General features: G+C 41.8%; 13 protein-coding genes and 1 long non-coding RNA gene across 24 annotated transcripts in view; 5 read left to right on the top strand and 9 right to left on the bottom strand.

Annotated features, from left to right (window-relative positions):
* The window catches only part of LOC115017414 (von Willebrand factor A domain-containing protein 5A-like), a 9,101-nt gene extending 5,990 nt beyond the window's left edge, over nucleotides 1–3,111 (bottom strand). The window contains exons 1-8 of the mRNA XM_029445824.1: nucleotides 2,997–3,111; nucleotides 2,291–2,338; nucleotides 1,586–1,788; nucleotides 1,281–1,503; nucleotides 912–1,078; nucleotides 715–829; nucleotides 455–603; nucleotides 267–355 (exon numbers count right to left, since the gene is read on the bottom strand). Of these exons, the coding sequence (XP_029301684.1) occupies nucleotides 267–355; nucleotides 455–603; nucleotides 715–829; nucleotides 912–1,078; nucleotides 1,281–1,503; nucleotides 1,586–1,788; nucleotides 2,291–2,336 (992 nt within the window). The 5' untranslated portion in view covers nucleotides 2,337–2,338; nucleotides 2,997–3,111. The remainder of the gene's footprint in view (nucleotides 1–266; nucleotides 356–454; nucleotides 604–714; nucleotides 830–911; nucleotides 1,079–1,280; nucleotides 1,504–1,585; nucleotides 1,789–2,290; nucleotides 2,339–2,996) is intronic.
* Nucleotides 3,112–5,976: 2,865 nt separating this feature from the next.
* LOC115017411 (von Willebrand factor A domain-containing protein 5A-like) lies at nucleotides 5,977–18,040 on the bottom strand. The gene is made up of 22 exons (XM_029445820.1): nucleotides 17,914–18,040; nucleotides 17,208–17,255; nucleotides 16,503–16,705; nucleotides 16,198–16,420; nucleotides 15,811–15,977; nucleotides 15,614–15,728; nucleotides 15,354–15,502; nucleotides 15,166–15,254; nucleotides 14,932–15,076; nucleotides 14,687–14,766; nucleotides 14,379–14,493; nucleotides 14,114–14,272; nucleotides 13,892–13,995; nucleotides 13,235–13,458; nucleotides 12,870–12,908; nucleotides 12,474–12,512; nucleotides 12,224–12,256; nucleotides 10,982–11,011; nucleotides 10,107–10,247; nucleotides 6,549–6,709; nucleotides 6,304–6,427; nucleotides 5,977–6,193 (listed from the first exon to the last, which is right to left on the bottom strand). Exons 2-22 carry the CDS (start codon nucleotides 17,251–17,253, stop codon nucleotides 6,114–6,116), a joined length of 2,466 nt encoding a protein of 821 aa, XP_029301680.1. The 5' UTR covers nucleotides 17,254–17,255; nucleotides 17,914–18,040; the 3' UTR covers nucleotides 5,977–6,113.
* A 2,984-nt stretch (nucleotides 18,041–21,024) lies between these two features.
* Nucleotides 21,025–31,504, bottom strand: LOC115017412 (von Willebrand factor A domain-containing protein 5A-like). 2 transcript variants are annotated; one of them, XM_029445821.1, is made up of 21 exons: nucleotides 31,362–31,503; nucleotides 30,786–30,868; nucleotides 30,342–30,544; nucleotides 30,037–30,259; nucleotides 29,652–29,818; nucleotides 29,455–29,569; nucleotides 29,195–29,343; nucleotides 29,007–29,095; nucleotides 28,773–28,917; nucleotides 28,525–28,604; nucleotides 28,217–28,331; nucleotides 27,959–28,117; nucleotides 27,737–27,840; nucleotides 27,080–27,303; nucleotides 26,943–26,981; nucleotides 26,487–26,516; nucleotides 26,030–26,059; nucleotides 25,155–25,295; nucleotides 21,597–21,757; nucleotides 21,352–21,475; nucleotides 21,025–21,241 (listed from the first exon to the last, which is right to left on the bottom strand). In XM_029445821.1, the coding sequence occupies exons 2-21, from the start codon at nucleotides 30,829–30,831 to the stop codon at nucleotides 21,162–21,164; spliced, it is 2,424 nt and encodes an 807-aa protein (XP_029301681.1). In that variant the 5' UTR covers nucleotides 30,832–30,868; nucleotides 31,362–31,503; the 3' UTR covers nucleotides 21,025–21,161. The 2 variants fall into 2 exon arrangements, with proteins under 2 accessions (XP_029301681.1, XP_029301682.1); XM_029445822.1 differs by lacking the exon at nucleotides 26,030–26,059 and having other exon boundaries at nucleotides 31,362–31,504.
* A 1,359-nt stretch (nucleotides 31,505–32,863) lies between these two features.
* vwa7 (von Willebrand factor A domain containing 7) lies at nucleotides 32,864–42,242 on the top strand. Its single transcript, XM_029445937.1, has 17 exons — nucleotides 32,864–32,941; nucleotides 33,786–34,068; nucleotides 34,221–34,454; nucleotides 34,789–34,885; nucleotides 36,239–36,373; nucleotides 36,474–36,669; nucleotides 36,821–36,990; nucleotides 37,784–37,896; nucleotides 38,014–38,130; nucleotides 38,497–38,709; nucleotides 39,387–39,513; nucleotides 39,714–39,866; nucleotides 39,965–40,057; nucleotides 40,184–40,464; nucleotides 40,960–41,096; nucleotides 41,215–41,374; nucleotides 41,469–42,242. The coding sequence occupies exons 2-17, from the start codon at nucleotides 33,820–33,822 to the stop codon at nucleotides 42,012–42,014; spliced, it is 3,021 nt and encodes a 1,006-aa protein (XP_029301797.1). The 5' UTR covers nucleotides 32,864–32,941; nucleotides 33,786–33,819; the 3' UTR covers nucleotides 42,015–42,242.
* Nucleotides 42,243–43,449: 1,207 nt separating this feature from the next.
* LOC115017760 (sodium- and chloride-dependent GABA transporter 2-like) lies at nucleotides 43,450–49,312 on the top strand. Its single transcript, XM_029446449.1, has 14 exons — nucleotides 43,450–43,576; nucleotides 43,655–43,789; nucleotides 44,703–44,843; nucleotides 45,354–45,441; nucleotides 45,523–45,655; nucleotides 45,739–45,873; nucleotides 45,949–46,052; nucleotides 46,157–46,281; nucleotides 47,648–47,760; nucleotides 47,844–47,981; nucleotides 48,201–48,303; nucleotides 48,429–48,529; nucleotides 48,767–48,937; nucleotides 49,196–49,312. The coding sequence occupies exons 3-14, from the start codon at nucleotides 44,744–44,746 to the stop codon at nucleotides 49,310–49,312; spliced, it is 1,428 nt and encodes a 475-aa protein (XP_029302309.1). The 5' UTR covers nucleotides 43,450–43,576; nucleotides 43,655–43,789; nucleotides 44,703–44,743.
* A 401-nt stretch (nucleotides 49,313–49,713) lies between these two features.
* Nucleotides 49,714–54,878, bottom strand: LOC115017328 (CLOCK-interacting pacemaker). 4 transcript variants are annotated; one of them, XM_029445650.1, is made up of 5 exons: nucleotides 54,840–54,878; nucleotides 54,604–54,694; nucleotides 52,528–52,710; nucleotides 52,099–52,316; nucleotides 49,714–51,816 (listed from the first exon to the last, which is right to left on the bottom strand). In XM_029445650.1, the coding sequence occupies exons 3-5, from the start codon at nucleotides 52,700–52,702 to the stop codon at nucleotides 50,833–50,835; spliced, it is 1,377 nt and encodes a 458-aa protein (XP_029301510.1). In that variant the 5' UTR covers nucleotides 52,703–52,710; nucleotides 54,604–54,694; nucleotides 54,840–54,878; the 3' UTR covers nucleotides 49,714–50,832. The 4 variants fall into 4 exon arrangements, with proteins under 4 accessions (XP_029301510.1, XP_029301513.1, XP_029301509.1 ...); XM_029445653.1 differs by lacking the exon at nucleotides 54,840–54,878 and having other exon boundaries at nucleotides 49,714–49,933; nucleotides 50,886–51,816; nucleotides 54,604–54,798; XM_029445649.1 differs by lacking the exon at nucleotides 54,840–54,878 and having other exon boundaries at nucleotides 54,604–54,798.
* A 594-nt stretch (nucleotides 54,879–55,472) lies between these two features.
* ccnp (cyclin P) lies at nucleotides 55,473–59,811 on the bottom strand. Of its 2 annotated transcripts, none has more exons than XM_029446656.1 (9): nucleotides 59,611–59,811; nucleotides 58,989–59,114; nucleotides 58,639–58,714; nucleotides 58,263–58,435; nucleotides 57,949–58,047; nucleotides 56,829–56,984; nucleotides 56,423–56,581; nucleotides 56,146–56,324; nucleotides 55,473–55,967 (listed from the first exon to the last, which is right to left on the bottom strand). In XM_029446656.1, the coding sequence occupies exons 1-9, from the start codon at nucleotides 59,662–59,664 to the stop codon at nucleotides 55,799–55,801; spliced, it is 1,191 nt and encodes a 396-aa protein (XP_029302516.1). In that variant the 5' UTR covers nucleotides 59,665–59,811; the 3' UTR covers nucleotides 55,473–55,798. The 2 variants fall into 2 exon arrangements, with proteins under 2 accessions (XP_029302516.1, XP_029302517.1); XM_029446657.1 differs by having other exon boundaries at nucleotides 58,263–58,432.
* A 360-nt stretch (nucleotides 59,812–60,171) lies between these two features.
* Nucleotides 60,172–71,978, bottom strand: akt2 (v-akt murine thymoma viral oncogene homolog 2). Of its 2 annotated transcripts, XM_029446051.1 has the most exons (15): nucleotides 71,511–71,978; nucleotides 69,249–69,416; nucleotides 68,872–69,003; nucleotides 68,642–68,753; nucleotides 67,405–67,558; nucleotides 66,626–66,757; nucleotides 66,439–66,504; nucleotides 66,278–66,346; nucleotides 65,723–65,845; nucleotides 65,429–65,557; nucleotides 65,122–65,336; nucleotides 64,350–64,437; nucleotides 64,157–64,259; nucleotides 63,938–64,041; nucleotides 60,172–61,426 (listed from the first exon to the last, which is right to left on the bottom strand). In XM_029446051.1, exons 2-14 carry the CDS (start codon nucleotides 69,292–69,294, stop codon nucleotides 63,962–63,964), a joined length of 1,449 nt encoding a protein of 482 aa, XP_029301911.1. In that variant the 5' UTR covers nucleotides 69,295–69,416; nucleotides 71,511–71,978; the 3' UTR covers nucleotides 60,172–61,426; nucleotides 63,938–63,961. The 2 variants fall into 2 exon arrangements, with proteins under 2 accessions (XP_029301911.1, XP_029301910.1); XM_029446050.1 differs by lacking the exon at nucleotides 60,172–61,426 and having other exon boundaries at nucleotides 61,985–64,041; nucleotides 71,511–71,977.
* Nucleotides 71,979–72,393: 415 nt separating this feature from the next.
* Nucleotides 72,394–78,229, bottom strand: dhx40 (DEAH (Asp-Glu-Ala-His) box polypeptide 40). The gene is made up of 17 exons (XM_029446279.1): nucleotides 77,883–78,229; nucleotides 77,227–77,372; nucleotides 77,019–77,138; nucleotides 76,315–76,551; nucleotides 76,087–76,153; nucleotides 75,871–76,002; nucleotides 75,672–75,771; nucleotides 75,440–75,526; nucleotides 75,113–75,295; nucleotides 74,933–75,013; nucleotides 74,672–74,829; nucleotides 74,275–74,389; nucleotides 73,994–74,102; nucleotides 73,618–73,712; nucleotides 73,438–73,507; nucleotides 73,098–73,326; nucleotides 72,394–72,875 (listed from the first exon to the last, which is right to left on the bottom strand). The coding sequence occupies exons 1-17, from the start codon at nucleotides 78,052–78,054 to the stop codon at nucleotides 72,754–72,756; spliced, it is 2,223 nt and encodes a 740-aa protein (XP_029302139.1). The 5' UTR covers nucleotides 78,055–78,229; the 3' UTR covers nucleotides 72,394–72,753.
* Nucleotides 78,230–78,794: 565 nt separating this feature from the next.
* Nucleotides 78,795–81,365, bottom strand: LOC115018043 (zona pellucida sperm-binding protein 4-like). 2 transcript variants are annotated; one of them, XM_029446847.1, is made up of 10 exons: nucleotides 81,095–81,365; nucleotides 80,866–80,999; nucleotides 80,686–80,788; nucleotides 80,388–80,602; nucleotides 80,216–80,304; nucleotides 80,004–80,137; nucleotides 79,588–79,777; nucleotides 79,325–79,463; nucleotides 79,143–79,200; nucleotides 78,795–79,016 (listed from the first exon to the last, which is right to left on the bottom strand). In XM_029446847.1, the coding sequence occupies exons 1-10, from the start codon at nucleotides 81,306–81,308 to the stop codon at nucleotides 78,925–78,927; spliced, it is 1,368 nt and encodes a 455-aa protein (XP_029302707.1). In that variant the 5' UTR covers nucleotides 81,309–81,365; the 3' UTR covers nucleotides 78,795–78,924. The 2 variants fall into 2 exon arrangements, with proteins under 2 accessions (XP_029302707.1, XP_029302708.1); XM_029446848.1 differs by having other exon boundaries at nucleotides 80,878–80,999.
* Nucleotides 81,366–81,560: 195 nt separating this feature from the next.
* On the bottom strand, nucleotides 81,561–84,770 carry LOC115017999 (uncharacterized). Of its 4 annotated transcripts, none has more exons than XM_029446787.1 (10): nucleotides 84,648–84,770; nucleotides 83,759–84,106; nucleotides 83,525–83,617; nucleotides 83,331–83,390; nucleotides 82,874–82,924; nucleotides 82,691–82,717; nucleotides 82,383–82,568; nucleotides 82,243–82,290; nucleotides 82,104–82,166; nucleotides 81,561–82,003 (listed from the first exon to the last, which is right to left on the bottom strand). In XM_029446787.1, exons 1-10 carry the CDS (start codon nucleotides 84,715–84,717, stop codon nucleotides 81,966–81,968), a joined length of 984 nt encoding a protein of 327 aa, XP_029302647.1. In that variant the 5' UTR covers nucleotides 84,718–84,770; the 3' UTR covers nucleotides 81,561–81,965. The 4 variants fall into 4 exon arrangements, 3 of the variants coding, with proteins under 3 accessions (XP_029302647.1, XP_029302648.1, XP_029302649.1); XM_029446788.1 differs by having other exon boundaries at nucleotides 83,759–84,103; nucleotides 84,648–84,712; XR_003833307.1 differs by having other exon boundaries at nucleotides 81,952–82,003; nucleotides 82,272–82,290.
* Nucleotides 84,771–87,666: 2,896 nt separating this feature from the next.
* On the top strand, nucleotides 87,667–96,172 carry LOC115017759 (P2X purinoceptor 5-like). Its single transcript, XM_029446447.1, is given in 12 exon segments — nucleotides 87,667–87,803; nucleotides 88,371–88,521; nucleotides 88,948–89,019; nucleotides 90,705–90,780; nucleotides 91,015–91,111; nucleotides 91,289–91,369; nucleotides 91,473–91,614; nucleotides 93,104–93,240; nucleotides 93,375–93,468; nucleotides 93,580–93,645; nucleotides 93,722–93,833; nucleotides 96,060–96,172. Coding segments are annotated over 12 exon segments (1,278 nt in total).
* A 4,853-nt stretch (nucleotides 96,173–101,025) lies between these two features.
* LOC115018283 (uncharacterized) lies at nucleotides 101,026–101,711 on the top strand. Its single transcript, XR_003833345.1, has 3 exons — nucleotides 101,026–101,074; nucleotides 101,346–101,444; nucleotides 101,596–101,711. It is a non-coding gene; the product is annotated as an uncharacterized LOC115018283 (long non-coding RNA).
* Nucleotides 101,712–106,917: 5,206 nt separating this feature from the next.
* Nucleotides 106,918–107,900, top strand: LOC115018139 (lymphocyte antigen 6D-like). Its single transcript, XM_029446975.1, has 3 exons — nucleotides 106,918–107,168; nucleotides 107,429–107,527; nucleotides 107,679–107,900. The coding sequence occupies exons 1-3, from the start codon at nucleotides 107,120–107,122 to the stop codon at nucleotides 107,780–107,782; spliced, it is 252 nt and encodes an 83-aa protein (XP_029302835.1). The 5' UTR covers nucleotides 106,918–107,119; the 3' UTR covers nucleotides 107,783–107,900.
* Nucleotides 107,901–117,860: the final 9,960 nt, after the last annotated feature.

Raw genomic sequence — 117,860 nt, 5'->3', positions numbered from 1 at the left:
AACACACACATGGAGGAGGATAGGTGTTGGATGGTCGTGTGGCACTAACAACTTCTACACCGCATTTCGGGAATTCACATCCAGCCTCAGGCCAACTTTGTAAAAGTAAAACCACAACCTTTCCATGGAATAAAGCATGTCTTCACTGACAATATCAATGATCTGTCTGCTGATAGAGCCAACATGAATCGCACATGAACAGAAATAGTGATATCAAAGAATGAAGCACATTTTTGTGACCTGAGTCACATGAAGGAGTGCCTTACGGGAAGATGTGTTCATGGCTGGACCCAAAACTGTAGATGTTGAAATAGCAGCCCATTGGTAAACTCTTCAACAGGAGCAGCAGAGTATCCTGAAGAGAGGAGAGAGAAGATAGTGAAGGCCACTGTGTGAGAGGGAGACTGAAGGATGTTATGATAGAAATAAAACATAATGAATAATGAATAGATACCCTGGCACTCTTTATACGTGGCCCATCCATACTGCCAGATCGATCCAATAAGAACACAAACTCTCCACATGAGGCGAGTGAAGACATGACAGCCTGAGGGAACTCAGGGTACAGGCTCAGCATCACTACTGGATCCCCCATCAGAGAGCCTGAAACACAGAGAGAGAAGAAAAGACCACAAATATGTGTTTTACCCTTCATTCAAACATAAGTATCAGTTGGAAGATGAAGGTAACTATCTTTCACTAAGTTACACTCACCAGGCTTGGCAGAGGCCTGTCCTGCCTCCACCACAGCAGTGGGCTGGTGGGCATCTTTGTAATAAATCAGCAGCTCAACATCTCTGTCAAACTTGTGTCCTGCAGCCAACTTGACCTGCAGTTCACAAAATCCACTCAGAAACACAAATGAAGAGATATATCTTTCAAAATCACACACACATCAGCACTCTACCTACCGTGGCCTGGCTCTGCTCTGTGTTGAGGTACTGGAGAGGGTCCAGGGGACAGTTGGACTCTACTTTAGAGACTGGACGAGGAGAGGACACTCGGGCGGAGAAAGACAGACTGTAGGGCACCAGAGAGGCTGGAACAGAGGTCACCTGGACACTGCCACCTTCACTACCTGTAAACATTTTGAGAGGAAGGAAACAAGTTAGGAATCTCCATCTCCAGGTTCCATCCATTAAATGTACATCAGACTTTTTGTCTTTTAAAACAGCTCTCTCAAGGTCAAGGTGTGTGACTGTTGCAATAAAACACTCTGTATGGACAGGTGTAGTGTACACTTTAAGTCTTGGATGAAGGTGTGTGCAGGTTATTATTACCCTGTGGTTGGTAGCGAGGGTTGAGCACAGCAGGCAGAATAAACCTCAGCCCTTCATCGGCCTGCACAGCCAGCTCAGTGACGTACTCCAGCCTGATGGAGGCGCTCTCTCCTGGAGGCAGACTGCCCACACTCAGAGAGAATATATCTGGACTCTGCTCACTCTCCTCCAACAGGAAGGCCTGCTGACCGGAGCTCAGAGCATCATCGTACTCCTCACGAGCCTGGAGTACAGAGGACACATGTCAGCAACATTCACTGTGTTTTTAAGCTCCTTTGTAATGAGCAAGTCTTCCTCCAGCTCACCTTCTGTTTCTCCTTCACCTCAGCTACAATCTGCGTCTGTCCAATCTTGGCACTGAAGTGACAGACAGCAGCATCTCCAGGCAGAGGGAAGACAAAAACAGCCTCTAGTGGTTTGTCCTCCTTGTTCTCATAGTTCAGAGTGGACACCACTGTAGCCACATGGTCCCTCACCTCCAGCTCCACCTCCACGCTCTTCAGAGGAACTGACCGGCAAACAGAAGGAAACAATGAGTAAAACATTTTTTTAAACAATATTGAGGCTTCTGTTTAAAAAGGGGAACAACACCTAAAATAAGAATGTATTCTATTATAGTGTTTGTTGAAGTAGTATTTATCCAGCGAGTACTTCGTATCAAACATATAAGATGAAAGTGTGTAAAATTACAATGATGTATGATAGTCAATATACGCAGTCTGGTTTATGAAACATCTACAAATGCAAATTTGCATAGTGAGGAGGAGCAGAGATGACGTCATAGATCAGTGAAAGTTCAGATGTTTGGAAAAAGGCGGAGGCAGCGGACAGAGAAGGTACGGCCCCGGGGAAAAAACACCGTTTTGATTTATGTCTGTGTCATCTATAACATCTTTCCTAATTCATTGACACATGACACCACAGCTAACATAAATCCTTTGCATTTGTAGTTTATATGAGTACAAAAAGGTTATGGAAAGAATTTGTGTTTAAAAAAAAAAACTGTGTACCTGGTTCCTTCTGGGAGGTGAGCAGACCACAGCAGTTCACCATCATACCTGTACACGATCAACATGGACATTTGAGGACTTTCTGCTACAGTAACCCAGACAGTTACTTTACATTGTATACATTTGTATAATAACTAATGGATTTATATTGTTGTCTTTTGTTCATCTACATGGATGGCACATTACTGGTTATAATTATACAAATCCTAACAATACATTTGATAAATTGCACAAAGGACCAATGCTCCAAACTAAATAAGCCATAATATTACACATGTTAATATAAGTATGTTATGTCAGGTGACTTTGACTCCCATCTCTCTTCACAGATTTACTGTAAAATACTGTATCAATACAAACTTAAATTAGTATGATTAGTATGATCTTCAACATGTCTTTGGTTTTGGAGAGATTTAGACAGCTGCATGCTGAATGGCTCTTGAAGAGATTAAAAATAGAATCTAAAGATGACTCACTCTGACGGTATATTATAGATTAAAAATAGAATCTAAAGATGACTCACTCTGACGGTATATTATAGATTAAAAATAGAAGCTGATGTCTGTAAAGTAAAGTTTATGGAAGTTCAACCCAATGTGACAACAACAGTAACCAGCAGTTATTACTACGGCTGTTCAGTGCGTTGCATCGTCAGTAGTTTCTTCTAACCACACTATTTCAATAAACATCAGATAAGAATGCCTACCTCTGAGGACAGATGCGTGATGTCCGGGACAGATTTACTGCAGCTTCCTCTTGTAAATATATGGAGACAACGCAGATGTTAACAACAAACGTAGAAGTGAAAGTAATGCTTTCCGGGTACGCTCGATTTTATTACATGAGAGCACCGGGTGGGTGGAGCTGGAATTTGCAATATGAGAGCTGTTACAAAAGCTTTACGTTAGAAAAACAAATGTCTGACTTCTGAGTTATTGACAGCAGTTCTCACTATGTTCTTCCTCTCTCCGTCTTTGCAAATAACTTTGTTTGTGTTGGACTATGTCCAAGAGAGATTTTTTAAAAACTTCAGCGCGAGGGAAAGTTGTCAACTGAAGTGTAAGATTAATTTTGAGGCAAAAACATCCCCTAGACCGCCAGTAATTTGGGATTTACATTCCCTAAACTTTACAATTAGTTAAAAAAAAGAACCACATTTTATTTATTAGTAACCAAGGGTAAATTAAGATTCTTGTGGCCAGAAATGTATTTTGAACGCTCAAGGTTGTTGAGTCTCGTCACCTATGTTAAATGTATCCATGTTTAGGGTTTAGATCAGGCTTTTGTTTAATTTCATATTAGTCTGTGGTTGTCATGTGCTTTTTGTGTAGTTAGATTCACTCGTGTCTTGTCGTACACTTCCTGTTGTTTTGAAATGTTCTCTTCCGCTTGTGTCATGTCTTGTTTTACTTCCTTCCTTTGTATGATTGTCTACCCCGCCCCTGATTGTTTCCACCTGTGCCCTCTCACCTCATATTTAAATAGTCCTGTCCCCTCTCACCTCTTGTTTAAATAGTCCTGTCCCCCCTTGTCTTGTGCCAGTTTGTACTTGTTCATGTGTTGTGAAATCTCAAGGACTGCCTTCTTTCATCTACGTAACATTGCAAAAATAAGACACATCCTGTCTCAAAATGATGCAAAAAAACTAGTCCATGCATTTGTTACTTCAAGGCTGGATTACTGCAACTCATTGTTATCAGGTTGTCCCAAAAAGTCGCTTAAGACTCTTCAGTTGATCCAAAATGCAGCGGCACGTGTATTGACAAGAACAAGGAAACGGGATCATATTACTCCTGTATTAGCTGCTCTGCACTGGCTCCCGATAAAATACAGAATTGAATTCAAAATCCTTCCCCTGACTTACAAAGCAATTAATGGTCAGGCTCCAGCATATCTTAAAGATCTCATAGTATCTTATAAACCAACTAGAGCATTGCGCTCCCAGACTGCAGGGTTACTTGTGGTTCCTAAAGTCTCTAAGAGTACAATGGGAGTAAAGGGTTGGGACAAAGCTGAAGAACTCGGAGCTTAAATGTCGAATCAAAACAGCAATCCTCTAGTTCAATCGATATATTTATTTAACGTGATAAGTCAAACATAGAAAATATTCTCAGCTGAGGACACATTTTGCGTCGCCGTTTCCATAGACCGCATGGCTCAAAGAGCCCCATCGTTGCGGTCTCACGGCTCCGCTCCAGTGTGTCCCCAAACATTTGAAATCATTGCATCTAATACATGGAGTAGGCGTTGACCTTCTCCTCATTGGTCCCAGTTTGGCGCCAACACGTTCCTCCGTCAGCAGTCAGGAAGTAATGGTTTGTTGACCCGTTTTATTAAAGGGGAAGTGCCCCTATTATGTTTGTAATACACTCAGTGCAGAAAATACATAATTGCAGAGAAACATATTCGTAGTGTAGATATATATATATATATATATATTGATTGATTGAGGTAAACAAATACATACGATAGTCTTTCCAATATGGATTAATTTACCTGACAGGAGCCAGAGCCTTCAGCTATCAAGCTCCTTTCCAGTGGAACCAGCTTCCAGTTTGTGTTCAGGAGGCAGACACCCTCTCCACATTTAAGAGTAGGCTAAAGACTTTCCTTTTTGATAAAGCTTATAGTTAGGGCTGGCTCAGGTTTGCCCTGGATCAGCCCCTAGTTATGCTGCTATAGGCTTAGACTGCCAGGGGACACCTCCCTGCTCTCTTCCTTTCTCCTCCCCTCCCTCTCTCTTCTTCTCCCTCTCTATCTGTATGCATTTATGTAAATGTAGGTCACTACCTCATCATCCGGGGCATCATCCCCGGAGTTTCTGTCTCTCATGTGGCAGGTTGCCGCTGATAAAGTTTACGTCAGGATCAGGAATCGTGGCTGCGCCTGCTGCCCTGGTCCTGCTGGACACCGGGAAGCCTTTTTGACATTTTCCTGGATTCATCCAAACTTTCTCTTTTTCAACACATCGCTTCTGTCAAATGTTGTATTTGTACTATGTTGTTTATCCTGTACACACAACATCTATTGCACGTCTGTCCATCCTGGGAGAGGGATCCCTCCTCAGTTGCTCTCTCTGAGGTTTCTTTTAGGAAGTTTTTCCTTGTGCGATGCGAGGGTCTAAGGACAGAGGGTGTCGTAACCTGTACAGTCTGTAAAGCACACTGAGACAAATGTATAATTTGTGATATTGGGCTATACAAATACATTTGATTTGAGTATCGTTCTAGTGATCAGGTCAGTTTAGCTTTTTTTTGTGAGCGTTTTGTATTTGGATGGTTGATATCCTCTGAGAGAGGGATCTTTTGTTTGGTACTTTGTGTTATTCATTGTTCTCCTCCTTATGAGTGAGTCTTTATAGTGATACTTTGTTTGTATTCCTCCTTGTGAGCGCTATTGTTTTGTACTTTGTTTGCAGTAAAGCATTTTATTTTGTTACTTTACATCCGTCTCGGAGTCGTGCATTTGAGTTCACCATTCTTGTGTCTGAGTTCCTTTTAATAAAGGTTTGATTTGCATTCCTGTGCACTGTTTTTACTGCACAATGAATTAATGCTCATTTTGTTCAAAGCTCCAAGTTTAATTTTCATTTGATTTAGACACAAATAAGACAATTATAAGACATCATTTACTTTAACAATGATAAAACCAAATTATGTAGACTACACATTCAAAAGACCAATAAATGAGGGGAAAACAAAGATTTATTAAATCATTTAATAGGTAGATAGTATGGAGCGACGTTGATAAAGTAAAGGTTGTAGGATGGTGCAAATCTGCTTCTGCGCACCAAACTTAAAGAGAAGCCACTTTAATGAAAACCTCAGAGTCCCAGGACATCTTTCTGCACCTTACAACCCAGCAGAGAGTTTCCAGCGTCCACACACTCGGTCACACACGGTGCTGAAAACAAAACACATAACACAACATCAGCAGAGGGAACTGAATTGCTCATCTTTACCAGCACACACTCTTAAAAACAACAGCTCATCTCTTATTATTCCAGTTATTACCATTCTGAGCACGGAGCCATGACGCAGCCTTCATAGCCAGAAGCTCCCACTCTTCCTGAGCGTCCATCTTGAAACCATGAAGCCAGATCAGAGCCAGAATGGTGGCCCACACTTCTTTATTGACCTAATTCACAAATCAAAGAATAAAACACGGAACAGTTAGACAGGGGAAACAAAATCAAAGAGAACAAAGAAGAAGTAGCACAAATTCTTTCACATGAAAAATAGGCCCATTACTAATATACCGATGCAGGTTTGGGCTTTTCCACCTCCTCGCTGGTCTTTCCCAGTGCAGCAGCCAGAGCTGGATCCAGCACCCAGCAGCCAGACGCCTTCTGGAGGAAGACCAGCTGCAGCAGAGGGTCTCTGGGTGGCTGCTGGGGAGAGCTATTTGCTGAGGAAGATGCTAAAATAAAATATGTATAGATTAGTATACTTGTAGGCCTATGATTTAGGAAATGTTTACTACATCTTGGCTATATAAATATAAAATATAACTTTATATTGACTTTGATTACCGTGTTTTACAATATTCACTCTCAGTCACAATAAACACAATTCTGGAACAAATCTAGTCCATCCATCCATCGTCTACCGCTTATCCGGGATCGGGTCGCGGGCGCAGCAGCTCCAGTAAGGAACCCCAATCTTCCCTTCTCCGGGCCACATCCTCCAGCTCCGACTGGGGGATCCTGAGGCGTTCCCAGGCCAGTGAGGAGATATAATCTCTCCACCGAGTCCTGGGTCTTCCCCGGGGTCTCCTCCCAGCTGGACGTGCCTGGAACACCTCCCTAGGGAGGCGCCCAGGTGGCATCCTTACTAGATGCCCGAACCACCTCAACTGGCTCCTTTCAACGTAAAGGAGCAGCGGCTCTACTCCGAGTCTCTCACGGATGGCTGAGCTTCTCACCCTATCTCTAAGGGAGACGCCAGCCACCCGTCTGAGAAAACCCATTTCGGCCGCTTGTACCCGTGATCTCGTTCTTTCGGTCATGACCCAGCCTTCATGACCATAGGTGAGGGTAGGTGCGAAGATCGACCGGTATATTGAGAGCTTTGCCTTCTGGCTCAGCTCTCTTTTCGTCACAACGGTGCGGTAAAGTGACTGTAATACCGCCCCCGCTGCTCCGATTCTCCGGCCAATCTCTCGCTCCATTGTCCCCTCACTCGCGAACAAGACCCCGAGGTACTTGAACTCCTTCACTTGGGGTAATGGCTCATTCCCTACCCGGAGTAGGCAATCCACCGGTTTCCTGCTGAGAGCCATGTCCTCAGATTTGGAGGTGCTGATCCTCATCCCAACCGCTGCACACTCGGCTGCGAACCGATCCAGTGACTGTTGAAGGTCACAGCCCGATGATGCCATAAGGACCACATCATCTGCAAAGAGCAGCGATGAGATCCTCAGGTCACCAAACTGCAACCCCTCTCCTCCACGACTACGCCTCGATATCCTATCCATGAAAATCACGAACAGGATTGGTGATAAAGCGCAGCCCTGGCGGAGGCCAACATTCACGGGAAACGAGTCCGACTTACTGCCGAGTATCCGGACACAACTCTCGCTTTGGGCGTACAGGGATTGGATGGCCCTCAAAAGTGACCCCCTCACCCCATACTCCCGCAGCACCTCCCACAGTATCACCCGGGGGACCCGGTCATACGCCTTCTCCAGATCCACAAAACACATGTAGACCGGATGGGCGTACTCCCAGGCCCCCTCCAGGATCCTTGCAAGAGTAAAGAGTTGGTCTGTTGTTCCACGACCAGGACGGAATCCGCATTGTTCCTCTTCAATCAGAGGTTCGACTACCGGCCGAACCCTCCTTTCCAGTACCTTGGAGTAGACTTTACCAGGGAGGCTGAGAAGTGTGATACCCCTGTAGTTGGCACACACTCTCTGGTCCCCCTTTTTAAATAGGGGAACCACCACCCCGGTCTGCCAACCCCTAGGCACTGTCCCAGACTTCCACGCAATGTTGACGAGGCGTGTCAACCAAGACAGCCCCTCAACACCCAAAGCCTTCAGCATTTCTGGACGGATCTCATCAACCCCTGCGGCTTTGCCACTGTGGAGTTGTTTGACTACCTCAGTGACTTCCATCAGGGTAATTGACGATGATCCCCCATCAGCTTCCAGCTCTGCCTCAACCATAGAGGGCGTGTTAGTCGGATTCAGGAGTTCCTCAAAGTGCTCCTTCCACCGGCCAATAACCTTCTCAGTTGAAGTCAGCAGGGTCCCACCCTTGCTGTACACAGCTTGGATGGTTCCTCGCTTCCCCCTCCTGAGGTGCCGGATGGTTTTCCAGAAGCACCGTGGTGCCGACCGAAAGTCCTTCTCCATAGCTTCTCCGAACTTCTCCCACACCCGCTGCTTTGCCTCTGACACGGCAGAAGCTGCCGCCCTTCTAGTCCTTCGATACCCTGCAACTGTTTCCGGAGTCCTCCCGGATAACATAACCCGGAAGGACTCCTTCTTCAGTCGGACGGCTTCCCTGACCACCGGGGTCCACCACGGTGTTCGAGGGTTACCGCCCCTTGAGGCACCTAAGACCTTGAGACCACAGCTCATCACCGCAGCTTCAGCAATAGAGGTTTTGAACATCGCCCACTCAGGTTCAATGCCCCCAACCTCCACAGGGATGGCTGAAAAGCTCCGCCGGAGGTGTGAGTTAAAGATCCCCAGGACAGGGGCTTCCTCCAGACATTCCCAGTTCACCCGCACTACCCGTTTGGGTTTACCAGGTCTGTCCAGAGTCTTCACCCACCCCTTGATCCAACTCACCACTAGATGGTGATCAGTCGACAGCTCCGCCCCTCTCTTCACCCGAGTGTCCAAAACATGCGGCCTCAGATCAGATGATACGATTACGAAATCGATCATTGACCTTTGGCCTAGGGTGCTCTGGTACCACGTGCACTTATGAGCATCCTTATGTTCGAACATGGTGTTTGTTATGGCCATTCCATGACTAGCACAGAAGTCCAACAACAAACGATCGTTCGGGTTTAGATCAGGGAGGCCCTTCCTCCCAATCACGCCTCTCCAGGTGTCTCCATCGTTTCCCACGTGTGCGTTGAAGTCTCCCAGCAAGACTACGGAGTCCCCTACTGGAGCCCCCTGCAGGGCTCCATTCAGGGTCTCTAAGAAGGCCGAATACTCAGAACTGCGGTTTGGGGCATAGGCACAAACAACAGTCAGAGTTTTCCCCCCCATAACCCGAAGGCGTAGGGAGGCGACCCTCTCGTCCACCGGGATAAACTCCAACGTAGCGGCGCTCAGCCGGGGGCTAGTGAGTATCCCCACCCCGGCCCGACGCCTCACACCTTGGGCAACTCCGGAGAAGAATAGAGTCCAACCCCTATCCAGGAGTACGGTTCCAGAGCCAAGACTGTGCGTGGAGGTAAGCCCCACCAGATCCAACTGGTAGCGATCCACCTCCCGCACTAGTTCCGGCTCCTTCCCCCACAGAGAGGTGACGTTCCACGTCCCCAGAGCCAGCCTCTGCTGCCCGGGTCTGGTCCGTCGAGGTCCCTGACCATCACTGCCACCCGTGTGACAGCGCACCCGACCCCAGCGGTTTTTCCCATGAGTGGTGGGCCCACAGGATGGCGGAACAAATCTAGTGCTTTAGAAATATTTCATGTTCTGATACCAGCTGTGATTTGGGAAAGACAGGCATCTCTTTGTTGCACAACAGTCCATGGTCACAACTATAAAAAGACTAAACGATGAATGTAATATCTGCCCTAACGTGCTGTAAATAGTGGGAAGTGTCAGCTGTGTGCATGAGTCTACTTACAAGCATCATTAACGTGCTGACCATCTGACTGTGGAGACAGATGGTCAGCCTCAGACTGGGCTCGCTTGAAGACAACTCGCTTCTTCTTCATATTAGAGAGAAACCCTGGGCTGCTGGGAGCCTTAGCTTTTCTCGCACATGCTGTTGAGAGCAGAGTAAACACATTGTGATACAGCATTTAGAACATTGATATAGAACATTTATTAAAACAATTTAGTGAATTATTCCTGTATTATAAAGAACACCCCCAGTGTAGTTAGTTCCTCTCAGCAGTCTGTCCAGCACAGAGCTACTCTCTGGATTTGTTTCACAATAAATCCACTGCCCGAGAACATTCCTGTGAAGAGATGTCTCCCAATGCAACGGTACGTCTCTTTAATGTGGGAAAATTACAATTTAAGAAAACTCTTAAAACAAGGCAACGTTAAAGGCTCCGCTATTCCAGAGAGCTCTCAAATAAATCCGAGCAGCGTAACCCAGGGCTGCCAGAACTCCTACATACAGTAGTTCATGTCATGTGCTCAGTGTTTTTCATGTACTGTATTTGAAGTACATACAACTTTAAGATTAAACAGAAAAAGAGCATTAGGTCAGCACGTTACCTGAGAATGAGTAAAGATAAATATAAATCACAAACAACTGGTTTCTAAGATTATTAACATGATTCACAAGTTGGTCACTAAGCACTTTACATGTTGCTTAATATGATGATTACTACCAAAGGACACTAGAGCCAAAACAACTCCTGCTGGACATGCAGACAAAGCTGCAAAAAGATAAAGAGCAATTCCATTACAGAAATGTCTTCTATTGTTTACATTCATTTACAGAGATACTCTGATGATTGTTCCACTCTCATTCAGCTTTTTACTTACTAATTTCTGGCATATCACAGGACATTTCGTCTATGAGATAAAAAAAACAAAAAAAATAGAATACGAGATCAAGATATGAGACATACAACAAAAAATATCCACTAAATTAAACATTTCTGAGCTTATTAGAATAACTCACAAGTTGAAAGTTAAAATATATATTAAGGGCACACACATCCCTCCATACCCACATATGTGCAAACACACATGTGCACACTAGCTCATGCACATATGACAGCTCACCCTTCAGCACTTGCTGCACTAAACACTTTGCATGTTGTCTAATATGATGATTACTACCAAAGGACATTAGAGCCAAAACAACTCCTGCTGGACATGCAGACAAAGCTGCAAAAAGATAAAGAGCAATTCTACTACAGAAATGTCTTCTATTATTTACATTCATTTACAGAGATACTCTGATGATTGTTCCACTCTCATTCAGCTTTTTACTTACACATCCTTGGAAGATCTAACATACCACAGGCCATTAAAACTTTGAGATAAAAAATCAAATAAAAATAAATAAAGAGTAGTAATCCCTGCCAGATTGCCAAACTCTCCAGCGTTTTGCCTGCATTATTGATTGGTTTTGACTCTGCCTGTTTTTGGACCTTGGATTACCTGCCTGCTCCTTGTTGGATTTGTTTGCCTGTATGACTGATCTCCCGCTTTTGACCTTGCCTGTTTATTTGACCAAGTAAACTGTTCTCATCCAGCAACTTGTCCGTATCCGTGTCGTGCTTTTGGGTTCCACCTATTTGTATCAGAGATCTTTACAGTAGATCATTACAGATACACATACATTATGGGCATCTATGGTAGGGTGTGTGCCTGTATATGGATAAAACTTTCGAAGCTTATAGTAGGGCTGGCTCAGGCTTGCTTTGAACCAATCAATTGCATGTTGCCTAATATGATCATTATTACCAAAGGACGGCTGATTATTATTATACTCTGATGATTGTTCCACTCTCATTCAGCTTTTTACTTATACTTCGACATATCTGGCAAATCACAGGACATTGTGTCTATGAGATAAAAAAACAAAAAAAATAGAATATGAGATCAAGATATGAGACATGCAACAAAAAATATCCACTAAATTAAACATGTATACGAAATACAGTATTTCACATTAAAGCTGCAACGTCTACAGAAATTTCTTGATTTGTTTACATCCATTAACTAATTATAGAGATACACTGATGATCGTTCCACTTCATTCAGATTTTTAGTTACCAGACGGGCTCGCCATACTACGGGACATCGCACCTTTGAGATAAAAAAGAAAGAAAAAGAAAAGAGAATGAGATCAAGACACGAGACATACAATAAGAAATATCCACAACATTACACATGTAGACGACATGAAGTATTTCACAATAAAGCTGCAAAAAAAAAGAGCAATTCTGCTACAGAAATGTCTTGTTTACATCCATTTACAGAGATACTCTGAGGATTGTTCCACTTCATTCAGCTTTTTACTTACAATGGAAAGCAGGACCTGGCATCCTACTCATCTTCATCACTTTGAGATAATAAAAAAAAAGAAAAGAGTATGAGGTCAAGACATAAGACATACAACAGAAAAATATGTTAGGTGCACACACATCCCTCCATACCCACATATGTGCAAACACACATGTGCACACTAGCTCATGCACATATGACAGCTCACCCTTCATCACTTGCTGCACTAAACACTTTGCATGTTGCCTAATATGATGATTACTACCAAAGGACATTAGAGCCAAAACAACTCCTGCTGGACATGCAGTATTTCATAAAAAAAGAGCAATTCTGCTACAGAAATGTCTTGTTTTGTTTACATTCATTTACAGAGATACTCTGAGGATTGTTCCACTTCATTCAGCTTTTTACTTACTCATCACAGGAGGACCTGACATCATACAGTACCCCATCACTTTGAGATAAAAAAAAAAAGGTCAAGACATGAGACATGCAACTAAACATATCCACTAAATGACACATTTATGAGCTTATTAGAATGACTCACAAAAGCCGTTAAAAATACTACTTAAAATACCCAGGTCTTTAAAACTTAAAAACTGTCTCAAATGTGAAAGTTTTTACAAACAAACTCATAGGCATGGGAATATAGATGTGCACGTATAAACACGCTGTGATCAAAGTACATCATCATGCTTCTCTTAACGATCATCAATGGTCAGCTGTAGTATCTCTTAAGAAGGTGGGACTTTGTTTTTTCTTCTTCTTGGAAACACTCACTGGGTGTTGGAACATTTCTGCGCACCAGAGGTCCTTGAATGGTCTCGCCGTTGCCTTTGTTGACAGCAATGAAGGAAGTGAAGGCACTGCTCACTCCTGATTGGACACTGAGCTCCACCACCTTCTTCTTCTTCACTCCTTCATCTTGCTCTCCTCTGCGCTCTGTCTCCTCCATCTCCAGGGAGCGAATCAGAGTCCGAGCAGCCAACCTGTGGACTGTTAGTCTGCAGACAGGAGATCACAGGTGGATTTTACCTTTCATTAGTATGAATGCAAAAATAGTGATCTACTGTAAGAGTATCAGGACATTAGAGGTCAATTAAACTCTTAATGCTACAACAAGACTAAGAGTACTACACAGAGGCTCCCGTCAGTATTCTAACATGCTAATGATAAGGTTTCCCATACTCACTAGCTTAGTTTAGTGTATTAGCATGCGAACATTTGCTATTTAGCACAGTATTTGGTCTCAAACATTATTGCCATTTTAAATCTTTATTTTTTATATTGTTTTACTTTTCCCTGTCTCCTTTAGTGTATTTTGTAAACAGCATATATCGTTGTAAAGTCCATGTAGGGACAAATGTAGACGATTGCAAACATCTGTAAAATAAACTCTTTATTGTACTTCTGCTGACCAACCAAAACATGTTTTACCCAGTGTCCTCTGCAGGTTGGAGACTGAAGTGCAGCTGGTTCTGAGAGGGATGGCCTGCCAGGCTGTACTTCACCGTCACACAGCCCTCTGCTGCCTCTGAACTCTGAGAAAGCATTACAGCATTGTGATCATATAAGATAAGTTATTCATATTATTATTATTTTTACACCTGACAAGTCAAACCAGAGACTTATTTCACACTGAGGTGGGGCTGCTCCTACCTGTCCAGTGAGCTGGCCATAAATCAGTGACCTTTGACCCTGGAAAAGTGCTGTGATTGGTGGAGACAGAGCAGTGACAGAGACTCCCTTTGGTAAATCCCACGTGACTGAGATGTCCACCACAGCTGGTTGCAGAGCAAAACGCAGCGACTGCATCACCTGAGGATACAAAAAGTTGTGAGAGGCTCTGAGTGTGTGTAATTAAATTGGTAATCATGTCTTTGCATGATTCATTAAAATGTATATAATGACTTTGATGTCTTACTTTAGGTTGCATCCTGTCAGTCCCTGTGATGAACTGAGCGTGACCTCCTCCTTCCTTGGCCAACCCATTGATAAGAGCAGAACTGGCCCCTTCCCCAATCCCAAAAGAGAAGCACCTGGAATACACAAAGCATTAGAACATGAGACATATTCAAGTTCTGCATTATCATATGCACAACAACTACAGAGGAGGAGTCAGTTGCAGTTGGCTAATTAGATATGTATAAAAGAGAAAATAAGGTAAGTAAAAACAAAATGAGAATCTAAGAAGAAATACTGCAAGATAGAATAATTATAATGAAGTGTCACCTGTGGGAACCTGAATTCTTCTTCACCAGATTTATGACTTCTTTGGTGTTCCCCACCTCACCGTCAGTAAAGACAAATAGCTGAGGAGGAAAGTTTACATGCGTGTTAGATTTCTGTTTTAGTAACAAACGTTGTTTTAGTGGGAAAGTGTAAAGAACAAGGTGTAGTAAGACGAACCTGCAAAAAATAGAACAGTAGAAATATATGTGTGTGTGAGGTGTGTGGTGTGTGTGTGTGTGTGTTACTTGTCTGGGTTGATTGGGAATGCAGGGCTGGCTGTAAATATCTTTTAGGGGCTTCAGGATCTCTGTTCCTCCCAGATTAGCATTCATCTCTTCAACTTTCTTCAGAGCCTCTTCCATGGTCTCCTGGCTGTACTCCACACTCTTACTGCCACCAATACAAACATTCATGTACAACCATAAACACCAAAAACAGGAACAATTTCTTGGACTGAGTAATAATAGCAAGTGCCTTACGGGAAGATGTGTTCATGGCTGGACCCAAAACTGTAGATGTTGAAATAGCAGCCCATTGGTAAACTCTTCAACAGGAGCAGCAGAGTATCCTGAAGAGAGGAGAGAGAAGATAGTGAAGGCCACTGTGTGAGAGGGACACTGAAGGATGTTATGATAGAAATAAAACATAATGAATAATGAATAGATACCCTGGCACTCTTTATACGTGGCCCATCCATACTGCCAGATCGATCCAATAAGAACACAAACTCTCCACATGAGGCGAGTGAAGACATGACAGCCTGAGGGAACTCAGGGTACAGGCTCAGCATCACTACTGGATCCCCCATCAGAGAGCCTGAAACACAGAGAGAGAAGAAAAGACCACAAATATGTTTTTTACCCTTCATTCAAACATAAGTATCAGTTGGAAGATGAAGGTAACTATCTTTCACTAAGTTACACTCACCAGGCTTGGCAGAGGCCTGTCCTGCCTCCACCACAGCAGTGGGCTGGTGGGCATCTTTGTAATAAATCAGCAGCTCAACATCTCTGTCAAACTTGTGTCCTGCAGCCAACTTGACCTGCAGTTCACAAAATCCACTCAGAAACATAAATGAAGAGATATATCTTTCAAAATCACACACACATCAGCACTCTACCTACCGTGGCCTGGCTCTGCTCTGTGTTGAGGTACTGGAGAGGGTCCAGGGGACAGTTGGACTCTACTTTAGAGACTGGACGAGGAGAGGACACTCGGGCGGAGAAAGACAGACTGTAGGGCACCAGAGAGGCTGGAACAGAGGTCACCTGGACACTGCCACCTTCACTACCTGTAAACATTATGAGAGGAAGGAAACAAGTTAGGAATCTCCATCTCCAGGTTCCATCTCAGAATCAACAGAAATGCATTAAATGTGCGTCAGACTTTTTGTCTTTTAAAACAGCTCTCTCAAGGTCAAGGTGTGTGACTGTTGCAATAAAACACTCTGTATGGACAGGTGTAGTGTACACTTTAAGTCTTGGATGAAGGTGTGTGCAGGTTATTATTACCCTGTGGTTGGTAGCGAGGGTTGAGCACAGCAGGCAGAATAAACCTCAGCCCTTCATCGGCCTGCACAGCCAGCTCAGTGACGTACTCCAGCCTGATGGAGGCGCTCTCTCCTGGAGGCAGACTGCCCACACTCAGAGAGAATATATCTGGACTCTGCTCACTCTCCTCCAACAGGAAGGCCTGCTGACCGGAGCTCAGAGCATCATCGTACTCCTCACGAGCCTGGAGTACAGAGGACACATGTCAGCAACATTCACTGTGTTTTTAAGCTCCTTTGTAATGAGCAAGTCTTCCTCCAGCTCACCTTCTGTTTCTCCTTCACCTCAGCTACAATCTGTATCTGTCCAATCTTGGCACTGAAGTGACAGACAGCAGCATCTCCAGGCAGAGGGAAGACAAAAACAGCCTCTAGTGGTTTGTCCTCCTTGTTCTCATAGTTCAGAGTGGACACCACTGCAGCCACATGGTCCCTCACCTCCAGCTCCACCTCCACGCTCTTCAGAGGAACTGACCGGCAAACAGAAGGAAACAATGAGTAAAACATTTTTTTAAACAATATTGAGGCTTCTGTTTAAAAAGGGGAACAACACCTAAAATAAGAATGTATTCTATTATAGTGTTTGTTGAAGTAGTATTTATCCAGCGAGTACTTCGTATCAAACATATAAGATGAAAGTGTGTAAAATTACAATGATGTATGATAGTCAATATACGCAGTCTGGTTTATGAAACATCTACAAATGCAAATTTGCATAGTGAGGAGGAGCAGAGATGACGTCATAGTTCAGTGAAAGTTCAGATGTTTGGAAAAAGGCGGAGGCAGCGGACAGAGAAGGTACGGCCCCGGGGAAAAAACACCGTTTTGATTTATGTCTGTGTCATCTATAACATCTTTCCTAATTCATTGACACATGACACCACAGCTAACATAAATCCTTTGCATTTGTAGTTTATATGAGTACAAAAAGGTTATGGAAAGAATTTGTGTTTAAAAAAAAAAACTGTGTACCTGGTTCCTTCTGGGAGGTGAGCAGACCACAGCAGTTCACCATCATACCTGTACACGATCAACATGGACATTTGAGGACTTTCTGCTACAGTAACCCAGACAGTTACTTTACATTGTATACATTTGTATAATAACTAATGGATTTATATTGTTGTCTTTTGTTCATCTACATGGATGGCACATTACTGGTTATAATTATACAAATCCTAACAATACATTTGATAAATTGCACAAAGGACCAATGCTCCAAACTAAATAAGCCATAATATTACACATGTTAATATAAGTATGTTATGTCAGGTGACTTTGACTCCCATCTCTCTTCACAGATTTACTGTAAAATACTGTATCAATACAAACTTAAATTAGTATGATTAGTATGATCTTCAACATGTCTTTGGTTTTGGAGAGATTTAGACAGCTGCATGCTGAATGGCTCTTGAAGAGATTAAAAATAGAATCTAAAGATGACTCACTCTGACGGTATATTATAGATTAAAAATAGAATCTAAAGATGACTCACTCTGACGGTATATTATAGATTAAAAATAGAAGCTGATGTCTGTAAAGTAAAGTTTATGGAAGTTCAACCCAATGTGACAACAACAGTAACCAGCAGTTATTACTACGGCTGTTCAGTGCGTTGCATCGTCAGTAGTTTCTTCTAACCAGACTATTTCAATAAACATCAGATAAGAATGCCTACCTCTGAGGACAGATGCGTGATGTCCGGGACAGATTTACTGCAGCTTCCTCTTGTAAATATATGGAGACAACGCAGATGTTAACAACAAACGTAGAAGTGAAAGTAATGCTTTCCGGGTACGCTCGATTTTATTACATGAGAGCACCGGGTGGGTGGAGCTGGAATTTGCAATATGAGAGCTGTTACAAAAGCTTTACGTTAGAAAAACAAATGTCTGACTTCTGAGTTATTGACAGCAGTTCTCACTATGTTCTTCCTCTCTCCGTCTTTGCAAATAACTTTGTTTGTGTTGGACTATGTCCAAGAGAGATTTTTTAAAAACTTCAGCGCGAGGGAAAGTTGTCAACTGAAGTGTAAGATTAATTTTGAGGCAAAAACATCCCCTAGACCGCCAGTAATTTGGGATTTACATTCCCTAAACTTTACAATTAGTTAAAAAAAAGAACCACATTTTATTTATTAGTAACCAAGGGTAAATTAATATTCTTGTGGCCAGAAATGTATTTTGAACGCTCAAGGTTGTTGAGTCTCGTCACCTATGTTAAATGTATCCATGTTTAGGGTTTAGATCAGGCTTTTGTTTAATTTCATATTAGTCTGTGGTTGTCATGTGCTTTTTGTGTAGTTAGATTCACTCGTGTCTTGTCGTACACTTCCTGTTGTTTTGAAATGTTCTCTTCCGCTTGTGTCATGTCTTGTTTTACTTCCTTCCTTTGTATGATTGTCTACCCCGCCCCTGATTGTTTCCACCTGTGCCCTCTCACCTCATATTTAAATAGTCCTGTCCCCTCTCACCTCTTGTTTAAATAGTCCTGTCCCCCCTTGTCTTGTGCCAGTTTGTACTTGTTCATGTGTTGTGAAATCTCAAGGACTGCCTTCTTTCATCTACGTAACATTGCAAAAATAAGACACATCCTGTCTCAAAATGATGCAAAAAAACTAGTCCATGCATTTGTTACTTCAAGGCTGGATTACTGCAACTCATTGTTATCAGGTTGTCCCAAAAAGTCGCTTAAGACTCTTCAGTTGATCCAAAATGCAGCGGCACGTGTATTGACAAGAACAAGGAAACGGGATCATATTACTCCTGTATTAGCTGCTCTGCACTGGCTCCCGATAAAATACAGAATTGAATTCAAAATCCTTCCCCTGACTTACAAAGCAATTAATGGTCAGGCTCCAGCATATCTTAAAGATCTCATAGTATCTTATAAACCAACTAGAGCATTGCGCTCCCAGACTGCAGGGTTACTTGTGGTTCCTAAAGTCTCTAAGAGTACAATGGGAGTAAAGGGTTGGGACAAAGCTGAAGAACTCGGAGCTTAAATGTCGAATCAAAACAGCAATCCTCTAGTTCAATCGATATATTTATTTAACGTGATAAGTCAAACATAGAAAATATTCTCAGCTGAGGACACATTTTGCGTCGCCGTTTCCATAGACCGCATGGCTCAAAGAGCCCCATCGTTGCGGTCTCACGGCTCCGCTCCAGTGTGTCCCCAAACATTTGAAATCATTGCATCTAATACATGGAGTAGGCGTTGACCTTCTCCTCATTGGTCCCAGTTTGGCGCCAACACGTTCCTCCGTCAGCAGTCAGGAAGTAATGGTTTGTTGACCCGTTTTATTAAAGGGGAAGTGCCCCTATTATGTTTGTAATACACTCAGTGCAGAAAATACATAATTGCAGAGAAACATATTCGTAGTGTAGATATATATATATATATATATATATATATATATATATATATATATATATATATATATATATATATATATATATATATATATATATATATATATATATATATATATATATATATATATATATATATATTGATTGAGGTAAACAAATACATACGATAGTCTTTCCAATATGGATTAATTTACCTGACAGGAGCCAGAGCCTTCAGCTATCAAGCTCCTTTCCAGTGGAACCAGCTTCCAGTTTGTGTTCAGGAGGCAGACACCCTCTCCACATTTAAGAGTAGGCTAAAGACTTTCCTTTTTGATAAAGCTTATAGTTAGGGCTGGCTCAGGTTTGCCCTGGATCAGCCCCTAGTTATGCTGCTATAGGCTTAGACTGCCAGGGGACACCTCCCTGCTCTCTTCCTTTCTCCTCCCCTCCCTCTCTCTTCTTCTCCCTCTCTATCTGTATGCATTTATGTAAATGTAGGTCACTACCTCATCATCCGGGGCATCATCCCCGGAGTTTCTGTCTCTCATGTGGCAGGTTGCCGCTGATAAAGTTTACGTCAGGATCAGGAATCGTGGCTGCGCCTGCTGCCCTGGTCCTGCTGGACACCGGGAAGCCTTTTTGACATTTTCCTGGATTCATCCAAACTTTCTCTTTTTCAACACATCGCTTCTGTCAAATGTTGTATTTGTACTATGTTGTTTATCCTGTACACACAACATCTATTGCACGTCTGTCCATCCTGGGAGAGGGATCCCTCCTCAGTTGCTCTCTCTGAGGTTTCTTTTAGGAAGTTTTTCCTTGTGCGATGCGAGGGTCTAAGGACAGAGGGTGTCGTAACCTGTACAGTCTGTAAAGCACACTGAGACAAATGTATAATTTGTGATATTGGGCTATACAAATACATTTGATTTGAGTATCGTTCTAGTGATCAGGTCAGTTTAGCTTTTTTTTGTGAGCGTTTTGTATTTGGATGGTTGATATCCTCTGAGAGAGGGATCTTTTGTTTGGTACTTTGTGTTATTCATTATTCTCCTCCTTATGAGTGAGTCTTTATAGTGATACTTTGTTTGTATTCCTCCTTGTGAGCGCTATTGTTTTGTACTTTGTTTGCAGTAAAGCATTTTATTTTGTTACTTTACATCCGTCTCGGAGTCGTGCATTTGAGTTCACCATTCTTGTGTCTGAGTTCCTTTTAATAAAGGTTTGATTTGCATTCCTGTGCACTGTTTTTACTGCACAATGAATAAAACAGGTGTGAGGTCTGAAATCAATCCATTAATGCTCATTTTGTTCAAAGCTCCAAGTTTAATTTTCATTTGATTTAGACACAAATAAGACAATTATAAGACATCATTTACTTTAACAATGATAAAACCAAATTATGTAGACTACACATTCAAAAGACCAATAAATGAGGGGAAAACAAAGATTTATTAAATCATTTAATAGGTAGATAGTATGGAGCGACGTTGATAAAGTAAAGGTTGTAGGATGGTGCAAATCTGCTTCTGCGCACCAAACTTAAAGAGAAGCCACTTTAATGAAAACCTCAGAGTCCCAGGACATCTTTCTGCACCTTACAACCCAGCAGAGAGTTTCCAGCGTCCACACACTCGGTCACACACGGTGCTGAAAACAAAACACATAACACAACATCAGCAGAGGGAACTGAATTGCTCATCTTTACCAGCACACACTCTTAAAAACAACAGCTCATCTCTTATTATTCCAGTTATTACCATTCTGAGCACGGAGCCATGACGCAGCCTTCATAGCCAGAAGCTCCCACTCTTCCTGAGCGTCCATCTTGAAACCATGAAGCCAGATCAGAGCCAGAATGGTGGCCCACACTTCTTTATTGACCTAATTCACAAATCAAAGAATAAAACACGGAACAGTTAGACAGGGGAAACAAAATCAAAGAGAACAAAGAAGAAGTAGCACAAATTCTTTCACATGAAAAATAGGCCCATTACTAATATACCGATGCAGGTTTGGGCTTTTCCACCTCCTCGCTGGTCTTTCCCAGTGCAGCAGCCAGAGCTGGATCCAGCACCCAGCAGCCAGACGCCTTCTGGAGGAAGACCAGCTGCAGCAGAGGGTCTCTGGGTGGCTGCTGGGGAGAGCTATTTGCTGAGGAAGATGCTAAAATAAAATATGTATAGATTAGTATACTTGTAGGCCTATGATTTAGGAAATGTTTACTACATCTTGGCTATATAAATATAAAATATAACTTTATATTGACTTTGGTTACCGTGTTTTACAATATTCACTCTCAGTCACAATAAACACAATTCTGGAACAAATCTAGTCCATCCATCCATCGTCTACCGCTTATCCGGGATCGGGTCGCGGGCGCAGCAGCTCCAGTAAGGAACCCCAATCTTCCCTTCTCCGGGCCACATCCTCCAGCTCCGACTGGGGGATCCTGAGGCGTTCCCAGGCCAGTGAGGAGATATAATCTCTCCACCGAGTCCTGGGTCTTCCCCGGGGTCTCCTCCCAGCTGGACGTGCCTGGAACACCTCCCTAGGGAGGCGCCCAGGTGGCATCCTTACTAGATGCCCGAACCACCTCAACTGGCTCCTTTCAACGTAAAGGAGCAGCGGCTCTACTCCGAGTCTCTCACGGATGGCTGAGCTTCTCACCCTATCTCTAAGGGAGACGCCAGCCACCCGTCTGAGAAAACCCATTTCGGCCGCTTGTACCCGTGATCTCGTTCTTTCGGTCATGACCCAGCCTTCATGACCATAGGTGAGGGTAGGTGCGAAGATCGACCGGTATATTGAGAGCTTTGCCTTCTGGCTCAGCTCTCTTTTCGTCACAACGGTGCGGTAAAGTGACTGTAATACCGCCCCCGCTGCTCCGATTCTCCGGCCAATCTCTCGCTCCATTGTCCCCTCACTCGCGAACAAGACCCCGAGGTACTTGAACTCCTTCACTTGGGGTAATGGCTCATTCCCTACCCGGAGTAGGCAATCCACCGGTTTCCTGCTGAGAGCCATGTCCTCAGATTTGGAGGTGCTGATCCTCATCCCAACCGCTGCACACTCGGCTGCGAACCGATCCAGTGACTGTTGAAGGTCACAGCCCGATGATGCCATAAGGACCACATCATCTGCAAAGAGCAGCGATGAGATCCTCAGGTCACCAAACTGCAACCCCTCTCCTCCACGACTACGCCTCGATATCCTATCCATGAAAATCACGAACAGGATTGGTGATAAAGCGCAGCCCTGGCGGAGGCCAACATTCACGGGAAACGAGTCCGACTTACTGCCGAGTATCCGGACACAACTCTCGCTTTGGGCGTACAGGGATTGGATGGCCCTCAAAAGTGACCCCCTCACCCCATACTCCCGCAGCACCTCCCACAGTATCACCCGGGGGACCCGGTCATACGCCTTCTCCAGATCCACAAAACACATGTAGACCGGATGGGCGTACTCCCAGGCCCCCTCCAGGATCCTTGCAAGAGTAAAGAGTTGGTCTGTTGTTCCACGACCAGGACGGAATCCGCATTGTTCCTCTTCAATCAGAGGTTCGACTACCGGCCGAACCCTCCTTTCCAGTACCTTGGAGTAGACTTTACCAGGGAGGCTGAGAAGTGTGATACCCCTGTAGTTGGCACACACTCTCTGGTCCCCCTTTTTAAATAGGGGAACCACCACCCCGGTCTGCCAACCCCTAGGCACTGTCCCAGACTTCCACGCAATGTTGACGAGGCGTGTCAACCAAGACAGCCCCTCAACACCCAAAGCCTTCAGCATTTCTGGACGGATCTCATCAACCCCTGCGGCTTTGCCACTGTGGAGTTGTTTGACTACCTCAGTGACTTCCATCAGGGTAATTGACGATGATCCCCCATCAGCTTCCAGCTCTGCCTCAACCATAGAGGGCGTGTTAGTCGGATTCAGGAGTTCCTCAAAGTGCTCCTTCCACCGGCCAATAACCTTCTCAGTTGAAGTCAGCAGGGTCCCACCCTTGCTGTACACAGCTTGGATGGTTCCTCGCTTCCCCCTCCTGAGGTGCCGGATGGTTTTCCAGAAGCACCGTGGTGCCGACCGAAAGTCCTTCTCCATAGCTTCTCCGAACTTCTCCCACACCCGCTGCTTTGCCTCTGACACGGCAGAAGCTGCCGCCCTTCTAGTCCTTCGATACCCTGCAACTGTTTCCGGAGTCCTCCCGGATAACATAACCCGGAAGGACTCCTTCTTCAGTCGGACGGCTTCCCTGACCACCGGGGTCCACCACGGTGTTCGAGGGTTACCGCCCCTTGAGGCACCTAAGACCTTGAGACCACAGCTCATCACCGCAGCTTCAGCAATAGAGGTTTTGAACATCGCCCACTCAGGTTCAATGCCCCCAACCTCCACAGGGATGGCTGAAAAGCTCCGCCGGAGGTGTGAGTTAAAGATCCCCAGGACAGGGGCTTCCTCCAGACATTCCCAGTTCACCCGCACTACCCGTTTGGGTTTACCAGGTCTGTCCAGAGTCTTCACCCACCCCTTGATCCAACTCACCACTAGATGGTGATCAGTCGACAGCTCCGCCCCTCTCTTCACCCGAGTGTCCAAAACATGCGGCCTCAGATCAGATGATACGATTACGAAATCGATCATTGACCTTTGGCCTAGGGTGCTCTGGTACCACGTGCACTTATGAGCATCCTTATGTTCGAACATGGTGTTTGTTATGGCCATTCCATGACTAGCACAGAAGTCCAACAACAAACGATCGTTCGGGTTTAGATCAGGGAGGCCCTTCCTCCCAATCACGCCTCTCCAGGTGTCTCCATCGTTTCCCACGTGTGCGTTGAAGTCTCCCAGCAAGACTACGGAGTCCCCTACTGGAGCCCCCTGCAGGGCTCCATTCAGGGTCTCTAAGAAGGCCGAATACTCAGAACTGCGGTTTGGGGCATAGGCACAAACAACAGTCAGAGTTTTCCCCCCCATAACCCGAAGGCGTAGGGAGGCGACCCTCTCGTCCACCGGGATAAACTCCAACGTAGCGGCGCTCAGCCGGGGGCTAGTGAGTATCCCCACCCCGGCCCGACGCCTCACACCTTGGGCAACTCCGGAGAAGAATAGAGTCCAACCCCTATCCAGGAGTACGGTTCCAGAGCCAAGACTGTGCGTGGAGGTAAGCCCCACCAGATCCAACTGGTAGCGATCCACCTCCCGCACTAGTTCCGGCTCCTTCCCCCACAGAGAGGTGACGTTCCACGTCCCCAGAGCCAGCCTCTGCTGCCCGGGTCTGGTCCGTCGAGGTCCCTGACCATCACTGCCACCCGTGTGACAGCGCACCCGACCCCAGCGGTTTTTCCCATGAGTGGTGGGCCCACAGGATGGCGGAACAAATCTAGTGCTTTAGAAATATTTCATGTTCTGATACCAGCTGTGATTTGGGAAAGACAGGCATCTCTTTGTTGCACAACAGTCCATGGTCACAACTATAAAAAGACTAAACGATGAATGTAATATCTGCCCTAACGTGCTGTAAATAGTGGGAAGTGTCAGCTGTGTGCATGAGTCTACTTACAAGCATCATTAACGTGCTGACCATCTGACTGTGGAGACAGATGGTCAGCCTCAGACTGGGCTCGCTTGAAGACAACTCGCTTCTTCTTCATATTAGAGAGAAACCCTGGGCTGCTGGGAGCCTTAGCTTTTCTCGCACATGCTGTTGAGAGCAGAGTAAACACATTGTGATACAGCATTTAGAACATTGATATAGAACATTTATTAAAACAATTTAGTGAATTATTCCTGTATTATAAAGAACACCCCCAGTGTAGTTAGTTCCTCTCAGCAGTCTGTCCAGCACAGAGCTACTCTCTGGATTTGTTTCACAATAAATCCACTGCCCGAGAACATTCCTGTGAAGAGATGTCTCCCAATGCAACGGTACGTCTCTTTAATGTGGGAAAATTACAATTTAAGAAAACTCTTAAAACAAGGCAACGTTAAAGGCTCCGCTATTCCAGAGAGCTCTCAAATAAATCCGAGCAGCGTAACCCAGGGCTGCCAGAACTCCTACATACAGTAGTTCATGTCATGTGCTCAGTGTTTTTCATGTACTGTATTTGAAGTACATACAACTTTAAGATTAAACAGAAAAAGAGCATTAGGTCAGCACGTTACCTGAGAATGAGTAAAGATAAATATAAATCACAAACAACTGGTTTCTAAGATTATTAACATGATTCACAAGTTGGTCACTAAGCACTTTACATGTTGCTTAATATGATGATTACTACCAAAGGACACTAGAGCCAAAACAACTCCTGCTGGACATGCAGACAAAGCTGCAAAAAGATAAAGAGCAATTCCATTACAGAAATGTCTTCTATTGTTTACATTCATTTACAGAGATACTCTGATGATTGTTCCACTCTCATTCAGCTTTTTACTTACTCATTTCTGGCATATCACAGGACATTTCGTCTATGAGATAAAAAAAACAAAAAAAATAGAATACGAGATCAAGATATGAGACATACAACAAAAAATATCCACTAAATTAAACATTTCTGAGCTTATTAGAATAACTCACAAGTTGAAAGTTAAAATATATATTAAGGGCACACACATCCCTCCATACCCACATATGTGCAAACACTAATGTGCACACTAGCTCATGCACATATGACAGCTCACCCTTCAGCACTTGCTGCACTAAACACTTTGCATGTTGTCTAATATGATGATTACTACCAAAGGACACTAGAGCCAAAACAACTCCTGCTGGACATGCAGACAAAGCTGCAAAAAGATAAAGAGCAATTCCATTACAGAAATGTCTTCTATTGTTTACATTCATTTACAGAGATACTCTGATGATTGTTCCACTCTCATTCAGCTTTTTACTTACTCATTTCTGGCATATCACAGGACATTTCGTCTATGAGATAAAAAAAACAAAAAAAATAGAATACGAGATCAAGATATGAGACATACAACAAAAAATATCCACTAAATTAAACATTTCTGAGCTTATTAGAATAACTCACAAGTTGAAAGTTAAAATATATATTAAGGGCACACACATCCCTCCATACCCACATATGTGCAAACACTAATGTGCACACTAGCTCATGCACATATGACAGCTCACCCTTCAGCACTTGCTGCACTAAACACTTTGCATGTTGTCTAATATGATGATTACTACCAAAGGACACTAGAGCCAAAACAACTCCTGCTGGACATGCAGACAAAGCTGCAAAAAGATAAAGAGCAATTCCATTACAGAAATGTCTTCTATTGTTTACATTCATTTACAGAGATACTCTGATGATTGTTCCACTTCATTCAGCTTTTTACTTACACATCAGTGGAAGACCTGACACCATATAGCACTGCATCACTTTGAGATAAAAAAAAGAGTATTTAGTCAAGACATGAGACATGCAACTAAACATATCCACTAAATGACACATTTATGAGCTTATTAGAATGACTCACAAAGTGTTGGATCATTTCTGCGCACCAGAGGTCCTTGAATGGTCTCGCCGTTGCCTTTGTTGACAGCAATGAAGGAAGTGAAGGCACTGCTCACTCCTGATTGGACACTGAGCTCCACCACCTTCTTCTTCTTCACTCCTTCATCTTGCTCTCCTCTGCGCTCTGTCTCCTCCATCTCCAGGGAGCGAATCAGAGTCCGAGCAGCCAACCTGTGGACTGTTAGTCTGCAGACAGGAGATCACAGGTGGATTTTACCTTTCATTAGTATGAATGCAAAAATAGTGATCTACTGTAAGAGTATCAGGACATTAGAGGTCAATTAAACTCTTAATGCTACAACAAGACTAAGAGTACTACACAGAGGCTCCCGTCAGTATTCTAACATGCTAATGATAAGGTTTCCCATACTCACTAGCTTAGTTTAGTGTATTAGCATGCTAAATTTTGCTATTTAGCACAGTATTTGGTCTCAAACATTATTGCCATTTTAAATCTTTATTTTTTATATTGTTTTATTTTTCCCTGTCTCCTTTAGTGTATGTTGTAAACAGCATATATCGTTGTAAAGTCCATGTAGGGACAAATGTAGGCGATTGCAAACATCTGTAAAATAAACTCTTTATTGTACTTCTGCTGACCAACCAAAACATGTTTTACCCAGTGTCCTCTGCAGGTTGGAGACTGAAGTGCAGCTGGTTCTGAGAGGGATGGCCTGCCAGGCTGTACTTCACCGTCACACAGCCCTCTGCTGCCTCTGAACTCTGAGAAAGCATTACAGCATTGTGATCATATAAGATAAGTTATTCATATTATTATTATTTTTACACCTGACAAGTCAAACCAGAGACTTATTTCACACTGAGGTGGTGCTGCTCCTACCTGTCCAGTGAGCTGGCCATAAATCAGTGACCTTTGACCCTGGAAAAGTGCTGTGATTGGTGGAGACAGAGCAGTGACAGAGACTCCCTTTGGTAAATCCCACGTGACTGAGATGTCCACCACGGCTGGTTGCAGAGCAAAACGCAGCGACTGCATCACCTGATGAGTAAAAACACTGCGTTTTAAATAACTGGAAAGATGATTTGATGATGCATTGTTTCATTTGACAGCTTCATTGTGTTTTCATGTCTTTATTACTTTAGGTTGCATCCTGTCAGTCCCTGTGATGAACTGAGCGTGACCTCCTCCTTCCTTGGCCAACCCATTGATAAGAGCAGAACTGGCCCCTTCCCCAATCCCAAAAGAGAAGCACCTGGAATACACAAAGCATTAGAACATGAGACATATTCAAGTTCTGCATTATCATATGCACAACAACTACAGAGGAGGAGTCGGTTGCAGTTGGCTAATTAGATATGTATAAAAGAGAAAATAAGGTAAGTAAAAACAAAATGAGAATCTAAGAAGAAATACTGCAAGATAGAATAATTATAATGAAGTGTCACCTGTGGGAACCTGAATTCTTCTTCACCAGATTTATGACTTCTTTGGTGTTCCCCACCTCTCCGTCAGTAAAGACAAATAGCTGAGGAGGAAAGTTTACATGCGTGTTAGATTTCTGTTTTAGTAACAAACGTTGTTTTAGTGGGAAAGTGTAAAGAACAAGGTGTAGTAAGATGAACCTGCTAAACAATAGAACAGTAGAAATATATATGTGTGTGTGGTGTGTGGTGTGTGTGTGTGTGTGTGTTACTTGTCTGGGTTGATTGGGAATGCAGGGCTGGCTGTAAATATCTTTTAGGGGCTTCAGGATCTCTGTTCCTCCCAGATTAGCATTCATCTCTTCAACTTTCTTCAGAGCCTCTTCCATGGTCTCCTGGCTGTACTCCACACTCTTACTGCCACCAATACAAACATTCATGTACAACCATAAACACCAAAAACAGGAACAATTTCTTGGACTGAGTAATAATAGCAAGTGCCTTACGGGAAGATGTGTTCATGGCTGGACCCGAAACTGTAGATGTTGAAATAGCAGCCCATTGGTAAACTCTTCAACAGGAGCAGCAGAGTATCCTGAAGAGAGGAGAGAGAAGATAGTGAAGGCCACTGTGTGAGAGGGACACTGAAGGATGTTATGATAGAAATAAAACATAATGAATAATGAATAGATACCCTGGCACTCTTTATACGTGCCCCCGACATACTGCCAGATCGATCCAATAAGAACACAAACTCTCCACATGAGGCGAGTGAAGACATGACAGCCTGAGGGAACTCAGGGTACAGGCTCAGCATCACTACTGGATCCCCCATCAGAGAGCCTGAAACACAGAGAGAGAAGAAAAGACCACAAATATGTGTTTTACCCTTCATTCAAACATAAGTATCAGTTGGAAGATGAAGGTAACTATCTTTCACTAAGTTGCACTCACCAGGCTTGGCAGAGGCCTGTCCTGCCTCCACCACAGCAGTGGGCTGGTGGGCATCTTTGTAATAAATCAGCAGCTCAACATCTCTGTCAAACTTGTGTCCTGCAGCCAACTTGACCTGCAGTTCACAAAATCCACTCAGAAACATAAATGAAGAGATATATATTTCAAAATCACACACACATCAGCACTCTACCTACCGTGGCCTGGCTCTGCTCTGTGTTGAGGTACTGGAGAGGGTCCAGGGGACAGTTGGACTCTACTTTAGAGACTGGACGAGGAGAGGACACTCGGGCAGAGAAAGACAGACTGTAGGGCACCAGAGAGGCTGGAACAGAGGTCACCTGGACACTGCCACCTTCACTACCTGTAAACATTATGAGAGGAAGGAAACAAGTTAGGAATCTCCATCTCCAGGTTCCATCCATTAAATGTGCGTCAGACTCTTTTTCTTTTAAAACAGCTCTTGCAGAATAAGTGCTTTGTAGTCTCAAGGTGTGTGACTGTTGCAATAAAACACTCTGTATGGACAGGTGTAGTGTACACTTTGAGTCTTGGATGAAGGTGTGTGCAGGTTATTATTACCCTGTGGTTGGTAGCGAGGGTTGAGCACAGCAGGCAGAATAAACCTCAGCCCTTCATCGGCCTGCACAGCCAGCTCAGTGACGTACTCCAGCCTGATGGAGGCGCTCTCTCCTGGAGGCAGACTGCCCACACTCAGAGAGAATATATCTGGACTCTGCTCACTCTCCTCCAACAGGAAGGCCTGCTGACCGGAGCTCAGAGCATCATCGTACTCCTCACGAGCCTGGAGTACAGAGGACACATGTCAGCAACATTCACTGTGTTTTTAAGCTCCTTCGTAATGAGCAAGTCTTCCTCCAGCTCACCTTCTGTTTCTCCTTCACCTCAGCTACAATCTGTGTCTGTCCAATCTTGGCACTGAAGTGACAGACAGCGGCATCTCCAGGCAGAGGGAAGACAAAAACAGCCTCTAGTGGTTTGTCCTCCTTGTTCTCATAGTTCAGAGTGGACACCACTGTAGCCACATGGTCCCTCACCTCCAGCTCCACCTCCACGCTCTTCAGAGGAACTGACCGGCAAACAGAAGGAAACTCGATGAACAGTGTGTGGATATTCTTTGTGCGTTTACATTTTAAAGATGTTTGGAAAAGCCCCTTCCTGCCACCGTTAATCCCAAACACACACTTAAGCATGATATGATTAAGATATTAAAATATCAGCACACACACAATCCAAAATATTCACACTCACAATCATTATTGCACATATTGCAAAATTGTATAGGCCTTTGTTTTCTAACAGCTATGTACCTGGTTCCTTATTAGCATTGAGCAGACCACAGAGGTTTACCATCATGCCTGTTCAACAAGTTACACTGTTCAGGAAGTTATTGCTGTAAAACAGGAAATAAACTCAGTTCTGCTCACAAAAACACAGCAAAGGAATCAATTCACGTTAGGAAATTATGTGTATTTTAATTTCCTGGACAATTCGTTCACATAAGTCGTATTAGCTACATTTGAGTAAAAACTGATTGTTCATATGATGGAGTCATGCTTTATAAATTAGCCGTTGAAATTAATCACAGTAAGGTATGTGTGAGCTCAGTCAAATATTAACCTACTGAACTCTACATTACATTTGTCTTTTGTTATAAGCCTGTAGGTTTGCATGTTCAATCTCTAGCCATACATTATGTAATATTACTGTAAATGGACAGTCTGCAAGAAACTTGTTAGAATTAAATGTTGGACGACAGGAAAAAGTTTAGTTTGAACACCGCATAAACATCCTGCCATTTACACTACTGCGGGCTATACAGTCAGCAAAACCCCTTTTATTTTAAATTTATATTCCGATCATGAAAACAATATATCTGGGCCTACCTCTGCGATGAAAGTCCACTCTGCCACAAGCAAGAGTCCGGGAGCTTCTGGTTTTCAGTCAAACCCAAGCCACGCCCACAGGTTGCGCACCTGACAGGTGGAGTTTACCTGTTACTAACCTGCCTCTGTGACGCTGCTCGGCATTAGAGTCACCCTCTCAGCTGTGGGTTAGTTACGTATGTTTTCGTCTTGAAATGGGTAATGCAATTAACAAGAATCTTAATTTTGTTTTCTACAGTTTATCTGCTGGGCGAACGCCTAGTCTGATCTGCAGCATACAGATACAAAGAAAAGGCTTGTGAATCATATTTTAAAATGAAAACGAAAGTAAATTTAAAAATGAATTTAGAGTTTGTTTGTTTTTTTGTGGTAAAGATAAGAGATTTTAACCGCATAACACCAAAAAGTCAGGGTATGATGGAATTTTTTTTTAGGCTGTGTGCCATGCATGTAACTCAATTAGTGAAGTCCTAGAGGCTACTATTGTACTAAACCTCCAGATTTACTGGAAGCCAGCTGCAGGTGAGGTTAGAGCATGTTTCCTGTTCCATCTTGTGGGTAACAACGCTTTCTCAGACTAGCTTTGCAGCAGACATTACATCGTCATGACCCAGTTTCATCACAACAACCATGTACACATGATAAGCGGTTAAGCCTCCCACTGACTTCTCATGCTCATCAGACGAATACAAAAACCTGACAGACTTCTTGTGGTTTGCAAACGTGTTGCAAACATACCATGGTCACAACCCTTTCTGCATCACATCTTTTGTCTTTGTCCCATTCACGCCATAACTAAAATAGGATCAAATATAATATGCGTTATTTAATTATGAGAAACATACCAGAACCAAACCCTTGAAAGAATACCAAAGCTGAAAATGATCATTCACCTTTTCTTTTTTTACAACAAACTGAAGTTCAACACCTTCCCTATAGCGTTGGCTAGCAACTGATGCCCTTCTTTGCAATGCCGTCAGAAATGTGGGTAACTAGGGAGAGACGAAGGGCTTGTAGTGTTTGCAGTTGTTTTTCGGTTTTGTGAGGAAAAGAGAGAGTGATGGATGGAGGGAAGGGGGGGTTGGGGAAAGCCTAAGTTGAACACCCTGGCTGGTAATATATGCGGCCCTATTGTGGTGATTCAATGCACCGTGCAATAATGGGGGTAAGGAGGGGAACAAGGCTGTAGGGGAGCCATGACGAGATGTCCTCTGCCTCATGGTGTGCCCCCTACGCTAAGAAACGCACCAAAGACCACTCAGCGTCAACCAGACTCTTATCCCAGTTAAACAAAGTCCTTCTTCCATTGATATCTTGGTTGTTATTTTTCTCACTGGAGGAGCTGGCCAGAGACACGAGCCCAAGGACATACAAATGTGAAGACTCAATTTGGCTACACGGACAGGGACACTTTGCACAGTTTTTTTTCTGCTGACAGTTTGCGGCAAAAGTCTAAGTGGTCATATACACGTACATGTGTGGTGTTCCTCTGCACACACACACAGGACTGTGATAGCTCTGCTAAAGGCTCTGGTGTCTGAACAAAACCTAAGAAAAGTAGTCAACCACGATGAACTGAGGTGAGAACATTTTAATCTTTTGTAAAAAGTATCTTTAAACAAACGTTTGTAGTCACCTGGTAATATACAAACCATTATTAAGCAACATTTATTAAGTCTTCCTATAGAAATTACATTTATTTCACTGTGACGAAGGAGGAAGTTTGATGTGAAGCCAAGCTGTAGTTAATACTGTACTTGCATGCCTTAAGTTTGTTGACGGTGAAACCGAGCAAAACAGGAACCTAAAGTGAATCACAATACGAGTTAGACATTTGAAAAATGTTGCAATTCAAAATGTATTTAATAGTATGTGTACGAGTGTTAGATATTGCATCACTCCTGCAGAATGAGTGAAAGGAGGAGTCTTTGTGCTGTAAATTTAAGAGACCACGCCAATCAATTAAAGCTGCTATGCTGAATGCAGGTTGGCAGAGCAGAGGGAGCAGTTGTTTATAGGCCTCATGCTTTGTTTCGGTATGCCCTTGTCAAACTACGAGAACAAAAGCAAAGTATTGTATCTGAATAAAGATGACAAAGAACAATAGCTCAGCTCTGTAAAGACAAAGCTGAGAACACTGTAAGGGGAGTTTTTTGGGTGGGTTAAAGAGTTGGAGATGACATGGATGACTGGCACAGACTGATCAAATTAGCACGTTACATTAGCAAACAATAGGTGTTGGGTCAATGCATCTACACCCATGACTAAATCCTGACTCATTAAAGAACAGTTCAGCTCAGCAAAATTATTTATAAGATCTGGAATAACATTTACATTTAAAAGTTATCTTATGCTGACTGCCATGCATATTAAAAGGCCATGAAATTGGGTACAAGAGTGCAAAACCTATTTTATTTCATGCAGGTAGGATGAGACGTACTCACCCCATCTCCAGGACATGATGTCACAGGGCAGAGGAAGAATTTGGGAAGGGAGTGGAAAGCAGATGCACTGGTTTATTCTTGCTTACCTTCTTCTCCTGGCCTCACCATGCATGGGCTTCCTCCCCAACTTTTGGTCTCGAGTGTTAACACTGTCTTTGGACTCGCACACGCACCAGTACATCACAGAGCAGGCCATTCTCAATGTCACCCTGGAGACTCTGAGGGGCCTCAGAAAAGACCAGGGGAACCATGCAGAGGAGCAGGTGAGCTGATGTCAGGATATTTACTTTACGTTCAGTAGAAAAACTGTAAAATACCTACTTTCTCATTTTACACAAAGGGGTTAATGAGACATTTTTCTCCTGTGTTCATATTATATCTTATTCTAATTATAAAAATCCTATATCCCTCGTAGACCAGACTGGGCCGTGGCTTCTGGAGAGCTGTGGGAGAGGTGGTGAAGTCCAATGCGGCCATGGACTTCCTGAGCTCCACCAGGTCCGACCCGGTGTACCACTTTGATTCAGAGCGTGTGGACAGCGCCATGGAGATGTTACGGCAGTTCTGGGCTCAGACTCTGCTCTCAGTACGGGCCAAAGAGTATCAAAGTGCTCGTCACAGCTTGGGTCAGCTGTTCCACTCCTTGCAGGTACAAAGTGACACTTTAAAAGACGGGTCTGAGGCTGTATGGAGGAGGAGAACAGTTTGAGTTGATACCATGCTTCCAGTTGTTGGCCCTTTGTGGGACCATGAAGGATAATTATTGACTACAGAACTAACCTCATGGGACACCACATGTAATATCAACCGGCTGCCTGCATGTGCAGTTTAGTTTTTCTCCATTTACATTCTTCCACACTGGGCCAGCATGGGTTACTACTTTGTATGTTGCAATGGCTGAAGTGTTCCCATGACAATTACATCAATATGTGCTGGCGAATACTCAAGTAATTGCTTTGTGTTTCAAACTTGGGCTATACCAGGACTTCTACAGTCACAGTAACTGGGTTGAGATGGGCCAGCGCTTCATTTACCGCCACCTGCTGCAGCCAGAGGAGCCTGCCATCCCTGTGGCTGAAGGTAATTCTTCACATAATGCTTTTGTCTCCATTCAGTTTCTGACTGCAGATATTTGGACTCAAATGCAGACACACAGGCAAGTGAGGTTGAGTTAAACCTAGGATAACTATAGTGGCTCACCAGGGGAAAGGAATTTAGAAGAGGCAGCAAGCTAACTGGTTCTACAACCACACCAAAACATACAGTTGACATTCTGGCCACTCAACAATGGAAACTATGATTATGGAAAACAGGTGTGTTGGCAGGTGGATGAAGGAAAAACACTGAAAGCAACTAGTGGATAAGTGAGGCATGACTGGGTCAACACTTGTAGTCTAAAACTGTAATGTACTATATTAACTTTGTTTGTAAATTAGCTATAGTATACTCTTGGATACATTTCAATATGGGTACATACTCTTCAGTTTCTAGGAATTGAAAAATACCCTCAATTTGCAAAACTCTAGTGAGATAGCCAAGGTTAGGATAGGTCGTTGGGCAGCAAGTGTCGCGCGAGTTCTCAAATTGCGACCGTCAATTTGCACGAAACCTCAAAATAAAAGCCAACAATCTGAGTTAGAGCTGCAACGATTAGTTGATTAATCTATAAAATGATTGAAATTAAAATGAGCAACTTTTTCTATAATCATTACATTCACTGGTTCCAGGTTCTTAAATGTAACAATTTATTAATGTCATGTTCGCTATTTATTACAATAAACGGTTAATTCATTATTCGAGAAAATAATCGTCAGATTCATAGATAATGAAAATAATCGCAGCCTTAATTTTGGAGGTGTATCCAAGATTGATGGTCATCATGATTGTACAGTTGTATGTATGTCTAACATGTCATATATTTACCATAATAGTTAGGTAACATGCCAATATGTTTTTGACCAATACTACAGTAAAATTGTAACGCATCTGGACATAGAGCTATACAACACTGCTGTTGAGTGGTACCACTTTGTGTCCTTTAAAATGTTATACAACTAATTAAAATCTTTATTTCTACAGATGAGAACACATTTTATTTTATTGCAATGCGGCCAGTTACTGGTGTATTATCTATGTACATTACTTTGGTAAACTGAAAATACCATCTATTACCTTACAGTACCGTAGTACATGACCTTGAACCTGAAGGGATTTTATGCCATTAACATGTTGGCAGTCCCTCTAATAATGTCAATTATACAATAATAATCAGAGTAGTTGTAGTGAGAGATAGCTGATGCATACGGTACCAAAACATCACATAAGGAACTTGGTCTATTTTTTTTTACTTTAAGTTTACTACTGCAGTAATGCTTTGGAGCTTTAATAGGCATTAACAATACCAGACTCACGCCTCTTCCTTTCTGTCCACAGAAGACACTCCTACCTGTATGGAATGCTTCAGTGCCACCTGTCGAGACAACCTCCAACCCAGAATGACAAACACACAGCAAGACATCCAGCTGCTCACCACTGGCTACTTCAGCACTTTCCCTCCAAAACCTCACGGTATGTCTGAGAAAACTTAAAAACAGCTGCAGTCCTGCCAAAAAAGCTAATTTTTACATTTCAAACTCGTTCTGTAAAATGCACTCACTTTAATTTTCAGGCAAATGTAGTCATGGAGGTATTATGGACAGTAGCAGCCATATGGGGGCCAAAGGGGGCATCAACAAGGACAGCACCTCCCCTCTCTTCTCCCCTCACCATTATCTCCATGTGGAAGCTGCCAATTTGGCTACAGAGGCCACACTGAGTGTACTGAGAGACCTCAGAGACACCGTGGGCCATCAAACCTTCATTAGGTGGGTTTTGACGACTGTTTTAGGAGTAATACTTGTATTTCCCCAAAAGAGAAAACACTTTAACACTTTAATTGTTGTACTCAACTCGGAGTTGTTCAATTAAAACATATTATTTTACAATTTTCACCTGTTGAATGTCTTCCTTTGCCAGGCTCTTTAGTGTGAAGCAGATCCCTGCATTGGTGTTTGTCATGGACACCACAGGCAGCATGTTTGAGGAGATCACCGCCGCTCGCTTCAGGGCTCACTCCATCATCCAGAGCAGAGTCAGCAACCCTGGGCTCCCTGGCACTTATCTACTTGTGCCCTTCCATGACCCAGGTGGGGGCATAACAATCAGCTTACGTATTACAATAATAAATTGAGAGCTACTGTGACACTAAGACCTGGTTAAAAGAGGAAATTCAAAGAATGCGAGTGCCTCTTGAGAAGCACAAAGGGACGCACTATAAGGAAACTTAAATGTATGCTTCAACACAATTTATTAAGATAACCCTGTACCCCAAATACATCACAAGAAAACAAATGTAATGTCCACAAGCTGTGTCCATCTCAAAAAAGTCCTCCTTAACAAGGCTGCAGAATTCATCCAGAAATGTCCAAACAAACCACAAAGTGGAGTACATGTCCTTCCTTCAAAATTAAAAAATATGAAATCATGAAAAGCATTAAAAAAAAAAATCCCAAAAAGATCAAACTCACCAGATGTAGTATTGGGAATCCGGCCTTGGCTTGATTTCCAGTCCTCTGTTCAATAGTTATGATCCTCAAATCACCCGTGTTCACTTCAGATGGACGATGTACAACCATAAAGCTCTGGGCTAAAAGCTGCCCGGCTCCTACATTACTCCTCCATGTACCTCCACAAACAATTCCTTTCTCGCCACCCCAAACAATTCTCTTCCCTTTGTCCCCCCAAGCCCCGCCCCGCCCATCAGACTCTCTGCAAGAGTTAGTGTAGAAGATTGTTTCCCTGAAATGTTGAACTATTCCTTTTAAATATTTGTTTTATCAATAAAATGAAGCTCACAATCTAAATAGATCTGCTGTTATTTCTGCTTAAAAAGACAGCTGTTGCTTCCCATCTAACATGTCTACCTCCTGCACTCTGCAGAGGTAGGACCAGTGTATGAGACCGATGACCCAAACCAGTTCATGCAGCACATGGAGAACCTGATGGCGCTGGGAGGAGGAGACGAACCAGAGATGTGTCTCTCTGCCATTCAGGTGAATTTAGAAGCCGTTTCTTTTGTAACAGTGATCCGCTGTGTGAACATGTTGTGCAGTGTGAATATTACAAGCACATGTGGCAGCTAGTTTTCCCATTCTTCTGTGCGTTTTCAGCTGGCCCTCACTCACAGTCCACCACTGTCAGAGATCTTTGTGTTCACTGACGCCTCCCCTAAAGACACCCACTTGTTTGATGCGGTGAAGGCTCTCGCACTTGAGAAACAGAGCAAGGTAGGTTTTTAATCTTTAAGAAAGTTCCTCTCTAATAAAAGCAGCTGGAAAGTCTACATCTAAATAAAATACATATGAATGTTACATCTCCCACAATAAAGTTTCTCCTGATGACATTAACAATTCATGACAAGTGCAAGTGATTCATAAATTAGGAAGAAGTTATCTACGTTTGTAGATACTGATTATTTTTGCATGATTGCTTGAAATATGTAGAATTGCATTAAGTATATTACAGGTTTTTTATGATGAGTGCACCCTATTGTGTCTTACATATTTATTGTGGACAAAAACAGCGACAGCAATCAAACAAGTTGTATTTTAGCATGTTTTTTCCAATATTGCTACGGGCTGATTTCCCCACAGGTGACGTTTCTCATAACTGAAGACCCCAAGTACACATCAGAGAGGAAGAGGAGGAGGAGGAGGAGGAGGAGGAGGAGGGAAGCTTTGACCCCTGACCGTTTCTCTCTCTACTCTTCCCTGTCCTCCGTGTCAGGAGGACTAACAATATTCACCACCAACTCTGACATCCGCAGGGTCTCCACCATCGTGGAGGATAACACAGCCGCTGACAAGGTACAGCACCAACATTTTACAGTTTAACTAAATCAAAAGATGTTTTCAGGCAAAGAAGGCTTCACTGGTTACCAACGTTATTGACTTGTGACCACTTGCGAGTAGACATGGCTTTCAACTCCTCTGATCGCTTATGTATACTGATTGTGACCAGCAACAGTTTCCCTACTTTGATTTGAATGATCTCACAGACCTAAAGAGGCAAATTGATTCAGTAAAACAAAAAACTTATACTTTTCTATCGCAGATTTTGTTCTCCACCAATTTCTGTGAGTAATATCCGGCTCTTCAGCTGCTAAATGTTTCACAAATGTAGCGTACAGTGAGCTTCCTGGTGCAGTATAAAATGAGGTTGATGAGAGCAGTGAGAGAGAACTAACACGCTGTCTGTAAAACTAAAACAATGAGCTGAAAAACACAAAACATTTCCACAGCTGCAAGGTTTGGCAATGATTATCTGGCAGTGATGGATAATGTTCAGCACTGCCAAAGACACCTTTTACATGCACGTTGTCATGTTATCCAGTTTTATTATAGAGAAATGGATTGTAGATGATGTCTTTGAAGTGGAGACATGTTATTCATTGGGATCTCCAGTAGTTTTTGCCTTCCTACTCTGTTGCCTTCCTCCTACTGTTAAGATATTAAGGTCACTTGTTTCCCTCCTTCCTCCCTAGGTGACTCTCCTCCATGTAGAAAGTGACAAAGAGTCCTACCATTCCTTCAGGGTTGACAGCTCAGTAAAAAACATCACACTACACGTCACTGGCATCCTGACAGAGTGTATCCTTACCAGTCCAACAGGTGACTATGGGGCACAGCTATCAGCTGTATACATGTACGTGTATAAGATGTTGGAAGCTTTATCCAGGCAGCATTAGTTTTTATTTATTTTGGGAACCACCGTCTGTGAACTGCACTTTGTACTTGCTCATAAAGCCAATACTCTTCTTTGCAGTTGATAATAAAATAAGCCCAGATGTTCATCTTCCTCTCCTTGTTAGACCGAAGCCAGTCTCTGCTGAGCGAGGGAGGATCTCTGGCAGAGTTGGAGCGCTTCGAGGGTCTGTACCGCATCGGTCTGCTCTCTCCTATACAGCCAGGCCAGTGGAACCTCCAAGCCAAGAGTGACGGACACCTCACCTTCAATGTGATAGGTAAAAGAAAAAGAACATGTTGTACACATTAGTTATTAGCTAACTGCACTTGAACTGAGAGAAGAGATGAAGATTTGTCTTTTGATCTGCACCCTCAGGTGAAAGCAGTGTAGATTTCCTGTATTACTTTGCCACGGTAACTAATGAGACACACCCAGGTTTGGCCAGAGTGGAGGCAAGTCCAATAGCAGGTAAGAGATTGTGATTTCTTTCTAATATAATTAGTGATGTATCAGTGACAGCGCACAGTGAGTCTCACAACCAGAGACGTGACTGCCATTTAGCAAAAGTGACCTGTGTCTTATTTGATTTCTCAGGTGTTCCTGCGTTTCTGGTGCTGGCTGTGACAGGTCTGGCTCTAGACGAGGAGGCGTCTTTCAGTCATGTGACGCTGCTGGGAGCTGACGGGGAGAGCCTTCAGCAGGTGAAGCTGAACTCCTCCTCATCATCGTCCTTCTCTGTGGAGGAGCTGGTGGGACGGCTGGACTCAGTTCCCAGAGACCCCTTCTGTGTGCGACTAACAGGCCGAGACAGCAGAGGAAACAAGCTGGAGAGGGTTTCCACAGAAATGGTTCAGCCCACTCAGGTTCAGATTCAGGTAATCGCAATGATAAACGAGACATTTACTGTAATGTTGGACAGAATTTAAAATCTATATAACTTCAGTTCTGTTACTCAGTTGTTAAATATGCTTTATGGATGTTCATTTCTCAAAAGTAATACCTGTTGGATCATAAAGCAAAGAGGAACTTCATGTAATGTGGAAGGTGTCGCTCGTAGTGACAAACCCACGGAGCAATTATCACTCAGCTTTACGGAGCTAGTTCCCTTGTTTTGGTTTTATAGCCCACACCTTTACTGTTTTGGTTCATGCAGCAGATAAGTTAGCAACTAACAGGTGAACATTGTGGAGCATTTAGCAGCTAAAGAGCCAAAATGTCAAATTATGGTTTTTCCTTTTCCAACTTTCCATTCAAAACTCTGTGTTTGTGGATTTCGGGTTTATAAAATGTCACATTATTGGAACTCAAATCCACTGGCTCTTGTTGTGTTGTGATAATATTTCATAGTTTGTGTGTCTCTGTCTCTTCAGGTGTTGTCTGTCCCCCGCCTGGCACCTGGTCACAGCACGATGGTGGACTTTGACATCCTGAATCATGGCCCGGCCCGACTCTTCAGTCTGACGGCTGATGACGACTGTGGATATCTTCATAAGAGGGGACCTCACAGGTAGAGTAGAAATACCTTTTTTTTATATATATATATTGCACAGCCAAGAGTGGACAGTAAGACTGTTATTTTGCTTATTTTCTTAATTTGAACTACTGGGAACATTTCTGTCCCTCAGGTTCCATGTTGCAGAACAAGGGTCTTTCCGCGGTCAGGTGGACCTTCTCACTCCTGCCACAGCTCAGGCAGGAGCGACTGTCACCCTTACACTCACAGTGCGCGCTCTGGACTCTCCAGACTCAAATTACGCAGTGGCCTACTTGACTGTGATCCCTCCGGTGAGCATTAACTGGAAACTAATACGATATAGTTTCTTTGATTTATCTCCTGTGTTTTATTTTACCATTGTATCACTTCCTCTTTCTCTTGTAGGATCCTGACACGTCCCCACCATCCTGCTCCGCTGCACGAGTACAGTCTACCTGTCCTTCCGTTTGCAACGAGTCAAGCTGGAGCGTATCTCTAGTGGTGTCAGACAGGGGCCGCTCCGGCCTCGCCGCCCTGCAGCTACAGAAGGGTGAAGGCATTCTGACTTTATTCCACAGCCCCCCACCCACAGAGGAGAGCCTGGAAGAGTCCCAGCAACAGGCACACGGGGACAAGACAACCAGCGGAGGCCACCACCACCATCACCACCACAAAGCCAGATTAGAGAAAGGAGACGCCCCTTTGAATGTATCTGAATGGGTACCGGGATCATCTCAGCCACTGTGGGCGAGGTACACATCCAGTTGCTGCTCTGCTCAGGCTGAGCTGCTGGTGTGGGACACAGCTGGAAACATGAAGCGCTGCCATCTAACGTCTGGTCAGAAGACGCATCTAAGAGACACGAGAACAGAAACCAGTGGAGCCGGACGGATTACACTCACAGGCCTCTTGTTCTTGTTGTTAGGTCTGCTGTGGTCTTCTCTGCTTTAGCTCGATGGGATTACAGATGTTTTGCAGGTCAAACACTGGATACCAGCCGCCCACATAAAGAGCTGCACAAAAGAGAAACAAAAGGACAAAGAGATAAAACTGAAAAAACTAATTTAGTTTGAAATAAGTGCACTTAATGCAAAGAAAGATGTCTTTCTTAGTTGATGATTATGTGTTTGCCACTGTAATTTGTAAAGAAGGGGCACTGAATAAAACATTTATATTGTATTATTACTGTCAGTAACTTGAATTATTTGCAGTTGCAACTTCTGACATGTTAAGCCAGATCAAATGTTTCTAATACTATGATTTTACGAGTCACCCCAAGTCTAGTCTTGTACCATTTCTGCTATCATCGATGACTTTAAGTTAGAAAAGAAGAAAAAAGTCTTCCCTCCAGGCCACAGGTGAAGTTCGGACATCTTCCTCTAACACTTTAAAACTAATAAGCTTTAGATGCTCTGGTTGTTTTTTCCCCTTCTACCTCTGAATTAGCACCTGGAGTTTCCTGACATAAGGTTTTTAGAGGGTGTCTTCAGAATAGTTTAGGTCTGTCGTGCCCTTTTCACAGGCGCATGTCCTTAGCTCCTCCTTGACATGCTAAGGGTTCTTCCCGCCTCCCCTAGAACCTCATACATGGGTTGACCGGGGGCCGTACCTTCTCTGTCCGCTGCCTCCGCCTTTTTCCAAACATCTGAACTTTCACTGAACTATGACGTCATCTCTGCTCCTCCTCACTATGCAAATATGCATTTGTAGATGTTTCATAAACCAGACTGCGTATATTGACTATCATACATCATTGTAATTTTACACACTTTCATCTTATATGTTTGATATAAAGTACTCGCTGGATAAATACTACTTCAACAAAGTGACACATAGAGCAGTCATACCAAGGTGTTTGAATGTCTAATAGTAGCTGCTTGGATGTTTATAAATGTATATGCAGGAAGGAATAAACATGGTATGTCGCAGTTGTGCAACTTGTTGAATTTCAATTGACACATGCATCGCACGAGAACGTTTTGAGAAACCAATCTGCTGCGCTTCGCTTCAATTCCAGGACTTTCCTTTGCCTCAGAGTCCTTCAGGAAACATGTGAAGAAACACAAGTGTAATATTTGACCTGCACCACATATGTTTAATTTATATTTAACATCAGTTGTGAAAACAAGCAAGTTGGACTTTTGTAATCAGTTGTTTGTTTAGAGATTGAAATGCACTCTCAACCTGGAGGGAATTTACATTTCCACTGAGAATTGATTAACTGTTCGGGCAGTTGCTCATTACATGACACAAAATGTGCAGTGAATATAAAGGCAACGAAGAACTGGACACAAGCCACGCAGGGTAAGAAGGACGATTGAGCTCAGACTGAGCTTTCAGACTGACTTTGGGTATGACGAATAAAAAATGTGCAACAAAACACAAGCAAGAGGATGTGGAGGAGAGAGGACACTGGGGCAGTAAGGTGGAGTTTCTCCTGGCCGTGGCCGGAAATGTTGTCGGCCTGGGCAATGTTTGGAGGTTTCCTTACCTCTGCTACAAAAATGGAGGGGGTAAGCAAATATGGCGCTCATTACTTGTTACCTAAAATCTGTAGTACTGATAAATTGTTGTATACTTTGTAAATGCAGGTGCATTCCTGGTGCCATATCTGGTATTTGTGGTGATCTGTGGCGTACCCCTGTTCCTGCTGGAGACGACTATAGGCCAGTACACCCAGGAGGGCGGCATCACCTGCTGGAGGAAGCTATGCCCTCTGGCAGAAGGTATGTTCAGGACTTTATTGTAGATTAAGACTCACTGAAAACACTCTGGGTGATCAATTAGCTCCAGGAGTGGCTTGTAGTTTCATTATTGGATCCTTTTAAAGTTTATTTTTCAAGTTGAGGCAGTTCACTGTTTCATTGTGGTCATCACAAAGGTGCTCAAACACAACTTATGAGACACCTTTTTCCCTCAGAGCTCTGTCATGAATGTCAATACAGGGCAAACATTGACTAACAACTGCATGACCTCTGTGGGAAATATTAATCTTTAAACAAGGGAGGTGCAATGTTTCAGTTGTGTTGCTAAATGTTGCTTCCGTCAACGTGAAGACTACATGTTTGGAAAAAAGAGTCAGAAAGAAATGAGCTAACTGGATCTCTGCCCGCTCTTCATCTCTGCTTAAGGAAAGCAGCTTGAGGCTACATTAGCCAGTATTAGCATTACACAACGGGAAATCTCTAGCTTAAATGTCAGTGGTTGAGTTGCATTGTGGGTTATGTAGGCGCTAGGTTTTGATAAAGAAGGAAAATGCAAAAAACATGTCTGGTTGTGCTTCATTGGTTTGTATCCTTTTTTTTATTTTACTTTAAATGTGAAGTCCGACAATGTTATGGAAGCTGAATGCTACGTCCCTGAAGTGCTCTTTTAAAACTTTAAACTTTACCTCTGTCTGATTTTATTTTTATTGCAAAATATATCAACATGTTATAACAAAGAAACATTTCCATAATAGTTAGATTATATATATATATATCTTTATGGAAAGTCTCTCACAATGAGTAAGCAGTTTAAGTAATACTTTTGGTGAGTTGGGTTCCCGTAACCCTGACCGTTAAGCACTTGGGGTAATTATTAAATGAAGGAGGTCAGGAGGTTCATAATGTTTGTCTATAACTAAATGTGACCCTGCAGGTATCGGCTATGGTGGGCAGCTGATCCTCCTCTACAGCTGCATGACCTACATCATTATTCTGGCCTGGGCTTTGCTCTACCTGGTGTTCTCATTCAGCTCAGAGCTCCCCTGGGCCAGCTGCAACAACTACTGGAACACAGGTCAGATGGATTTTGTCACATACATTAAGATTGACTTACATTGCATTACATTAAAGTACTAACATTTGCATGATTGTACTGATGTTATGATAGCATTATCAACACTTCAGTGATTTTTGTGTCCCCGTTCAACGATTTACTTTTGCTCTTCCATAAAGTTGGTGGACTTGTGAGAGACAGATTTTAAAAAGGAAAAAAAAGGTGCCGAGATATCCTGACTTTTACCCCCTAATATGATTCAAGATTAAGAAACACTAGATCCTACAATCCCCATAATGCAACCGGATAGCGTCTTTCATTAGACGCCCCCTGCCTGGTAATCTTATAGACTCCACATCAATGGCTTGTTATGCAGACTGTTCGTTAGAAAATTGTAGTCTCAAGCCAAAATAGAGATAAACTTGGTGAAATGATCTGAGACTTTTGAAACTTTCCCTTTTAGAGCCACAGAAGACATTACACATCTGCATTGTCATTACTAGTATAATCTTTTTCTCTCTATCCTTTCAGATGACTGTGTAGAATTTTCAACACGAAATGAAACCATTGAAAGGACCAACCAGACTAACGTAACCTCTTCTGCAACAGAGTTCTGGGAGTATGTAGAAGAACAAACTAAGTCTCTAGGTTCTTGTAAATCTGCCAAAATGAGTCCTAATGAGTCTGTTTTTCCTTCTAGACGACGAGTGCTGGCTATTTCAGGGGGGATTGAGGAGATAGGCAGCATCAGGTGGGAGGTGCTGTTGTGCCTCATTGTAATGTGGATCACCTGTTACTTCTGTATATGGAAAGGGGTCAGGTCTACAGGAAAGGTATTTATTTTAATCCCTAATACTGTGATAAAAGTGTATACAGTATATTTCTAAATGTCTTAAACGGTGGTCTTTTTCTACAGGTGGTGTATTTCACTGCTACCTTCCCCTATCTGATGTTGGTAATTCTTTTGATCCGTGGGCTCTCTCTTCCTGGGGCTCTACAAGGAGTGCTCTTTTATCTTTTGCCTGAACCCTCACGACTCACAGACCCTCAGGTAGGATCAGCATGAGATCCTGTAGTGGTGCAGAGTTCATGGACACATTTACTCACCGTGGCTTTGTCGGAGCAGGTTTGGATGGAGGCTGGGGCTCAGATCTTCTTCTCATACAGCGTGGGTGTGGGCTCCTTGACGGTGTTGGGCAGCTACAACACCTACAACAACAACTGCTACAAGTAAGGATTTGTCAATGAGTGACTGACTCTGAAAACATTTCTGACAAATGGCAATAGCTACACAATCTATGAATTCATACGCACATGCTTTTTGTGTTTTGCAGAGACTGTCTGTGGCTGTGTTTGCTGAACAGTGGTACCAGTGTGGTAGCTGGGTTTGCAGTCTTCTCTGTGCTGGGATTCATGGCTCACGAGCAGGGTGTTCCCATCGCAGAAGTGGCCGAGTCAGGTAATGCAACCTCGTCTTCCTGCACTCATGTGTTACAGAGCATCGCACCATTCTGGCACCTTGTTACAGCCTAAGATTTTCTTTTTGTTAACCTACAATTTCAATATTGAACCCTTAAGCTAAAATGTTGATGTTGATGTTGTAACCACATGACATGTCATTATACAGTATTATTAGATGCACACCTCCTACACTCCCAATCAAGACTAGCTAGTCCACGACCATGGGGGAAAGTAACTGAGTAAATACACTTTAAAATTGCTTTAAGCTTTTCATTAAGATACATGTCTATTAAGTCACCTTTATTCACTAATTAAGTAACACAATGGGGATCGAGCCTATGGCCTAAGCGATGACAGTCTTGGTATTTGTAATAGTTTGTATCTCTGGGAAGTGAGATCCAAAAACACACCTGCAATTACCGCTTATCGCCATAGGTGCCGCAAAAGAGAAGAAAACGGAGATCTTTGAGATTGTAACTTTAAATAAAATGCTGAGGTACATAAACATATGAAGCTTATAACACATTGTTAAGATTAAACCATTGGTCCCCAATCATATGGCTTGCAAACAATAAAAAAGCAGTGTCTGGTTGGGGCTCTTTATCACATTCCAGATGTCCATCCAAACATTTCCCCTCTAAACTTTGTATAAGGTTTCATTCAGAAGAAACAGTTTAAGGCCCAAAAATGAAATCCAAATCTGAAGACAGAATTGTGTATGAGAACTTTGTTTGTTCCTTCTTCCTTCATCAATCATCCCTCAGATTTATCTTGTGACCCTTTGGAGCAGCCTGACCCCTCGGTATGAACCACAGGACTATACCGAACTGTTTGTAAAGTAATTCAAACTATAGCTCCTCGATCAGCTCCAGCTGTAAAATGCTGTTTCCACATTGATAAATCAGTATGAAGAATCTATTACTATCTAATGCATCAGTGACATTGTACTGCAGAACGAGTACTTATAAGCCTTCCACACCGGGTAATGTTCCTCGTCAGAAATCATGAATAAAAACTATAACTTATCACGACAATAAATCTGTCCCTTAGGCCCTGAGGTTTTCAGTTACAAAGATTCTTGCGGTTGCAATCTACATCCAGTTTTCTACAAATGTAATTTTCTTGAGACACACAAGAGATTTTCAGTACTGTTTGATGTACTTCCTTTAAAGCCCTTTGTGACTTCCAGTAACTTCCAGAGTTCCCTCCAGGAGGTTGTTGTTTATGTGTTACTTGATTGATGACATTTCCTCTGTATTTTGGCCCTGGATGCATATTACTTTGACTTTACAAAGTTATTGATGCTAAACTGGTTGAGCAACAAAGGCAGCTAGTAGACGGTGCCGAGACTTGTTGTGTTCCAGGTCCCGGCTTGGCGTTCATTGCGTACCCTCAGGCCGTAGCCATGATGCCTCTGCCCCAACTGTGGTCCATCTGTTTCTTTGTCATGCTCATTCTCTTGGGTCTGGACACACAAGTAAGATGCACTCTTGATGAACTCTTTGTGGAAGAACACATTCGCATTCGGAGATGTGCTCATTGTGCCTTTTCTCTGTACAGTTTGTTGCCATGGAGGTGGTGATGACATCCATCATAGACATGTTTCCCACAGTGATGCGCAGGGCCGGCCGGCGGGAACGATTCCTCCTCCTCTTCTGCCTCACATGCTTCGTCTGCCAGCTTGTCATGATCACTGAGGTCAGTATTTAGTGTTTTATCTACATTTGTTATTTACTAATCCAGTCTGGCAGTTTATTGCTGTCAAAATATATCATGATTTTGTTTTATCATCAAAACAAAATGCTTTCAGCCTATGACATTTTAATTATTACATCATTTACATTGATATATTAGACTTCCATGCATCTGAGGTTGACATTTAAATTAATAAATATATATCTTTGCTGTTGTCTCCAGGGAGGGATGTATGTGTTCCAGATGTTTGACTACTACGCTTGTAACGGAGCCTGCATCCTCTTTCTCTGCGTGTTTGAAACCCTGGCACTGGGATGGATATTTGGTAGGTATTTGGTCTCTTAATTTCTAAAAAATGCTGGATTGTACATTATTTTCTCAGACTTGAGAAAGCACAAACGTCTGATCTGCTGATCATGTAGTGATCCTGCAGTCTCTTCTACTCTGAAGGGGCAGAGCGGTTATATGGCATCATAAAGGACATGACAGGCGTGCACGCTAACCCGTACTTCAAAATCTGCTGGCTGTACCTCACACCGCTGGTCTCACTGGTGAGCCACTTTCATTGTTGCTGTTGTGAATATTGAATAACCGAACAGTCTATCCTCATGTACACAGTAGTGGACGAACTACCACCGTGTAGAAACACTCATTCAAGTCATGCATTCAAAATCTTTCTTAAGTAAAAGTAAGTAAATTTATTTAAAGTACAAAAAGAAAAAGTACTCATTCTGCACAATAATATGTTATAATGATTAACTACAGATTATTTGTTATTGTTTTCTCAGGGCGCTTTTATATGTTCTTTAGTTGAGTACCAGCCTCTGACCTTTAACCGCTGGTACGTGTACCCTACCTGGGCATACGTGTTGGGCTGGGTACTGGCCCTCTCCTCCATCCTGCTTGTGCCGGGATGTGCGCTGTACAAACTGGGAACTGGGACTGGGAACCTCACTCAGGTGGGACAACTGTGTGATTGATTGTGATAATTAATTCACTAAATAGTACAGTGTATATGTCCTATATGTGCCAATACATCTTTTATCCCCATACTCATATACTCTGTAGAAAAAAAGAAAGATTCTACAGACCAGTCATGTTACACATCCCATCTACAAGAGGAGTTGCAGTTGTTAGGATTATTATGATGCTATGTTTTGATAGATATTTACACATTTGCTTCAAATTATTGCTGAATTCTTCTCTCAATTTCTTAGCGCTTCCGTCATCTGTGCCGACCGGAGCACGACTGCTCACTGACTCAGAAGAGAGAAACTGAGCTGCAGCACATCGGAGGGGAAGATCTGCAACGACTCACTGCTAAACTGATGTGAAACATTAAATAATCCTCTTTGTCAACTTCATTTATGTGTCCGACAACTGAGATTGGGCACTGAGCGGGCGATTACAATCCAGTCGAGCAAGACTCGTGGAAATGGTTATCATAGTGTTGTTGAAATATTTGTCAAAGCAGCTTCCTCCTGCCAAACTGTTTCACTTACTCGAACTTAAGTTAAACTTAAGAGAAAACGTGATAATTAATTTAAGTCACAATCATCAAAAAAACATGTATAATGCAAATAATTTATCACCGTGTCTAAAATAAATAACTTATGTGCGAAATGCTGTTGATGTTTCAGAACATCCTGGAAATATATATTTAAAGGTCACTTTGTAGAAGCATGTTACCATAATTGGCTCAATTAGAAAATATTAATATGATACACTGACAGTCTATTCTTCACATATTGCTTTATTCAAATACCTTAAAATGTTAAAAAATAAACTTTAAACACATCAGAAATGTGTGCATTGCTGGCAGTGATGTCTGACATATTGCACAAGCACACAGAAAAAAATGAAAAATCACAGACGTAATAAGTAACCACTTGGGCAACATACTTTTATACTTAAACACAATCAAACTCTCAAAGCAAACTGTGCTCCATCTCCGACTGAAACAGAAGAACACATAACACCAACAGTTAGAGGCTCGTTGCAACAAAAAAAGAAGAATATCAAGAACGTAAAATCGGATTACAAAGCTGCTGCATGACAGGATTACTGATTATCTTGGAGACGCCGTGTTGAATTCATACATTCAGCGGATGATTTGCTTCCATTACTATAAGATGTGTGCTGCATATAAAATGAATATGATATGAGAACCTGTGATGATGTGAAAAAGGGGTTTTAAGGCTTTGTTGACGAGCATTTGGATAGAAGTCCTCGCAGCAGTCCAGTGTAGTGCAGTTTGTGATACAGGAGAGATTTGCTCTGCAGCATTGTGCGCACAGTTGTGCCTTAAGTGCTACAAGTGCCATTTCTCTGGCAGCCTTTAGTTTCAGCTGTGTTGTTAAAAAAAAAAAAAAGGAGGCACCAATCTTGGTTATCACCTTGTTTAGAGTGCTGGCTCTCCCTCTGGTGCAGCACGTCATGAGAAAACATTTATCTACCAGGAGATGGATTTGTGTCGTGACAGCGGAACAAACTGAACTGATAAAAACGTATACTGTAGTGCCACCTGTGTGATAAACACGTTTTTACTCTTCAGTGTGGTTCTCTAACGTCAGCGATGACATAAAGTGGTGCCTCGGGATTGCATTGTACTTGACTGACTTAATTGGGATACGCTTTCAGACACTTCATTCTGGGGAAGCACTTAAGGCAACTGGACACACAACTTGTACTGCAGCATAACCTTGAGATATTGTTGGATTCCCATTGACCTGGAGAGATATTTCTGCGCAATCCCTATAAAACTAGGTTTAAATAACTAGGGATGAACAAACAACCCATAATATCCACAAGTGAGCCCTGAGTACTCCCTCACACTTTAAAAAAGGCACTGAAGCTAACCGGTAGAACTGTCAGGAGACATAAAGATGACGTTCTCTGAGGATTTACCACCGGCCTCGAGCTGCCAGAATTCTCCTGAGTTTGGGTGCAGCATAGTGGTGAGAAGGCGAGACGCCGGCTCCTCTGAGCTCTCAGCAGCTAGTGGCCTGTTGACGTCACCTGCGGAAAGACTCGCCGGTTGACCGACAGAAGGTAGATGACACGGGAATTGTAAATTTTGCAGGATTTCCAGGTTGGGGTAGCTGCCGGACTCGGCCATAGCTCGGTGTAGATGTTCCCAGGCTGTGATGCCGCTCAGGTTGCAGCCGAGGTCGCTGGCAGCCTGGCACAGAAGCTCTGTGTGCTGGCGCAGCTGGGCAATGTTCTGCTCGGTGGCGTTGCTCTGGCGCAGCAGCTCCTTCGTGCGCAGTGTAATGTCCAAAAGACCTGATTGTCTGAGGATTTCTACTGTGTTGAGGAAGCGGCGGTTGCGAGTGCTGGTGGGGTTGTTTCTGTGAAGTCCTCTGCTTGGGAGGATGGAGGAGCTGGTGTACAGACTGGACCCAGATTTGGAGCCTTGGCTCGGGGAGACTGTAGTGGCACTGGAGGAGGACGGACCATCTCTGGTTGAAGAGGAACATGGCAGCCCATGGGTTAGGATTGCTGATTTGGGTTGCTCATAAAGCTGCTGCTCATCACTCTTAGGTTCTGTGCACTCCCTCTTGCTCAGATTCAGTGATTCATCATTTGAAGATTTATCAGGCGGCTTCTTGCTGGGGTGTGGCGCAATGCGGGGGTAGGAGTTGAGAATGGGCAGGTAAGTGCCAATTATTTTCTTCCTTGGGACGTTGGACTTCTGGGACACGGGATTGTGAAGGTCGAGGGTGGCCGGCGACAAGCTCGGCTGCTGGAGAAGGATCATATGGGCAGCACCAGAAGTGCCCGTTTCCCTGCTTCCATTTCTCTGGGGCAACTGACCTCTTTTCTGGATCATGTCCGGCTGGTGGGACAGGGAGAGAGAAGGAAGCAAGGACGAGAAAGATTAAACACTCAAATTAAAAAGGAGGGGTATGAGTTACATTTACTAGTGCAGTCAGAGATTCCTTGCTTTGTCGTTGGATCACATTGTAAGATGTTCTCTTGCGCCTTTTTGTTTTTGGCAGAAAACACTAAACTCCACTCACTTTACACTTTTTATACACGTTTCCCCCTTCAGCTCTCTACTTGCCTCAGTCCCTCATCCCCATCATTAATCAGCAGAGGAACATTGTGTATTCCTCACCTCACTGTCTGCGCCTACACTTAGCTGCTTAAGCACAATGTTGTTGATGATGTAGATGGGTGGGAGCTCGCGGCCTGCTGGCATCAGCGTAGGATTCCCAGGATTACCGAGGTCTTTGGTTCGACCTGGCTGTGAAGGTTCTGCATGCCCGCTGCCTTTGGACTGGCTTTTGTTGCTCCGCTGGTCGTCCACATCCGTCTGCTGCCAGTCTGAGCCGTCTGCAGAGAAGTTGAAGTAAACCAACACAATAACCTTCTCGTCACGATTTCATTTCAAATCCAAGTCCTACCCATTCATTAAGTACTGCACTCATTCGGCTTTTATAATCATCACTGCTCGGCCTGACTTTAAAGATTTATGGGAAATAGCCGTAGAGAATAAAACGTGGCAAATTGTCTTGCTGGTCACATTTTTGCCACATTTACTCACCAGAGTAGCCCGAGTCTTTTTCTGAACTGCAGCGGGAGCCCCTTCCACTGGAGTCGTTTGTGTCTTTAGTTTCACGTATTGCCATCAGCGTCATACTGTTGCTCTTATTTTTAGCATTCTTGCTGGATGCAGCACAAGGACTGTGCTCGCTCAAGCAAGGCTGGGCCTTCGGCATACTGGACCCTAATGAGAGAACACATGATATTTAGTCCGTCGCTCAATGCCAGACATTTGACGGCAGAAAATCAAAAAAAGGTTTTTGCTCTTATGAGACGGAGCACTGTGATGAACTGGTGACATCTCCAGGTTTTACACTGCATGTCACCTATTGCATGCTGGGATATGATCCATCCTCTAATGGGCATCTGTATAGAACATCTTCTTTTTGTAAAACAATTAAAAAAATATATACAAATGAATATTGCCATTGGCTTATAATTGTTTACAAAGTGAGATGTGTGCCCACATGTACACACATGGTGCCGATTGAATGCCAGGGTCATGTGTTGTTATGAGTACACAGAGTCTTAAAGAGCCTGTCAGTTATAAAATAAAATGTTGTAATTAAAGCCACCAGGCAGAGACATGGAGCAGTGTAAATTCATGTTTTACATGGTTAGGCTGGGGGGTTAAACATTAATTAAGTTGCATTTCTTTTCTCCCACGCAAATGTATGACAACTATCGATCTTAAAAGTTTAGCAGACCAAATGGAGCTCCACGTGTCCTCACATTTGTGGATGTCTTTTTTTAAAAATGGCAGAGAATTTTAATAAATGTGGGAGGATGGGCATCAAAACAAACAAATTATACAGTTTTAACAGATATACCGATCAATTTTGGGTTTATGTGTTTTAAACATGATTTAATACTCCTGTCCACACATGGTTCAAGCCATCTGATATTATATTGTACTCCTCAGCCAATACTTCCAGTTACAGAAACTTAACATACAATTAGTCAAGCAGTCATTGGATTTTTTATTGTTTTATCAAATTACGTGTGTGTGTGTGTGTGTGTGTGTGTTCCTGTGTCCTCCACAAGGAGTTGGATAGCATTACTATATATGATGGCCAAAGAACAGGTGGCTGAATCAGCTTGGGAAATGATCAACCACCTCTTATGGTTGACCCTGAATGACATAAAACACTTCTGTGTCTCCAAAAGGAATAGGGATGGTACTCTACAAGGACACACACACACACACACATCAACAATGCAGCCTCTTGATATTCACATGTCTGCTACAAAGGCTACACTGCAGCAGTGGAACAAATGTGCATGCAATTTATATTTTGACTTTTATAATCGCCTCCAGCTTCTCGTATCCCTTATTATAGAACATTTCCGCTCTCCTGGAAGTATGCATGTACTTTTTGTTTCGGTCATTTGTGTATGCTCGGTGCTTATGATTTTTTTTTTGGGGGGGGAGGCAGTGAAGGCAGCACACCTCGTGCTCAGATGAAACAGCGGCACCCCTCCTTCTTCCCCCTGTTATGTAACGCGCAACTTCAAGTCCTGTCCTGTCTCTAAAATACACTTCCTCTCACACTGACCACCGACACAAAAACACACAATATTGAAAGTGGCCGGTCGAAATTATGCGTCGTTAACAAGTCACGTGCTAGACGAAAAAGTTATGAAATAAAAAGAGCGAGCGCTTTGGAAAGGAAGGATTCACCTCTCAATCAAAAGCAAACACGTTTATTACATCTCAAATCTTCAATGGAAAACTTACCTTCAAATGTTAAACAGCCAATTATTTCCAATAACGTTTGTTTATCCGCTGACTTTTAAAAAGGTACCGAGCAACGCTAACCTGCAGTGTCATGTTTCAAATGTTATGCAACAGTTACAGCAAACATGATTCAGTTTCCTCTCTGTCACACATGCTGCGCGATACGACTACAGTGTATCGCGATAATGTCCGTCAAATTAGTCAGAATATTAAGAACATCAAGTACGATTAGTTTTAAAATAAAACCTTTAGTCTTCAGGTATTATCTTCAGGAGGAATACTTTGTGAACTACCTACTCGTCTAATAATATTCATAATTCAAAATGTTACAGGACTTACCTGAACGTGTGTCCCAACAGTGGTGACTTCCCCGCTTTTGTTTTGAAATCCTGGCGGCTTATTCTAGCTAGCTTGACGCCGCCCTTTGCTACTAAATGTTAAAGGATTTAAAAACATAATATCGAAATGTTATGTCATTCAAGCTTGTATTTAGGCACAACACAGGTAAAAAGTTCCCCACCGATGACACAGTAAAACATAAGGGGTGGGGGGGTGGGGGTAATGTTTCACGTTACCTCATTTGAACCCAAGGTAGACGTCTGAGGGACCTCCTACCAGACACAATAAAATGATCTCTCCGCGAGCTCAACGCCCATTGGTCGTGACACAACTACGACAGCTAATCAGAATTGAGAGCACGTGTAGCATCGAGCAAGTGTGCACTAAACAAAGGAGGCTCACTGCATGAGCTCATATTTGGGATAAAGATACAGAGGAAGACCCGTTTCAGCGGGAAAAGAGTCACAGTAGCTTGAATTGCAGTCTCGAGTCATGTTGTTGGGTTTTATTCCGTTGAACACACACTTGCACATGTTGCCTGCACGCAACACATGTATTACTGCTTACATGAATGAGCCTGCATACACACAACGGCACTGAGCTCATCTTATGCAATAGGTGTAAAACCAGTTTTATAATATGCAGGGTGTTTAAAATGTGCATTGTTTTCTTGACATTTATTGAAAATAAACACCCTTCGTATAGTTGTGCTGTACCAGCTGCACAACATCCTCTACTGTGACTCCTTTGTCATGATTGCACGTGAGCAGGAATGGCCAACTTGAACAATGCAGCCAGAAGGGGGCTCTGCTGTCATGTAGAAATTGCAAAAGTTTGTGCAAAATTAAAAAAAAAACAGCTGAAAGTTATACATTTGCAGCAGACACTTTATTTGTACATTAAAACTTGATACAGCCCAAAAGACAAGGACAAATCAATACAATTCAAATATTTTCTAATTGGCTGCAAGATAAGATCATAAAAAAACAGGTGTGATCAATACACACACATACATTTAAAGTGCATACAATTCTTTGTTAAACAATGTTATGGTCAAATATTTCACACTTCTTCCTCACCCATTTCCATGGCAACTCTTCAGGACCGCGCAGGAGTCAAGTCCTCAAGTGATACTGGTCCAGCATCTCTACCTTGAAGCTTCGGCATATAATTAAGTTTCTGGCAGTCAGAAATGTCAAGTGCATATACCCAGCAGAGCAGCGGTGTTCTTTAGACCCGGGTGCCTGCTGACATGCATGGTCTCTGGGGAGGAGAATTTAATAAAAGTAGCGCAGGTCTCTCGGTTGTGGGCCTTGCCTGCGGCACTGGCCAGAATGTGCATGATCCTCAGCAGGGCAGTCTCACTGGAAAAACACAAAAGAACAGATTAAAAAATTGACAGGACAGTGTTGCATGTGTCAAGTTAGGACCACAGAGAAGCCAGAGCTCAGCAACTACAGCGCTGATGATGCTAAGGGTAAAGGCTCTCAAAAGGGCACTGTGGATGAGGGCAGTGCCTCTTACAAGTCAAGACACACACACCTGCCGACATGGACACTGGAGGCCAGACACCATGCAGCCTCCCCTTCTGGTGTTAGTGGGTCCTGCAGAACTTGGCGGGACATGCAAAGGGCCGCTCCTGCCAGCTGCACAGGCAGAAACACCACACACTGGCCCTCCAAGAGAGACAGCTCCAGCAAATAGCGAGCCATCCACACCACCTGGTGGCATATATGACACTTCTCTTCAGATCTCTACATATTAAGGAAATAACTTTACTGACAGAATGAGAAACTGGACAAAGACTGCACAGATCTACCTTAGCACTGCTGCGAGCGATGGAGGCGAGGAGGAGGAGGAAATGCAGAGGCGGACAGTAGGACAAATCAAACTTAAGTCCTAAGAGGATTTTGCGCTCCATTCTCAGCAGCTGATGGCTAGTGTAGGTGTGGTCCATCAAGTAGCAGAGTCCAGACACCTGGAACAAGAAGCACAGCAGAGATGTTTGTTTGTTACTTATTACACTCAAAATGAACAAAACAAATAAACAACAAGTGACTAAAACAAAAAGGGGATTATAAAAATGGTTGTTCAAAAAGAAAGTATGATCATATCCCATTTATCAATTGACTTTCAATGGGCATTAAAACCACCAACTTGACTGTCACAAGTGTATGTGCTTTCAGTCTATAACTAGCTAAGAATACATAGCTCAGCCTGCTTACCTCGGGGAGGAGACACTCTTCCTTCTTCGCAGCAAGGAAGAGGCAAACCATGCCGAGGAGCTGCAGGTTGACTGTGGTCACCTTGATCTGACGCAACGAGCGGTTGAGGAGGTGTACGGCCAGATAGAGGGTCTCTTCTTGAAAATGCATCATCTCCTGGTAGGAAATAAACCGGGCAATCAAGGTTGAAAGCCATACAGCTATAAATGCACTTGTGGATTTTTGTAAGGATTAAACAAATTAGGTAACGATTATTAGTTAGCTTTAAGAGGTGCCATTTTGTTACGTTTGGACAGAGACAGGCTAGCAGTCTTGTTAGCCGGTCTTCTTTTAATGTAACCTTAATGTAGCCTCATTCTCAAGTTAACATGGATTCTCTTCTCCTCCTTACAGGCCCTTTAACTTACTTTATTTAGGATCGAGGCGGGATACAATTAGAGATCGTATTACTTGTATAATTGTTAAAACTTTTTTAAAGCACCTTGATTCCTCTACTCATTTTGGCACCCATATTATTAATGTTGACAACAACAATTTAACATCTTTAGCCTGCTCAATGACTACCTCTTGTACAGAGAGCACAGCTTTAGATCTGTCCTTTGAGAGTCTCAGAGATCCATTCAGAAACCAGCATCGACTCTACTTGAAGCATTTTTTAAAGCTCCATGGTATTTTCTGCAGATATATACATTGTTGTATCATCAGTGTACATTTTTTAATACACATGGCAAATATGGAATAAAAATGAGGTCCTAGACAGCTGCCCTGGTAGTGACGTAATATTTGACAGGATACCATTGTACAAAACACATTGTTGTCTGTTGGATAATTAACGTCATCTACGTTTTAAATCCATAAGATAGTTTGAGTAGTAGCTCATGGTCTATAAGATCAAAAGCTGCACTAAAGTCTAGCAGTACTTTGCTTCTGTTAACGGTGTTAAAGCTGTACATGGCGAGTGAGAGTACCCTCCTCCTTATGCATTTTGGAATTACGCGTTTTGCTGCGACTGTGACTGTGCTGTTGATTTGCCAGGTTCTTTAGAAGCATACTTTAAATTACCTAAAAACCAGCTTTGTTTTGAGGAAGAAGAAACTCTCCATCTGTAATGACGACTTACATGTACTTGAATGAGCCAGTCTACCAGGACAGAGCGAGTGGAATCAGTGAAATGCCGGGGCAGGTCGGCGTTTGGTAGAGAGTTTCGTGTTTGAGTTCTCTGCAGGGTGAAAACAGAAAACAGGAGGCGCACAATAAATATTTAACGAGATACAGCGTGAGAAGTGTGTGTGCCAATCTTGCCCTTCTTGTATACAATTAGTGGTGAGGTCTGCATAGAGCACATTTTAGGGATGGTGGTCCTTCCTTAGACAATTAGAAACATCAGATAAACACATGAAGCCGTTTAGTGATCTCTGTTCATTATGGTCTCACCATCATATCCAAGAACATGTCCCAGGCAAATACCCGGTCCCATGCGAGGTCAAGTTTCTCTAGTGCCGTCTCCACTTCATGGCGCAGCAAGCTGGGAACCAGTGCCTGTAGGCTGTGAATACCCTGCAGCCCATGAGGGTAAAGAAACACACTCTCCTCCACACACCCATCTGCTACACAGGATGGAAAGGAGGACAAGGAAGAGTAACAACATGCAAGTAAATCATTTTTCACTTGTCTTTAACGTCGTGATAAAAGTAACCCATCTGCGCCCTGAATCCCAAATCCATCATAGAACAGCTACAGTCATTCTGGTGTGTTCAAGTGTAAAAACGGCAGTTAGGGTGTAAAATAAGTGTGGTATTGATTACACTACCAGCTGTGTGCATTAAACTGTCTTCATTGAACCCCATGATGATGCCTTCGCTCGTTTGCGCCGATAACCTCCTTTCCTGCAAACAGACAACGCTTTACACACATGCACTTGGAAGTGGAATAGTTATGATCTAGACAGAAAGAAAAACACTGAACTCTTAGCTGATGTTCAGCAAGATTAGACATAGATTTTATATTCCAACCAAAAAAAAGGGCAGGTCCTTCGCATCCTGCCCTTCCTCTAACCAGCCATCATCTAAGACTAATATGCTGGGAAAATAAGTTATAGCAAGAGCTGAAGATACTGTGGTATGTGTTTGGTGAAGATGTCGAGCAGGAGAGACGGCGTACCCATCTGCGTTCTGGCTCCATTTTGACAGGGGCCATCCTGGACTCTTCTACTTCGACAGGCTGCCAGCGATCTTTCGGCCCACAGGCATTAGACCAAGTTCTTAACGGGGCTCGCCTCTCATCCGCCTGAGGGGACACCATAAAGTCTTACTGGTACCGATGTGATCATGGCCTACCCATTTTTATTACTAGAACTGAGGCAAAAAAAGAGAAGGTAAAGTCTTTCATAGTGACTGTATGTGTAGTTTTCAGCTGACCGTAAAGCCACAACAGTAATGAGTTCAAATAGTGGTCGACTTCAGGTCATCCACACTCCCAAGATCTTACTCAACACATCTAAATCAGTGACTCCTTGACACCTGGGATCATGGCAGGTGAATGCAATTACTGTCCTGACAACACAAACATGGAGCTGGTCTGTATGTAAGAGTTTGAGAAACATGTTAAATTACATAAGTAAAGTGTGATAATGTACATAATTTGAACTGAAAAGGCACTAACGGGTCATTGAGGGATGTAAATGGTTAATCATAAAAAGGAATGGGGAGAATAACCTATTTTTATTTTTATATCAAACTAATAAGAGTGTCGAGTCTGTTGAGCCCACTGAGCAGACGCTCACCTTCTTGTGTAAGTCCAGCAGGGGCTTGGAGTCGCAGAAACCAGCCCTGGTCATGGTCACAGCCGGAAACAGAGTTCCCGTGCCGGGCCGCTGCAGCTACTTATCCACGGGTGTCGGCGGAGGCCTGGAGCAGAGACAGAGCAACCATGCAGCCCGAGGGCGGACAGCCACTAATAAAGACAGGTGGGCCACGCTGATTGGGGTGGGGACGCCGGTGTCAAGGTAGACGGGTTAGGAGCTGGACTTCCGGTCGACGTTTTTTTACGTTGACGTGACCGAAAGTTCAGGTTTATGTTGTATACGGATCAGTGTTAATACAGCAATATTTTGTCAACTTGACATTCAAGATTTGTACAGGAAATGTTTAGTCTCATTTCAAATAAAAACTTGACACACCTACTTGTGTTTTTCTGTGGTGTGAAATGAATATGCTCTTTTCATGCACGTTATCTGTACAGGCTTATGCAATCCTTTATTCCTGAAATATCAACTAACATTGTTTTTTTTTGGTGTACTGGATTGTTTTGTCCACATGTATTGACATATTTGAGGGAGACAGGATAATGTAAATATTTTTTCTTTATTGTGCAATCCATATAAACACTACTTACTAGGCCTATAGCCTGGAAAACATACCTCCTAAATACATAAACAGCTGGCTATATAATCAGGGCTGTTCTCAGGTATTTCTTGTTTCTTTTAGGAATACTGTGGTCAAGAGTGTGAAGTACAACCCCACCCATACTAAAATCAAAATTGACTACCCAATACAAAAATCTGTTATTCCCCCATACACACATTTTCTAAATTAATTGAACTGCTAAAATAAAACATTTGCCTAAATTCAGTTTTGAAACACTTACCGAAATTGTATTCTATTATTTTAATGTGTTTCTATCCTAAAACTGTCCATAGGCTTTAAGAAAGTTCATGTCACAATGTTAAAACCTTTTTAATTTCCTGACACAACATCCAGGCCATGACCCGTGTCCTCCACAGCTAAGGGCATTGATACATTGAACACTTCTATACTAAGCTTTACAAAATATTGCAAAGCTGTTGCAGTGGATTGCACTAGACTGTGCAGGTGTACACTCTAAACATAGCAACAACAAAAAAAGACACACACAGCTTTATTCAGTAAAAATGTTTACTGGCACATTATAGTTGCAAATGTTATAAGCTACCATATTGTAGCAGGTATCACCCGTTACATTGTGAAGTCTTGCAAAGGGGGGCTGAAACTGTCTACCAGGACAATGTCCTCCCCTTAAAGATTGCTTTTTTTCATTGCCCTCTGAGCCTCAACTAATAGCAACAAGCAAAAAAAACTTGTTACACCAGCATCAGGTGTGACATTCGTGACTGTTGCACACATTCAAATATACAGAGAAGCAAGGTAACCATAGTAAAGCTGCAAATCAAATACTACTAAGCTGCAGGCCTCCCACTCTACAAATGCTGCATTCACCATCAAGCTTTTCTTTTTTTTTGGTATTTACACACTAGTGAGGAGGCACTTGTTGTGCCTGTGTATGCCTACAGGAGAGGTCAGGGGTATTAACTTGCATGTTCAGCTGTGAAGCATTGCTTAAAGCGTGGCCAGCAGCGAGGTTCAGAGTATGGCTTCACAACCAATATTAAAAAAGTTCAGCAGCACCCCCTTATGGCCATGATAGCAATGAAGGCAAATCCACAGTGGAGTCCATCAGTGCAGTGGTTCTGTTATCTGATCCTGTCGTTTCCAAAGCAGGACACTAGGCTAGAGTATGATGGCTGTGCCTGAGCCAGTGAGAAGAGGTGCTGGAGTTGTGAACTGTAAATCAAAGCCATTTGATCACATTATCATCTGCAGGAACTGGGGCCACCTGCGGCCCAACGATGAGTCAAATACCTGCTGCTTTTCTGTGTCTTCATCACTCAAACATCTCACTGTCACGCTCTGCCACTCACACAAACTTAATAAAACAAATTCACATGTGACATGAGGGGTATTCCAGAGAATGCTGATAAACATCGCTATAGAATAAATCGCTCTGCAGAGAATTGTATTAAACTACCAATTTCATTATTCTCGACCCTGCAGTTTAAATGATGGGTCGCATCTACTTTATCATTTTTGTTTAAGAAGTACAACTTTGTTTCAAAAATAATTTTCAAACTGATGTTAATTTCCCTTAATAATACTTTGTTATATATGCTCAATTGTGCACATTATGAGTAGTGCATTCAGTTCAGACTAAGGGACGTGATAATGCAAACCAGAAATGACCTGCCCATTCAAAATCATATTACTGATTGTTACCATCTTAGCTAAGTAAGCATTCCCCACGTCGAAACCCCTTGAAATGAAGAACATAATAAAAAAAGAAAGTCATTTAAAAACTTTTAATATATAATTTTAATATAATGTATACTTAAACAAGACAATGTGTCTTCCAAAATTTGAGAAATAGATGGACAAAAAAAAAGAAAAACAAAAAAGGAGAAAAAACAAAACAACTGACAAACAAAAAGATCATGATGTTCCTTTAGTGAAGATCAAAGAGCAACCGACATCTCTTCCAGCGAGTGGAATATAAAATGCTTGTGTCAATGTGAGCGCACAATATGCATGTTATCATGTGCTGTCGTGACTCAAAGTATGCAGATTTTCATTTCAACTGAACAATACATCAGCTGATGTTTTGATTAGTTCCCCGTCTGCAGTTTGAAGGTTGGTCGACCAGCTCATGCAGCGTTTAGTTGGAACGTGAACCTGCAGACTGTTGCTCCAGACATACGACGCGGATTTAAGTGCGTCAACACGGCATTGAAGAAAACAAACAAAAAGGTTTTAAACATCAGATGTGGAATCATTTGAAGTGTTAAACGCCCATCAAGTCAGTCAACTGTTGGCCTCATTATAAAGACTTAACGATTGGACTCTCATTCTTTAAATACGGGAACATAAAAAGAAAATATCTTTAACACTTACACTGATATTACAAATTCATAATGAACAAAAGATTGGTGCCTAACTCTTCAGCTAGGGAGTGAGAATTACTGGATTGAGGACAGCGAATGGCTGTGTGTGTCTACATTGGTCTCTCTAGACAGGTTGGGGAACAGTTGTGAAGCGTCTAGTCTCTATGCTCTTCTTTCCTTCTATTCTTACTCTCTTTAACGCATGCTGCAGCGACTGGCCTTAATGAAAACGTACTATTACAACTCCAACCAGCTAGTTGGTTGGTAAGTCAGTCTGGACACAGCGACATGGACTCTGAGAACCTGATTTTAAAGCAAAGGTTAGCCATGCAGGGGATCCCAGTTTCTTTTCCTGACCGAGTAAATTCAGCTCCAAGATGGTCACAGCGATCATAAATTACATGCTTGTTCCCTTTAAAAAAAAAAAAAAGGCCATTGAATGTGTCGTGTAGTGTCCTCTCTCATCGATGTTCCAGCAATAGTTCAGAGTTTAAAAACATGCATGAAAACAGACACAAATGGATGGTTGAGAATCAAAATGGTTGTTCATACATCCTCCTGCACACACACACATACAGTCACACATCCACTCGTCAATCCGCTCATACACACGTGCAGTGCAAACACAGAAATGGCAACCCTCCTCCCCTCCCCGTGTTCCCCATTTCCCCCTACTGTAGGAACAGTCCCACACTTGATTTGTAACAGCAAGTTCCAGAAAGAGCACTTGTTAAAAAAAAAAAAAAAAAAAGAATCACAAAAAATGCAGAAATATGGCTTTACATTTAAAACCGTAACAATCGATGAAATAAAAATGTGTCTTTTCCCCCAAATCTCTTCCATTTTCCTAATTTTGATTATGCTTTTTAAAATTCTATCAAGTACGTTTGTGTATATATATATATGCAGTCTATGCATGGGTTGGTATGTGTGTGTATGTGTATGTGTGTGTGTGTGTGTAGCATGGGTACAGCTGGTAAAGAGGTGGTACTTGCTGGCATAACCTGGTTTTCAAAGTGTCAAGGCTTTGATGTGGTACCCCAGTGTAGTGCAGCAGAGGTCCTGCAGGGAAGCCTAAAGCCAACCCTGAGAAGACGCACAGAGACAAAGCTGCCAGTCTATCCACACAAACCTTCTGAGGTCAGTCATTCACGGCCTGCATGTTCATTTCATACTCGATGATCCCTGTCTTTTCTGAATAGCCAGGATATGTATGCGTGCGTGTGTGTGTGTGTGTGTGTGTCTGTGTGCGTGCGTGCAATAAAGACCGAATGAAAATGTGTCTTGTGCCACTTTTTGTTTGTGTCGTTCCCCAGCAGTGCAAGTGTGTATGTGGGATTGTGATCGTGTGTTAGCCTGCCTGCTTGTTCAAGAGTCTGAGTGATCATTCCCGTATGCTGGCAGAGTAGGAGAACTGAGGGAAGTGCGTGCGCTGATCTGAATCCTCTGGATCTAAACTGTCATCTGGAGTATACACAGGGGGGGGGGGGGGGGGGGGGGGGAGAAAACAGACATCAATGTGTAAAAATACATATAAATCCAAACTTAAAGCACAAATAGCAGATCTCAATATACTCACACTTGTCAGGGGGAGTTATTGTTATAGTTTGTGCTGTGAACTCATCATCAAAGTAACGCGTGTCCGTCTCTGATGTAACCTGGGGTTTGAATGGTGGAATAAGCTGAAAAGAAGAAAGATATCAGGCATTTTAAATTCTGATCATCGTATTTTAAATGCCACGTCATTTGTTTTTCCCTCCATTAAACCTCACCTTTTTTTCAAGAACATCCTTCCAGTTGATGGAGGTGAAGAACTTGTGGCTCATCACTTCTTTGGCATCGTCTGGTCCGCCCCCGAGCCTGTCAACAAAAAACACTTATCATCACCGGCTCCCTTTTCTTTATACAGATAATTGTGCAAACACCGTCAACAGAAATGCAAGCACTTCTGTTGTTTCCTTTCTGCCCAATGTGTTTCTCATTTCCTTACTACTTACAGGTGCACGTGTCGGTTAGCCAGGCAGTGCTCAATGTACTAATTTTAGCAGTTCTTCGATTGTTCCCAGAAACACCGGGGCTCGACCAAAACAACAATCAATTATGTCCTTGTTTATGGCCGTTGCCCCGCACCAAAACTAATCAAGAAGGAACAAAGGCTTAATAATGTGGTTACTTATTTTATAGCTAAATATGTGGTTGTCCCCGAGCGCAGTGGAAGATTCAGAAAACTAATCAAGTGCTACAGACATGGTGCGAAAGGAAGAAAATGTTTTTCCTGAGCTGTACTGCTGCATCTTCAGCCCGTACATAAAGAATAACCGTCGTGTAATATTAAAACACTGTACCACTTTCAGATTTTTTGGACGTTGCTCTGTATGCAATAAAAATATTTAAATGCCAGCTTATTAAAGAAAAGGAAAGAAAAATATATTTTATACCATTTGCTGAATATTTACAAAACTTACCTCAAGAAATAGATTTCAATGTTTCATCAAATAAATGTTTTCAACTACTGATAAAACATACATCAGCTGCAAACCTTACCTTTGTTTGGGATCCTTCTTGAGCAGGCCGGCCAGCAGGGCCTTGGCTTCAGGAGCCAAGTTCTTGGGGAAGCGGATCTCCTCCATGAGGATAAGCTCAAAGAGACGCTCGTGATCCTGGTTGTAGAAGGGCAACCGACCACACATCATCTCATACATGACCACGCCCAGTCCCCACCAGTCCACCGCTCGTCCGTAGTCGTTGTCTTCTAGCACCTGGGGAGGGTGGAAAATGAAGAGATGAGAAATAAAACAACAGGAATATCAGTGCAGGAGAACACTAGGACTAGAACAGAAGGTGACGTTACCTCTGGTGCCAGGTACTCTGGGGTTCCACAGAAGGTTTTCATGGTGGCACCGTCTGTGATGCCCTCTTTACACAGCCCAAAGTCGGTTATCTTTATGTGGCCGTCCTTGTCTAACATGAGGTTCTCCAGCTGTGCAGGGAAAGATTCATATTACAGTTAAACTAGTTCACAGCGTCGGCTGCATCTCTAGATCTACATTGTACGACGATGAACGGTTATAGCTTTATAAAGAATATCCCTCCGGCTTATTTACAAAAATGAACACTATACAGTGAGAGCAAGCGGACGCCTTACCTTTAAATCCCTGTAAACTACGTTGCGTGAGTGTAGGTACTCCAGTGCTGACACTATTTCTGCACCATAGAATCTTGCTCTGTCTTCTGTGAACACTCGGTCCCGCGATAAGTGAAAGAAGAGCTGAAAGGGAATTCAAAAAGTAGACACAGGAATAAGGGCCAGAACAGTTAAACAACTATCCTTGATTTGAACACTTTCTTCAGTCCAAGTTATTCTTTGTGGTCATTTTTAATGTGGGCGTTAAGCAGATGGATTTAATAATTTAGCTTTTGAAATCATGAGTCTGCGTTGGCTCTCGGTCCGGTCATTTGGTCCCAACCAGGGTTTGATTGACTGCTTTCAAACCTGCTCAAATGAACCACGGTCTGTTTTAACCGAACCAAACAGGTCAGCTGTGAGAGCAGCAGCCTAAACTGAAAATGCGTCACAATGTGTTGGCTTTCTTTTTTTTTACACCCCGACTTCAATTAGCCATCTTCCAAAAAGGTCATACACAGGTATGTTAACACATCGGACACAATTGTAGGCCAGCTGAGAAAGAGAAGAACTTACTTCTCCGCCATTTGCATACTCCATCACAAAGCATAGCCGGTCATGCGTTTGAAATGCATATTTTAGTGTCTGTAGAGGAGGAAATCAAACGTTAGCTCTTAAAGGTCCCTTCATTTTAGAAAGTGCTAAATGAGGCAACAACACAGGAACCAGTAACTCACTGTTAGAAAGGGATGCCGCGTATTTTGAAGAACTCTGCTTTCTGTAACAGTGTGTGCCACTTCATCCTACAGGAACACAAACAATCAGTACATGCTATGAGAGAAAGGCCACATATTAAATAGATAATAATACTGTTCCAAAAACAATTTAAAGTCAAGATGTTACTGTGATGTGATCAGCAATTACTTTAGCAATGATGACTTCTTTGCGGAGGATTTTCATGGCGTAGTACATCCCTGTGGCCTTCTCCTTCACCAGGATCACTTTACCAAATGTCCCTTTTCCCAGCAGCTTCAGATAGTCAAAATCACTCATGTTCTGCAGGAGAAATGGTCAAAAGATAAGACGGGGAAAAAAGTGCCTCTGTGAGTTTTGAAGGGACTTAAAATGTGTGCCTTATAGAATATAATAATATTCAATGGACTGTCTTTGAAATGTACAGGACTGAGATGAGTATTTCGATGAGTCAGTGGTCCCTACTGATGTTGGTCCACTACATATGTTTTCTAACACGCACGCACGCACGCAGCAAGGAAGTGGAACATTTTCTACACTGGATAGAAAATAGACATTTGCAGGCCTATAGTGACAGGTATGTAGAAAAGGTAATTATTTGAATAATATCACATACAATGTAGCAGGAAATCATTCAAATAAGGATAATTTGAAGAACTACAAACATCTACTTGATCACTAAAAGTAAAAAGCATGTATTGATTATCTGTTATACATACTGCATCTCTATATACGTTTTAAGCCAAGTCTGTAAAACCACTTGAAGTGACTCAGCACTAGCACTAAATATACACACAAATGTCGTCCTCCACCCATTTAAAGGTTGCTTCACCAAAAAGAGCTTTGAGAAAGAAGCTTAAAGTCTAAACAACTTGTTCAATAAAGATGAGTTTAGGTGGACAAACACAGCACACACTCAGCTGCCAGGCACTGCTTGAGCAAATACTGACCACTTTTGTGCGTAATTTGGACACAGCAATCTCCATCTCCTCTGTGCAGCTGCCGTCACTTGGTGAGCCAAATTTAATCTCCATGGGCTCCTCATCCTGCTGCTGACTCTTCAGGCTATTTGCCACTGCCTGGATCGATCGCATCCATTCCTCCCTGACCCAGAAGAAAACACACATTACCTTTATCAAATCTAGCCAAAGCCATGTCTACATTACTCTGAATCTATTCCAGAAACATTAGAGTTGGCCTTAAGGTACACATTGTAGCTAGCATTGACATATTTTTGTAAACACTTTGTACTCTGACAGATGGTTTAGATGTTGTGCCAAAAGTATATCTTAAAAAACAGTAGCCTAGCAAGCTAAATTTAGAAGGTAAAGGATAATCTGGGGGGCTGCTGGGATTTGGTGCTTGGTAGAGCCAATGTAAACAAAACGCAATGATGATTGCTTGGGTTAGGGGTGAATAATCAGGTTTAATCTGCCACTGAATTCTATTTCAAGCATGATGGTCTTTCCTACTCTTGTAAACTAAAATGGATTTCATTGCCTGTAGTGAACAATGGCTTTGTTAAGGCCATCTGTCTGATTTTGTAAAAATGTTATTCCCTTTATCCATTTGTCCTCATTAAAAACAAAATTTCACATTTTGCCCCGAGGACAGTGATATCCATTTTATTCTACAATAGAGACAGAAGGCGAGGACTCGGAGACTACGCAAACAATAAGATGGCTAAATCTGAAAACGCATTTCTTCCCTTTCTATTTATTTATTATATTCACATTACCGGTAAGCCACAAATCCTTTCCAAAGTTGATACATCTGAATTCAACACTAATGTGTTCATTTTGACCTGTATGTATGCTGATGACGTGTTGAATCACGTGATGTTTCAGTACAAAAGGCGCTGCAAAAAACAAACTGTTTGCCTTGTAGCTTTTATAAGCTTCGATCAACAGACTGTCTTATGTCAGTTATCTGCCAAACAAAAAAGAAAAATATCGGAGAGAACAACTAAATCGGATGTTTGGCTCTTCTGAAACACAGTACTGTATTTAATAATGGGGAGCAGGAGGCAACAGAACCTTTACTGGGCTGAGACGCAGCAGCCTGTCAGTATCATTCCTAACCAGATTTGTTGTTTAGTTCGAGGAGGAAGAAGAGATTTTAATATTTCATATTGTTCTGGTGTTTCAGTGCAGAAAGACCATGTAAATTGAGGACACCCTGTTTTACCTCTCCTCATTGCTGTCTACGTGGAAGGTGCGCTCAATAACGGAGGTCCATTGCAGGCATCGAATGACAAAAGTGTTGGGCCTTGGGCGCTCCGTCTTCATCAGCTGGCATTCTGTAAGGACAGAGACACATCAGCTGACAGTGAAGAACTGAAGGAACCGACAACAAAACATAAAACCACTTCTTAGTTTAATCCGGCACTTATTTGCCAGCCAGAAGTGAAAACTGACCTGCGACAGAGAAGTTGTTGAGTGGTGGGAGGCTGTGGTCACTGGACACCTCAGGCTTCTCTTTGTAGCCGATGAAGGATCCATCGCTCTTTAAGATGAAGTAACGAGGCCGCCATGTTTTAATGTATTCACCTGGAAAACAGACAGGTGAAGAGTTTTGATCCAACTAATATGTTTGACGACCTTCTCGTGTGTTTTGGATTTAAATATGGCAACTCTGTGTCACAATAATATTACAATGAGGAAACTATAAACTTGACAGACACCTTACAAGCTAACAGGTGGAGAATCTAGTACTCAAAATAAAGATTTTAACATGGACTATTGTATTAATGTAGACCCAGATGATGGACGGTGAACACAAGGGGCCCCCTTACCTCTCTTGTGGAGCCATCCCTCTCTCACAACACTGACTTCATTCATGCTGGGGCAGAAGACTGTCTGGGTTGGTAGGGGGCTGCAGACAAGCTGTTGGAAATTGTGCGGTTCCTATTGGTCAAGTGCCTGACAGTGGCTCAGATAAAAAAATATATATCATGTAACACCTGGAGGAAAAGAACAGAAAGAAATGAGTGTCAAACTATCCATAAAATACAAAAACAGCTAATAGTATCCTGGCACGGCTTCTTTAACATGTAATTATTACTCACAAAAACCATCAATGTTCATTCATATGAGAAAAGCTATAAACCACCTGTATCGAAAGAAACATTACAGAATGTCAAGTGTAGACTTTATGAATGCACTGTTACGCTTTATTAAATATTTAAAACCTCTGCTGACTTGTGTAAGCAAAACAGCTGTGTGACTTAGTTAAGACTATTAACCACTTATGGCTGTACCGTATATTGTGAAGCTTCATTCATAACGTTGACATTCAAATTCTAAATCAACATTCGACTGCTGCACAGCTTTTATTTTTTTTATTCCAGATAAAGATTAGGCTACACTAATATTATTAGTATTATACCATTTGTAGAACCAGATTACAGTGGTGGCTGCGTATCATTTTTTCCAGCTTGTGTGATCCAAACAGTTCCAATAATTCCCAGAGTATTGTAAACGGCAAGTCAACATTTATTGAAAAAGGTTAGATGTAATAATTTCCATACATGTTGGCGTTTAGCATTTAAGAAACAACATTTAGAAGCTTAGAGTATACAAAAAAACAACATTTGGTACAGCCCTGTTACAATTAATTTCCTCACTATTAATAAAAATATAGCCTTGGGTAATATCTTTTACATATAAACATATATGTTGCGTTAAATAGGGGCTTAAATGAACTACAGGCAGGAAGGTGGATTTCTTGGAAATGTGGAAAATGATTTCTTTAGAAAAAGGAAACTTTCTGTGTATTGCTCTTGATGACTATCTAAGTGTTGTTACCACAGCATTGCGCTTGAATACATTCCTCACTTTCTGAGGCACTCTGTTTCCTTGAAACACAACTCCACAACAAAAGAAAAATGCTGTATCTGCACGTCTGCTCACAGCCTCATATCTGATCATCTGACACTTGTGACAGTGACATTCAAAACGGGACTAGCATAATGACTATCATGACAATGAGATAGGCATTACAACGCCATCCTCTCATGCAAACTCTCCCTGGTTTCAGTGTCAAAATATATCGAAACATGAGAGATAGCGTTACTCTATTGATACCATGTAGAAATCACAAATATATGAGTATGACCCTGATCTAACAATAAGCAAAATGGCTGCAAAGCTCTGTATTGTTAAATGTAACAGCCTCCCACAGCTTTTGCTGAATGTTTGTGGAGAGGCCTTGGTGATCCAGGGTCAGCCCTGAATCAACAGCTTATGTTAGATAATAGGTTTAACAGAATTTCACAATATTTCAGTGAAAGTGATGGGGTTGAATATTACAGTGCATACAGTCACCAGAACACAAAGACTGTTTGAACTGCTTTGTTTACAAAGATAAAAACAGATAAGGATTCCCACGACTTCAGACTTTGTTATGACCATCAGAGGTGCATTCACGGTTGTTCATAGATTTACATCTACTCATTTCAACGGCTAGTAATACTCGCTGTTCTTTGGGATAATAAATATGAAGCAGTACAACTTTTCACTGGACACCAGTTGTTTACAAATAGGGTATCTACCATTTAGTCAAGCGTTAAGGTAATTGGTTTACCTGTAGTCAACTTACCACTTGAAGAAAGAATAAAGAGACCATAAATAGCACTTATTTTCATAGCTACTCAGTTAGATTATTAACAAAGTTAATCAATGTCTAAAATACAAACTGTAAAGCACAACCCCAAGCTGCCTCGCGTAAACATTAACGTAACGTTAACACATCCTCATCCTTTCAGTGTAACGTTAGTACCTAGCTAACTGAAGCAAAGTCAACAAATGTTACCTTCAAAGTCCAAGACAGGTCAGTTAGCTTTGCTATCGTAAAGTTGCTACAACACTTCAACTGTAGCTAATGGGCAGTTTGGCAAAGTGGAGCGACAGACAGCAGTGAGGACACTGACCATGACCGCATTACGACCAAACAAGGCAGCTAGCCAAAATAGCTTTTAAGCTAACAGCTAGTTAGCATGTCAGTTAGCCACTTGCGCTACTTCTACTTCATTACCTTACCCCCGGGCTTTCCTTACCTCGACTTCAGCAAAAAAAAATATTCCCAGCTGGTCGGCTCTTGAATAGGCTTTGGAAGTACGCTGCACAAAAGCTCCCACTAGTTATCACTTGAAGCTTGTGTGTATTGAACTCTGTCAATGATCACACAGCTTAGCTGACTGCTCGCTGAGCTTGTTTTCTTCTCTCACAACAACAGCGGCGGCGGCGGCGTGCTTGGTCTGTTGCTGCTGCAGTGGTTCACTGAAGCGTATGCGAGCCCGCGAGAGAATAAAGTCCACCGAGCTCCAACTTGATGGATATTTATGTCGAATACGAGTACGAATAATTTCCAAATCCTGGACAGATAAAACCCCCCTCTTTATGGGTTTAATGTGGTTAGTCGTCTGCTTAGCGTGGAAGGAAGCACTCTGTCCCAGCCAGACAGTAAAGCAGCCCCGCAGACGCACGCAAAAGGAAGTGACGTATGGGGCCAGAGAGGGTCCACTGGTCCACTGCACCTGAACAGTCGGTGTGAAAGTACATCAAGTACAACCACTTTTATCTTAACCTCAGCCCAACTGCAGAGCTGGTGTACAGTGTCTGACAGATAGGCAGTGCAACCGTTTAATAAGTTATGTAAAATGTCCCGAAATGTTTATTTAAAAAAAAAAAAAAAAAAGTGTTGCCAACTCTTTAAACCAATTTTCTTTTAACCCTGATCTTACCAACATGTTAAACATACAAGCACTACTGATTGGGCACCAAAGAACAAACTACTGTAAGAAACAACTATCTAAGAAAAGCGTGTTTACTTTCAAAACATTATTAGTTATGTAATTATTGACATCTGAAAAAAATAGATTATTGTTAAGCCTATTTTATGAGGCTATAGTGTGCAATACTTTAAATTAAGACCCATGGTAACAACATTTATAGTTCCATTTATTAATCAATACAAAACTTTAAAAGCACCAAAACAGAAATAGAAAACTGATATTAAGACATTATGAACAATTTGATTGACAGTCATGAAAAAAATGTAGAGTGATAGAATATAGCATCTGTAAGATATGATACAAAGTACATTTCTGCAGTCACTAGGTACCCCAGTTTGAAACAAACTACTGCTACAGTATTGTGTGTAAAGCGGAGGGATTAAAGAAGTAAAGAAGGAAATGTTATAAAATGTAACAAATGTTTATTATTCAGATTTCATTTCCAAAAAACGCTCCTTTGTGATACATTATATGAATCATGTCCTCTAAAAGCAAGCACTTTCTGTCAAAGAGCTTTATTTTGTTGTCTTTGTTGCTTTCTTTGCAGGTAGCGAGCACGAGCGTCGCCGACAGTGGTGTCGTTGTTTCGCTTCTCCACCTTCTTCATGACTTCCTCAGTAGAAATCTCTGAAAAAACAAACAAGTTATTGTTATAAGTTGTTATAAATTACTTTATTCTTCAGTCACTCTGTAAAACAATTAAGATCTTCATGCCCAAATGGCCTTTTAATCCACCCTGTACTGTAGGTGGACTCTTATAAGTTCATATAAAGTCATAGCTGGGAAAATTAACATTAGGGAGGTACAACATCACAATTTCAAAACTTATATCTAATTAGTTCTAAAAACCTTGTTGTCTCTTGGCTGCTTCCCTGGCCTCCCATTTCATCATCTCCTCATCAGTCACTTCTTCTCTTGCCACACTGCTCAGCTCATAGACGTCCACCTCATGGAGTTTAGGTAATAAGTCCTTCACCCACTCGTATCGGATAGGACACGCGGTCCTCACATACACCCGTGAGGTCACCAGCACATCGTGGAAGAGGATCCAGTTCAGCTTATCCTCCTGGTCAAATAGCTTGGAGCAACAAGGGACCATGATCAGAGGGGAACTCAGAGAAGACGCATGGGAGGTGTGTCCTCGATGAAAACGGTTTTATTTATCTAGAGTTTCTTTTAATGCACTTACCGATGAGGATGGATGAACGTGAACCATGGATCCATGGCCATCCATTGTGCAAAACACCTTTCCAACAGACCTATAGGGTGTGGAAAACAATTAATAGTACAATTATTCACAACCAGTGAAAGTTCACGTTACTAAGATATAATAAAGGAAAGGAGATTTAAATATAATATTTGTTGATACCTTCTGGCAACGTTGGTGAAGTACCCGGTGCACAGGCATCGTCTGAAGAGTTCACTTTTATTGCCTTCAAATGTTTCTACAGGGAAATCTCTCTTCTGAAAGGAAAGAGGGTCACACTCAAATTAATGATCACATCAGTGTGTTGCCAAACAAATTAATAAATTATAGAGTTTAACATCTGACCACAGTAATCCGCAATGAGGTCCATTACAATTATTCAAGTACAACATTGATGTGGGGAGCAAGTGTGATCTATCACAGCTAATAATAAATAGGCAGAATTGTGCATTTGTCCGGATGTAATGTTTACAGAAATATGAAGCATTTAATAGAGCGTGGATGCACGACATGTGATGTGGAAATGAGTTCTGTAAACCTGTTGGAGGCGGAGGAGGATCTCTCGCAACTGAGTCTCCACACTAAAGGCTGACTTCAGCGCCCTCCAGTGGATCCAATTGTCTTTACACCACGCTGACGGTCTGTCACTGCAGGATGCAAGAGAAAGGCTCACACTTATATTTGTGATAATATATCATCCTGCAGTATGAAGTCCTGAATACATTACACATGATAGACTAAAAAACACATTTATTTGCACACACAAATTGAAACAATATGGATGCATTGTGCAGCATTAATGAGTTAAGTTTTCTTTACCTGGATTTACATGACTGAAACACACTGAGGAGAGTGGCAAAGTCATTCATACTGCCGCTCTTGGCAGCCAGCGCTCTGTGGTTTTGATCAGCCTCTTTCTGCTTCTCGGGGTGGCCTGCAGGCAGGAAGAGATCGGTCTTCATACTACACTTCTCTGCATGTGTAATTTCCTGACACATTAAATAAATAATCAAGTCAGTAAATAATACAGAACTTCCCTGGTTCTCTATCTTTATGTCAAATATACTTTTAGTATCTTTGCAACTGGACAATTCCTTTAATATAACCTAAATATTATGGATAAGAAAGGATTTTTTTTTGTAAGCTCTATGTTTTATTTCCCTCAGTTTTTAAATTGAATAGTTCTTTGCTTCTGCTTTAAAGCTGAATTGCTGACCTGGCCTGATGAAAATGTTCTCCACAGACAGCATGGCGGCCACAGGGAGCAGCAGGTCCTGACAGCCGAGCGAGGCGGCTTTGAGCAGGGCTCTGGTAAGGCCTGGGTGCAGGGGGAACTCCACCATCAGCTCCCCCAGCTTGGTCACTCTGCCTCTCCTACAGCCAACACACCAGACAGATAAGAGCTCATGCAATTTCAGAGAGAACTACTCAAAACCACGACTGCTGTGCTTGGAGCTCCACAGGTATAACCACTCACCTGTCGATGGCATCAAATTGGTAGAGCTGTTTTAATGCCTCGAGAATAAACCTTTCCTCTGGACAGTCCGGATAAGGAAACCTTAAAAGAAATTAAATCATGACTAAAGAAGGTAAAGAGAGCATAAAGAAATGATTAAGTATAAGAAAGCAAACAGACTCAGAATGGGTCTCAGTCTACCTAATGACGTCATGAACGCCCAGGCACTTGAGTGTGAGTATCACAGCAGTCAGACTCGTCCTCTGGATTTCTGGAACTGTATATTCAGGCATGCTCTTCTCCCAGAATTCCTTGGTGTAGATTCGAAAGCATTTCCCGGCTGAGGTTCTTCCAGCTCGACCTGCTCTCTGCTGAGCCTCGCTCCTAATGACACGAAAATAAAAATAAAAACCCACTCCATTTCTTTCAGTTTGCTTTCATAATGGCATTTGTGTTAGCAGTAAAACAAATACTTTAACAAACGTATTTGCAGGTTTGAAATGACATGTTAATTCTTCAAAAACTCACTTTGAAATAGGCACCACCTCCAAGATATCCATGCCCACCCTTGAGTTGTGGTTGAGTTGCTTCACAAACCCGCTGTCGATGATGTACCTTTATGGTGAAAGAATTGGATGAACTGTTTTGTGTGGAATATGTTAATTACACACACACACACACACACACACACACACACACACACACACATTGTTGATTAACACAGCCTAGTGGTCAGCCAATAACCACGGGCCTCACTCACTTTACACCATCGATGGTGAGAGATGTTGCTGCAATGTTAGTGGCCACTACACACTTCCTTATTCCTGCAGGTGGAGGCTGAAAGATCTGCTTCTGTTGATCTATGAAGAGACCACAAATTATACATTTCATCTGTGATAAATGTTGAATTTGAATTTATTTAACAATGAATAAGATGTAACATCTTTTGTATGTTGTACCAGTGGGCATGGATCCATAAAGGGGCAAAATAAGAAGGCCCTCCATGGTTTGATCCTGCACATCGTAGCGGTAGTCGATAGACTCAGCTTTTTCATACAACAAGTCACAGGCACGCTCAATCTCTGACTGACCTGTCAAACATGGAGGATTAAAGTGACCAATTGTGTCAGGGTTAAGATATACTGTGATCGTAGAGCTTGATAATGACGCCTTACCTGTCAAAAACACCAGAATGTCCCCAGCCATTTCACTGGTGTGCACTTCAAGCGCCACTTTGACGACCTGAGGGGCGAAAGATGTCAAAATAAATCAATACCAACAAAATGCATCACGTTATAACAACATATCTAAACTTGATTAATGAGTAATTATTGTAATGTCGTGAACCCAAGTTAAAGAAAAGGTTTATTTTCCTAAGCTAAGTCAAAGCTGAAACTCAGTACCTCTTTTATATAACCAGTGCTCTCTAAGTCTTTAGGTCCTACAGCAAAACCAAATGCGCAGGTGACAGGGAAAGTCCTCCCAGGAATTACAAAGACGGGGCAGTCTCCGAGAAAGGCTGAGAGTTTGTCAGTTTCCAAGGTGGCTGACATCACCACCACCTTCAAAGGGAAAGATCGGCCCTTGGTGGCCTTAGCAGGGTTGGAGAACCTTTTCTTCAATAGACCCAGAAGAATATCCTGCAACAAATACAAACACTTACTCAAAGTGTAAATTGAAAAAGTGACAGAAAGAGGTACATTTTGCTGACAAGCTTTTTTTCTCTCCATCTTTTTAGAAAAAACATTAAAATATACAAACTTTGTGGTTCTGTGCTTAACATAATTGTACAATCAGAATATATGATTTTAAACAGATAAAAGCAATTAAAAGAAATAAACCATAATAATATAAAATACAAAATGTAAACAAGTGTATAAACAAAGTGTATGTAAATTTAAATTCATACACAAATCCAGTGTAATCGGGGGTAACTTTTGTAACTATGCATTTATGTTTGTACAATTGACCATATGTTTATTTCAATGTTTAAAATGTGTAATTTACTGTGTTTTTAGACTCAATTTTGATAACATGATGAGTTTTACACAACATATAATCTTTCATTCCAGTCCAAAAAGTACATCGATGTCGTTTATCCACTCACTGTGTTGAGGCTGCGCTCGTGGACTTCATCCAAGATGACGACACTGTACTGAGGAAGTACAGCGTCTGCCAGGATCTCTCTGAGCAAACAGCCGTCTGTCATGTACTTCACCACCGTGCTCTGGCTCAAACACATCACATCTTCAAGTTACAAATATTTACAAGAAATACCTTGTATTTTGTGGGTGGGTCATCTTTGCCTTTCTCACCTGTGATGTGCAGTCATCAAAGCGTACTTGGTAGCCAACCTCTTTACCCAGAGTGCACTGCATCTCCTGGGCTACCCTCTGGGCCACTGTGATGGCAGCCACTCTGCGAGGCTGGGTGATGCCAATTTTGCCATCTTTACAAAAACCTACGCAGAAAAGAGGAGGAAGTGGTTCACCTTACTGTACAGCCTGGCAAACTTCAGTGTTACCCGAGGGACTGTCCCTGTAGTTAGTAAAGTTTGTCGCTCTGGGTAAGAGCGTCTGCTAAATGACAAAAGATAAGAAAATAAAGAGTTTGGGCTATTATACTTCATAAAATGTCTCCTTTCAAACTAGCAAAAAGAAAACATCCATTTATGTAGATACAATTTGTCTATTTGCATCTGTAGATGTCTCCTAAATCAGATAATGCCTCATTTGCATAGATTTAAACATAACATTTGAGAAAACATGTAATACAAAAGTAAGTCTTAATGCAAGTAATCAACTGGGGAAGTTTAATGGTGGTATCTTTTAACATGTTAACCCAATTCGCCTGTTGTGTCTCGTATTGACTTGTAACGTCAAAGCACAACAGCTTGTCACATTGTACTTCTGATGCAGTGTGTGCATGAACCTTGTATAACCAGGGACAAAAGAGCAACATGGCAGCTTACCTGCTTGATACAGGTACTTTGGAAGTTGTGTGGTTTTCCCGCTGCCAGTCTCACCGGTGACAACCAGAAAAGTGTTGTCTGTGACCGCCTGAATCAGTGTGGCTTTGTGCAGATAGATGGGCAGTTTTTTTGACTCATTTTCTTTTGAATCCAATCTCGTTGATTTGGACATAATAACGGATAACTGAGTAGCTTTACCAGCAGATAACAGTGTTAGGAGCGGAACAGACGAAAGCAATACTGACGGTTTGTGCCCACAGACGGTATTAAACTTAAAATAGCAGTGAAATAGTGTTTCTGTTTCACATACGACACGCTCGCTCAACAACTTCCGCAAACTAACTCATTCTACATTTCTATTGGTCGAGCTCGGGGCACATGACCGAAGCTCCACAATAAAAGCATGGCCTAACTGAAGCTTTATTCATACAGAAATGTAGGAAACAGAATTACCACACAAATTATAATAAATTAATCGATTTGTTCATATGTCCATAAGTATATTTATAACCCTAACCCTTTTAAACAAATTAATTCAGAATATTGACAGTTTTCTCACAGATTAATGCATATATCACACAACCTATCTGCACTTTAGAATACTTTATAATAAAGCATTATTTAAGTTAAATGATACAAGCCTTTGTATACTATCAGCAAATGTGATAAAAAATAATAATAATTAAGCAAGATTGTAAATAGCCTATAGTGACTTTATCAATTATTTAACTATAATATAACTAACTCAGATAGATATAACTAGATCTAGATATAACTTAGAAAACCCATACTTGAAGGAAAAGACCTCTCCTTTGAGCAGGACAACAGGTGCACACTCAACTTTAAGTGGTAATCCCACTTACTCAGACAAATCAACAAATTAGTTTAGATGCTAGAATGAAAATAATGTAATTTATGACCAGTATAGTAAGGAACAGACTTATGTTTATTAGAAATCATAGACTGCTTTTGATTGAACTTCTTAATTGTGCTTCCAAATATAACTTGAAATAGCAGGACTTTTTCTGTAGATACAGAGTGTTTACAGTAGATAAAGAAGAGGTCCACCAGAGACTACATTGTAAAGAATCCTCTGTCCTGGCCCTTGTGTGAATCGTCTTACTTTACTCCTTCCTGAAAGACATGGAAAAACAGAGACTATGGTTCACAGAGTTACATGCATATAAGTGCATGAATCAATAACCCAAGATGGATTCATTGGACTTCATAAAAGGATCAACAGGCTGCAACTCCACTTACTGCAGGACTGTAAGCAATCTGGTCCTTTACAGATCTCAGTTTCACAGTGGAAATATACCTGCAGGAGACCATCCGATTACCAAGACAAAGACCACAAAACATCACCAAGGCTAAAAAACACTAGCAAGATTAGTATAACATTCATATAACTCTTTACTTTGACTTTGATTTCTCTTACATACCAGATTTTGAAATGTTTGTGGCTCCACGAATGAGAACATCTTGACCACAAACCATTTATGAAGAGAGGGATATTTCAGGGCCTCACTGGGGACAACTGGCAACACAACAGTTCTGTGGCCATCACCACTGAAAGGACATCTGGATTGGATACAAATATGAGCTTTGGTTGATCAAAAGTACAGACAAAGATGTTTACATGTAAATTATCTTTTTTGGGATATTAAAAAAGGTCAAATAATTAATTAATGTAATGTGAAAGCACCCTTTAACGAGCAGGGTCCATCTCTGTGGGTCATGTGGGTTTTTAGTCGGTGTTGCCCAGCAGTCACCCAGCAGCAGCACTAAGCCCTTGGCCTCATGTTTGAGAACAAACACTTCCACATACACAGGCTGGCCGAGCTCAGTTACTGTTGGAGAGTCTCGAGAGGAATGGAAAGACTTGTAATTGGAATCTGTAGATTAGAGATTAGAAAAAAGAAACAGGACATCAGTTTTAAATTTGAAACTGGCCCTTCAAAGTAAAAGCGATGAATTATGTTCAAATCAACAAATTGTGACGGTACTGTCTGTGGTTTCTAAGACATTTTGTTGAATATAAACATACAGACGCATACATTTGAGAGAATAGGTGTCATGGACAATAAAAGTATTTGTAGTAATTAAAAGCAAAAACTTGACCTTTGGCAAACCTAATTTCAGTCCTCAGTATCCCCTCATTCTTCAGTGTTGACAGGTACTTGGATGTTTCTCCCTGAACCTCGATACCCAGCCGAGTAATTTGGGCCAGTGCAAAGCTACAATGCACAGTACGACTAAGAAACAAAGAAAACGTAAATGGGTGGCCATTACCTTCACAAAGCAGGAGAAGTGGAACATTTTTAATTACTTACAGGAAAGGAGTGTCATGAAATATAGAGCCTTTCTGCAGATACTGTTTCACCTCAATGTTGACCCAGTAGGTTATAATCCCATCTACTATCTGCAAGACACAACCAATATAGTTATATGTAGTGTCAAAAATACCACCTGACTGTCTATGGGAGGTCATTTATTTCCATTTACCATAGACTGAGTGCCACAATCAGTGAATGGAAAGCTGAAAGTGACAGCATCTTTGGTCTTTTTGGGTTTACAATTGTGGCTTTTGCTAGAAGGGATCCAGATGGCGTCCAGGTTCAGAGGTGGGACTGTGGCATTCTGAGCGACGGTGATGTTAAACCCGTCCTTGTTGCAGAGAGAGTGTCTCGATACCAGTGGATAATCAATTGTGTTCACCTCTGAAGAAAACATACTGGAAATGAATAATAAAGTAAATTCTTAAACATGCTGTTTATCTGAAGCCTACACGTAGACTTACTACCTTTCATTTTCCTTTTGCAGATGAGAGGTATTCGCTTGACAATTTCAACTCTTCCCCCGTCTGCGAGTGCCGCGATGCAAACGATCAGATTTGTGACATGTTTCTATTGAACAACATGTAAAGATTAGAATATGAAATGTATAAATCTGCATTAAAAATAAACAGAAAAGCACAAAACATCTTTAAGCTTACTTGTCTTCTTACAAAACATCCATCGGGAGCAACTGTTAAGATAATAAAGCGATCATCTTCTCCAAGGAAGTAGTGGCACTGTTTTGCTATAGCGATGGCTTGGTAATATCCACCGTGTTCATCTGTGTGTGTATTTGGGCAAAAACAAGAGCATAGTAAACACTTCAAAGCTATATGTCATCACTAATGAGATATACATCTTTAGTGTCTGACTTACCTTGAACATAAATGCTGAAAGGAAGATTAGCAAATTGCATCTTTGATATGTAAACAGACATGAAGCCATCGTGGCAAATGTGTGTGTCATTATCCACAGTGTTAGAAACTGTTGCTTGAAATTGTTTTGAAGAAGAATGCGCTTCACATTTCAACAGTAGCAGCGATGATAAAATAAATGTCACCGAAAGGAAGTCTGTACTGTGGAAGCTCATCTTTGGATTCTGTGACAGGTGGAGCAGCTGCTTCTCATTTGGCTTAATTGGCACGACTCTCACAGAAACTCTGTCACCTCACAACATCTAGATAGAATATCTTTATTGACATTATACTCGTGTACAATGACATTTCGCAGGCTTCTCTCCATGCGTTTTAAAATAGTACACACAATAAATAAATAAGAAAACAACACAAAAAAGGCTTATATTTGAGAGTATGAAAGGAATTTATTTGGTCAAAAAGGTCTGTTTTGCTGATATACATCTGCATAAAATACATCTTGCATACACAGGTTTGTCTCATTCAACATATAATGTAAAGATTACTTATTGACTTGTATGTGAGGATCTTTATTTGATTAATTTGACTGATTAGCAGTCTCTCATTGTCTAATAGATGCACAGGAAATACAATAATACAGCAAACAAATACAGTAAGACATAAGTTTAATATGTAAAATGTATAATCAACAGCTATCATTGGATTGTTGATACTGATAATGTTTCAACAGCTGTTTAAAGTTTCCTTCATTCTCTAAGGGTGGTTTAGCTGGTCTACGCTCCGGTTGTAAATCGGGTTTTTGTATTCACCATCTGACAGGGAAACAACGCAGGAGTGGAAGAGAAGTTCAGCGCACCTAGTATTTGATGAAGTCAGCACTCACTTTCTTTGGCTTTCTTCTTCCCGAAACCTGCCGCAAAACAGAACACGACAGTGAATAATGAAACTTTATGCTATTTAATCTCACACACAGATAAATCATTTTGACAAATAAAATACAATCTAAATACCTTTGCGATGCTTCTCCGCCCGAGTTGACATGGCTTGTTCCTGGCTGACTTCACGTCGGTTAACTGTGTAATACAATGAATACGTTTAATTCCTGACAGCATTGAAATGATGTAATATAATAAAAGATGCTTATATTACCGTAATAACGCCGGTTGATACTTGCTTGCCTTAATCTGTTGAAGAGTTCTGGAGAGGTGAGAGGAGACTGAGTTACTCCAATGTGTCAAGATAAGATGTCAGAGTCACCAATTGCAGTAATTCTACTGAATATTAAGCACCTCGATGAAAACTTTGTTTTGTTCCCAGATTTTCCGTCCCCTCAAACTGGTTCAAGTTTGGATAAATCCCACTGGCGCTTTGAGCGGGTTGAGTCATATCCGGATCAGGAAGAACTGCTGACACTGTATTGCCATAGTATCTGGAGAGGTCATCCTGCAGCTGAGATTGGTCTTGGTCATCATTTTCTGAAGATATTAGACAATCGTGATGTTTAAGTTTGGATACCAAATACATTTTTACTTTTTAACAAGATGAAGGAATATATGTCATGGAAAGAAAGGATCGAAGAAGAGCCGTGTGCACACACCATAAACAAGATTATCATGGCCCGCTCCTGCAGGAAAAGGACACACGTTGTGTACATTGAACAAAAGTTTCTTACGCTCGTGAAAACAGAACAGAAACATTTTGTCCCCGTCGACTTGTGCATCACCTATACTATATATAGTTTCCAGTTCAGTGTGTTTGTGTTGTTATTGAGAAAGTTTACCTCTCTGCTGTTGATCGACTGGCACTCTGCCTGTTTCCTCAGATGAAACACCTGCAGTGGGTCATTATAAAGGTCAAAGATCAAAAACCTGTCCAGTCCGCTCCCCTAATGTGTTTTCCATTCATAGTAAGTGGATGAGAAAAGTTGCATGATGCCTAAAATCTCCACGTTGCTCTATCTACCAGATAATCCTCCAGCAAACATGTCAAGGGATTGTTTCTCACGAACCCCCGTGCGCTTTACAACTTACGACTTACGATACAACTCTTCATAACACATTTCTATTATTTTGATATTAAGATGCCTTAACTGGCTGAACTATATATTCCTGTGCTCTAATGTAAAAGTAACTGTGTTTGTTTTTTTGGGGAGGTTGTTACTGTTACTGTGTACCGACCAACATCCTACAGAATATGGATCTAATGCAAATGGAACAAATTGTGAAATGATTGCTTACCCTCAGTACCTGCACCTTCAGGATTGTTTGTATTGTCCCGTGTTAAGTTATTACAGCACACTGAAATAAAAAACAATATTTTTAAAAAACAATAACCAAACAATCCATCCATCAAATCAAATGAACTATCAAAACACACACATTTCTTCGATCAACTGTGTGGAATGCAAGTGCCGGACTGGGCAAGTACTCACATATGCACTTCATGCAGCAGTAGCCACCAACGCTCAGCAGGATGAAAGCAGTCACGCTGACACAGATGTAAACCATCTCTCTGCTCAGAGCACCTGCATGATAAGTTGTGGTTTTACAAAAAAAGTATTTGACAGGAAACGCTTGCTCATTCACTTGCCCTCTGTTTAAGGAGGCTGCACGGCTCTGCACAGGCTGCTGCTAACATTAACACTTTCAATCAGAAATCATCTTACCTCTTTCAACAACCAACTCTACTTGAAGGCAGTCATCTCCCTGCTTACAGAGATAACACCCCAGGTCAGAGTTGTTAAGCTCATCGATGCAGATGGAGTAGTTCCCCTGTGAGCCCTGGATTGGAAAGGCTTTCACCCGACCATGTCTGGGGTCCAGGAACTTAATACGACCTGCAGATGTGAGACGGAGCAGATCCACCCCTGGAGAGTGGGTCCATGACACCCAGTTGAGGTTACTTGTTTCAAAGTTGCATGGGAGAAGCACAGAGGAGCCAAGCGGAGCGCTGCGTGTGTGCGTCTCACAAACATCTGAATTCAGCTCACAAGACCTCTCAAAGTATGGCTCTTCTGAACGGGAAGAGAGAAACAAGTTTCAACAAGTCACTTATCTCACGCTCAAATAACCACAAGGACTGACAGTATCTTCCTTCTTATTACTGAATGTATTCAAAACTTTTCATTAAAAATGTTATAAATTAACCTTCAGCGTTAAAAATACATCCGATAATTGGATAATAATTTTTAAGGTCGATTAGTCAGAAAAAGCAAGAAAATATAAAATTGTTAAACTTCAGCGTTGAAAACTGAAAAAAGAAAGATGCTAAATTAGCCAAAAATGACTACATTAATTATGAACAGTACGTTTCATACGGGGAAATTAATGAATATGATAGTTCAGGTCACTTATCTCAAATAACCAACAGTACAAACTCTTCCTCCTGATTATTGTACATCTTCACGGTAGAGAATACATTTAATAACTTAAATTGATTGAATTAAGTACAAACATATCAAACAATAAATACAGCAAAAAGATGTGAGGTTTTAATAATGGAACGATTTCTTTATAAATGAGATTTTCATTGTCTAATTTCACAAAGAGACTTACCATTTGAAGACACGTGAATAAAGCACAGGGCTAAAAGGAAAATGCACATGTCAGCATTGATTGTCAGCATCGCCTACAGTGTGAACAGCAATGTGGTGATGCTGTCTGCTAACTCCACTAAGCATCATGGGACACAACCACAAGACCATCACAGTTCTTTTAGTTTACGGAAATGCGTTCCTGTCTTTCAGTTTCACATAAACGACAGCCAACATTGTTGACAGAAGTGTTTGTTTTTCAAACTCTAAGGTGATCATGTCGACATTAAAATACATTAAAATCAATACATATTTATCTTTTTACACAATGATAGATGAATGCGAGAAAAATAAATGCAATGACTGCCTCCTCCAGACCACTTCCTGTGGATGCTTCCGCAGAAAGGGGCCTTGTGATGAAGGTTAGTGGAAATGTTCATCACCAATCAAGCACAAGTCTGGGCTTTGTCAGGTGTGTGTCTATTCCACTAAATACATTTCAAAAGAAAATATTCATATATTTAACAAACCCTTTGCAGTGCATTACTTTATGATTGAAAATGTTCTATTTGCTTCATCTCATTCTTTAAAGATTAGATAGAGGGGATGACATGCACCCTCCCACATACTTCCTCCTTCCTTTTCCCCTGTTTTGTTTTTCCTTTTTAGGTCTTGTGCCACAACAAGGAGGCATAGTTTCATGTAACCAGAGCGCTCTTATTTCACTTTTTAAATTGCTACTACTCTTATTAAATTAGCTCAACCTTGACCACCTGAAACATTAAAATGGCAACACAGATGTAAATAAGTAGCCTCATCTCTTTGCTCAGTGTGCCTGCATGATAAGTTGGGGTTTTAAAAAATAAGTATTTCACACAAACTAATACATGTTGGCCCACAAGGTCTGTGGCCGTGGAAAGGAAGGAGGCCACATGATACTGTAGAGGCTGCTGCTTAGTATTGAGTAATTGAAGCGGAAATAATCTCCAACTCCACTTGAAGACAGTCTGTGGCTTTGCTAACTGAAAAGAGCTGCCTCCAAATATTTTTTGTTTACTAGCTATGATTATGTTAAGCAACATTGAGAAGCTGTCACGGTTCGGTGAAGGTGAGGACCCAATTGCAGGATGCAGATGATGATTTTAACCAAAAGAGAGCTTTATTGACAAAAGTTAATAAACATACAGAAATACAAAGTAACAAAACAACACAAACCAATCAGGGGACGAGCAGGACACGAACAGACTGATACGGGCAGACATGGGCAGGTAACGAACACGCAACATGAAATGACAATACCACAAAACACACTGGGGCAGACAGGGCTAAATACACAGACACCAAACAAGGGAACAAGACACAGCTGGGGAGAAAGGCAGAAACACAAGGGCAGAGTAAATGGACACAGGAGGAACCAATCAACAATCACAGAGCAAAAACACACAGACTGGAAGTACAACTAGACATGACATAAGAGGGAGTGAACACTTCAAAATAAAACCCGGAGGCGGGTCTAAGGCCCGCAGGAGGAGGGGCAAGAGACCGCTCTGTAGGAGGCCGAGGCAGACGGAGAGCCTGGGCTGGATGCGGCTGGAGCCGCTCAGGAGACCGGCGCGGAGGCCGGGCAGGATGCAGGCGGAGCCACTCAGGAGGCCGGGCAGGATGCGGGCGGAGCCACTCAGGAGGCCGGCGCGGAGGCCGGGCAGGATGCGGGCGGAGCCACTCAGGAGGCCGGCGCGGAGGCCGGGCAGGATGCGGGCGGAGCCACTCAGGAGGCCGGGCAGGATGCGGGCGGAGCCACTCAGGAGGCCGGGCAGGATGCGGGCAGAGCCGCTCAGGAGGCCGGGCTGGAAGCCGCTCGGGAGGCCGGCGGGGAGGCCGGACTGGAAGCCGGCGGGGAGGCCGAGCTGGAAGCCGGCGAAGCCGCTCGGGAGGCCGGGCTGGAGTAGTCGCTCGGGAAGCCGGGCTGGAGGCCGGGACTGAGGACCGGAGGAGCCGCTCAGGAGACCTGGCCGGAGTCACTGGGGTCTCGACAGTCGGGGGGAACACGGGGATCTCGAGCGTCTACGGGGGTCTCGGGAGTAAAGGGGAGCGAAGGGGTATCGGGAAGAGATGGGAGCACAGGGTTCTCGGGAAGAGGTGGGAGCACAGGGGTCTCGCGAAGAGATGGGAGCACAGAGGTCTCGGGAAGAGAGGGGAGCACAGGGGCTGAGTATCGAGGGACATGAGGGAGCACAGGGTCTGGGGTATCGAGGGACAGAGGGAGCACAGGGTCTGGGGTATCGAGGGACAGAGGGAGCCCAGGGTCTGGGGTCTCGAGCTAATAAACATATAGAAATACAAAAGTAACAAAACAACACAAACCAATCAGGGGACGAGCAGGACACGAACAGGCAGACATGGGCAGGTAGCAAACACGTAACATGAAATGACAATCCCACAAAACACACCGGGGCAGACAGGGCTAAATACACAGACACCAAACGAGGGAACAAGACACAGCTGGGGAGAAAGGCAGAAACACAAGGGCAGAGTAAATGGACACAGGAGGAACCAATCAACAATCACAGAGGGAAAACACACAGACAGGAAGTACAACTAGACATGACATAAGGGGGAGTGAACACTTCAAAATAAAACAGGATATACAAAAATCCAGACTGTGACAGAAACGCCTCACATTGCTCTTTCCTGGGGATTCCAAATCACTAAAACCGCCCCGTCCAGCCTCAAAGAGCTCTATAGCCTGTAGACTCGCTCCTATAATCGTTTTCCTTTCCATTAGTTCAAATTCAGCTTCTTCAAACCACCACGATCTTTTCAAGATAATACTGGATGTGTCATTTTGAAAGTCCCACACTGATAATATGCTTGTTGAAGCTGACTAGACGCGCGTGATGAGCGGTGTTTTGGAGGGGGTTGCTGATGGCTGAGCAATTGGGGGAAAGTGTGTCCGCCTCCTGTGAGTGGCTGTGTGTGCAGAACAGTGTGTAACTGCATGTTTATGCACTGACATCCAATTGTCCACAGACAGCTGCAGGATGGCCGGGAGAGTTTACCAAGGACGCTTCCTCTCCTTATTCGACTATAAAACGGAAAAATACATTGTCGCCAAAAATAAAAAAGTTGGAGTTTTGTACCGACTTATTCAGTTATCTATCATCGGTTACATAATTGGGTAAGTCAATGAATTTCTGTGGCTTTTACAGGTTTATTTTTTACCTCATTTTAGAATTTGGTATTACATTTTGCTACTTAACCCTAAGAAAAATAATCATAATATTAATACAGAAATGTATGTCTGTGAGTAGTTTATGTTGAACCTAATCACACTGTATATATTTACATACATATATATTTATATTTATATATATATATATATATATATATATATATTTATACTGTATATATTTATATATATATATATATATATATATATATATATATATTTGTACAGTATATATATACAATTGTCACACAAATGTTTTCTAATGTTCAGTTTACTCTTGTGGCTTGTTCAGCGCCCTGCAGCAAAACTCATATATATAAGATTACATGATTAGTGATCCTATACACGTAAACATACCGTTTAGTACAAACGTATATTCATTCTTACAGCTGAATATAAACAGACACAATTTGTATGTTCCTCAATGTTTAACAGAAACAATAGGCAAATAAAAATGACACACCAAACCACTTTAAACACATCTTTCAGCTGTTACATTTTCCCTCCCACTCACAGGTGGGTTTTTGTAAGCAAGAAAGGCTACCAGGAGAAAGATGAAGCCATCCAGAGCTCTATTATAACTAAACTAAAGGGAGTCTCTGTGACTAACACCACTGAGTCTGGTGTGCTGGTGTGGGGACCGGAGGACTACGTCATCCCCCCACAGGTGAAAACATTTATTACTTATGTCTGCGGGTGAGTGCAGGCTAACAGAGCAACAACGTGTTAAGAAATGCCTGATGTGTCACTAATAAGGATCCTAATAAGGCTGCAACTAACTTTGTTCATTGTCCATTACTATGTCGATCATTTTCTCCATTAATGGATTAGTTGTTTGGTTTATAAATGTCAGAAAATGGTCCCAAAGTCCAAGATGACGTCCTCCAATGTCTTGTTTTGTCCACAACTCAGTAAAGAAAATATTCACATTTAAGAAGTTGGAATCAGAATTGTGACTTTCTTTCCCCTAACAACACAGGGAACACAGTGAGCATCGCCTCAAGATAGAGAGTCTCGGCTGAGGAGGGGGAAAGGAAATCAATATGTTATGATGTCAACATAAAGACCAATTCAGTGTTTTCTCCACATCTAGGGTGAAGCTGTTCTGTTTGTTGTAACCAATTTCTTAGAGACGCCAAACCAGAAAATGGATTACTGTGCTGAGGTAAGAATACAAAACTGTTACTTTCAGTGACTAAAACAGGAGCTGTAAAATTTAATATCTCACATCTAATTTCATTATTTTTACATTTGCTAATATAGAAATGATCAAGGTATCATGCAATGTGAAACAATATTTAACAAACATTTTGCAAAGCAGGAATTGTGTTCTTCTCAATTATAAAATATCTGCATCTATCTCAACAATCCATGAAATGTATTACAGATAAAAGATAAATATAAGCCAATATCATTGTTACCAAGACAAGTACATTTTCACTTTAGACTGTAAAAACTGAGATTTCAATTTGGCCGAAATATATTTTCAAAAGAGTGAGTAAAGTTTCTATACGCAGCTAGATTATCATCTTTGTTTACACCAAACAACTGCAATGATAAACTTGCATCTCCATCTATAATTAGTTAAACAAAGAGACATCTGAACTGCTGGCCAACTTCCAAAGTTGTTCACTTGTTTTTAATGGTATGGAGAGCAACATGTTCCTACAGTGCTTCAAAGTCTTCAGGTCTTCTTGAAAAGCACAAAAGACAAAGTGGTTATTAAGTTATTAAAAACTTAAAGTTCTCTTGCTAGTCGTTATTCAGTTATGTTACTTACTCTTTGCGTTTGTGTAGCAGTTATGCCCGAGGCACTAGGATGCTCTGCATTGAGTTTTGAGACAAACATGTCCATGTTTAACGTTTTCTGTTTGGGTATCAGCTGGCTGGAGGGCACGATGTGTTGGTAAGACGTGAAGAAGACGTCACTTGACCTGCAGCTTAAAAGCTGTCTGAGACTAACTGTTTATTTTAAGATTACTTTATTTACTCTCAACTGTTAAACGCCTGATCATCTGGAAACTATTCCAGTCGGCGGCTATGTTTGAAAGACACAGTGGGCCATGTGTGACTGAGGTTAGAGAAGAAATTAAAACCTAGATGCGCTGAAACTTCTCTATGTCTTATCTTTTTATTCTTTAGTAAAGTTCTCTATGCAATTTAGAAGGTTGTGAATCATATTGTGCACAATGAGCAAAGAAAGGTTAGCTGTTATCCCTCATAACGAAAGACTTTTAATTTTAACAAAGTTGACACCTCCCTCTTCTTTCTATGAGTGTGCGTGCGTATGCTAATAATACAGTTCATCATTTCTACCACCTATATCTTTATCTACACATTTGCCCGGTATGTAAACTCAGCCTCTCGGTCTCCTGCTTCATTGCATTAGCCAAGAAAAATAGTGAGCCTGTGCAAGTGCCACACAGCCATAAAACACTGCTCTTGTATACATTTCGGCTCTCACCAATTGCGGCGTCTGAAAGGCTGCCACACTTGAGCGGAGACTTTCATTTATCATGTCAAGAGTTTCCTCATCTCTTATGAAAAGTGTCCATAAACAACCTCCAACCTACAGTTTCACTTTCATGTTAATGGTGTTGCTAGAAAAAAATGTTAAGCAAGTAAGTTAAAAGTATGAGACACTAAACTAAAATGATGAAATACAGAGTCAGAATTAGGAGCTAGTAAGTAAAACATTTAAAAATGATATGTCAATAAGTCAAAATGATTCAATACTAAGTCAAAGTATGAGGTACTTAATCAAAATGATTATTTACTAAATCCAAATTATAAAGGTTCTGAAAAACAGGCCGAATTCTGAATGAACACTTTTCTGTTGTTTCTTCTCAGAGCCCCAAAGTGCTGCACGGTCACTGTCGAGATGACGAGGACTGTGAAGAGGGGAAGATGGTAGTGGCTGGTAACGGTAAGAAAGAAACATCGCTATTAAGTTGCTCGGCTTAGTTTCATTCTGAATTATGATTACAGTCTAAATTCAAAAAGGTTACATTCTCTCTTGTTGTAAATGTGACTGATATGAAATTTGGAAATAATAGCAGAATTCTTATTTTAACTGATTATGTATAATCTATATATTTCCAACAGAAATTTAAATGTATTGTCTTTTCACATGTGATAAGCAGTGTCTGTTTCTCGTAAGGAATTATGAGTGGCCAATGCTTAAGAAAAGATGAAAACTCTACTGGTACCTGTGAAATATACGGCTGGTGTCCCATTGAAAGAAAATTCAAACCACAGTAAGAAGTCACATAAAAACTCTTGCATATGTATATATATATATATATATATATATATATATATATATATATATATATATACATTGTTGCAAGATTGCCATCCCATCTGAACAATGACATATGTCAGTTGATTGTGGCACAGAATTACATTCCTCTTTGTTTTTTCATTTGTTACAGAGGGCCTCTGCTGACAAACGCTCAAAACTTCACCATCTACATCAAGAATTTCATCCAATTTTCCAAATTCAAATTTTCAAAGTAGGCTATGTGCTCTTCTTCTGTGTTCAACACGGCTTGGTTAACTGGAAGCAGTTTGTGTCTCATATATTCCCTTTACTGCTTTCTGTTTCTTTAATCTGAGGTCCAACGTTCTCGACACGATGGATGAATCCTATTTGAGGAAATGCCAATTTGGCGAGAAGCTCCACCCGTACTGCCCCATCTTTAGCCTGGGTGACATCGCCAGACGGGCCGGATGCAACTTTCAGGACATGGCCACATTTGTTAGTATTGCACTTTTCACCTTCTTTGTTTGTCAGAACAACAAACAATCCTTTGTGATTGCAGCGTTTGAATTTTTTCATTGTTGTTTTTTTAGAATGAAACCACACATACATATTCATCACACACACTCCCGGGTGGCGTACCACAGGACAGAGATCGAACCAGCATCTCCACGTCGCCAGTCGGCGTCCTTCACCAGGGGAGCATCTTCTGATCAACACAAAGAACCAGAGTGAGAAAGAAGAAATTCCACCTTCATCAACCTGCAGAGAAAGAAAGTGTACACACTGAAACATAAAAAAATACATTTTAAACCGTGCGGATAAGCGAATAAAAACCCTTAGTAGGAAAGATAGGATTGGCTCAAATTAAATACAGAAAAGATATAAGTTATTAAGGGTTTTTTAAAAATCCCTTAATTGTTAACCAATCAAAACACTCTAATATATTGTAATACATTTAGCAGGATAATATTATATAATATTAAAAAAAGTATTTTGGAGCAGCATGATAGCTGAATGTCTCTGCTTCAATTCCAGCTGGTGACCTTTGTTGGACGTCATACCCTTTCTTTTTCTGAAACAAATTAAAATAATGTCCTTTTAAGGGATTGTTACATAAAAAAACAATTAAAACCCTTTAATATTTTGTACATTTTAAGAGGTTTTTACCTCTTAGAAAACAGAACATACTGCACGGTTTGGAATATGTATTTTATGTTTCAGTGTGTAAACTTTGTTTCTCTGCAGGTTCATGAAGGTGAAGTTTCTTCTTTCTCTCTCTGGTTGTTTGTGTTTTTCGGTGCCGGAGATGGTCCAGTGGTGAAGGATGCCGACTGGCGACGTAGAGATGTGGTTCAGACCTCGCCTGATGTACGCCACAAATGAGTGTTTGTCATTTTATTTTTTATGCTTTTGTCATCATTTTAAATGTGTGTGTGTGTTTTAGTCTGCAGGCTGTTCAGCTGACTCTTCAGGTGATGGAAGAGCTAATCATGTGTAAATCCATAACACAATCATGTGTAAATCCATAACACAATCATGTGTAAATCCATAACACAATCATGTGTAAATCCATAACACAATCATGTGTAAATCCATAACACAATCATGTGTAAATCCATAACACAATCATGTGTATTACAATTTTTTTTATATACTTTACAATACTTTTAATTTTTACATACATAAAGATATATATTAACATATTTTCCATCGGTCTTCTCATTCCATCTCAGACTCACACACAAGAAAATTGTATTATAAATCCTAGGAAGTACCACAAAAAAAAATGTTTATTAAGTTAATTATCATTTAAATGTTCCTATATTGCTATATGTCTCATTAAGGAGTGTTCATCAATGAGACGAAGGAGACATACTTTGGTGTCCATTGACCTTGTAGGACTGCATTTAAGAGATGTGCTATTTACCATAATTAATTAACATGGGTTACAAGCCACATGATTGGTGTGTATTGTGTTTCCCAGGGCGGCTCCATTGGCATTATGATAGAGTGGGACTGTGACCTTGACAAAGGCTACTCTAACTGCCATCCTCAGTACCACTTTACACGTCTGGACATCAGCATCTCCAACAAAACCATCGCAACAGGATTTAACTTCAGGTTAGTGTCCCTGCAGACACTGTCTTAGTCTATGTTGCTCTGTCACAGAGACATAGCACATATCCAAAAGTCTTAATTGTGTATTATTTTTGTTATTCTCATGCCTCCATAATTTCCTCTTTTTTCTCCAACAGACACACTCGTTATTTCAAAAATGCTGCCGGTGAAAGCTATAGATCTCTGTTCAAAGTTTATGGTATCAGATTTAACATCATGGTACACGGAAAGGTAAAAGCCTTTTACACGGTGAACGCATGAAATAATGTCTGCTCTGCCAAAGCATAATGATGTCACATGACTTAAGCAATCGATGCAACAAACAGCACATTTTTTTTACAGGCTGGGAAGTTCAGCATCGTCCCAACAGCCATCAATGTTGCTTCAGGACTGGCTTTAATGGGAGCTGTAAGTACCATTAATAAGAGGATTGTTTTGTATTTGGCCAGTTGTGGCAGGAACTGAATAAAACTTCCTTCAACAGGGAGCTTTCTTCTGCGATATGGTCCTTCTCTACCTAATGAAGAAGGGCGGCTCTTATCGAGAGAGGAAGTTTGAAGGATCCAAGTAGGAAAAGCAACACAGTCACTTCAAATGTGGAGTTTTCTTTCTCTTTTTTTCTATGTAGTTAAGCATCACATACATACATTACATACTATATATAACTATATAACTTAGGCTGTACTGGTGTGGGGCTCTTGTAAGACGAGGGATCATCTTAAAATATTACGGTATTAATATAAAATATTTGGGTGAAAATGCAACTATATTTTGCCTTTGTTTCAACTCCATTTGTATTAATTTAAAAGGTGAATTAAAAACAATCATGAACATGTTCTATTAACTTTATTCCAGGCTTAAACATAAAATGATTTAGTAAGATTGCTTGAAACTGATGTTCTTGCATCCAGGACACTTTTATTGAAGCTTATTGAAATTGTATAAATATAAAAAATAATTAAACAACTATTAATTTATAGGAAACATAATACACTGATACACCGGCAATGACCAGGTTTATATATTACTGTATAATTGTCATTTAAACATCATTATTTAGACCAAATGTTCCATACAGGCCTCACAAGGTGGCTCTGTGTTTATGCCACATATCACTGATGTGGTTCTTCGTCCTTCTTCTGAGAGGAAGAGTCATTTATGTTTGTAGAAACTCTCAGAGACCACAGGACGACATGTGCTCGGTATTGTAAGTCATCCTAGCAGAGTGACTCTAGAGACTGCATTCATTTTCTACATCCACTTACACTGTACGGAGCTGTGGGAGGAATCGGCACACAGCAAAGCAGAGCACCCGGACAAAACCGCTCACACAATGCAAACATCTCTGAGAAAAGTTAGCTTAATTTCGTTTTTTACTGCTTGATTTGCAATGATTAATAACTCCTGTAAATGAAATATACCTCATATGAATCATGCATTAAGAGTGGTACATCATGGATTTAATTTTGTTCAGTCAATTTTCTTACTAAACTTTTATTTATTAATTGATACAGAGCTCTGCTTGTAACATAAGTTAATGTACGAATATAGATTCTACTCACACACATGACGTGGTGTAATGTATGCATTGTGACTTCAGTGTTTATTATAATAATAAACACAAGAAGCCTCAGACTGTCTACTTGGGATCAGTGGCAGATTGTTGTGTGACAGCTTGTTTATTGGCTTTTATTCAGCACAACTTTAACAGACCTTGTTTATAAATTGTATAAATAATACAGTAGGATGATGAAGTGAGGTTGAGCTGAACTCTTGACATTGTGCCAGTGCCGTATGCAGCTCGGACCGCTTTACCGTGTTTTAGGGATATCAGTGGGTTGATGATCAAAAATGATTTGATCCAGAGTTTTATTTTACATAAGAGAAGAGTCAGCCATATCCTGAATGATCCGCCTCACTAAATGAAGACATTTATTTACAAACACAATATTACAGTCTCCACATGGGTGTTCATATTTCTTAACATTGTCCCACACTGTGTCTTGCAGTTCCACGTTGTTGCCTACAGATGTTACTAAAGGACAACTTTAGGTTGTCGTCTCCTTCAGAAGCACGTCACAGCTACATGTTGGAGAGTCTGCAGGCTGTTTAAAACATCTGAGTGTTATTGTTTCAGTAAAGCTTTAATCATAAATCACCTACTTGACCCTTACTGAATGCACACAATCTGAGATGTAAATGTAGAAAAAATACACTGGGCAAATCAATATTTCAATGTTTCAATCTAAACTGTGACTTAGGCTGGACTACAGTATTGAGTTGTATATAACATAATTTACAGCTATACAGCTTCCTTCCTGTTCTGTGCTCTGTCTTATTTTACTTTAGCTATATCTCTGAACTGAACTGGGTCCAGCTTCAAGTCTTAAGAAATTAAAATAATCACTGTAATTTAGTCGCTGTATATAATGCAGCACAATTAGGTTCTGTGGTCCAGCTGTCCAGTGGTACAGTTTCACCGGTTAGACCAGTTGTGGGAGTTGTGCTGTTTCACCGGTCAGACGTACCATGACATTGCAGTTTGGTTTGTGACCTGCCAGTATAAAAGCTCTGGTGCAAGAGGTTTGTCCTACATACATCCGACAATCATGAAGGTTCAACTTCTCACGCTGCTGCTCCTGCTGTGCAGCACTCAGGGTAAGCCAACTTCGGTTTATATCAATATCTTAGCTTTATTTTTACTAAAGCAAAGGTGAAAATGTGAAAAGGTTTTGCAGTATTCTTACTAACTTTATAACTTCATAATATTGTATCAAGTGAAAACCCTGAGTCAATTCTGATGGCCTTTCTCTTCTCATCAGTGCTCACACTCAGATGCTACACCTGTGTAGGTGAAGATGACGAGGACTGTAAGATGGAGACAGAGTGCCCGGCAACAGCTCAGTACTGCATGACCATGCAATACGGTAGTTAAAATCTTTCTGCTGCATTCATTTAGATTTCTTTTATGTCCATGTTTTAATATCTGTGTTTAAGTTTTTGGGAAAAGGCACATTACATTCTCCCATGACAGAGGGATGGTTCAGTCATTGTATTTTTATTTAATTTTTTCAACAGGTGAAGAACTTTCTCGAACTTGTGAGGAATATTGTGACCAAGATGATTTCACATATTGCTGCCAAGAAGACCTCTGCGGCCCACCAGTCAACCCTCAGCGCTGACTTTCGCTTTCTGAAAAATGAAATGAATATTTAAGAAAAATGTGTTTCTTAAATCTAAATCAGATCGAAGATGATTTTTAACTTTATAGGATTTTAATTGGACTATCCTGTCTTGCTTTTACTTTCATTAAACTCTACAAATATTGAATCATTGTGTCTCATTCATTAACTCACAGCCCAAACTCAAACTGCGCAACACACTGGAAGTCACAGCCATGTTTTAATTTTTTTTAATGGAGTGCTAGAGACAGTGCAACATTTTAAAATGTAAAAATGATGAAGAAGAAAATGCAAGCAACATGTTTATTAGACCTTAATTCTATACACGTAAACTTTTGTGTTTATAAGAAGCACCACGGTGTACCTTTAAACTGGGCTAACAGTCGGTTGCCTATTAGCCATTTTATTCATCAAGCGGTAAATTAAACTGGTTAATAAAAAACAGGAAGCCAATTATCTTAGCCAACATGACAACGTAACCTAACACAGACTATAATTTGGACCGGTCAGGCTAAGACTTTATAAATTAACTCCTCGTAGGCCCATCTATGTGAACCCAAGACAGTCGAAGGGGTAGAGAATAGACCATGTGATCAATCATCCTAAAGGCCCCACATTAACCTAGTGTTGTGTGCATTTATGTTAGCTAATAAGGGGAAGTGCATGTTTAAAACAATATATTATATAAAGTATTATTACATTTTAGAGTATCCATCACCACAAAAACAAAGACAATATTCAAAACAAACAAACAAAAAGACAGGTGGGCAGGTAACCAAACAGACATTGATATAATAAAGACAGTTATTTAGTTACAATAATGTCACGGTTCTGGCTTTGAGTTTCCTGTTTTATTTTGTAAAGTTCACTCGCCTTGTGTCTTGTCTATGTTGTACTTCCTGTCTGTGTGTTTTTCCCTTTCCCTTTGATTGTTGATTTGATTCCTCCTGTGTCCATTCACCCTGCCCTTGTGTCTTTGCTTTTCCCCCCCAGCTGTGTCACGTTCCCTCGTTTAGTGTCTGTGTATATATCCCTGTCTGTCCCAGTGTTCTTTGTCGGACCGTCTTTCATGTGACCCCCATGTTGGATCGTGCTTCGGCCGTGGTGTCTCGTGGTTTACCTTGTTGGTGTATGTTCAGTTATACGTGTTGCGTTGTTCTGTTTGTATTTTGTACGCTTTATTTAAATAAAGCTCTCTTTTAGTTAAATATCTGGTTTTCTGCGTTTGAGTCCTCCCCTGTCCTTACATTGTGAGAAAACTATCCGACCAAATGTATGGACCCAGCAGAGATTTTGGATGACGAACTGTATGATCTCGCATACACTCTAATGAAGGGGTGTCAAACTCAAATACACAGTGGGCCAAAATAAAAAAAATTATACAAGTCGAGGGCCGGAATGGTTCAATGTTTATTGCAAAACTTATTGAAATGAACTTATTGCACATATTGAACCTGGAACTAACAAAGCTGAAATTATTGCCTATAAAAACATTAAATATTAAATAAATGAAAAATCAGTTGCATACATTTCTTATGGCTCTATCTGCAGCTTTTCCAGAGTAATTTCTAATGAAAACATTTTTCCACAGGCCAGTAACAGCCAAAAAATAATTTCCTTCAAAGAAAAACCAAACATGCCCTGTGGTGGCAAGAAAAAAGTGCAAAAAGGAAACACAATAAAGCTCAGTTTGCTGCCCTGTGATGCACACTAGTCTAAGCATGATACTTGGCATCTCATCTTGGATGCAAGTTAATCAATGTTTGGGATCAGGCTCTGAGCTGAGGAAATCCTCAGGATTGAGTGAAGGTGTTAATCAGTAAGACGAGTACTGTGTGATATTTTGTTTATCTTCATCAAAGACAACAGTTGTTCACACAGGTATGTGCTGCCAAACAAAGATAGCATTTGAGCAGCTTGGGTACGCAGCTGGGGCATTGTGTCCGGGATAAATTGTGGAAACTGTGCAGCGCCCACAGAGTCATACGTTGCCTTGAGTGAGTCACTACATTGGAGTTCAATCAGCTCCATTTGTATGTTGGTTGGTGCGCTTTCCACATCAGCTGAAATTGGGTTACTGAACAGTTCAAACCTGATTTTTTGGGCTTCAAAGTCGGCAAATCGCCGTGTGAAGTCGCCACCAGGTATGCTGAGTTTTTCAGCAAACTGTGCACTTGGGAACACGGCGGTAGAGACCTGCTCGTTCATAGTTTGGCAGCACGGAAAATGGCTCAACTTTTCTTGCAGCATTTGCGTTTCCAACGGGCGCAGCTTGGTTTTAAAAGCCCTCACTGCAGCGTACATGTCTGTGATCACACGGCCCCGCCCCTGAAGCTGCAGGTTGAGCGCATTGAGATGGCTCGTGATGTCACACAGAAACGTCACTTCACACAGCAACTTTTTATCCCGGAACTCTGTTGTGTCTTTCCCTTTACTTTCCATGAACTGACAGATCTCATCATGCAACTCAAAACATCTTTTCAGCACTTTTCCTTGGCTTAGCCATCGCACCTCTGTGTGATAGGGCAAGTCACCATATTCTGAACCCAACTCCTCCAGAAAAGACTTGAACTAGTGGTGATTTAAACTTTTGGCTCTTATGAAGTTGACTGCTCGTGTTATGGTTCCCATTACATGTTCCATTTTCAACACTTCCTGGTGTATGATGCAATGATAAGTTGTCAGCTCACCTGCGCCGTTTTCCTCCCGCATCTTCTCCCCAATCCTGCCCACCAATCCACGCTTTTGACCACACATCGCGGGCGCTCCATCTGTCGTCAGTCCCACAAGTTTATCCCAAGTTAGCCTCATTTCATTTACACATCTGGATACCTCTTCACATAGATCTTTTCCCATAGTTGTGCCATCCATTGATCTTAATCCCAAAAGTTCCTCTGTTACGCATAGACTTGAGTCCACTCCATGGATGAAAATTGACAGTTGGGCAGTATCAGAAGTGTTGCTGCTCTCATCCACAGCAAGGGAGTATGCGATGAAATCTTTTCCTTTTCCCACCAGCTGTTGTTGTAGATTGGTGGCAAGCTCATGTAAACGATCAGTAACGGTGTTTCTGCTCAGGCTCACGTTTGAAAATGCTTTCCTTTTATCTGGGCACATGACGTCGCAAACTTTCATCATGCAGTTCTTAACAAATTCTCCCTCGGTATAGGGCCGGCCTGATTTAGCTACCTCTGCTGCCACAATAAAACTAGCCTTTACAACAGCCTCACTTTGTGATTTGGCTTTTGTGAACATAGCCTGCTGTGACACCAGACTTATTTTCAACTCTTCTACCTTCCTGGAGCCTCCGTTTCATGTCCAGATGTACCTGTCGTGGTGTTTCGTTTCATAGTGTCATCATATATTATATTCTTTGATTACAGCCACACCGTCTCCGCACACAAGACACACTTTCGTTTAGCCTTTTTTTGGCTAGAGGGATAGCTGAAAGTTGACGGCTGCTGATGAGAGAGTGGGGCAAGGGCTCGCGCTTTCGGGCCCTCGATTGATCAACGCCCTGGCAGTGCATTGTGGGATTTGTAGTATTAATGGTGTGTGCAATATACCGGCGGGCCAGTTCTAATATTAATTAGATATTATCCTGTGGGAAAAAGATAATTCCACGGGCCTTGAGTTTGACATATGTGTTCTAATGTGTCTTCATGGGGAGTGGTAAAAGAGTCCCCTGTTCATGGGTTCAAAAGGCGGCCTTAGGTTTGGCTCAAGAGAAAATGGCTGAGAAGCCCAAGCTAAAGAGTCTTTTGCCTGAGTGGATTCAGGCATCTTTGAATCTACATTTACAATTTAAGACATATTTCTGTCATGTATTCTTGTCCTGTCTTCTGTATTTGTCAACCTAAATACATTTTTGCACGGTGCAAAAACATGTCTACACATCCACGCTTTTCAAGGTTTTTCAAGTCTTTAAAGAAGTACAAAGAAGCATCAGTGTTGAATCTGAGTTCCCTTTAAAATGTCATGTGTCTGTCAAATGATGTCTTCTTTGTGCAAAGTGAGAATAAGGCTACAGTATACCAGAATATTTCTGGAATATATAACGTGCATGGTTTCTTTTTAGTTCTCTCCTCTCCTTTCCTTCGCTCTGTAGGTGTGTGCGCACGTGTGTGTGCATCAAGTGCGAAGCCCTTAGTTTATTTAATAAAAGAGCACCTGTCAATGTGTCAAAGTGAGTTGTGAATTATTATTATATATATTTTTTAAACACCTTGAATTTCAGGGGGGGCTCGGGGCAGCACCCCTCCAAGTCAATGGTCAATGGTACTGCTCTGTGCTCTGTCTTATTTTACTTTAGCTATATCTCTGAACTGAACTGGGTCCAGCTTCAAGTCTTAAGAAATTAATCAAATCACTGTAATTTAGTCGCTGTATATAATGCAGCACAATTAGGTTCTGTGGTCCAGCTGTGGGAATGGTGCTGTTTCACCGGTTAGACCAGTTGTGGGAATGGTGCTGTTTCACCGGTCAGACCAGTTGTGGGAGTTGTGCTGTTTCACCGGTTAGACGTACCATGACATTGCAGTTTGGTTTGTGACCTGCCAGTATAAAAGCTCTGGTGCAAGAGGTTTGTCCACACACATCCGACAACATGAAGGTTCAACTTCTCACGCTGCTGCTCCTGCTGTGCAGCACTCAGGGTAAGCCAACTTCGATTTATATCAATATTTTATTTTTATTTTTACTAAAGCAAAGGTGAAAACAAGTAGAAGTACATTTTTAAGAATCCTAACATTTGATTTGATCACTGATGCATTATGCCTAAGTGTCGACGGATATTGTTTCCTCAATGAGAGCAGATACAAATGATGAAGAAAGGTTTTGCAGTATTCCTACTAACTTTATAACTTCATAATATTGTATCAAGTGAAAACCCTGAGTCAATTCTGATGGCCTTTCTCTTCTCATCAGTGCTCACACTCAGATGCTACACCTGTGAAAGTGACAAGGGCTGTGAGATGGAGACAGAGTGCCCGCCACCAGCTCAGTACTGCATGACCACGCAGAACGGTAGTTAAAATCTTTCTTCTGCATTCATTTAGATTTCTTTTATGTCCATGTTTTAAAATCTGCGTTTAACTTTTTGAGAAAAACTACATTACATTCTTCCATGACAGAGGGATGGTTCAGTCATTGCATTTTTATTTAATGTTTTCAACAGGTGGAGAACTTTCTCGAACTTGTGAGGAATATTGTGACCAAGATGATTTCACATATTGCTGCCAAGAAGACCTCTGCGGCCCACCAGTCAACCCTCAGCGCTGACCTTCGCGTTCTGAAAAATGAAATGAATATATAAGAAAAATGTATTACTTAAATCAGATCGAAGATGATTTTTAACTTTATAGGATTGTAATTTGACTATCCTGTCTTGCTTTTACTTTCATTAAACTCTACAAATATTGAATCATTGTGTCTCTTTCATTATCTCACAGCCCAAACTCAAACTGCGCAACACACTGGAAGTCACAGCCATGTTTTTTTGTTGTTGTTTTTTTAAAGAAGGAATGCTAGAGTCAGTGCAACCACACCCACACACACACACACACACACACACACACACACACAGACACAAGTGCTGACTTCCTCGTGGGTTTCTTTTGGGTCATTATGCTATGCCACTGATCGACTGTAAACATGTATGTAAACAATGCAGATTTTAAAATGTAAAAACGATAAAGAAGAAAATGCAAGCAACATGTTTATTAGACCTTAATTCTATACACGTAAACATTTGTGTTTATAAGAAGCACCACGGTGTACCTTTAAACTGGGCTAACAGTCGGTTGCCTATAAGACATTTTATTCATCAAGCGGTAAATTAAACTGGTTAATAAAAACAGCAAGCAAATTATCTTAGCCTACATGACAACGTAGCCAAACACAGACTATATTTGGACCGGTCAGGCTAAGACTTTATAAATGAACTCCTCGTAGGCCCATCTATGTGAACCCAAGACAGTCAAAGGGGTAGAGAATAGACCATGTGATCAATCATCCTGAAGGACTCACATTAACCTAGTGTTGTGTGCATTTATGTTAGCTAATAAGGGGAAGTGCATATTTAAAACAATATATAATATAAAGTATTATTGAATTTTAGAGTATCGAACACCACAAAAAAAACAAAACAATAAACAAAACAAACAAACAAAAAGACAGGTGGGCAGGTAACCAAACAGACATTGATATAATAAAGACAGTTATTTAGTTACAATAATGTCACGGTTCTGGCTTTGAGTTTCCTGTTTTATTTTGTAAAGTTCACTCGCCTTGTGTCTTGTCTAGTTGTACTTCCTGGCTGTGTGTTTTTCCCTTTCCCTGTGATTGTTGATTTGATTCCTCCTGTGTCCATTCACCCTGCCCTTGTGTCTTTGCTTTTCCCCCCCAGCTGTGTCACGTTCCCTCGTTTAGTGTCTGTGTATATATCCCTGTCTGTCCCAGTGTTCTTTGTCGGACCGTCTTTCATGTGACCCCCATGTTGGATCGTGCTTCGGCCGTGGTGTCTCGTGGTTTACCTTGTTGGTGTATGTTCAGTTATACGTGTTGCGTTGTTCTGTTTGTATTTTGTACGCTTTATTTAAATAAAGCTCTCTTTTGTTAAATACAGTATATCTCAAAAGTGAGTACACCCTTTAGATTTTTGCAAATATTCTGTTATATCCTTTCAGGGGATAACATTATCCTACTGAAACTTTGATATAACTTAAAGTAGTCAGTGTGCTGCTTGAATAACAGTATAGATTTATTGTCCTTTGAAAATTACTCAGTACACAGCTGTTAATGTCTAAACAGCTGGCAACAAAAGTGAGTACACCCCATAGTGAACATGTCTAAATTGTGCCCAAAGTGTCAATATTTTGTGTGACCACCATTGTTATCTAGCACTGCTTTAACCCTCCTGGGCATGGAATTCACCAGAGCTGCACAGGTTGCTTCTGGAATCTTCTTCCACTCCTCCATGACGACATCACGGAGCGCACGGATGTTGGACACCTTGCACTCCTCCACCTTCCTCTTGAGGATGCCCCACATGTGCTCAATTGGGTTTAGGTCTGGAGACATACTTGGCCAGTCCATCACCTTAACCTTCAGCTTCTTCAGCAAGGCCGTTGTCATCTTGGAGGTGTGTTTAGGGTCATTATCATGTTGGAAAACTGCCTCTACGGCCCAGTTTCCGAAGAGAGGGGATCATGCTCTGCTGCAGGATGTCACAGTATATATTGGAATTCATGTGTCCCTCAATGAAATGCAGCTCCCCAGTGCCGGCAGCACTCATGCAGCCCCAGACCATGATGCTGCCACCACCATGCTTGACTGTAGGCAAAACACATTTGTCTTGGTACTCCTCACCAGGGTGCCGCCACACACGCCGGACACCATCTGACCCAAACAGGTTTATTTTGGTCTCATCAGACCACAGGACATGGTTCCAGTAACTCATGTTCTTGGATTCATTGTCTTCAGCAAACTGTTTGCGGGCTTTCTTATGCATCGGTTTCAGAAGGGGCTTCTGTCTGGGGCGACGGCCATACAAACCGATTTGATGCAGTGTGCGGCGTATGGTCTGGGCACTGACAGGCTGACATCCCACTTCTGCAACCTCTGCAGCAATGCTGGAAGCACTCGCACGTCTATTTTTGGAAACCAACCTCTGGATATGACGCTGAGCACGTGGACTCAACTTCTTTGGTCGACCCTGGCGAGGCCTGTTCCGAGTGGAACCTGTCCTTGAAAACCGCTGTATGATCTTAGCCACTGTGCTGCAACTCATTTTCATGGTGTTAGCAATCTTCTTATAGCCAAGGCCATCTTTGTGAAGCGCAATAATCCTTTTTTTCAGCCGCTCAGAGAGTTCCTTGCCATGAGGTGCCATGTTGTCCAGCATTCAGAGAGAATTGTGCCCAAAACACCAAATTTAACAGCCCTGCTTATCATTTACACCTGAATCCTTGTAACACTAACGAGTCACATGACACCAGGGCGGGAAAACAACATCATTGGGCACAATTAGGACATGTTCACTATGGGGTGTACTCACTTTTGTTGCCAGCTGTTTAGACATTAACAGCTGTGTACTGAGTAATTTTCAAAGGACAATAAATCTATACTGTTATTCAAGCAGCACACTGACTACTTTAAGTTATATCAAAGTTTCAGTAGGATAATGTTATCCCCTGAAAGGATATAACAGAATATTTGCAAAAATCTAAAGGGTGTACTCACTTTTGAGATATACTGTATCTGGTTTTCTGCGTACATGTCTGTGATCACACGGCCCCGCCCCTGAAGCTGCAGGTTGAGCGCATTGAGATGGCTCGTGATGTCACACAGAAACGCCACTTCACACAGCAACTTTTTATCCCGGAGCTCTGTTGTGTCTTTCCCTTTACTTTCCATGAACTGACAGATCTCATCATGCAACTCAAAACATCTTTTCAGCACTTGGCTTAGCCATCGCACCTCTGTGTGATAGGGCAAGTCACCATATTCTGAACCCAACTCCTCCAGAAAAGACTTGAACTAGTGGTGATTTAAACTTTTGGATCTTATGAAGTTGACTGCTCGTGTTATGGTTCCCATTACATGTTCCATTTTCAATGCTTTGCCACACAACACTTCCTGGTGTATGATGCAATGATAAGTTGTCAGCTCACCGGCGCCGTTTTTCTCCCGCATCTTCTCCCGAATCCTGCCCACCAATCCACGCTTTTGACCGCACATCGCGGGCGCTCCATCTGTCGTCAGTCCCACAAGTTTATCCCAAGTTAGCCTCATTTCATTTACACATCTGGATACCTCTTCACATAGATCTTTTCCCATAGTTGTGCCATCCATTGATCTTAATCCCAAAAGTTCCTCTGTTACGCATAGACTTGAGTCCACTCCATGGATGAAAATTGACAGTTGGGCAGTATCAGAAGTGTTGCTGCTCTCATCCACAGCAAGGGAGTATGCGATAATCTTTTCCTTTTCCCACCAGCTGTTGTTGTAGATTGGTGGCAAGCTCATGTACACGATCAGTAACGGTGTTTCTGCTCAGGCTCACGTTTGAAAATGCTTTCCTTTTATCTGGGCACACGACGTCGCAAACTTTCATCATGCAGTTCTTAACAAATTCTCCCTCGGTATAGGGCCGGCCTGATTTAGCTACCTCTGCTGCCACAATAAAACTAGCCTTTACAACAGCCTCACTTTGTGATTTGGCTTTTGTGAACATAGCCTGCTGTGACACCAGACTTATTTTCAACTCTTCTACCTTCTGGAGCCTCCGTTTCATGTCCAGATGTACCTGTCGTGGTGTTTCGTTTCATAGTGTCATCATATATTATATTCTTTGATTACAGCCACACCGTCTCCGCACACAAGACACACGGGTTTGCCCTTTATATCCGCAAACATATACTCTGCCTCCCAACTGCCTTGAAAACCCCTGTTTTCAAAGTCCACCTTTCTTTTAGCCTTTTTTTGGCTAGAGGGATAGCTGAAAGTTGACGGCTGCTGATAAGAGAGTGGGGCAAGGGCTCGCGCTTTCGGGCCCTTGATTGACGCGCCAACGCACTGGCAGTGCATTGTGGGATTTGTAGTATTAGTGGTGTGTGCAATATACCGGCGGGCCAGTTCTAATATTAATTAGATATTATCCTGTGGGCCAAAGATAATTCCACGGGCCTTGAGTTTGACATAAGTGCTCTAATGTGTCTTCATGGGGAGTGGTAAAAGAGTCCCCTGTTCATGGGTTCAAAAGGCGGCCTTAGGTTTGGCTCAAGAGAAAATGGCTGAGAAGCCCGAGCTAAAGAGTCTTTTGCCTGAGTGGATTCAGGCATCTTTGAATCTACATTTACAATTTAAGACATGTTTCTGTCATGTATTCTTGTCCTGTCTTCTGTATTTTTCAACCTAAATACATTTTTGCACGGTGCAAAAACATGTCTACACATCCACGCTTTTCAAGGTTTTTCAAGTCTTTAAAGAAGTACAAAGAAGCATCAGTGTTGAATCTGAGTTCCCTTTAAAATGTCATGTGTCTGTCAAATGATGTCTTCTTTTTGCAAAGTGAGAATAAGGCTACAGTATACCAGAATATTTCTGGAATATATAACGTCCATGGTTTCTTTTTAGTTCTCTCCTCTCCTTTCCTTCGCTCTGTAGGTGTGTGCACACGTGTGTGTGCGTCAAGTGCGAAGCCCTTAGTTTATTTAATAAAAGAGCACCTGTCAATGTGTCAAAGTGAGTTGTGAATTATTATTATATATATTTTTTAAACACCTTGAATTTCAGGGGGGGCTCGGGGCAGCAGCACTCCAAGTCAATGGTCAATGGTACTGCTCTGTGCTCTGTCTTTTTTTACTTTAGCTATATCTCTAAACTGAACTGGGTCCAGCTTCAAGTCTTAAGAAATTAAACAAATCACTGTAATTTAGTCGCTGTATATAATGCAGCACAATTAGGTTCTGTGGTCCAGCTGTGGGAGTGGTGCTGATTCACCGGTTAGACCAGCTGTGGGAGTGGTGCTGATTCACCGGTTAGACCAGCTGTGGGAATGGTGCTGTTTCACCGGTCAGACCAGTTGTGGGAGTTGTGCTGTTTCACCGGTCAGACGTACCATGACATTGCAGTTTGGTTTGTGACCTGCCAGTATAAAAGCTCTGGTGCAAGAGGTTTGTCTACATACATCCGACAACATGAAGGTTCAACTTCTCACGCTGCTGCTCCTGCTGTGCAGCACTCAAGGTAAGCCAACTTCGATTTATATCAATATTTTAGCTTTATTTTTACTAAAGCAAAGATGAAAATGAAGTAGAAGAATCTTAACATTTGATTTGATCACTGATGCATTATGCCTAAGTGTCGACGGACATTGTTTCCTCAATGAGAGCAGATACAAATGATGAAGAAAGGATTTGCAGTATTCCTACTAACTTTATAACTTCATAATATTGTATCAAGTTAAAACCCTGAGTCAATTCTGATGGTCTTTCTCTTCTCATCAGTGCTCACACTCAGATGCTACACCTGTGGAGGTATCTGGAACTGCAATGCGCAGACAGAGTGCCCGGCATCAGCTCAGTACTGCAAGGCCGTGTGGCTCGGTAGTTGAAATCTTTCTGCTGCATTCATTTAGTTTTCTTTTATGTCCATGTTTTAATATCTGTGTTTAAGTTTTTGGGAAAAGGCACATTACATTCTCCTATGACAGAGGGATGGTTCAGTCATTGTATTTTTATTAAAAATTTTCAACAGGTGAACAATTTGATCGAACTTGTGAGGAATATTGTGTCGAAGATGAATACACATATTGCTGCCAAGAAGACCTCTGCGGCCCAGAAATCAACCCTCAGCGCTGATTTTCGCTTTCTGAAAAATTAAATGGATATATAAAAAAAATGTATTACTTAAATCTAAATCAGATCAAAGATGATTTTTCTATCCTGTTTTGCTTTTAATGTCATTAAACTCCACAAATATTGAATTATTGTGTCTCATTCATTATATCACAGCCCAAACTGCGCAACACACTGGAAGTCAGTTTGTTTTATTAAAGGAGTGCTAGAGACAGTGCAACACACACACACACACACACACACACACACACACACACACACATAATCCCTTCCTGATGTCAGTTAGTGGGTCAGTTGGGCCTGCTGCTATGTGGGTCGCTGTCTGTCTGCTGTAATGTAAAGTTTGACTTGTTTAAGTGAGTCATGTTTCAAAGTATAATTGAAAAAATTATATTTTAATTGGTCTTATCATTTTGTTTCAGCTGTCTTTTGTTACAGGTGAGACAGGAAAAAAGTCTCTTTTGTGAAGATGTAAAAGGCTGACACAATTGTACACAGCCAACACGTCCATGTTAGTGCCACATGGGTTCCAAAACATTCATGTGCTGACTTCCTCGTGGGTTTCTTTTGGGTCATTATGCTATGCCACTGCTCGACTGTAAACATGTATGTAAACAATGCAGGTTTTAAAATGTAACAATTATGAAGAAGAAAATGCAAGCAACATGTTTATTAGACCTTAATGCTATACACTTAAACATTTGTGTTCATAAGAAGCACCACGGTGTACCTTAAAGAGCCTACAAAATGATATTTCGTTTCATTTGTCCTTTCAGTAGACCTACATGAGAGCCAAGTATTTATTTCATTTTAGTTAAACTATGTTCACATGTAATCACTTTCTCTCATTTACTAGTTTTCCACTGGTATTATTTCTGTTATGATTACCATCAAAGGATATGATCATTTAAGGTGAAATAAAGATGAACACAACTACATAGCCACATCCACTTAGCAGGCATACAGTGCAAATGGTGGATTGTATATTTACATCTAATGGATGGGGACTCTGTTAGTTATACTGGGCTACTACAAGCCAACTCAAAGGTTTCCTCTCAGTCTTTTTGTGAACAGTGGGATGTCTTCTTTAATTCAAGCCCAAAATATATACCTGTCTGAGAGCAGCCGGATCCAGACAGCTGCGAGCAACCCGAATCAAAAAAGTCCGGTACTTGGTCTACTGGAAAAGCTTGAAGAGGTAAATTAAATCCAATGTGCTGCTTAATTATGTCACTTGTGGTAAAATATTAACTAACCAACATGTTCTATTGGTGTTGTGTGTGTGTGTAGTCGCCTGAGTGTGACATGGTTTGTATGGACAATGGTATGTAAGGACATTCTCATGAAATGCCTTTCAAAGTGTAAATCAGCATAATTTGTGTGTGTGTGTGTGTGTGTGTGTGTGTGTGTGTGTTGTGTGCGTGTCTAGCACTCCTTCTTAAAAACAATAAAAAACATGGCTGTGACTTCCAGTGTGTTGCAGTTTGAGTTTGTGCTGTGAGATAATAAATGAGAGACAATAATTCAATATTTGCAGAGTTTAATGAAAGTAAAAGCAAGACAGGATAGTCGCATTAAAATCCTATAAAGATGTATGTAAAAATCATCTTCGATCTGATTTAGATTTAAGTAATACATTTTTCCTATACATGCAGTTCATTATACAGAAAGCGAAAGTCAGCGCTGAGGGTGGACTGCTATGTTGCAAAGGTCTTCTTGGCAGCAATATGTGAGCGCATCTTGGTCACAATATTCCTCACAAGTTTGAGAAAAATGTGAAAAATGACCTGTTGAAAAAATTAAATAAAAATGCAATGACTGAACCATCCCTCTGTCATGGGAGAATGTAATGTGGCTTTTCCCAAAAAGTTAAACACAGATATTAAAACATGGGCATAAAAGAAAACTAAATGAATGCAGCAGAACAATTTTAACTACCGGGCTGCACGATCTTGCAGTACTGAGCTGTTGCTGGGCACTCTGTCTCCACCTCACAGCCGTCGTCACCTCCACAGGTGTAGCATCTGAGTGTGAGCACTGATGAGAAGAGAAAGGCCATCAGAATTGACTCAGGGTTTTCACTTGATACAATATTATAAACTTATAAAGTTAGTAGGAATACTGCAAAACCTTTCTTCATCATTTGTATCTGCTCTCATTGAGGAAACAATGTCCGTCGACACTTAGGCATAATACATCAGTGATCAAATTAAATGTTAGGATTCTTAAAAATGTACTTCTACTTAATTTTCACCTTTGCTTTAGTAAAAATAAAAGATAAAATATTGATATAAACCGAAGTTGGCTTACCCTGAGTGCTGCACAGCAGGAGCAGCAGCGTGAGAAGTTGAACCTTCATGTTGTCGGATTGTATGTAGACAAACCTCTTGCACCAGAGCTTTTATACTGGCAGGTCACAAACCAAACTGCAATGTCATGGTACGTCTGACCGGTGAAACAGCACAACTCCCACAACTGGTCTGACCGGTGAAACAGCACCATTCCCACAGCTGGACCACAGAACCTAATTGTGCTGCATTATATACAGCGACTAAATTACAGTGATTTGTTTAATTTCTTAAGACTTGAAGCTGGACCCAGTTCAGTTTAGAGATATAGCTAAAGTAAAATAAGACAGAGCACAGAACAGGAAGGAAGCTGTATAGCTGTAAATTATATTATATATAATTACAACTCAATACCGTTTTCCAACAACTGGAGCTGTTGCTATAAAAATGTGTATGTGTGAACATCACATGCTTTTTAAGTGCTTTTCAGATAACCTTTACATACACTGCCCAATCGGTTAACCTTACAACTCAATACTGTCTTCATTTATATCTCAGATTGTGTGCATTCAGTAAGGGTCAAGTAGGTGATTTATAATTAAAACTTTACTGAAACAATAACACTCAGATGTACAGCCTGCAGACTCTCCTACATGTAGCTGTGACGCGCTTCTGAGGGAGACGACAACCTGAAGTTGTCCTTTAGTAACATCTGTAGGCAACAACGTGGAACTGCAAGACACAGTGTGTGAGGATTTCTTCTTTCTCAACTACACTTGTGGGAGAATCTTAAGAAATCTGAACACCCATGTGGAGACTGTAATGTTGTGTTTGCAAATAAATGTCTTCATTTAGTGAGGCGGGACGATATTATGTTTGCATGTTTTTGCATTTTTATCCCAGCACATTACTATTACAGTCGTTAGCAAGAGAAACCATTTCTATCTTTCTTGTCATGCTCTAAATATGGCTTTGTACATTCTTGGTTCTTTAGAATTCTCAATAATTCCTCTAAATTATGGAAAGTTCAAAAATAATAGAAATGTTTTGCATGCAAGACAAGACATTTCGATAGTAGTCACTGGGTCAACGTACTGGCTGGATCATTTGGACAAATTGCACGTACAGTATGTGCGTGTTAATCGGTAACACATGAAGTGTAAATGTTGTCATTTATTAATCCAACAATCGTCCACTTCTGATATCTGAGCCGCTCTAATGTAAAGACGGGACAGCCGGAGCGATTAACACTTGTGACCTATATTTTATTGACAGTATGATTTGCAAGAGGTGGAAGGATCTGAGACGATGTAAAGTATTTTGAATCCATGCAGTTCCTTCAGCTTAGTCAGTTTTTCGTATTAAAATTGAGTTTGAGATCTGGTGTGAATGCCTTTGTGTTATTTGAGCCACAGGAAACACATTTAAATCAAGCATGAGTCCTACGTGAAGGAGCTTTAATGATCATAGAACTATCATAGGCTTATAAATGAATCATCAAAGAGTCACTTTACTCAGCATTTAGATACTTCCCCTCTCGTCGATATTTAATTGTGCACTATTCTTATCTCCATGTCGAGCCATCAGTCTCTGAATGAAACAAGCTCCACGGTGTTTTGATTCTGGGCTTGAGTCCAGACTGCCGGGATGCTTGTTCTTTGAAAACAAAGCAGAGCAAGTGAATGCTGCCGTGCAAGATTCACATGCGGCCACAGGTGTCTGCGAAACCTTCGTAATGACCCATAGGTGAAAATCGTTAGTGTGTTTTTTTGTCCACATTAAAGTGAAACTGCCTGGCTCAGTGGTGAAAAGGGGATGATGAAACATCTGACATCCCTTCAGCATCAAGTCAAGTGGGGCCTTTATGGACCCAAGTGGGGCCTTTATGGACCGAAGTGGGGCATGTGTTTCCATATGGGTTGAACGTGCATCTTCCCATCACTAAAGTTATGTTTTCTTGTGGACAAAACTGTTCTGCCGCAATTGAGTAAGTTTGCATGATTCTAGCCTCAAACTGAAAAAACACTATACTGTGTTTGTAATTGTTGCCATGTACTAATGCACACTACATTATTGTAACTAAATAACTGTCTTTATTATATCAATGTGTGTTTGGTTACCTGCCCACCTGTCTTTTTTGTTCGTTTGTTTTGTTTATTATCTTTTTTTCTTTGTGGTGTTGGATACTCTAAAATTCAATAATACTTTGTTATATATTTTTTAAATTAACACCTCATTATTAAATATGATCAACCTGTCTCTATTATCTGGCTATGTACCACAATCCTTTAAAGTAGCTGTAATAAAACCACTTCTTAAAAAGCCTAGTCTTGATCCAGAGGTTTTAGCCAACTATAGGCCGATATCTAACCTTCCCTTTCTCGCTAAGATCCTTGAGAAAGCAGTCGCAAAACAGTTGTGTGATTTTTTACATAATAATACTTTATTTGAGGTTTTTCAATCTGGATTTAGAGTTCATCATAGCACAGAGACGGCACTGGTGAAAGTTACCAATGACCTTCTATTGGCATCAGACAAAGGACTTGTCTCTGTTCTTGTCTTGTTAGACCTCAGTGCTGCTTTCGAAACTGTTGATCATGACATTGTACTACAGAGACTGGAACATTGTGTTGGCATTAAAGGAACCGCACTAAGCTGGTTCAAGTCCTATTTATCTGAGCGATCTCAATTTCTATGTGTTAACGATAAATCCTCCATGACAGCCAAAGTCAGTCTTGGAGTTCCGCAGGGTTCTGTACTTGGACCGATTCTATTCACCTTATATATGCTTCCTTTGGGCAATATTATAAGGAACCACTCTATAAACTTTCATTGTTATGCGGATGATACCCAATTATATCTATCAAGCGGATCGAGGTTGTGCGCCGAACAGAGTACCACAGATACTGAGCCAGCAACGCTAATTATCGGCGATTCTACTGCATCAGGCATTAACATTAACGGTAAGAAAGATACCAAAACATACTGCTTCCCTGATGAAATTATCTGTGACATAACAGAAAAACTTCCAGAAATGCTGTCTGTCCACAAATATGTGAACAAGGTTATTATTCATGCGGGGCATAATGATATCTCAAGGGGAGAAACGGAAACACTAAAACGTGACTTTACTGAACTGCTAAAAGTTGTAGGCTCTAAAGACATTGAAACATACATCAGTTGTCCCATCCCACCAGCCAGGTCAGGAGTGAATCATTTTAAGCAGAATTTTGGGGCTCAGCAGGTGGCTATCAGTTGCCTGTCCCCTGCACAAAGTGAACTTTATTGACAACTTCAATCTGTTTTGGCAGCATAGAGGCCTTTTTGGAAGAAATGGACTTTCTCTCAACAGATCTGGAGAAAAACTGTTCGCTTCAAATATAGATCACGCCATTAGCCACCCGACTTTGGCTAAATGCAAGGAGATAACCAGATAACCACCATGATGATGTCCAAACAACTGGAGCGAGTGACCTTGCTGTAGTACCAGCCACAACAAGCCTGCACACCAAGGACCCCAGTCCCTCAACTCCACCGACAGACATAGATGAAGTTGAAATTTTGTGGAGTAGCACTGAGACACCCTACCCCCTCCCCCTCTTCCTCATCTTCCTCTCCCTTCCTCCCTTTTAGCGACAGGATGAACAAATTGGTGAAAGGTGGTCTCAAACTGACACCTCAAATAACCCCGCTCAAAACCATCATACCCCACCATCATCCCCCATTCTTCTATCCCCTCCCAGACGTCCCCCGCAACTCCCCCTCGGCTTATGCCAAAAGCCTGCTCATGGACACTCAAGGACATCACCCCCCCCCCCCAAACTGGTCATGCCGTTCCTGTCTTGACTACTACCAGACTAAATAATCAGCGCTCAGCACCCACTGCGTCTGGTTATCTTAGATATGTCAGTGCACAGCCAGGACCGGCTTTGACTCCTGTCACAGACTCCCTGCAGCTGAAAGTGGCTCTTCTGAATGTCAGATCACTGGCTACCAAATCTTTTTTGATTCATGATATGATAGTTCAAAAGAACTTGCACTGTAAGTTTCTAGTTGAGACCTGGTTAAACAACATTACTGCTGTGGCAACACTGACTGAGACATGTCCTCCAAACTATAAATACTATCAGGCAGTAAGGCAAAATAGGAAAGGTGGAGGGATTGCCGCTATCTTATCAGCCTCGCTTGTATGTAATGACATTGACCTGGGTGAATTTACATTATTTGAATATCTTGCTATTGAGCCTAAAGCAGAATTATCTTTGCTCATCATCACATTGTACAGGCCACCAAAATATTCAACACTATTTCTAGAGGAATTCTCAGAGCTGATTTCACTCAGCATCACTAGATGTGAAAGAATAATCCTGCATGGAGACCTAAATAGTCACGTAAATAAGAAGAATGATCCCAAGACTATTGAACTTGAAAATGTACTAGACAGCTATGATCCAAAACAAAATATCAGTGAACCCACTCATCAGCATGGTAACACGCTAGACTTAGTGATAACGACAAGGCTAGACATCGATAAGGTCTCAGTAATCGAATTACAAATATCTGACCTGTGTGTTTTTTGATGCTAACCTAATCTTAACAAAGACCAAAAGAGAGACAGTGGTCAAAAAAAGAATACTAGATGACACAGCAGAGGAAACATTCTCTAACATCATAAGATCATTTGAGCCATGCTCAGACTGCTCCTTAAATCTCATGGTTGAAAATCTAAACAACACCTTGTCATCTACCCTGGATATTGTTGCTCCATTAAAGGTAAAAAAGAAATCCACTGACAGAATCTCCCCATGGTTAAACAACAGCAATGTTACTCAGACAAAGAGGACTTGTAGAGCAGCTGAACGAAGATGGGGGAAAACTAAGCTCACAGTTAACTATGATATCTACAAAGAATCCATGGCTGCCTATGGTAAAGCAATGCAGCTGGCAAGAAGGGATTACTTTTCTAAGATTGTCACAGAGAATGTTGGAAATTCTAGAATACTATTCTTGACTATTAACCAACTACTGAACACTGCCCCCACCCCTCCGCAGTCCTCTGCATCAAAGTGTGAAGAACTCGCATTGTTCCTCAATAATAAAATAACTTCAATCAGAGCCAGCATCACTTATGCAGTGCAGACACAGAGAACATCTGCAAACATTGTGAAGTAACCATGGGAACATTCACCTGCATCACATTAACTGAGCTTCATGAAACTGTGATGGATTGTAACTCCTCCACCTCTTGTGTTGACCTGATACCTACAACATTCTTTAAGTGGATATTCGACAGCATTTCAAGTCACGTGGTACATATTATAAACACGTCTCTTCTAACGGGCATCTTCCCAGACGTCTTCAAAACAGCCGTTATAAAACCCTTGCTAAAGAAACCTAACCTAGACAGTAATATGCTGACCAACTCCCACATAAAACAAATCTCAAGGACTGCCTTCTTTCATCTACGTAACATTGCAAAAATAAGACACATCCTATCTCAAAATGATGCAGAAAAACTAGTGCACGTCTGTCCGTCCTGGGAGAGGGATCCCTCTTCAGTTGCTCTCCCTGAGGTTTCTTCCATTTTTCCCCCTTTAATTATTATTATATTATATTCTTTGATTACAGCCACACCGTCTCCGCACACAAGACAAATGGGTTTGCCCTTTATATCCTCAAACATATACTCTGCCTCCCACCTGCCTTGAAAACCCCTTTTTTCAAAGTCCACCTTTTATTTAGTCATTTTTTGGGTAGAGGGATAGCTGAAAGTTGACGGCTGCTGATGAGAGAGTGGGGCAAGGGCTCGAGCTTTCGGGCCCTCGATTGATGCGCCAACGCACTGGCAGTGCATTGTGGGATTTGTAGCATTAGTGGTGCGTGCAATATACCGGCGGGCCAGTGCTAATATTAATTAGATATTATCCTGCGGGCCAAAGATAAGTCCACGGGCCTTGAGTTTGACATATGTGCTCTAATGTGTTTCCATGAGGAGTGGTAAAAGCGTCCCCTGTTCATGGGTTCAAAAGGCGGCTTTAGGTTTGGCTCAAGAGAAAATGGCTGAGAAGCCCAAGCTAAAGAGTCTTTTGCCTGAGTGGCGACCTCAGCTCCCACTGCTGACGAACCTCTGCGGACCTCAGCTCCCACTGCTGCCGGACCGATGCTGACCCCAGTTCCGCTGCTGCCGGACCTCTGCAGACCTCAGCTCCCTCTGCTGCTGGACCGTTGGAGACCCCTGCTGTCCCCCTGCTGCCTCTCGAGACCCCAGCTGTCCCCCTGTGGCCACTTTAGACCCCAGCTGTCCCCGTGCAGCCTCTCGAGACCCCCAGCTGTCCCTGTGCCGCCTTTAGAGACCCCAGCTGTCCCCGTGCCTCCTCTCGACACCGCTACTGTCCCCGTGCCGCCTCTCGAGACCCCAGCTATCCCCCTGTCACCTCTCGAGACCCTGGCACTCCGTTCGCCTGTCGAGATCTCAACGCTCCCTTCGTCTCTTGAGACCCAAGTTCCTGTGTTCCTCCCGACTCAGAGAGCCAAGTTCCCGTGTTCCACCCGACTCCAGAGACCCAAGTTCATGTGTTTTCCCGGACACTCGAGACCCCGGTGACTCCAGTCCGGCCTCCAGCCCGCCTTCAGCCCGGCCTCCTGAGCAGCTCTGCCCGCCTTCAGCTCTACCTCTCCGCCTGCCTCCAGCCCTGCCTCCTGAGCTGCTCAGCCCACCTCCAGCCCGTTCTCCTGAGCGGCTCTGCCAGCTTCGTCGTCCTACAGCCTGGTCTCGCCCGCTTTGCCGGCCTCCTTCCCGGCCTCCAGAGCGGCCTCCTGCCGGCCTTAATACACAACGTTTACACTTCATGTGTTACCGATCAACACACATACTGTACGTGTGATTTGTCCAAATGATCCAGCCAGTACGTTGACCCAGTGACTACTATCAAAATGTCTTGTCTTGTATGCAAAACATTTTTATTATTTTTGCACCACCTAAAATTTAACTTTCCAACATTTAGAGGAATTATTGAGATTTCAAAAGAACCAAGAATGTACAAAGCCACATTTAGAGCATGACAAAGATAGAAATAGTTTCTCTGGCTAACGACTGTAATAATAATGTACTGGGATAAAAATGCAAAAACATGCAAACATAATATCGTCCCGCCTCACTAAATGAAGACATTTATTTGCAAACACGACATTACAGTCTCCACATGGGTGTTCATATTTCTTAACATTGTCCCACAGGTGTAGTTGGGAAAGAAGAAATCCTCACACACTGTGTCTTGCAGTTCCACGTTGTTGCCTACAGATGTTACTAAAGGACAACTTCAGGTTGTAGTCTCCCTCAGAAGCACGTCACAGCTACATGTAGGAGAGTCTGCAGGCTGTTTAAAACATCTGAGTGTTATTGTTTCAGTAAAGCTTTAATCATAAATCACCTACTTGACCCTTACTGAATGCACACAATCTGAGATATAAATGTAGAGAAAATACACTGGGCAAATCAATATTTCAATATAACTTACTGTGATTTAGGCTGGACTACAGTATTGAGTTGTAATTATATAATATAATTGACAGCTATACAGCTTTCTTCCTGTTCTGTGCTCTGTCTTATTTTACTTTAGCTATATCTCTGAACTGAACTGGGTCCAGCTTCAAGTCTTAAGAAATTAAACAAATCACTGTAATTTAGTCGCTGTATATAATGCAGCACAATTAGGTTCTGTGGTCCAGCTGTGGGAGTGGTGCTGTTTCACCGGTTAGACCACTTGTGGGAGTGGTGCTGTTTTAGTGGACAA

This window comes from Cottoperca gobio, chromosome 13 (assembly GCF_900634415.1).
Source record: "Cottoperca gobio chromosome 13, fCotGob3.1, whole genome shotgun sequence".
Classification (NCBI taxonomy): domain Eukaryota; kingdom Metazoa; phylum Chordata; class Actinopteri; order Perciformes; family Bovichtidae; genus Cottoperca; species Cottoperca gobio.
The sequence above is the reverse complement of the archived record's forward strand: the minus strand, read 5'-3'. Positions and strand labels throughout refer to the sequence as shown.

Excerpts from the sequence above, each read along its gene's own strand:
- LOC115017411 (XM_029445820.1), bottom strand. The coding sequence starts at position 17,253 with ATGATGGTGAACTGCTGTGGTCTGCTCACCTCCCAGAAGGAACCAG. Across the intron at positions 16,706-17,207 it reads CACCTCCCAGAAGGAACCAG|TTCCTCTGAAGAGCGTGGAG; the intron begins GTACACAGTTTT and ends TTTGCCGGTCAG. Across the intron at positions 14,767-14,931 it reads TTCCCAATCAACCCAGACAA|CTATTTGTCTTTACTGACGG; the intron begins GTAACACACACA and ends TTTCCTCCTCAG.
- LOC115017412 (XM_029445821.1), bottom strand. The coding sequence starts at position 30,831 with ATGATGGTAAACCTCTGTGGTCTGCTCAATGCTAATAAGGAACCAG. Across the intron at positions 30,260-30,341 it reads AGGTGAAGGAGAAACAGAAG|GCTCGTGAGGAGTACGATGA; the intron begins GTGAGCTGGAGG and ends TCTGTACTCCAG. Across the intron at positions 27,304-27,736 it reads CAACCTGCAGAGGACACTGG|ACTAACAGTCCACAGGTTGG; the intron begins GTAAAACATGTT and ends TCCTGTCTGCAG.
- vwa7 (XM_029445937.1), top strand. The coding sequence starts at position 33,820 with ATGATGTCACAGGGCAGAGGAAGAATTTGGGAAGGGAGTGGAAAGCAG. Across the intron at positions 36,670-36,820 it reads GGCCATCAAACCTTCATTAG|GCTCTTTAGTGTGAAGCAGA; the intron begins GTGGGTTTTGAC and ends TTCCTTTGCCAG. Across the intron at positions 38,710-39,386 it reads ATAACACAGCCGCTGACAAG|GTGACTCTCCTCCATGTAGA; the intron begins GTACAGCACCAA and ends CTTCCTCCCTAG.
- LOC115017760 (XM_029446449.1), top strand. The coding sequence starts at position 44,744 with ATGACCTACATCATTATTCTGGCCTGGGCTTTGCTCTACCTGGTGTTC. Across the intron at positions 48,304-48,428 it reads GGCACTGGGATGGATATTTG|GGGCAGAGCGGTTATATGGC; the intron begins GTAGGTATTTGG and ends TCTACTCTGAAG. Across the intron at positions 48,938-49,195 it reads GGACTGGGAACCTCACTCAG|CGCTTCCGTCATCTGTGCCG; the intron begins GTGGGACAACTG and ends TCAATTTCTTAG.
- LOC115017328 (XM_029445650.1), bottom strand. The coding sequence starts at position 52,702 with ATGCCGAAGGCCCAGCCTTGCTTGAGCGAGCACAGTCCTTGTGCTGCA. Across the intron at positions 52,317-52,527 it reads AAAAGACTCGGGCTACTCTG|ACGGCTCAGACTGGCAGCAG; the intron begins GTGAGTAAATGT and ends ACTTCTCTGCAG. Across the intron at positions 51,817-52,098 it reads GTGTAGGCGCAGACAGTGAG|CCGGACATGATCCAGAAAAG; the intron begins GTGAGGAATACA and ends CTGTCCCACCAG.
- ccnp (XM_029446656.1), bottom strand. The coding sequence starts at position 59,664 with ATGACCAGGGCTGGTTTCTGCGACTCCAAGCCCCTGCTGGACTTACAC. Across the intron at positions 56,985-57,948 it reads ACTGGCTCATTCAAGTACAT|GAGATGATGCATTTTCAAGA; the intron begins GTAAGTCGTCAT and ends ATTTCCTACCAG. Across the intron at positions 55,968-56,145 it reads TCCAGTGTCCATGTCGGCAG|TGAGACTGCCCTGCTGAGGA; the intron begins GTGTGTGTGTCT and ends GTGTTTTTCCAG.
- akt2 (XM_029446051.1), bottom strand. The coding sequence starts at position 69,294 with ATGAATGAAGTCAGTGTTGTGAGAGAGGGATGGCTCCACAAGAGAG. Across the intron at positions 69,004-69,248 it reads GGGATGGCTCCACAAGAGAG|GTGAATACATTAAAACATGG; the intron begins GTAAGGGGGCCC and ends TCTGTTTTCCAG. Across the intron at positions 67,559-68,641 it reads GTAGACAGCAATGAGGAGAG|GGAGGAATGGATGCGATCGA; the intron begins GTAAAACAGGGT and ends CTTCTGGGTCAG.
- dhx40 (XM_029446279.1), bottom strand. The coding sequence starts at position 78,054 with ATGTCCAAATCAACGAGATTGGATTCAAAAGAAAATGAGTCAAAAAAA. Across the intron at positions 75,014-75,112 it reads GGCGTTCATGACGTCATTAG|GTTTCCTTATCCGGACTGTC; the intron begins GTAGACTGAGAC and ends ATTTCTTTTAAG. Across the intron at positions 73,508-73,617 it reads TTCACCAACGTTGCCAGAAG|GTCTGTTGGAAAGGTGTTTT; the intron begins GTATCAACAAAT and ends CACACCCTATAG.
- LOC115018043 (XM_029446847.1), bottom strand. The coding sequence starts at position 81,308 with ATGAGCTTCCACAGTACAGACTTCCTTTCGGTGACATTTATTTTATCA. Across the intron at positions 81,000-81,094 it reads TTTCAGCATTTATGTTCAAG|ATGAACACGGTGGATATTAC; the intron begins GTAAGTCAGACA and ends ATACACACACAG. Across the intron at positions 79,201-79,324 it reads CACAAACATTTCAAAATCTG|GTATATTTCCACTGTGAAAC; the intron begins GTATGTAAGAGA and ends GGTCTCCTGCAG.
- LOC115017999 (XM_029446787.1), bottom strand. The coding sequence starts at position 84,717 with ATGCTGACAATCAATGCTGACATGTGCATTTTCCTTTTAGCCCTGTGC. Across the intron at positions 83,618-83,758 it reads AGAGTTGGTTGTTGAAAGAG|GTGCTCTGAGCAGAGAGATG; the intron begins GTAAGATGATTT and ends CTTATCATGCAG. Across the intron at positions 82,167-82,242 it reads TATCAACCGGCGTTATTACG|TTAACCGACGTGAAGTCAGC; the intron begins GTAATATAAGCA and ends TGTATTACACAG.
- LOC115018139 (XM_029446975.1), top strand. The coding sequence starts at position 107,120 with ATGAAGGTTCAACTTCTCACGCTGCTGCTCCTGCTGTGCAGCACTCAA. Across the intron at positions 107,169-107,428 it reads CCTGCTGTGCAGCACTCAAG|TGCTCACACTCAGATGCTAC; the intron begins GTAAGCCAACTT and ends TCTTCTCATCAG. Across the intron at positions 107,528-107,678 it reads CTGCAAGGCCGTGTGGCTCG|GTGAACAATTTGATCGAACT; the intron begins GTAGTTGAAATC and ends AATTTTCAACAG.